This window comes from Myiozetetes cayanensis, unplaced genomic scaffold, assembly GCF_022539395.1.
Source record: "Myiozetetes cayanensis isolate MyiCay16 unplaced genomic scaffold, myiCay2020 scf2-11, whole genome shotgun sequence".
NCBI lineage: Eukaryota > Metazoa > Chordata > Aves > Passeriformes > Tyrannidae > Myiozetetes > Myiozetetes cayanensis.
This window is the reverse complement of record NW_026087411.1, coordinates 42,106,645-42,250,823: the sequence shown is the minus strand read 5'-3', so window position 1 is coordinate 42,250,823 and position 144,179 is coordinate 42,106,645. Positions and strand designations below refer to the sequence as shown.

The 144,179-nt window shown below is 41.3% G+C and overlaps 2 protein-coding genes across 2 annotated transcripts; one reads left to right on the top strand and one right to left on the bottom strand.

Moving 5' to 3' along the window:
• Nucleotides 1–70,409: 70,409 nt before the first annotated feature.
• On the bottom strand, nt 70,410–79,587 carry DLL1 (delta like canonical Notch ligand 1). Its single transcript, XM_050316514.1, has 11 exons — nt 78,696–79,587; nt 78,115–78,426; nt 77,750–77,810; nt 77,237–77,494; nt 74,747–74,807; nt 74,146–74,276; nt 73,829–73,998; nt 73,474–73,690; nt 71,683–72,475; nt 71,450–71,564; nt 70,410–71,087 (listed from the first exon to the last, which is right to left on the bottom strand). The coding sequence occupies exons 1-11, from the start codon at nt 78,753–78,755 to the stop codon at nt 71,082–71,084; spliced, it is 2,184 nt and encodes a 727-aa protein (XP_050172471.1). The 5' UTR covers nt 78,756–79,587; the 3' UTR covers nt 70,410–71,081.
• An 8,416-nt stretch (nt 79,588–88,003) lies between these two features.
• FAM120B (family with sequence similarity 120B) lies at nt 88,004–136,347 on the top strand. Its single transcript, XM_050316516.1, has 10 exons — nt 88,004–88,043; nt 88,812–89,859; nt 93,264–93,444; nt 99,041–99,136; nt 105,012–105,184; nt 109,177–109,269; nt 124,970–125,176; nt 129,077–129,185; nt 130,437–130,550; nt 134,392–136,347. The coding sequence occupies exons 2-10, from the start codon at nt 88,840–88,842 to the stop codon at nt 134,454–134,456; spliced, it is 2,058 nt and encodes a 685-aa protein (XP_050172473.1). The 5' UTR covers nt 88,004–88,043; nt 88,812–88,839; the 3' UTR covers nt 134,457–136,347.
• The last annotated feature ends 7,832 nt before the right edge of the window (nt 136,348–144,179 follow it).

The following is a 144,179-nucleotide window of genomic DNA, read 5'->3' as shown; positions in this document are numbered from 1 at the left end:
ACCAGTTGAAGAACTGTCATGCCATAGCTGAAAACTATGTTCAGTCCCCAAAATGTGAGACTCTCTCTGAGAGAGTTGCCATACTCCAAGTGCAAACGTCAAAGCGTACATGCAGCTGTGGAGGCCTTCCTGGTCAGCCAGGCTGATGCCTCAGGGAAGTTTTCTTCCCCTATTTATTATGGGAGAAAAGAGGCTCCTTTCATTGCCTTCTGTGATCCTTTCCCCAAACAGCTGTCAGTGCCTCACAATGTAGCCAACTCCTTTACAGTGATAAACACCTTTCCAAGACTACCCTCCCTTCATGTATGCAGTGCCAGCTGTTATTGTCAGAGCAAAGAAAGTAGGTTTTTTCTGCTGCCCTGTGGGCTGTGCATGTTGAGTCTGGTCCTTCCAGCCTTTTCTAGCTCCAAAATAAAATATGATTGAATGCAAGGACACCAGCTTTTCACTCAGGCCCAGAAACTCTCCTATTCTAGAGCTGCAGGAGCCTCTGCCACAACATGCACATGTAAAAAGTGTGTCCTGTTGAGTCCCTTCCCCAGCAGCCTTGAGGACATGGTCTTGACTTTTACATGACCTAATCATGCCTCTTGCCTGACTGTCTTGTTTCAAAGGCAGAATCCGAGGATTTGCTGTCACTTTAAAGCATTCGTCATCCTCTACAGCTCAGTCATTCTGCCACAGGGCTTGGGGGCAGCCTGAGCATGATGCAGCAGTTCGGCTGCTGCAGGGCAGCAGATGCAATCTCTCTCCAGCACATTGTTTGCGGTCAAACCTTTGCTCGTGCTGCATGCGGATGGATGGCATGCACTTACAGGAATCTGCCTAACCCCTACACACCCTGCCAGCTAAGTGGAAAAGGGATTTTGGGGTGGAAAGAAGTTGGGCAGCAGCCATCGTGTTTCTTGCTTGCTACTCAGCAAGCTGCCCAGCTCTACAGCCACTCTCAAAGGCTGCGGGCAAAGTCAGGCAGACACTGCCTGCAGAAAACAAATCCCACTCCCCCGATCATGGCTGTTGGTACCCAGCAGAGATGCTGAAATTCAGCTGGACCCCAGGTGGCTGCAGGCGGCAGGGCTGCAACCACCCGGATGCAACCTTTCTGGTGACTGCCTCCATGCTGGGGTTGGGCTGGCAGAGCTGCCAGGGCCAACTTTCCATCCTTGCCATGAAGGGGCCTCACACCCAGTGACCTGTACCTTCCTCCCAGAAGGCCACTCTGGCTGTTTCCGAACGGCTGCCCGAGCAGCATGAGGCAAAACCATGGCAGAGATGGAGGCACAACGGCCCAATGTTATTGACTCCAGCCAGCGAGCGGGCAGTGTAATCTGTCTGCTTTTGTTCCGTTCGCTTGGTGGTGTGCTCTCATTAGCCCCCCACCAACAGTCAACCTGTCAGCAGGTCTGCGCTCCAACTGCCTGACCTCTGACTTCCACTCATTCTTCCACAAATTAATTTCCCAAATTGACAAATTAAAGTGCACAGTATGCCCAAGGTCACTAAATCACACTGGGTTCTGGTAAATGTCAACTAGCGTTGGGGAGAGAGGGGAAAAAAAAAAAAAAAAGAAAAAAAAATATGGACAGGGAAGTAATAGAGGGTAAAAAGGGATAAAGAAAAAAGAAATGCTATATTTGTTTGAAAGAAATGGACAAAAAACTCTGAGCTGTAATTTCCAATTTGCTGTGTGAGAGCAATTAAAATGGAGGCTGAAACATGGCTGGCCAGAGCCCTGTGCTCCATCGACTCACCCTGATAGCTGCCCAAATTGGCCTTGGCTGGCCCATAAAAGTGGTGAAACTGTGAAACCCTGGCTGGATCTCATCTCACTTGTGGTGCCACCACACTGACATTTTGCAATTAAGTTTTTCCTGATTCCTGTCAGTCATGTGGGAATCCCAACCAGGGGCTGGACACAGATGTTAGGCGAGCCAGTGCACACAGGTACCCAGGGAGAGGGCAGGAGGGCAGACTGGCACCGGGTAGCCCCAGGCAGTGAAAAGCATTTACCATTGCACCAAGCCCCATTCAGCCTTGCGTGCCAACCAGCAGCACATGGCTGCGAAGGACCTGCAGGGATCCCTGTGACCACACTGACACTGTTGCCACATTGTATAATCCCTCCCACAGATCAAATGAAGGCCTTTCTGCCATACCCCCTGTCCATGACATGTCAGAAAACCTTTAATCTAAAGTGTATCCATGGTCAATTTGTATTTCTCCATGTGCCAGTATAGTCTGAACTGATGATGATCTGAATTCATTCTTTCCTCTCCGTTGTGTCTACCCACTGCTGTATTTTAAGAAAGCCACCGTGTCACCTCTCAGCTGCCACTCACTGGGTGATGGAGACCAGAGCAGATACAATCCACTGATGCTCCTAATAGCCTGTCTCTGCACCTGCACTGGAAGGGCTTCATCTTTCCTGACCATGGCAGACAACAATGCCCCTCTCCAGTGGCATTAATACTTGACTGCCCCTTGGGAAGGCTGTGGCTCATATACCCTATGCTTGCATTTGTCTTTTTCATGGTGGCATGATATTTCTGCTTCTTAGTTACCTCCATCAAGTAATACACCCAGGTCTTTCTCTTCTATGCTTGTTTTGAGCTGATAAGCTTCCAGCTTATAGTGGAAATTCATGTTATTAGTCCCTAAGTGCATGACCTTGCACTCTGTAATATTGAATTTCATCCCATTTCTATCAGTCCAGCCCTCAAGGTCAGTCAGTGCTTCCTGTATCATACCCTGATCTTGCATAATAACTATGCTCCCAAACGTGCTGTCATCTACAGATTTCATCCACACACTCCTACCTTTCATTGCGAGACTAGACTCAAAATATTAAGCAGAATCAGTCCAATATTACTCCTTGAGTAACTGCACAATCTCTTTCCAGCTTGATCATTCCCACACAAACACCACCGGTATTCATCCCTTTCTTAGCCAGACCTCCACACACTGCTCTTCTGCCTAACCCCATCATCCCCCACTGAATAAATAATTTCCCATGTGGCATCATATCAAATACTTTGATGATAGTCAGATAGATCAGCCACGTTTCCTTTACCAGAAAAATCAATTAGCTTTCTTTGATAACATATCAGATTCTTCTGGCACAATTAACCTTTGATAAAACCAGGCAGCATACAATCTCGCTTTCTATTTGTGTCCTTTATTCTTTCCTGTACAGACCCTAAAGATGTTTGCTTTGTACAGAGTGCTGGTGAAAGCTCACTGACCGTGCAGACAAAAGCAGCAACTGCTGTCCCATTAGTGGTGTTTTCACCTAGGACAACATTAGAAAGAAAATGCCACTGTTGTAGTGATCCTTCCTCTGCCCTGCTTTCTACAGCCCTTCCCCTTGTACAGTGTGGAAGTAGGAGTATTTGTCACAGCCCCTGTCCAAATCAAGGTATTGCACCTGGTGTAGAATTTGCTTTCACTATCAAAAATTGGTATTCAATAAAAACACTAAAGAGTAGACTAAGACCAGACACTCCCATTCCATTCTCCCTGTGCATGGCACTTTACAGTCCTGCTGAAATCCAGGACAATGTTCCTGGAGTAAACTATTACTCTATAAACTGGGTTCAGTGGCTACCATCTGGAGCAATTTTATTGCTTGTCTGAGTTGTTTCTAGGATCAGTATGGACAGAGGTCAGCAAATATGAGAACCTGGCCTACATTTGTTGTCCTCATTCTTTTTGTTGTTTATCAGAGCATTTTTCTGAGGAGTTATGCCTTCAATAGGCTCTACTGTAGGGTTGCCCCTTAACAGACATATAGTCAGTGCCATCCTATCATTCAGGAAGTCATTGAAAAGCAGAAAACTGAGGTTTTTACTCTTCTTGCATCAAGACAAAACCACCAGTCTGTGTTTACTTGAAACAGTGTTGTGATTCTGACGGGCTCAGTTCTGCACAGCCCACCGTACAGGGAAAGAGATATGGAACAAGACTTACGGCACTGACACCATATGCAGGATATGAAATGTTCAGATCACTGGTTTGCTGTAACCCTGGTTGGCAGAGGTTATTCCATGGCTGTAGCATGATTCTGTGAAAGGGACCCCAGTACCATTCATCATTCTGTGAGCAGAGGGCAAGGAGAAATGACAGCTCTCATCCCCTCCCATCTTCTCCTTCTCAGGGGTCAGTCCTAACCACAAAAGGGAAAAGTTGCATCTTCTCCCTCCAAGGTGAGGCAATGCCTGTTGAAGGAGGGCATGGCAGTGCATTCTCTGAAGTCTGAGAGGACAGCATGATTTTGAGCAAAAATCCCTCCGGATTCCCCTGCCCACCAAGTTGCTCTCTGAGTTTCAGGAGGATGGGTGATTACTGCTGCTCTGTCATGACACTTGGAGCTCAGCAGGGAGGGAGGAGGACTCTGCCTGTCAATGATCAACATTTGCAGCAGCAAAACACTCAGCAAAGTAGTCCTGTATATTTTTATGTGCTTGGATAAAAATGGTGTCTTCCTGTTAGATGTCTGAGGAGAATTCTTATGCACCTTGACTCCCTTGTACCGGCAAGTAGTCTGAGTTAAAAATCAGCTGAGTAAACTCTTAGTCATAACTCATCTGAGCATGGTCAGGCAGGTGTGAATCTGTGCATATCACACAAAAACTGTCTGCTTTCTTATTCCCTGCTCCCACATAGTAAAACATAGCATAAAAGCAAATCAGCATCTGAAGAATTTTGTTGGGTTTGAGGGGGGGAGTTGTACTATGCTTTATCTGCTTCTCTGTAACAATGACATTGCACCTCTGCAGCTAGTAGTTCAGCTCATAAAATACACTCATCTGAGTAAAAATGATTGTCACCCAGAAGTTTAAATGCTACTTTTAAGACTGCTAATTGATTCTGCTGCTCTGATATCCTCTTGCAAGGGATTCCAGAGACGAGAAACTTTAACAGGCAAATGCTCTGGCACCAGCTGTCTTAAGCCTAAATCTAGTCTCCACCAAAAGGCTGGCATTAGATGTCTTCTCGTTTTACATGTTTGCATTTTTACAACAACATTCCACAGTTTTTAGACTGCTAAGGTTGGCTGAAGAATCAATTTGGTGACCTACAACCTGAGTCTTACCCTGGGAGAAGAAAAGCAATGACCCCAGCAGAAAAGAAAGCTCTGAGTTATTCTTTGTATCAGCTCTGGAGAGCGTGCACCTCTGAGGAGATGGACATGAACTAATGTGGCCATGTGATTTATTCTCCTAGGTCCAGGGACCTGTCCAACCTAAGTAAAGGGGTATGTTTTGTATCCATTTTGGTTGAAACACATGAAAATTCTACCCTATCCTTCTAATACTGCATGCTGCTGCCCTTATCTTGCTGCTGCTCACGACAAAGATGTCCTCCTTCATGCTGCTTTTCCATAAACCACACTGGGCAAACAGGTAAGGCAAACACAAGGGGACAAGAAGTCTGTTACAGCGACTACTTAGCCAACACAGCTAGAACTCCCAGGGCACTAACCAGAATCACCTCTCCCATCTTGTAACACCTAGTGATTTTAATTTTAAGAGAGATCAAGCCTCACTCCTTAGTCTTGGTGTCCCTTTTCACAAAACACTGGAAGCAAAAACCACAAACCACAGAACATGTAACAAAATTCAACCAGGCTACCGGTTTAAACCTCTAGCTTGGACCTGGCAGGGAGACACTCTAGATTAACCTTGGTGCATGTGAGATTAGTATTTCAATCTGTTTCTTTCAGAGCGGTCTGCTAGTTGTGATCAGAGTCTACACATGGGATTTGCTGCCCTCAGTGCTGTAAAATAAAGCACAAAAAAAAGCAAACATGTAAGTGAAACACAGGCACAGGAAACAAAGGCAAGATCATTTATTATAACCAAAACTTTGCATTTCATGTCAGCAAGTGGACTTGTCAGTTTCACATGCATAGCCAAAGAAATCAACCCTATACCCCAGAAATTATGCTACATATCATATGACCTGCTGGCATATTAATACCCTTCCTTTTAAAATCTTTGCTCTCCCTTCGGAGCCTGCCCTCTCAGTGGGGATCAGACTGACACATTATAGGCTCAGTTTTCTTTCTGAGCTGACAACTTGTCCAGGAAGAGCTGGCTAGGATGTCAGTCTTTGGAGGATACATAGAAAATTCCAATGTGCAATTTGCATATCATCACTTTACTGGAAGGTATCATAAGACATAAATACTTCTGTATTCTAGGGCAATATCTTAAGCTTTTAGCCAACATATTGCACTTGAATTTAAAAAACAAAAAATTTACACTGAGTTTCACTGGGTGACAATCTTCTCAATAATTCTGGGCTGAGAAAAATCCAGTGCAGAAAAAAACACTCTGGGCATGTCCTTTTCCCTTTCTCCCCACATCTATTTATGGAAATATTTGGAAATAGAAATATAGTCCTTATTTTTGGTGACTCCAGTTGTTACCTTTTGAAACCTTCCTGAAAAGCTACCTATAAAAAAAAGATCTCTGTACAAAATGCAGCCTAGAAAGATAAAATAGGAAACAGAAAACCTGAGAAATGGATTAGTTGCTTCCACCATCTTCCCAAAAGATAGACTCTGATCACAGAAAAATTACACCTGAAGTCAGTATTGGCTGGCCTTATTTCTGAGAATGATAAATTGGGGGGAGGGGGAGGAGTGTATAAAAATCAGATTACACAGTTATGGCAATATAATATCACCTCCTCGTTATACTAGAGTGATTGTCTTGTAAGTATTTTTACTATGCAACAGAGGCTTCATTTCTCCAATCACATTGTAAGTATAAACTTCATGGAAATAGAATTAAATAAATTTAGTGAAAGAACTTCACCTGGACACCAGAAGCCTCATAATCATACCAGTGAACTTCTCAAGGTAACCCCCACATAGGAGCCCAGATTGACTGGTGTCTGGGAAATAAATGCCTCCCTTCTACACAGGTGGGTCCTCTTAACTCAATCATGGGAGTAAAGTCCACATGCAAGTCAGGTACTGCTGGTGTCCAATTTACAAACAAATCTTTGGGTGATGTCTGTGATCAAGAGAGGAATAAGTAAACATCTTACCTTTCAGGGCTGCCAACCCTCAGCTTGGTCCTGGGACCTCAGCAGGACTAGCAGGCGGCCCAGTAATGCATGGAGATAGGAAAAAACACTGGCAGCTGCCATGAAGCGAACATGCTCAAACACAGAAACTTTGACACCTCTTTTTTGGGTGGTGTCCACTCTGCTTAATTAAAAAAAAACTACCAAGTTTTTTATTTTATCATCTTTCACAATCCCCTACCTTATAACACGCTAAAAAGAAAATTCTCTTGCCTGCTGAAGAACAGCTGTGAAAACAGGGGTTATTTACACCTTCTCAGCCATCACTGAGTTCCCCTGTAAAGCCTGTCAGAATACAGCCCTCAGTGACCTAGACAAACTGACAAAGGGCAGGCCATAAAAGTTTTAAAAAGCGAAGAATTTGGTAAACTACCTACATCCTGTGTTTATTCTGTGATCTGCTTGTACATGTTTCGGGGCTTTTTTTCACTGGAATATCACAGGAAAGGCATTACCTCACAGGCACCTACCACCAGGAAAGCAAGCAATTTAAAATTAGCTCAAACGTGTATTATGAGGATACATAAAGGATCAGAAAAGTATGAACTCTTTTCTCCCAACTTTTCTTGAGCAAATTCCTTTCTCCTTATAGGTAATTGCAGAAGTGACTCTGGGTGACTGTTTGCAGGGGCCTTGCTATTTTCTCTGGAGAGCAATGCTCATATGACCAGCGTGACTTACAGCAAGAAGGGACAGCTGTGTGCCCAAGAGTTTCTTGTGTTTTGCATCTGAAAAAGAAGGTCATTTTTCAAAAATGTGATGTGCTACAAGTTAAATCCTTTTGTTTATATCCCTTTATCCATAAAGCAGAAAGTAAGCAGGCTGTGGCTCCCAAAAGTAGCTTTAGAGACAGACAAGTCCTCCAAGCCTGGGACCATCAAGAGGTTTTCAGCCCTTGAGTTCTGAATCCAGCTACCTTAATGGCTTTTACCATGCTAATCTTGACAGGTTTTTGCCACAGTCCTTTTGTCATATTCATACTGGCCAGGTCATTGAGGGCCTAATTTGTGTCAGGCAAAAGAACTTTAAAACCTCATTCCAGATCTCTGCAGCTAACATGGTACAGTACTAGGTGAACAAGGACACAGATACAAGCTGGTGATAGAACCTCTCCTTCACTGAATACCAGAAAAGTCCATGTCCAAGTCCATGTCTCTTCAGCTAGCACCCAGTTAACTTGATCTGTGAGAAGACTTTTTTCTCAAAAATTAAACAAAAATGATGATCCCTAAGTCAGTTAACTGATTAGTAATGAATGTACCTTCCTTACAGTTTCTCTGCCATTATCATTTGTGGCAAAAAGAAGCCATGCAGACAGGCAGATTTAATTATGGGAAATAAAATGTTGTGGAAAGTAAGTTCTGTAGCCATGACATTGCTGTTGTTCTCCAAGGACCCCTTTCAAAGGTTCTCCTAACGTTATGAAGTTGCATCCTTCAGGTTTAGGGCAAGGCATGTTAAGAGCACAAACTTTTTCTGAGTTAATTCCTTCCTCTGACTTACATTGAGCTGAAGGTGACCAAAGAGTATGCAAGGGCCAAGATGTCAAGGGGACATAAGTCCATGCTGTTTTGTCTGAAGATACTCCTATAATAGGATATGGTCAACTATCTCAGGAGAGTAGTGACTGAAGAGAGAGCCCAGAGAAGCTCTGAGGAGCAAGCCATCTGTCTTGCTTTTCTTTTTACCAGGAAGCATGAGAAATGCCTGCCCTTTCTTACGTCCTTTTCACTCTGCCTTTATGGGTTGCTCTATCTCACCACACTGGGGAATCTCCAAGCAGCCTGGTGTGCCCCACATCAGAAATGCAGTGCACGAGCTGCTGATCTGCACACATTGCACCCATTCTGCAAAAGACGGGTGAGATCTCCCAGCTGTGCGTGACACTCAGCCCTACTGCCCAGCAAACACAATGCAAGTGGGATAACACACTCCTGCTGAACAAGCTCAGTGGGGATGCCATGTTAATGGTCAAAGGCAGGTCAGCTTTGATTTCCTCATACCTGGGCCAACAAGGGACCACCTTAAACTGAAGGCTATCAGATTGCCATCAACATACAGTGTTCCAACTCTAAAGCTGATGGATGTAGCCAGCCTGAATTTTGTGGGTTTATTTTTAGCTAGAGGGCATAATCTGGAACATGGTGTTTTGCCTGTTCAGTAAGCTCACAACACCTTTGAGGAGCTGGGATTTCAGTCAGAAAATCTCTGAACAGTAAGTACTAAGTACTAAGTACTTTTCAGCATCAACTGTAGTTGGCTGTGTAGTTTCAGCCACAGATGAATCACCCTCAAGAATAAAAGTCTGAGTGGGGCATGGATGGGTCTCCCTCCTTGCCCTCAGCCCCATGCTTTAGATACTGCAGTGTTTTGATTTTTAAAACATGTGTCTAACAAATGTAACAGTGATAATGAAGAACATGTCAATCTGCCATGTTTCCTGTTCAAATATCTGTTTTCATTTTTAAAGTTCAAGTACATCTTGATCCCCACAAGACAAACATGAGCAAGTACAACAGAAGTGTGGAGAGAAGGAGTGAAGAGCTCAGAGCCTCAATGAGAGACAGAATCACTGCACAACACAGCCAGGCTCTGCTGGGCGATAAGACTGGCCCAGCAGGCCCATCTCACAATGATGGACCAGTTGAAAAACCTGATCCCCACTTTTTTCAGGGCCTGTGCACTGCCCTGATGAGCCTTGTTGTATTCACATCTAATAGATTTGCTTTCTGCTGCCAAAGAGACAGTGAAAGTTTCTGTGGTCAAAATCTCCACTTCCCTCTCCTACCCCAACTGCATCTAATAGATTTTTAAACTTACTCAAGCACCAAAGACCACACAAACTGACATTTTAAATGCCTGAACTCCTTATTCTATGTCTTAGTTGCCCAAAACCTTGCCTGCCTCAGTGGATGATGCTGAAACCTCACAATGAGTACGGGGACTACCACACCTTACACAAACACAAGTGCTGTCCTTCCATGCAGGAGGAGAGATGTTTCAGAAGGGAGATGACAGACAGTTTACTCTCTTTCAGACACAGCATGCATACAGAATCCTCCTCTATCAACAGCCACCCAACTAAAATTTTACCAACGTGAAAATACTATTCCAGTCCCTTAACACACTCTTCAGCATTTTCAGTAAAAAGAGAGCATTTTGAGTCATTCTTTCAATCACAGGCCAGTTCCTGGAGTTTGTGAGTCAATTAGATCAGTGCATCCTGATACACTTTTTATGGTTTCTATTCTAAGAACATCTTTACTAAGCTTAAGATTAGAAATTATAAGAAATAGAAAAACCTAGGGGGCAGGGGGAAGGGAGAGTAGATCGCTATCTAGAGGTATAATAGAGTATATTCAGAGCTTCCAGAAGAGTGGCAAACAACTACAGAAAAGTTGATTGGTTTTATCGAAAGCTCTAATGAAAAAATAAAGCCCAGATATCATGGTAGTAAGGACAAGGAGATAAAATACAGGAGTGCTATAAAGAGACAACTTTTGAGATGAAATCTCATCCTGCTTGCAGTAATCATGAGTAATTAAATTAAGCAACAAAATTGTGGCTATCACCAATGGTTTGGCATAGATAAGGACAGTTCACTTAAGCTATTGCTCATCTATTCATGGCAATCTTTGAGACCTGCCAACCTTCTGATAAGCAGCATTACCTACTACCACAAGTTCCTCCTTGTTCTTCTCACAGTCATGCATTTCAGGAGAACAAAGGATGGTCCCCTTGACCACAATGTCAGCCAATATCTAGAGTTGCTTCTTCCTCCAAAGGAAGGTCAGCCATTACTGGTAGTTTTGGCAATCCTCTCATTTGCATGTAATCAGAGAGGGTATCTGCTGTCCTCAGCTGTTCTTCACTGCAATCTAATAAAGCCAAATAACTAGCCTATGAAATGGGTTAGACACATTTGTCTTCTATCTCAGCTTCGCCAGTGCTGTGATTTTTTCACGCCTTTTAAAATCAGGCCACTAGATTAAGTCTAACACATAGGTGTCCAATGACATTTTGGATGTCTTTGGGTGTCCAGGACATCTAAGGAGAGATATACCCTTTGGGAGTGCAAGTTGGATGCCAGGTAGATATAGAGAATTACACTCTGTGTAGGTACCCCATTTCTTCCTTCCTCTCAGCTGAGCTACCAGCCTCTAAGCAACCACATTTGCTTTCCCTACTCTAAAAACACTGATGCTGTCTTTTAAAAAATACAACTGTACCTCAGAATAATCTTATTTTACAAACCTTTTACAGGCCCTGATTAAGCATTTTCTCAGCTGTGTTACTGCGAAAAACAGTAAATACCAAGAGAGTAAGTCTCAAGACAAAACTGCAGAACCCAGCAATGGAGCACCCAAAATACCCATCCATTTGACACCAGCCTTTTTTATTAACAATGAAATTTCCTCTGTCAAATCTTTAAAATTCATAGTACTTGTAATGGTGTTGATTATTACTTAACAATGCATGGGGAACCAGGGATTGATTATTGCAACATAACTTATCATCAGCTCCTTCTACTAGGGAAAGGGAAGCATCACTTAAAAAGCTGGACACTGTGACATGTGGGCTGGCAGGGGACAGTCTGGCTGCCTCTTGCTTAAGGTTGAGCTGACTGATCAAGTGTCACACCCAAGGTCACCCTGCAGACCCATGGCTTAGGAGGGATTACAGCACAGCAAGATCCTTAGTGACACTCGCTCTTGCCCTCTGAACTCCAGACCCTATGGCTCCGCATCAAAATGTGACCTGCTTAGATAAAAATATCCAGTATTTTTTCACTCTGAAGCAACTGGTATAAAAAATAACTACAGCCTAGTCTTGTTCTGTTTTCAGTGAGCAGCACAGGCTTTCTGCTCTGTCTGTGTGACTTTCAACATGCTGCTACTGGTAAAATTAAATAGCCAACTTGCTAGCCAGGATCACTGGAGATGAGAATGTGTCCAATCAATATGTATTGACCTAAATACAGCTCATCATATCATAAGCACATTTGGTAAGATCAGACCAGTCAGTCCTTTCAGTTGCATCCAGAAAAATCACCATCTCCCTGAGAGCACAGGACGCAGGCAGCATGTCAGGCTCACCAGAGTTAGTGTCTCTCAAAAAGTACTGGCTGGGCATTGCAACCCATGTGCGTGTGTGGTGAACAAATCAGGTTTTGTGAGCAAGCAGCTCAAAGGTTCAGACACACAGCCTGTGTGCAGGGCTTATGGAGTTGCAGTATGTCAGTCAAACCTCTGTAATTGTCCATGTCTGCATTTCTAATCTGTTTCAGTTTAAAGCTTCTTTCAACAAGTTTTCAGCTAAATGGCATTACCTCACATCTAAGGCAGACCAAAACCATACATGGCAAACAGCTACCAAGGTTGCCACGGCCCAGCTGACACATGGTGGCTTGCTGTGCTGCTGCTACTTGCTCATATACAAGAGCACTACATAGAGGAGACTCACACAGTCAGGTGAAAATGAAGAGTGATGGGTGAAAAATACCTCAGTCCTTTAACATTTTCTTTCTGAATGCACAGAAAGTTTCATAACGAAGTAGAGATTTTTTGGATGGGAGTCAAACCTCAGTTTGTGTTATTAAGCTGATGCCACTGAGATATATTTTCAATGTGAAGTCTTTCACTGGAAGTTTTGCTGCCTGGAACTAAAGAAACTTAAGAAGTGAGTATGAATAGTGAGGTTTTCCCTGACTCAAAGCAAAGCACAGTTGGTGGTGTCTTTAATGATGTAATAGGTGACCCTTACAATGGAATCATAAACCTAAAGTCATTGAACATTGGGGCTGCACAGGAACTGAGTTCTCAAGATACACTCATGGCTGATTACAGAAAAGAGCTGATGTCATGACGTTTCCAAAATTCTCAATAAGATATTGAATATTCTCAGTTTTGATTAAGGCTGTAATACAGCCTATGCATCATCAGTGACTTCCTGCAAGTGAGGAGTATTCATGGTAATTCAAAGCTCAGAAAAAGGCCCGTAAGTCTGCCAAGAGGAGTTAAATAGAAACATGCTGCTATCTGAGGACAAGGGAGTTGAGACAGGCCATTTAAGCTGAAAGGAGGTTGACCATATTTCCAAAGCAAAATGCCTAGGACACTCGGACGTGGAAGTCTCCTTCAGTTTCATTTCCCATCAGGGCTCACTGCAGTCACAGTTTCACAGCATAACTTGATTTTTCTGTATCTTGACACCCTTTCTCTAAAGAAAAGAAGTAACTCTAGAATTCTTCACTGGAGATCTTCTGAGATTTGTTTCATGACTGCTCAGCAACTTAAGGCCTTCAGAAAGAAGGTGAAAAGAAATGCAAAGGAGCATTATTATTAACTGATATGGTCCCCTGGGATGAGAATATCTTCTGCTACAGAAAAAAACTCTGCATTTTCCAAGTGTTACTTGAACTTGTGACGTAGTGTGGAGCTGCTGGTTTTCCAAGCAATTAAAGCCCAGCTGTTACTGAGGATATTTCCAAAAACATTTCCATGATGCAAGAATGAACACAAACACCCAATGCTTTACCAGAAGCAGAGGAAGAATTTGCAAGCAAAGCTTAGCACACCAGGCTGAAAACCTACTTGATTATACCAACACATAGTCGTGTGACAAAGACGTGTTCAGCAACTGAAACAAATGGTGTTTTTTCCATCCCATTTAGGCCTGCCCATTCCAGTGACAAGGAAGACGTTCAGGATGAAAAGTGTCATAATTGGGCCTTCATTAATTTTGGATTGCTGACTGTTCTATCGCTCTGTCTCTTCCCTAAGAGAACAATGGGGGTTTAACCCAGGCAGTGGGTTGTGTCACAAGTCAGGTGTTTGCTAGAGAACCTCAGATATCCTCCTGCAGCATCCCAAGGTGAGGACTCTGCTGTATACAGTTGCCCAAGGCATCAAAAAGAGATTTTTTGTCAAAGCACCGGGGTTAGCAGCCAGGTGAACCACTTAATTCCTCAAAAAGAGCTCTTGAACACTGTCTTGGGATATCCCAGTGTAGGTTTCTGTCTGGAAATGAGGTCACCGTTTCTTTATACCTCATCAAAAATGTTGCCTCGTGCCACCAACATTGTCAACTGTCTTTATTACTTCAACCAGGATGGGCTTAAATATGCAAAGAACCTCTGTTCAGCCATTCTCTCTGCCCCTCCCTAAGATGCTCACCCACCTTTTCAAGCATTTCAGGAACACATTAAGTCATTCTAGACAAGCCTTGCTGTGCAGCTAAACAAATGACCCTTTCTGAGCATCAAGCAAAATAAGGGCTTGGAAACAATTGGAGGAAGTCAACCAAGCAGACGCTCCTGCAGTAATTATCAACATTCACTTAGGGAAGAGGGGGAGCAGGGGAGCACCCAAGCTAGGACCACCCTCTCCTCTGAGGCTGGGGTCTGCTCCCATTGTTCTCACCAGGAGCCATACCACCACCTCCAGTGGGAGCAGGACCGGGTCTTTTAATCCCCATTTCCTCTTGGCCGAATGAACTACAGTGTGTGCCAGTGACAGCTAAATGAAGGATTCCTTTTTCCAGAGGACCGGCAACAGCTCTTAACTCATAAACTCAAGGTAATTGACATTACAAACAAGCTTTACCCACAGGGACCCCAGAGCAGTCAACAATTGTGCTTTAATGAGTAGGAAGGGAGAAGGGGGGAAGTCTTTACACTCTGCAGTAGGACATTCTAAGAAAAGCTCTTTCCCTTTTCCAGGCAAGGCAATGATTAAAGTCTGTGCGCGAAACTCAGCAAGGAGGGAGGCCTTGCTGAAAACGCCTTTCTTCCTGGCTTTCCTGTGGAAAAACAAGGGGGATGAAAAATGGTTATTGGGACTTGAGAATGACAACAGTGGCCAGTTAACAAACCCAAACAATAAAGGAGGAAGGCAAGCTCAGATGAAAAACGTTGAAAAATCCAGAGCTCCAGAGTTTTGCACACAGAAAACTTTTAACAGAATTCAAATACTAGCATGAACTGCAGCAGAAGGGCAGAGAGTGCTGAGGAAATGACAACCCAGGTATTACATGAACTCAGTAACCTAACAAACCTGACAAACTTAAGAAGGTATCCTGCCTCGGGTTCTCTCTTCTGTTCAGTAAAGCCATGGTCACTTGGGAGGACTGTGTCAGCGCTTCATGGAGTGACACAAGTCCTGATCACAGAGGTGAAATGTAGGAAAAGAGCAGTACACAAAAGCATCACTGTTTGCAGGACTGCACTTGTCAATGCTTACATGGCACTGCTAAATATTCACGTTACATCTTGGGCACAGAAAGGCACTCATACATCATAAATACATTTTATGTTTGAATGACTCCTTCTTCTGAAAGTCTAAATTGAAGGCAGCTGACCCAGAAATTGATTAAACCTTTGTGCATATATTATGTACAACATAATGGGAGTTTATTGGAAAAGGAATGGCATAATGAAAAATCCTTTTATTAAAATCCCCTTTATCAAAATGTTAGTGTGGCTGATCATGTTTCCAAGAGGTGATCACAAAGCCAATGGACTCCCTGTTCTACAAAGACAGTAAGTAAGGATGGCCCCTGCCCAGCAGGATTTTCACTTAGTTTAGGAATAGCAGGGAGGTACGGACAGAAAGGCAAGGAAGCAAAGAAAGTCAGGAGTAATGGGCACTGGCCTCAGCCCACCAGCTACCCAACAGGTATTGCACTCTGAAGAAAGTGTGTTTTTCTGGAGGTTTAACAAACATTCAGTCAGGACAAGCTTCACTGAAATGACATAAGTGAGATCTGGTCACATCCAGGGGCTGAGGGAGCAGGGGCAGACCATGTACATCCAAACAGCATGGACTGTTTTAGGAAACAGGGAGTGATCCACAGCTAGTACAAATGGTGTGCAGTGGCTTATGGTCCCAGACCACTGCCAGACAACTGTGGTCAGTAACAACAGTGTTCTGGGTTGATAACTCAATGGGAAATGATTGCAAATAAGCAGCAAAGCCCTAAGTTGGAAGAAAAGTCCCAAAATACCTGTCCCGAAAAACCTCTAGCAGAGGGTCAAAAGAAGAGAGAGGAACAAACAAGGGCTGCCCCTGGGAAGAGGCAGAGCCAGCTGCTGTCTCAGTCCCCGCACAACTCTGAGAGGTATCCCATCCTCAGAGTGCGAAGCAAGTGCGAGCCCTAGGGAGTCGCTCTAACAAACTCAAACAAAATCAGGAGATTTTTAGTTTCTGTACACTATTGTTCTTGACTGACTGGCTGTTTTTCTTTTATTGGATCTTTAATGTGGGACAGCTTGAATCCTGCATCTGTTGCTCCATAAATCTCTGGTTTGTGATGGTCCAGGTGAAAGGGACTATCTCACCAGTCATCCTGGCACCCAGTCGCACCATAAAAAGCAAATTGTGAGGGACTCAACTGCAGAGGAGTTATCACTGAATCCGGCAACTGAGGAGTTAACAAAGTAGCACAGATAAGACATTACATGTGGTTTTGGATTATATTAAACTATCTGTCATATCCATGCCTTTGGTCTGCTTTAACAATGTTCCCTGCCATAGCTGGTTCCCAATAACACTATTTGATGAAGAAACTTAATCAGCTGGGTAGAGTTTGAGCCTTTTTCTTTCACTGCATGCAGAGTTCCCAGTTTTTGTTAGTGGTGGGACCATCATATTCACTGGAAGTAACTAGGGCTGATGTAATATCATTCCCTTGCTAGCACTGTGCTCTAATGCAGTATATATTGTGTATATATATATATATACACACAGTGTAATGTATTGTATAGTAAATACAGTAAACCTGAGCAGAGCAAAATAGAGACAAATTTACAGCGTACAAACTGTTATACAACATCGGTTATGAATTGCCTAGACTAGTAATATCATTTTGCTTGAGACCTCAGGGTGAACCCAGACCACGTTCCCAACTTTGAAAGGCCAGTGCATTATCTGCTAAGCCACCCATCCTACTGGAAAATCTTCTCCATGTTCATACAAAAGGAAAATAAAACCCAGGCTGCTCTGGGCTCTAAGCCAAGTCTGAACACACATACTCCCCAACAGGCAGGGAAAGTGCTGCACCAGGGCTTGGCAATTATGAACAGGCACCAATGGTTGCAAACTAGGCTTTGCCACAAAAGTCTTTACACTGGCAGTCTTGGGTATACTCAGTTGTTTGTAACTGCACATACATTTCCTTAATATTGCTATTGCATTCCTCCTGGAAGGGAAGGCAAAGCTGGATTATGCTAGCCCTCAGCAAAGCAGAGCTATTTACAAAGAGACTCTTGAAATGCAGGGCATCATTTTGTTTTTTTCTTTCTGCCCTTCTACACTGCAAGCAACTTTGTTTTACCAGAACAGGTACAGAGAACAGCTAGGCACTCAGATCAAGATTTTCTCCTCTCTTTTCCTTTGCTTTGAAATCTCTCATCACTGTAGTTTCCTGTGAAACTGCCCTACATTCCATGATGGAAACTTCCCCTTAGTTGATGTTCAGTCATTCTTCAAGAGCATGCCCCATGTAAGGTTTCATCACAGTGTAGATCTGTTGCTACTTACATGTAATAATTCATTATTTTCTTCCATATCAAAGCCAGGCACCACTTATTACCCTTTATCTACATGCAAAACTCCCCTTGAGATCACCAAAAATGTGCCTGTGTTCAACTGCTATATTGTAAATAAGCTGATACAGCACCAATGCTTTCAATATTGGCTAATAGTTCTGATCTGGCACTTACAGAAATGGATTCTGCAGAAGGTCCCTGGGTTTCCTAGCTAAACCTCAAGTGGGAAGCTGAGAACTGACTTAATACTGAGCAATTCCTGCGTTAACTGCCCAAACTGCAAGAACAAGGTCAATAATGCTGATCCATCCCAGAGTTAGGGGTTCATCTGTTCATCAGGTTTATCGCAGCTGGAAACTTGGATTTTAGTCTTCACATGAAGGATAATGCATGTGAAGATGCTACTGTCTATCCCTGTCAGGACAACCAGAGAGTTGCACAGCAAGCTGTGACACACTGAAAACCCATTTCCAGGGAATATTACTGGACATTAACAAGGTATTACCCCAAATTCTGCTTCAGAAGAAACAGCCCCATCATCCTTTCTAGTGATATATTCAAGGAAAACAGCCACAGTGCTGAGGAATGACAACACTCCTGTGAGTTAGGCTGAAGGCAGAGCTCTGAAAATGAGCTGTCTCCACTGGCACCAGGGGATACCCTCTTCAAGATCACACAACTATTTCTGATGGAATTTTTTTATCGTGGAAAGGCTTTTCTGAATAAGTAAATGAGATGTATACACAGTGTTGGAAGAGAGCCTGACAACATTACAAAAGACAGGACAGAGGGGTTATTTTTGTATCTGTGAATAAAGACCAGTATGGACATGGAAAGAGCAGGAGCTGTCCATGTCTTTGAAAGAACTGCAATGCTATTCTAAATTAATTATATTTACATTTGTACAGCACAGACATCCTAGGAGGCTTGACAATTCATGTACAACATTGCACATTGCATATCAAGAAAGCTAAGGAGATGAACTCAAAATGCATGCAACAGACAAACCTGATTCAGAGAAAAGGAAATTTATGCAGAGTCCTTCTGAGTAAACCCCTATTTTTATAAGAAACACCACTTCTGCATAACAAACTGCTTGGTTTATCAGTTTCAGAGTGGTGGAAGGCAGTATCAGTTCTGCCTAGATTTGTATCTGAAGTTGCAGAGTACAGTGATAAAACAAACTTGTGTTTAGACCACTAGGCCAATACTCTTACTCCTTTACTAGGGTTATTGGCTCTTTTACCACTTAGGCATTGCATGGAATAGATAAACTGACACTGATTCACAGAAACACAGAATCACAGAATCACAAAATGAGTCAAGTTGTAAGGGACCACAGTGGGTCGTCTGGTCCAACCTCCCTGCTCAAGCAGGGTCATCCTAGAGCACATGGCACAGGCTTGTGTCCAGGTGGTTCTTGTATATCTCCAGTGAGGGAAACTCCACAATCACAATGGTTTAGAAACTATTAAAATGCACAATAGTAAACATGGTGCAGCCTCACTGAGGCTGTAATTGTGGACTCCTTGGTTGCACTAAAGGAGCAATGTGGTGTTTCAAGACTTGACAGATGATGTGAGGTGCTTCCCAGCCACTTATACTTGGAAGGGGAGTGAGTTTGCATTTGGCAGAGTGAAAACCTTCCTAAGACTAGGCATTTGGAAGCATTGACCCCCAACTAGATTTTTGCTACTCACTGGGAAATAATTCTTAGCCACAGGAATTGCCACAAATTACTCCTCAAAGCTCATTTCCCATTGGGAGTATCTTCAAGTACTACTTATCTAAATTTCTTGCCTCCTTGGAGACCAAGTGTCCTATGGGGGAAACTCACCTGGCCTACCTCTAGCCACCAAATCTGTTTGTTTTGGCCAGGGGTCCAGCATGGATGCCTTGGAGTTTGAGAGAGCCCATAGCCCTTTGGTCTTGACAAATCCCCAGTCAGTGCCTCCCTCAGCCAGGCCAAGCTGCCATCCTGGTCTTGCAGAAAACAGCAAGCTCTACAGGTCGCTATGCCACTTGCATGTACCTCCAGCCAGGCTTGAAAACAGTACCAACCCTACCATGATGCAGCAACAGACTGCTTTAAATGGGCATGATCATAAGAGAGGGCTCCCTTCCTTCTCCAAAATATGGCTTCTTCCATGACACCGTAGGCAGGTTCACAAAATCACATGTGAGACCACAAAGCAAGTTCTTCATCTTCATGCCCATCACTAAGTGATCCTGTGGTCACCTAAGAAAGGCTTTGATTTCCCAGACTCAATGAATAGCCCCAGTGTCTTCTCGGAATAATGGGAGCTGTAGGCACTCATCATCTGAAATATGTGGATATAGGTGTCTCACCTTTATTCCCCATGATCAATCATTTTAACCCTGCCACAGTGTTCAGACATTTAGCCAGAGGGGGATGCAGCAACCAGGGATCAGACTTCTGTGGACTGTAGCCACGTAAATGTCTCATCAGCTATGCAGATGTATAAAACTGATGCAGACCTCTGGGGGAAAAGAGAGGAGCTTGAAATCAGCATCTTCTGCTCACCAGGCTGGACCGGCTCAGCCCTGATGCACACCCCACTGCTTCCCCATCAGCCACGAGACACACACACTGCCTGCAGCAGCAACTGCTATTCAGAGAGATGGAAGGAGCCTTTTTTTTTGTCATTAACAAAAGGCAGAGTGTCTATTAAAAAATAAAAGGCCTCACAAGACAAACAAAATGATTCATTGGAATTTTAGAACTCACCTCCAGACACAGCAGGAGGGAAGAGCCTGCCATTGCCCATTCTGGCTGCAGAATGGGATCAGTCCAAGAAAAAGCATGTTCCCACAGTAGACAGTTTGAGCTTGTTTTGTCAGACACTGAGGTTCAAATGACCTTTCTTTTTTGGCACAGGGATTTTGGCAGCCTGGAGAGTGCTGGTGCTAAATAACAGTAACACCAGCTTTTCCCTGGTACCACATACAGTAAACAATGCAAACAGTGTTTCAGGGACTTGGTGGGGCTGAGTTGCCGATTGGGATGCAGAGACAGATGAAACTTTGGTTAGAGAATGAATAGCTCTTATTTACTTGTAATCCCCACCTCGGTGGAGGACACAGACATGCATGTGAGAGCAATTCCTTTTTCAAAAAGATTTTTCACCTTTCTTGTCTCTGTTCTCTGCTTCTTCCAATACCTTCTTGGATGTCATCTCTTCAGCTAATGTATCATGCAGAAGATGTATCCAGTCACAGGAACAATATTGAAAAACAAAGGTACAGTATTAACAGCTACAGGAAAAACCAACATAATCTTGCACTGCAGGTGTTCTACCTCAAGTTACCTTTTAATTCATGTATTTGTGACTTTAAGTAAATTTTTTTGTTTAAAAATTTTTAATGCATAAGACGATTTCAATGAATTTTGACAGAAGGATAGACATATTTGGTACTTCACCTTCTCACAAAGTTTGTGAAAGGCTTTGTGAGGAGAGAGTCCCCCCTTAAGTTCTGATACAGATGGACTCTGCTGTCTGGAGTGTCTCAGTCATTGTTAGACATAAAAGAGTCCAAGCAGAGGCTTGGCCGGCTTTCTTCTTTAGACGTGTCTGGTCTACATCTTACTGAATGGCACTCCACTCCAAAACAGTGAGCGTGCAGGTATCTACAGCTCCCTTCAACTTCCTACCAGGAGCAAACTTCTCAGAATACCAACAGAAGACAAGAACAGACATTTCACTTGGGGGAAAAAAAAAATCCAAAAAGCTAAGTGTCACTATCTTTTGATCAGCTTAGCTTTAGAATTGTTCTAGGCAGCAAGGCAGAAGGCTTGCTGGGAACTCCCAAAGACACAAGAAAGATATTACATGGTTCAATATTACCTGGAAATGTTTGATTTATTTCCTGGAGGCATTGGGCCCCTCAAGTGTTCCAATAGGTTTACTTTCTGTCTGTCTGGTTTTCCCCTGCTCTACATTCCAGACCATGCTTCTAAAAGACATCTTTCAAATTAAGTATTTTACACATTAGTACAATATTTAAATGAATCCAGGTAGTAGTTTTCAAAGGAGCTGAAGGTAGAAAGTCAACATTTCATTTCCTTTCAGAACCTTTGAAAATCCCATCTTCAACTTCAATTGCAATTCCCTGCAGCAGTTAGTGTAGCAGTTCACACAGGGGGGACATGCAGTGAGGATGCAGTCACCCACCAGCTCAAAAGATGAACTCAGCTGGTGATCATTACTCTCTTGGAAGGTGCTCAGCTGTGGTATCCACTTACAGGGACCTAAGTCCTCTTCGCTCACCAGAAAGGATGTGGTGGCACAGACTGAGCTTCCTCAAAAACACACAGCTGTCTAGGCTTCAGGCTGCAGGGAGTGCCAGAGTCTGGCAATGGAATTGGATGACGGCAGAGATGACAGCTATGTGAGATGCAACCAGGCAGATGATCTGCTCATCCTGCTGGCAGAGCTGAGAGAGGAGGTGTAAAGGTTAAGAAGCATGAGGGACCCTGAGGAGGATATTTACTGGTGGAGCCACTCTACACCATCCCTGTGGCAAATGCACCAGCTGGCTACATCACAGGAAGCACAGGATCCCCTACCATCTCACCACCATGTAGAAGAAGGGGACCTAAGAGATGGGGGGAATAGAAACAGGTCTCTGCTCAAGGCAGCCTACCTCACCTTCTCAGGTGCCCTTCTACGATAGATATGAGCCTCTGGGAACTTGAGTTCCAGGCACATGACAATCTGGATGAAAGTACATCCAGGCTGGAAGAATTGCCTAGGGCTTGTCAGCCTACCCCTCGAATTACGACCTCCTCAGTCGAGAAAAAAAGAAGGGTAATTGTCGTCAGTGCCTCCTTCTGAGTGAAACAAAGGGCCAACCAGTCCCAACCCATAGCTAAGTGTGCTGTCTCCCTGGGGCCTGTATAAGGGCACTGCCAAGAAACTCTCAAGTCTGGTACGGTCCTCTGATTATTATGGTTTTTCAGGTGAGCAATGATGAAGTCCAAGCAAGAAGTCTGAGAACAAACAAGAGGGACATCAGGGCAGCTGGTCAAGAAATTTGGAGGAGAAGTAGTATTCCCCTCTGTCTTGTCAGTTTCAGGGAATGATGGGGATAGAAACAGGAAAACCATACAGATGAATATACTGAGGTGCTGAAGTGTGTCCAGAGAAGAGCAACAACAAGGGCTGGTGAAAGGTTTAGGGAACAAGTCAGATGAGGAGAAGCTGAGGGAGCTGGGGTTGTTTAACCTGGAGAAAAAGAGGTTCCCGGGAGACCTTACAGTTCTTCACAACTACTGGAAATGAGGTTTTAGCCAGGTGGGGGTCAGTGTCCTCTCCCAAGTAACAAGTGATAGAAGAGGAAATGGCCTCAAGTTTCACTAGGGAAGGTTTAGATTGGATATTAGGAAAAATTTCTTTACTGGAAGGGTGATCAGGCATTGGAATAGTCTGCCCAAGGAAGTAGTGGAACTACAATCATTGGAAGTGTTCAGAAGGCATGTGAATGTGGCACTTAGGGGTATGATTTAGTGATGAACACTGTGATGCTGGGTAAATGGTTAGACTTGATGATCTTAGAGGTCTTTTTCAACTTCAATGATTCTATGATTCTAATGGGGATTGAGGGTTTTAAAAGTTACCAAAAAATTGTAAATAGTCCAACATACTCTCTCAGTTCTCCACCCAAGAATGCTAGAGCCTAGAAGGCAAATTTTCAGTACTTGAGTCCCTGACTGAGTTTAAGAAAGTGTCAGAGGACATGATGATAGCTACAGTCTGTCTGCATGTGGGTTTATATCTTATCGTCTAAAGTTTCCACCTGGCAGAAGGATCACCACCTTGTATTTTTGTTTTGCTTTTGCTGTAAAGTCACAGTGGTGTCAAAACTCAGCATCCTGTGGAGTGAGTTCTGGAGATGTGACCCATAAGGACACACTCAGACCCCTTCTAGAGAGAGAACCTGTCATCCCCACCACAGCCATCACCTAACCTCACAGCTGGTGCCAAGATAACTTGGCACCAGTCAGTGGTTGGAATATAGGTCCATCTTTCCAACAAAAGTTAATCAGGGCTCTTGCCATCTTTGGTCAGTGCTGGATCAGTGATGACAACCTAATCTGCTAGGCAGAGTTGTCTTCCTCACACTTCACATCCTGGGATGCTGCTGCTTGCAGACGTATCTGCACATTTGGGTCTTCTGTGGGGCTTGGCAGCCGGAGATGTTTGCTAAGTGGTTTGTGACTGAGCAGTCCTCTTTGTTATGTATTTTGTGTTGGAAATATGTAAAAGAAATTATTTCTAGTGTGTGGTACTTGGACTTCTCCACTCTGCATTAAAAACAGCGTGGTCCAGTACCATCTGCCTGGTTACTTCTAGGCAAAGAAGGAAGTAGAAGCAAGGAACATATCAGCATCTTCTGCTTTCCAAAGAAAAATCTGATATAAAAGTTCTTTGAAAGAGAAACTGGGTTTTGTATTGACCTGAAATATATTGAAAAACACGAGGAGGTGTTTGTCTTCCTCAGAAAACTGATGGTACTATTTTTCTCACAGAAAGAACATATGTGTTATTGCTTTTGATCTGTTCAGGTAAAACAAATACTGCCTTAACTTCATGGAAGCAAAAAAGTCAAGATTGAATCAAGAAGAACTTGCACAGGATCAAACCAAACTATATCCTGATTAACATCTACTCCTAAGGAAGATACTTATCTTGCAATATGAAACTATTGTTCCTTTTCAGAACACGAAATTATTTTTCTGAGAATAGTTGGTGCCTGGCACTTTTTTATAATCCGACCATAGATCATCCTTCTGTATATCTTTCTATCTGTCCATCTGCTGATCTATGGGGTTCTGTTCTCACCACAGAGATACCTGTAACACCTCAAGTAGAAACAACTTCAAATTCCTCAGAAAGGTGAGAGCAACATATGCTCTTTCTTCATGCAAAATACCACTTTCTCACCAAGGAGGTGAGGTGGAGCACTGAACAGAAACATCCAGGGGTCCCACCTGATTCAGCTGGAATCAGAAGAGACCTAAAATAAATTACTTATTTTCCTATTTGTCTGACAGAATGCAGAGGCAAAGGCTGGAGGCTGTCTACAGGACCTGCATGTATCAACACAGTTAGAAACAGGCATTTGATCACCTCAAGTAGAAATAAGTCATTTATATTTAGAAACATTAGCAAAAGCATCATCTGTTCAGAACATAACTCCCTTATCTAACTGTGGTGGAGACACAGTGTGTCCACATAAGTGTCAGTGGCACAAATCCTATTTTCTTGGGTCTGGTTAAATGAGTTGGGAGCATGAACGGCAGATTTTCAGAACCAAAGGAGTGGCTTGGTCAGCTACCTGGGTATTAAGCCACAGCCCATCCAAATGCCAAGAGAGCTGTTAAACATGTCTTCCACTAAACTCAACCAATCCTACCTCTGCTTTCCCCATGGGCAGATGGTCATACCACCCAAACCCAGCCTGATCCCTCTGGTACGCCTTATACCAGCCCTGTTCCCAGCTCTCAGGCCTTTCCTCCCTGCCAAAATTGGAGTTCTGTTTCTCTGCTTCAGCCTCTGCCCAAGGCAGGCTGCCTGACTGCTGCTAGTGATGCTCCAAGACTGGAGTGGATGGTGACCAGACCTCCCTACTGCTTCTGCACTCCTGGAATGAAGTGCCGCTTTTTCAAATCTAGACAATGAAGTTCAGCACCCTGACCCTGCATTACATTCCGCAAATGTCTATTAGATTAGTAAAACAGGTATTTAGGGACCAGTGCACTCATTTGAATGTTCAGACACAGTAATTTGGCACCTGATTCTGGTCTGAAAACTGGGTCAACTGTTAAGTTTCTTCTCTGATCTGCCTTCTTTCGCTGGTGACTGTCAGCAAAAACTACTTTTCTAATCTGAGACAGCCTTGCAGATTAATTTGTCAGAACATTGTCAGAGAATTAGCATCTATGGGGCTGCAAAAGTATGTGGTGACTTTCTGAAAAGGTAAAATCTTACCAGCCTTTGAAGAATTACATCCTGAGAAGTAGGAAAATTCTCCCAACAAACTGATGTGTTCAATGCGAGACACTCTAATGTGTCTTCAGTCCTTGAAAAGTTTTCATACCCAGGGCTGGGTGATGCTGTGAGCATGTTCAACAGGCATAATTTTCAGCTTCCCCTGAACAGATACTCAGGTAAAAGACTATATGAAGGGCAGCTAGAAAGACTGAACAGGGGAGTATTTGTGAAAAATATATTCTATAGGCTAAGTGGATACTGAGTTTTTATCCATTTCAATTTTGATCACCTATATATTAAGGAGGGCTTGCTGATGCTTATTTCTCAATTTTAGTATTTTGTTGTGTCAATCCTGTACACAGAACTGCCCAGAACCTGAAAGCTTGTGGTTGTATCTATTTCAATTTAGAAATTACCAAACTGAAAGCTGATGACCTCAAATTCTTTGTTTACTAGAGCAAACCCAAAGAGGCAGCCTAGTAGCCAGTGACATCTTTTCAGCCTGATTTATTAATAAAAACTTCCTATACACCATAACTGGTGGGAGTGACATAATTGTATCCAATCCCTTTGGCAGTTGTCTGCAACCTATCATTGCCTCTGTGTCATCTTATGTGAAGTTAACCTTCAGTCCAGCCCAAACCTTCTGTAAATATTAGATCATCCTTTCCACCACACCAGCAACACCACCTGTGGTGAAAACATCCCGCTAGGTTTCAGCCCGTGCTGCAGACATCACCCTTGGACTTTCCTCGCTCATCCACAAAGATGGGACACTTGAAGCCTCTGGGATCACAAAAAAGGGACGGAGATGGAGGTGACCAACTGTTGAGTGGCTTGATTGTAGCTTTGGGTGTTACCATGAGCTGCTTACGGTGACCTTGTGCTGGCCTCTGTTATTCTCGGCATGCTGGACACACTTTAATCCAGATTATCATTTATACTTGGTGTTTAAGCATCACCCTGTAAAATTCAAGTTCCCATTTTGAGCAGCATGTCTCATGTTTATGGTGATAAGTTGCAAGACACTCATCGACAGATGCTTGTTGCTCAGGCTGGCAAATCATGTCTGAGATCGTGTGCTGTGTTTTGGCTATGATTTTTTTTTAGGTCTCAATTCAAGACAATTTTTTTGCCAGTTTCAAATCATAGCTGAACTAGCAAAGGGACTCATGATTAACTTGGATATATTTACTATAAGGTGTATCATTACAGCTCCCCTTTTTGTAAATTCACTGACCCTGTGCATTTTCCTCTGATTAAGGAGCAGGCCTGACTATTTTTCTATTTTGAAAGAGATGTTCAGGAGGAATGGGAGTTCCTCAGTGTTCTAGTGAGACCTATCCATCTCCAAGCCCTATTTAAAGAAAGTTACCCTGATTACTCTCATGGTGTTGGCAGAGGCTGGCTCCAGCAGTGTGCCACTCTGGCCATCCCCTCCCAGTGATAGGGCCAAAGCAGGGAACTGCACAGCTGCACAGCCAGGAACTTCCAACCAATCACATCAGGATTTCTCCAGCCGCACACAGAACTGGAGAGTAACAAAATACTGCATCAGCGCAGGGCATGTTTAAGGCTTCCACAGAGTTTTTTTAATTTTTACAATTCTGTTAATATAATATGGGGAGTTGTTCACATTTTACATTGTTTCTTCTTTACTGCTTCTTCTATAATTTTCTTATCAGTTGTTCTTCCCATAAATGCTGCTGCTGGAGTGGTGAAGTTTCTCCACTAAAAAAAATGTCATTATCATTTCTGCAGCCTGACCAGGCTCCTCTCTTTGTTACACTGTGCCCCACTATGAGCTGGGAGGATGAGCTCCACGGCAGGACCCCCACTTCGAAAGCACCGGGGTGCGCACGTGCGTGAGCGTGTGCATGTGTGCAGAAAGGGAATGAGAGAGGGAGAGAATGTGTGTGTCCCCTCTTTAATTAGAAAATTTAATTGGATGGAGTTTGGGTCATTTTTCCCCCCTCCCGTTTAGAGCTGGCTGCAATAAACAGACTTTTCTCTTTCCCTTTCATCCTTCAGTGGTTTGTAGTTCTGCATCTGCTCTGCTGGCATTGTCTCTGCTAACGGCCATACCGATCAGGAAGCCAGAGCCAGGAGGCAAATGAAGGGACTGCATTGATACCACTGATCACTGAGCCCCACATAACTGGCAACTGTTTCTGTCTTTTACCTCTGGAGATGAGTTGAACAGATTGTGTAAAATTTGGTGGCTTTCAAAAAAGAGAGGGGGGTGGCGAAGAGAGAGGGACATATTATTGCCTCGACCATCTCGCTACCTGGTGCCCAGGGGTCTGTTGAAACAACATCCTCAACACAGGAAGCAAAAGTGAAAAATTCGTGGAAGTGAGCAAATCCGCTGATTTCAGTGAATGTTTGTACAAAAGAGTGAGAGACTAAACACACTGCTCCTTTTTCTCTGTGAGCGGATGCTACAGGCTTGAGTCCTACCACAGAACCCTCCACCTCTCGGCTTTGGCTCTGCTGTGGCAAGAGAGCAGGCAAAGCCTCGCACCATATGCTTGGGAAAGCGCTCATCTCGGACACAGAGGAACCACTGCCAGGAACAGCGACTAACATTCGAGAGAGTCTGAGGATGTGGGACACTTCTCACAGATGCTGTTTTCCCTTGCTCAGCAGCATCTCATCGCACAGGATATGGGCCACAGTCATAAAGTGAGATGGGTATTTGTCATCTCTACCCAGAAGAAATGGCCTGAGGAAGATGACTGATGGCTTTCTTGCTCTCCTCAGCCCATCATCCAAGCAAGATAGTGAAGATAATTCTCCTTCACCATATTCTGCCACCTTTCTGCACACATCAGCAGCTCTCCTGATGTTTGCTGTGTGTTTGAGAATGCAGCTGATTTACATGGAGGTGATGTTTGCCCATCCTTGCCTAGTATTGAGGAAAAAATAAACCTCTAATGGAGGATAAAGTTTGATGCAAAAAGTTCCTTTCTCTGAATTTGAAGACAAAAAGGACAAGGTGGGCCCCCACCATATCATCCAGTTGGTTCCTTGAGTGGATCAACTTCAAACACAGGCATTATATGGTCCACACACCCTATAATCTCTCTCTCTTTTCCTTCTTGCTCTCCCTGCCCCCTTGCCACCACATTACACAGTCAGAGTAGGATCAAATTCAGCTTACTTGAATGTATATCATTTCCAAGTTGAAGTCTAATCTGCAGCCTTGTCCCCAGTGAGATACTCAATTTACTACTCCTGTAACTAAAGCTCATTGTTATGGCTATAATAATCAAATGTATCACTTTCCTAAAGGATACTTCTGGTCAACATTTTGCATTTTTTAGAAAGTTCTCTATAAAATTCTTCTCTTTGTTATGCCACACGCAGGTTTCCTGCTCCATTCAACTTTTCCTTTTCTTTCTGTGTCCTATTCATTACACCACTGTAGAGGAAAAAAAATTATATTTCCCGTGGAAGAATCAAAACTGTTCATGTCTATGAAAGAATAATAGCATGACCAGGGGACTACAGATCAATGTTATCCAGATCAGCACTTAAATGGAAATCACTCTGCATGAAAAATTCACGATGCCCTCTATCCTTTACATGGATAATGGGGACATCTGGTTACAGCAGACAGAATCATTTTACGTACATATGTGTGTGTGTGTGTGTGTGTGTGTGTGTGTGTGTGTGTGATATACAGAACTGTGTGCTTTCGGTGTAATCCAGGCAGTGACTGACATTGCCAGAATTAGTTATTTTGTAACTATTTTGAGGAGACTAATAGACCTTTTCCTAATGAATACAAGTTCCTAACAGAAGCATTATTAGGATAGGACAATAGGCTAGATAAGATCACTGCTGAGACCCCATGATGCTTGCAGGTGACCTGCTGCTATTTTTTAACTGATATTTTTCATATTGATAAAAGCAATGGTGGCCAATTCTCTAGCCCATTCATTTCTCATTCTGTGATCTCAGCCCTGCTGAGGTTTCTGCAGCCCTGGAGCTCTTGGCATCACCAGCATTAAGAAGGAGGAAGTGCAGAGCCTCTCCACATTCCAGGCACTTTGCATGCTTTTTGCCTACCAGTGTCAAAAGCAGTTTATTCCATGACAGCCTCATAGAGCAGCAAGGGGAAAACTGTGTCTTAAATCTCTGACCACCCTACTGAGGACTGTACAAACCACGTGCTTACCTCCCACCCTGACTCCCCTTCTGAAGGCTATGCCTCAATGCTTTACATCCCAGTATTGAACAGGACCCTCTTACCCTTTAAACACAATTGGAGGACAAAAGTCATCAGCTTCTCTGGCCTTCTAATGTGGTGTACTTGGGCTAGAAAGTGAAAAAACCAGCTTGCTCCCTTACCTTGTCCCACAGGACTTGATCCCATACTCCCACCAGTCTGGGGAAGGAGTGCCTTGAGGAAGAGGGTGGGAATGGCTGAGTGGAGAGGCAATGCCTCCACCTCTCCTCCCAGAAGTGTCCACTGCATGAAGGCTTTGAGGGCTAGGAGAAGCAATGCCAAACAGAGCCCTGTGCTGCAGTCTCCACGCTTAAAGGCAGACACGAGTCTCACTTTCTCAGCCCTACCCCACTGTGGATTTACACTTAACATGATCCGGTCTTTGGACAGAAGTTGCTCATTTTGATTTGTAATGGGGATATCTCTGTCTTTAGTTAGGCTTTTGAAAAGAACATTAGGCCTATATTGTATTTCTTCTCAAAAACTCTCACAGCTGCTTCAATTTTGCCTGTAAACACATCAAAAGTTTAAAGACATCAGTGAGCTTCCCTCCTCTTACTCGGGAAAGTCGGGGGTCAGTGTGCAGTGTTGCACAGCACCCCAGAGTCCACAGGGTGCATCTTCTGGCTATGCCCACTGGTAGCAAAGGCCAGAGGACAGAAGGGCAAGTCCAGGGTCCGGGAAGGTACTAAGCAGCACCCTCACCAATGTGCAGTAGCATAGAGAATGGAAAGGCGGGCAGCAGTGCTGCTTTTAATTGTTGGGCATCAAATGTAAAGGCAGAGGCCAGCATGGAGAGAAGATTGACCCAAATGTTTTCAGGATACACATATACAAAGGTGCACATATGTTAGCATTAGAGATTAAGAAAAAACCTGTCTTATACCTGGAGAAAAGACGTGAACAAAAGACATACAAGACCAGCAATCCAGAGATAGAAATGATAACAGATGAATCAATATTATCTCCCATCACAAAGAAAAATCGAGTAGTATATTAGCTGTTCAAGTTAATGATACATCAGCATATGCTTTTATTATCTATATATATTTAGCTGTCTTGGATAATATGATCAGATGAGATCAGCACAAGAGGATCCTATACTATGCACTTATGTCCTACTAAATATGCACAAGAACTACTTCACACGCTGCTCAGGCCAGAAGCTGCTCTCTCCATTGCCATTAATATTGATTGGTGTTTAAGTTGAACTCACTGTCAGTCCATTGCACCAGCTCTAATGTGACAGCCATGGTTAGTGCAATTTCTCTTTCTAACACAGACCTTAATCTTTCCGCACTTTCTGATTCCCTCAGTATCTGCTGTCTCCTCAGTTGGTGCCTCAATCAAATAAAGGCTCAAGATGGGGTTTACATAGAGGAGAATTTTTCATATAATAAAATAATAAATTTTTCCCCATCATTCACACAATTTTAAACATTCAAATCAGGAAATTAACTGTTGAGTGGTACAGACTAGATCTAATCTCATTAATCCTACAATAACTGAAACACAGGACTTCCCCTGAGGCCATGGATTAATGACCAGCTAGGTGGAGCTGCTGACATGAAGCACAGCCAAGTGCTATTAACCCCAGCCAGGCATTATTTGATCCCAGAGGAAATGTCCTGTGCAAAATTCGTTAGCACTTGGGTGAGAGGAAGAGGGAGGAGAAGGGTGCACGTGGGCTGGGTGTGTGGAGGACGCCCTTCTGGCTGTCGCACACGGGGCATTCTTGCATGCTCCCCTCACCTCCTGACTTCCATTCATCTCTTCTGCATCTGCCCCAACCCACGCTGACCAGTGGACACATAATTAAAATGAATTAATGATCTGAAGCAGAAACTGTGTTTAATGAAGCCACACTCAGACTTGTGTGCTAATGCCAGCCCTGTTTGCTGACAAATATTTACTAACCCTCTGTGCATAAAGTGACTAGCCACCTGTTCTGCTCTCTCATTATGTCTCCCAAAGTCTAAAGGTAGCACTGTTTAGTTAGACCTGCAACTTCCAAGCCACTTGAAAGGCTCATAAATGTCTTCAACAAAGCTGAGCCAGATCTACCAAGATCTGTTTGTTTCAGTCTCCCTCTTTTTTTAACTGCAGCCATTGTTCACTTCCTAGATGCAAACTCAACTAAATGTTCTTGCCTCTTTTAGCATAAGAGGTAATTTCCTGGCTAAAGGTTCCCACCAAATAATTTCTGTCTTTTCAAACAGAAATTGGAAGTCCTTTAAGCTGCATAGGTTGTTCCCAGCCTCAACCTCAAAGTGCTCCAAAGGGAAAGAAATAGGCAATAAATAATATTATTTGTGGTAATAATGATGCTAGTAATACTAGTAATAGGAATAGTTATAGAAGACATAGTAGTCATAGTAGTAGTATTTAGCATCACTGCAATGTAATTAATAATAGTTATGATTTAATTGTTGCTTTCACTGAACTAAATGGGAGTTTTGGGATTTACTTCAATGGGAACAGGGTCAGATCCTAAACAAGCAAGGGTTATCCTACCAAAAAAAAAAAAAAAAAAATAGAAGCAGTATAGGATCAAGCCTCCCTCCCCTTCCACTCCAAGTAAAAGAAAGCCAGGAAAGATTAGAAAACTGTAAGGGAGAAAGACAAGCAAGAGACAAGCAGAGATTAAAAAGCAAATAGAGCTGCACAAATAGCACTGGATGGTGCCCCTATTCACACTATCAGTGGAATGTCCACCTGAGAAGTCCCTTACCAACAGGAGTGAGGGACTCCGCGCACAGTTTCACTGGAAGAATTAAAATGTGCCTCACATTTCATTTCTTTGCTCAGTGGTTGATGCTTTGCTGCTGCACTGAGGTGTTAGGTGCTCCTACATGCTCAGGCTCCCATCCCTCCCAGTGCATGAGTGTGGGAAGCTCTAGGATTCACGTGAGGAGCCAATGTTCCCACACCATCAGCTAACTCCTCCTTAGGCACACAGGACGGAGGCTGCTGCACACAGACGAGCTGACACAATGGTGTGAACAACCACAGCTTGAACGTTCAAGTGTTACCATACACATCCTTCTCTACAACAGGCCAAGTTGGAGCTCACAAAAGCCAAAGCCGAACATATCGTACCCTGTCAAAGGCCAGGAAAAAGGGCCCTAGAAACAGCCCTTGCTCACATGGTACCATGTTCAGCACAGTTTTTGGGAAGCTAGACCCAGAGGAACAGCTCTGGCTATGGAGGTAGGCTGAATCATGCACTCCTAGTTAGAGAAGGAAGAGTGGTTGTGAGCACAGATGCATTCGACATCTTTTTTTCCACCTCTGCCTCCCCTGATCCTTCCATCATCCACAAAACTTCCTGTTTCATATCCATATTTTTTCTGGAAATTGCATGACACAAGGCAAAGCTCTGCAGTATTACAAGGTCATGAAAAACAAGGGAAGGGGAAAAAAAAAAAAGAAGGTACTGCCTGCTTGTTCCTCCATCTCACCATAGCCAAACAGTAACAACTGATTGTTCCTTTGTAGATAGTAGACTGCTTCCAGTCCTGACATGTGCAATTGCTTTCTGGTGTCCCACCTGACAAAGCACAGTCTGCTGTCACACATGAAAGCTGGAGTAAATTCAAAAACAGTCCCAGCCTGCAAGGGAGCTGAATTCAAGATCAGCAAAACATACAGGAAAGGACAATGTATAATGGAAGTAGAGGGGGACAGAGGGGAGGGTGTGCAGGGGGAGGGGATAACATAAACATTCACGCATGAAAATATTAGGTGATTCTTGTTGCACAGTGACTTGAATTCAAAGTATTTATGTGGTCATTTCCATTTGTTTTCCCAAGAGGGTGCTGGGACTGGCATGGCTGTCATAAGAGTGTGAGAAGATGCCAGCACAGGCAAGCAGTTTCCAAGGCAGAACTACAGCAATGCCTGATATTGTATTAATGTGAGTGCTGGCCATCTGGCCATTATGGACAAGCTGCTGCCAGGGTGTCTCTCTTTTTCCATCTCATTTCAGAAGCTCTGGAGCCTGGGACTGAGACCCCTAGGGAGATTCTGGCTAAAGATCATTCCAGCATCCACTCAGATGTTGTAGAGAAAGGGCCAGAGAGCTGATAAGGCAGGAGAATGTGCTCACACCCACACAGAAAAAAACAACAAAGAATAACACTGAATGGGGGGGTTAGAGGCAGAAAGAGAATGAGAGCAGATGAACAAGGGAATGGTTTAAACAAATAAGAGGGAGGAAGCAGGAAAAGGAAAAGAAAAACAAGAGGCACAGCACTCACTCAAAGAAGTCTTTAAAGGAGGAGAGAGGAACAGAGAAGAAAAGGTTCAATAAGGAGAAATAGCTATCATTAAAGAGGCAGGGGCTATGAAAGGACTACTAGCACAATGCACCTTTTTGGATTTTAACTACTCAGGGCTAAAGTAAGGGCTTTCAATTTACCCTCTTGTCCCAGGAGCCTACTAAGCTAGTACTCAGGCTAAGAGACTAGGGAGTGTGGGTAAAGGTGCCAAAACTTTGTCTTGTCAAAATAAATGCTCTTCCTTATGCTTATTTATTGACTTTTTAATGGTCATTGGAGCTGCCTAGACTGGGAATTTTTTCAGTTTATAGGAAGATAAGTACAAAGTCCATAGTCACCATTTTATATCAACATGGAAAATTGCATTTCTGGAAATGTCAATGTCTTTACTGAATTGCTGCTAAGTCAAAAATTTGAAAGGAAGAAATGAGGGCATCTAATTCTTCTGTAAAAGAAAGCAAAACATCTCTCTACAAAATAAATCTTGGCTAATGGGCGAGGACATGTTGTGGAAGATCGAGAGTACTAGAAGGACAGCCTGTGAAGCCTCACTTCCTGCAAAAACTGCTCAAGAGGCAGCACTACAGTGTGATTTTCTGAGTAAATTACTGAAAAGTAGGCATCATACACAACTGTTATTTCTGTTGCTATTATTGCTATACTGCTGTTATTTGGGTTCAAGAGCATCTGTGGGCAGATCTGGAGGTCTGAAAACAGGATCCCTTCTGAGATCTCCCATTCTTCCTCATTTTACCCAATGTCTCTCTGATGACATTTAAGGGATGTTTTTCAAAACATGCTTCTGGCATGAAAACCGGGGCATTAAATCCTCTCAGAGGAACCTAAGTCCATCTCTGGATCACGCCAAACTAGGAGGGGGAATCCGAACTGTGTTGTGACACAAAGGACATTTAGGTCTGGGTGGTGAGTCTGGTGTGGGTCTCACAGTTTGGGGTTATCAGTAGCTTCAGAGGGCATGGATTACAAGAGAGGGGAGCTGGGAGAGCATTTTTCACTGACATGGATCATCCAGGAGTGGTCAAAAAGGATACCAGTGCTCTGTGGGGCCTCTGTGTTAATCTGGTTGGACAAAGCAAACACAGAGCCTGAGTATCTCCTGCTCAGTGGGGTTAAATACAAGAAATCAAGGTATTCCCTTCTCTCTGCAGATTACACAGAGAAGTACAATCTTTCCCCATCTCTGAGAAGCCTGAGACCACCACTTCTTCCTCAGGGAGGTGACATGTGGCACAGCCTGTCCTGGAGCAGGAGAATAGAGGATCTCTGTATGGCTCAGAGAGGTGACACTCAGCAAAAGGCTTCTTTGGGACATCACCTGCACAGCTGCACTCATGATGTTTCTGTTTGCTATTCTGAGGCCACCAGGCAGCCACTACTGCTCTGTGGCATCAGTCACTCACATGGGGCATGGATACAGCTCTTTGTTTTGCCAGGAGAGCATGTTCTTGCAGGTGTGGAGGATACATCTCTTTCTCGCCTCATCTGCTTGTCACAATGGAGAGAAGTAGGACAGGAAGGAGTAGAAGTGAGATGAAGACAAAACTGTGGGATATCAGATCAGGATACAGCCAACACTTGCCAAGACAGGAGTTTGCAGTGGGCGTTTCACAGAGCAACCCTAGAAATGGTCATGAGACTCTGTCAGTCTGGTTCTGTGATCTTGGTTGGACAGACAAGCAATGACACAGAAATCAACGTCAAAGTTTCCCACAGTGTCAGTTCCATTAGGCTGACAGCACAGAAGAAAGCTGAAAATCATTCTGCAGGGAAGCACAAGCCTCTATAGCACAAGTAGTGTTGAACCCAGCTTTACAATATTGTGATTATGATATTCCCCGGTTAGGAGAAAAACTAGCTAACAATAATGGATTACACATGTTGTTTGGGATTTGATTTTACTCCATCTTGTGAAGGCAGAAAAACTATGAAGGACTTATTGTTCAGAAATAATATAATTCACACTCCACAAAAATCAATCCTAATGCAAACATTTACAAATAAATATGACCTTTTTCATAAAGTGCACTTTGACACTAGAGCCTAACCTTGGCATGTCCTGATAGACCAAGTTCTTCAAAAACTAAAGGTTCTCATTACCTTTCAGGACCAGTCCTTAACCTCAGTCTCTCCTTAATGTTCATATGGAACTTTCTTCCCTTTTTAGGCTTATTTTTGTTTTTAACCAAGAGCCAATTAGACAGGTTTTGAATAAGGTTGGAGGACTTTTTGTTCAAATGAGAAATTTTTAGTCCCTTGAAGTGTAATGGGTTTTCAATAGAAATCCTCTCCTGCTGTGCATTGATCAGCTATTGATTGGTGAGGGTTTAAACTAAATTATCACTACCAAATAAAAGACTTTCAGGATGAAGGAACTGAGCTGAGCATAGTGTTATATGAAAAGTAAGCCAATCCTTTGTGATGGAATCGAAAGGCCCTGGCCACTCTTGAAGAAAAAAAATGTTAATTGAAAAATTCCTTAAATAGGTAACAGCTCTGAAAGTCTGCTTTACATAAAAGATATGAAATCACAATCAGTTGACAGAGACAAAAGGATCCTGCAGCTCAAGTGGTTTTTCTCTCTAAATGGTGCTGATTACTTTCCCATTCATGGATGACATGGAGTAATGGAAATTAGTCATTTGAGAAGAAAGGACTAATGACAGCTGAACTTGTGGGCACTGGGGGAAGTTTGGTGATTGGCTCCTCAAGATGGAAAGTTAAAACAAAAAAACTTCCTATTGGGTGGAAAGATTTATCCCAAACCTAGCAGGAAAACAAATACACAAGCTTGATTAGGCTTCAAAAGATCTGGTTTTTTAATTTTTGCTTTCACTAGCAATCACATGAGTTTCAAACTTTGTTGAAAGAGCAATGGAAGAGAATTGTGTTGACCACACACAATTGGCTATTCACAAAAAGAAGTTCCCAAGCAAGACTTTTTCTTTACAATTTGGAAATTAAAAGAATGGATCTTGCTGATTGTCTGAGGCAGGTGTGAGAGGTCAGAGCTCCATCCAGCTGTTGGAATTTTGATCAAAGATGTGATCTACAGGGGCACCAAAAAGCTTTTGGTAACCCCCATTTAAGTTAGAAGGGAGCTCAGTACTTTTAAAGTCAGGCCAGATCTTTGAGGAGGTACCTCCAGATACCTGTATCTCAAAAGGTGAAGGACTTCAGGATCTTCCAGGATTGCACCCTGCCGGAGTCACAGAGCACTGCAGTTGAAGTTGTTCTAAAGTTTCCAAAGCTGCATCCCGATATCCCTGCTGGAGCATGGAGATGTCTTGCCTTGGCCACCTCCATGCCTGCATTCAGCTCTGTCTCCACGCTACGAAGCCTACCTGCACCACCCTAGACATGGCACTGCCTTCTCTGTTGGGAACTGTCTTTGCTGCCAGTCCTCAATATGTCTTTTTATGGACCAGGTAGCATGTATTTAATACTGAATATCTTTCTTATCATATCAAAAGGTAATATGGAATGCAATCGTTTAGTCAACACATATCAGCATGTAGTTTTATTACAAGCAAAGTAATTTCAGGAGAACAAAACAATAACAATGTTTGAAAGATTTCAGTATCTCAGAATTCAAGATTCAGGACAATTTTTTTCCATTTCTGAATAGCTGGCTTCACAACTCAACATGGATTTCAAAACATCATCATTCAAATTACAGGGCTCTGTTGTCTCTGGTTCAGGGATTAGTTTAGTTTCTTATCCAGATCACTGGAAGAGAAAAGTCTGGTTTGGACTCCACAAAAATTCATTTTCAATCTGGCACCTTGCACAACAAAATCATGTACATTTCAAGACTTTGAAGACATCAGAGCCAATGTGGTTGCTTGATTTCTTTTAGTCAGAGGAGCCATAACTATCCAGTAAAAGTACTCTCTTTGATTATGCCACTCGGTAGATATTTAGCTGCTGGTAGTTGTAAACTGAGTCCTTGCCCAGATTTTTATACAAATATTTCCTCCAAAAAGACCCAGTAAAGGTCTGCCATATCTTCTCAGTCAAGCAGGATATCACAGCAGTAACAGAATAAATATTTCTCTCTCATAACTTTGCCAGTATCATAAATATAGAGGCCACAGCCAGAACCTTGAAAAGAATAATAAAATGCTTCATATAATCCTGTAGCTGTAGATACCTTGGATATTAGTGTTCCAGAAGAGCCTTATCATTCATAATCATAGACTGGATAGCATTCATGTGGGTAATATTTTTATCCAAGCAAATGTCTAGTGCTTTTTCTTTAATTTTTTAATAATATCCCAAAGCTGTGAATTTTATCAGATAATCTTCTGTGCATCAGGAGAGCACAAGTTATGCTTTAGGCAAGCATGCATTTAACCGGGCATGAGAGAAAGGTAACTGGGGAAAATGTAATTTTTTTCTGACAAACACAAGGTGAAACTAAATTTTCTAGTTGTCCTATCTGGCTCACAGATCTGTGAAACAATTTAGCATAAAAAATCATTCCCATCTCTTCATTTTACACCCTCTACCTTTTAACTGAGAGAATTCATTTTTAGGAAGCAACATCTATCTTCAGTGCAATCTCCTGCAGAGCACACAGATTTCCCCCATTTTTTGTTAAATAATTACAACAGAAGAGTATACTGAATAATGAAAGCTCAGTCTTCTTACCATTTCAGCAGGATGAGTCACCTGGCTTTAGCAGCAGAACAACCAAGCCACAGACCCTGAGGCAAATGAATCTGATGATGCTGAAGATAGCAGTCTGGGAGAAGGAAAACCTGTTCAGAGGAGACTGCAAATATTTTCTTCCCCTGCTGCGAACAAAATATCTTCTTCATTCTTGCTTATCCTGGCATATTTATGCAACAGACAAATTTATAAATTAAATAGTGACTCCCTAATCTCCAATCTATCCTCAACATACTGATACATTGTACTTCAAATCACAACTCAATAATAAGCGTGAATTTTAGATTAAGAATTAAAAGGAAAACCTCTAATAAGGATGTGAAAGTTTATCATCAACATAGCAAAAATCTACCAAATTATGTGAAGTAGAATTGAGTGGCTTTATTGGAGGACCCGATCTGACCCACAACTTGTTGCCAGATTCCCTGTTATGTCTCTAGAAAATCAGGGCTTTGAGTGGCCAGGAAAGTCTACTGCCCTGGAAAGTCAGGGTGCGGGGACAACGTGGGGTGTCTTCACAGAACACTCTGCACAAGCCTAGGACCAGAGTTTCAAAATAGAAATTCAATAAAGGGAAGTCAGCTTTCACCTCTCCTGCACCTTGAATTTCAGAACTTACATTTTATGTGTCAAAGTTTCAGGTTACAACCACCCAACTGTCAGACTTTGGCATCTGACATAACATGCCTACTGGGCATGTTTTTCAGACTCTGCAAACTCACTGAGAAATAAAGAATAATTTGTTTAACCATCCACACTACTCTTTTGATGCGGGTATAATGAAAATGTCTATTTCACAACAGAGAAAACTGAGGAATGTAAAAAATATCACCTACCTAAGGTGAGGAAAACAGCACCACAGACAATGCTAAACTGCAGATCCTCCAATTACTTGACTGTGTTCTCCTAATTGCCAAATAAACCCACAACCCTAGCAGTGGAATCATTATGCCGTCATCACCATCATGTTTACTCAACAATCCAGTAATAGAGCAACAACTTGGAGAAAATATATTTTGCTTTTGAAAAATTATCTCAGAGGTTTGACAAGTCCTCACACAGAGACCTGTAACAAGTTCAAACCACTCTTAAAATAAAACTAAAATCTGAGACAAGCTTCTGAAAAGGAATCTGTGTCACTTTCTGAAATGAACTGTTCATTTACATTCCTTTAATGATCTGACTGTATTGAACCCAGTGCACTGAGCAACCCATGGAAGAAAGCTCATTTACACTTCCAACTTTGTTTTTCCACGAGAGCTGTATTATTTACCTCCTCATTTCCTTTGGAGCATTTACGACAGGAGCTATAAGCTAAATGTTTCAAGCAATAGATGGAAGATGAAAGGTGACCAAATATATTCAAGCAGATAATAAACAGAGAGCATTTGTAGGTGAAAACAACCAGCTTGGCATGAGAGAGAGAGAGATAATGCAGAGGGTTTAATAGGAGGCTTTTAACGTTTCCTGTTCGGGATTGGCTGGCTTATTAATGATTTAAGCACAAATTGAATTAACCAAATATTGAACATATGTTCTTTTAAACTCTCTTAAATCTACCAGAGCCTTGCACGAGAGAGCTATACAGCCATGCTGTTCAAGTGGGGGGAGGATGACAAGGGGGTATTGAGGGTGACTGGGTAAGTAAAACATAACCTGAAGGTGGTCAATTTAATGCTGTGTTAGTGGCCTGAACTTTCAGTTCCCAAAGGGAAAGGATGATTAATGCCACTACCAAATGTATACCCATACCTGACCCTGATCTCATCAAATCCTGCTGCCACCATCTGCTGTTTTTAATTCCTCTGCAATATTTGTATTTGCTACCTCCCTCCTACAAAGGGAGGGAGAAAAAAAAATGTTCCCTGCTTATGAATGGTGTGATCTGGTTGTACTGGCTGAACGCTGGCCAGGAGGCATCTGTTGCTTATAGTCCTGACAGCATCTGCTACTATTTCTCACTTTTCCCAGCATGCTGTGAGATATGGTTTCTCCCAAAGGTGGCCTTTGTATGCACCATTGTCAATTCCATCATTGTCTGCCACAGTCTGTTCCCACGATGCAGTGGTAGTTATTACCACGCTGCAAAACCTTTTCTTGCAGAGGCTATCTGTAATCTAAGATATTATGTGATTAAGTTATGAAGTTAACCCTTTTTCTATGCATCAAATCATTAAAATAAAAAGAAACAGGCTAGACCATTTTTGGTAGGAAAACCTTCAGAACTTGCAATGGATGGGAAAATGAAGCATTTTTTTTTTTAATTATTATTATAATTTTTTTTGTTGTTAGGTTATTTTGGTTTAGCATTAAGTCAAGGTTGAAAAACAAAGAGACAAAAAGCAAAAAATGTCCTAACTAGCGGTTTTAATTCCTTTAAAAATACTATAAAGGATGCATTGTTTTTTCTCCTGATTCCTGATACGGCTATTAAGCATTGTAACCAAATGTGTGTGAATGCTATTATTTATGTGTCTGATCTTTAAATACCCTCTGCTAGTGGGACACAGACTGAGACTTCTGATGGACATAGGCGTCCCAAGCTGTCATCTTGCCTTGTCCTTCTGTCAAACAGTTAGTGTGTCAAGCGCTTCTCCTGGGAACTTTTAGAGTAAGAGACTGTAAGCGCAGAACGGTCCAGTCTCCAGAGAGCCACTTTTAACTCATGACAATATCCTTGGTGTCAGCTCAGAATAGCCCACTATGGGGCAAGGAGAAAGAAAGCGCAACAGATGTTACTAGTAAAACCATGTTTACAATTCTGTAAAGTTATTGCCCTTATGTACCTTCTGACCAAAACCCAATTAAAAGATGACCAGGTTCCTAGCAGTTGGATTTTTAAGTCAATTCTGTTCACATAAATCTTCACGCAGAGAACTGGTGCGATTAAAAGAGACATTACATCTCTCATATGTATGTGTCCTTCCCATTCCCCACAAAAAATTTCTAAAACTGTGTACTTTCAAATAATATAGTTATCATTTACATCAGTATTTATGGCAATATCTATATTGATATAAGCAGCGTAAATATCTCTCCCTAAAATACATAAATCACACGTGATATTTTATCTCCCTAAATGCATTCATGAATCTTTTACCCTTTTTCTTTTCCTTTCTTTTTTTTAACATTTCATTAATTTGGGTCTTCTTGTTACATATCAAATCATACCTAAATCCCCTCAGAGGTACTCCTACAATTTTCTAAGAGTTAAATAAGTCAGGTAGCTAGAAGAAATAATTATTATTAGTTGATTTTTTAAATCCATTTTAAAGCAGACCACAATATTGGAGAGATGGAGGAGAAAAAACAACCAAAGACTGTGGAAGAAGTCTTTTAAGTCTTTTAAAACTAAGCCCCCCACTCCCCAAATCTTCATCTCTCCTTCTGCCCAATCCCAAGGAACTGTCAACCAGTGCAACACAACACATGGTGACACAGCAAATATCAGGGAAGCATTTACAAGACTGCATTTGGCTACTGCTCCTATTAGTCTCATTTGTAGTATATAAAAACTGTGGTTTTACCCTGTCAGCTCTAATACAGCCAACTGTAGAATCAGAATGGAAGGAACCTAAAGGACAAATACTGTACAGAAGTAATACACTCTTCAGTACTAATTCATCTTGCCTTCGGACTTTTGCTAGTTATTTGAAGTCCATTTTCAGTGTTATCAGAAATTTACATGAGGATGTCTGATATAAAATTGGTTTATGTCCTCTCTGTTCATGTACAAGAGTAAGGAGAGTAAAGCACTTCACAGGCTAAGCCAGGTTTGATGTTAGATAACAGATCTGCTGAGCTGCTGTTGGTTAAGACCATTTCAAAGATATTGCTGAATCCATGACCAAGGCCCTCTCTGCACTCTGAAATCCTTTTTCCAAAGGCAACGTATAATAGAAGGAAAACATGTCTGGGTGACTCTCAGCTTTTCTCCCACTAAAATGGGATGAGCTTGGGAAAGCAAAGAGAGTAACCTAGAGCTGAACATCCGGACTTTCCATGATGGCTGTAAAACTTGCACAGGCCCATTTTCATGGAGAAATTCACTATTTCTTTTTTAAAAAATGAAGGAAGATGAAGTGTGCATGTGAAGGAATACATTTGTGAAAATTGCGTGTGGTTCACTTATACAAAATTTTATATCCATAGACAGAAATAAAATTATCCTAACAGCCAGGTAACATGACTTGTGACAGAATCATTGAGCAGGATTACAATAAACAGATGCTCTGAAGACAGATTTTCAGCCTACAGATTCCTCACAATTCGACTGGGGATGCTCGGTTACTGCAAGCCTACCACAGCTTCTGAGTCTGTACTTCCCTGAGGCACCACTGTGTCCTCTGCTATTTCCATTGAGATATAGGATCTTTTACTGTTATTTTTTTTTTTGCAGGAGAACATGTGTGTTTATTATTTCCTGTAAAAAGGTGAACCAAGGTAAGACCTGCTATGAAGGGTACTATGACCTTCCTGAGATCTTCAGTAAAGCACAGCAAACAACAGGTGTGATATAAGTAGGCACAAACACCAAATCACTGCTTTCAACAAAAAGAGATTTGCACACTAATGGCATAAGATGGCTTCAATAAGCCTTACTGGATTTTTTTTTTCCAATTTCAAGCCAACCACAGGGACTCTGATGCTCTTTGTTTTCACTACTCTCTGCTCATGGTCTGGCTGAAGTCAACAAATGGTACCTGTGGGAGATGGGGACACTTGGCCCCTCTGATGCCAGCCAGGGGCAAAAGCCTCACCCACATTAGGAACCAAAACTAGTGTCAGCCTGCCAGCAGCTTCCCTTAGTGAAGAGCAGCACTGGCACGTTTACAGACAAGCCTGTGTATAAATGTTTTCCTGAATCAGGAAATATTGCAGGAAGGCAGTAATGTATTTTCTGTGTTGTTTCAGCAGCAGGAACAAGTATGGACAAAATTCCTTTTAGAATGGGTGCGCAGGGTATTTAGATGAGGAGCTGGAATTTAGGTGAGGAGCTGTTGTCTTTTCTCTTCTCTCCAGAGCATTACTGTCAGTAGATCCATTTGCAAAGCAGAAAAAAGATTCTGCTGCATGCAGGCAGGTTTGGATGGCAAGAGTGAGCTGCTGGCTGCTCTTGCTCACACACTCTCTTTTTGGTGTTGGTTTAACCAAGCAGCTACATCTCCCACCCTGCGAAATGAAGACTAAAATACAGCTCAGTAGAAGCAGGAGAGGCCTGTACTAGATCAGGAAGAGGTCCCTGGAGCAGCTGATCGTGGTCCAGGGTTGACTGACCACCCCAGCTCAGCAGCAGTGTGCTGCTTAGGTGCTCGGCCTAGGTCTCCCAGCCATGAGCGACCTCCTTCCGATCACCTGTAAGGCATCAGCCCATGGGCTCTACCCAGCCACCCTGCATTCCCCGTCCTCCTCAAGCCTCCTCTGGCCTTTCCCGGCCTTCCCTGGCCTCTCCCCAGCCTTCCTTCCCCGGCAACAGCGGGGCGGCAGCCAATGGGGCCATGCCGGGTCAGGGCGGCACGGTGGCGGCCGCGGCAGTGGCGGCGGCGTGGGCCTTTGTGCGGGGTGGCAGGTGACCACGGCAGGGGAACAAAGCGGGGTCAGGGCGGGAGCCGGGTCCCTTTTCTCAGGCCCATGTTCTCCACTCCTCACAATCTGTCTGAATTTAACTTGCCATTGAAGGCCCTGCCTGTAGAAAACAGCTTTATGTCGACTAATCCAGGCAGAAGTAAGGGTAGACACAGAGACAGGTTTGAAGGCGGGGACGTGGCTATTCTGCTGCCTCTTTTTTTTTCCCTCCCCCTCCTTTACCCTCTGCCTCCAGTGAAAAGTTTTCTGAACAAAAAAAAAAAAAAAAAAAAAGGAAAAAAAAATGGTGACAAGATTAATCAGCCCGTGGAGCTGAAACACATGCTTGACTTAAACAACCTCTTTGCTGTTATTAACAACTGCTCCAGCATTTCTCTTGTTATGCTAATGGTACAGATTAGAGTAAAATCTATTCCTTCTTTGCTGAACAGGCCAATTGATAGAGGCCGATCTATTTTTCTCACCCGTTTTAATTCTTTTTTTCTCCAGGCACAAGTGTTTGCAGCAGCAAGAACAACAGAACATGAAGAGAAAAAAAAAACTAAAGAGCAATAACAGTGACTAACCCCCACATACACTAAAATCATTAATAAATACAAATCTGTATTGGTCTCCTGTACAACCTGGAAGTAATGTCTGAGTATTGTAATATAGGCTAACCACAAAAGACAGGAAATTCAACATAGTGTCTGATGTCCTGCCTTTAGCTCATTTATTTTATTTAACTCACAGACACCAAGTGCCTGGTAAAAGAGATGGCTTTGATTAGTTCTAATACCTTCCTGGGATGAGAAATGAAGGAGAAGGGAGTGTTGCTGGCAAGTCCTGGAGAGGGCAGCTTGACTCAACACCACAGCATATGCTGGAGTGTCATTCGGATGGAAGGAGACAGTCCTGTTGCCAGCACTAGTTGTAAGGCCATTTACTCTATGGCATCAAGGGGAGCAGGGTGAGTGTCTGTGTGTCTGGGCTTGGTGGTTTGTGCCCCCTGTTAGCTTGGGCTGGACCCTAAGAGCTCCTGAGTTTTACTATATTTCCAGTCCTCAGCTTTTAAATAATCAAAGATTGGAACCTGTGTCACAGGTAATAGCAAAGATGGCATTGCAATCTTTGAGTTTACAATAAGCAAAATATTTAAAAGCCTAGTATGTCTGACATGTCAGAGAAGAGCTTTCAACAAGTAATAGCCACTGAATGAGAATGAATGCACCATCAACTTCTATGTGCAGTGTGTAAATAATATTTATATTAAACCCCATATCACTTCCTCTGGATTTGAATTCTTCTTATAAATAAGTGGAAACACCATTATTCTGGTTCCGCATAATCCTAAACCAACTTAAACCAGTGAGACTCCTGCCACTGATTTTGCTTGTTTCTAGATTTGTCTCTATGACTATCTCTGTCATACGTATACAGTTGCTGCCAAAAGGTGAACTGCTGCTGCCTACCTGCTTCTTCAGCCTACCCAGACCCACTCACAGCTGGTAGATACTGTAAACTTACCCAATATCAATATTCCATGACATCAATGAGTCCGGGATCCACTTGTGATGCCCTCAGTGACACCAGGTTGACCTGCCCGTGTCCAAAGATGTTAAAGACAGTCCTGGGCAAGCCTAGATTTAGAGGTCAGCATTTTGCTAATACTAGATTTAATTGGACAGATTTCATAACTGCACAGAGTCAAAGACCACAGGGATTGTTAGATCATCTGCTCTGACTTTCTGCATACCATATGGCATCATATTTTCCCAGTTGTTCCCATATTGAGTCTAATTACCTGTACTTGATTAAAATAGATCACCCGTCCTGCTGTAATGAGATGAAATAAAAAAAAAAAAAAAAAAAAAAAGGGAAACTGCTGCCTCCTATGGTACTTTTTTCCAGTATTTTAATGACTCTTCAAAAACATGTACCTAGTTCCTCATTTGAGTGGGTCTGGCATCAATGTCCATTTTTGTTTGATTTGACTCTACCAGAGTAAAAAAACCTTCCTTAATCTGATATTTTCATCTTGTGAAAGTAAGTAGATTTCTTTGCAAATGTAGAGTCTTTATGGTTTGTTTTGGTTTGGTTTTTTTTGACAATATAAACTGTTTAAACTCCTTAAGGTGTTCACTGAAAGCCACTTCTTTCATCTTTCTTGGCTGTTGAGTGAGGTTTGACTATTGTCACTTGCTAATCCTGTGCAGGCACTCAAGGGCTGCTTTGACCCTTTGCCATAGCTATTCTCAGGAAGCTTTTCCACTGCGAGTGTCCATCCTCTCCAAAACTGCCATATTCCAGGAGGAAGCCCCAATTTTTCCAGATGTGGCCCACCTACTTTACTCCTAAGTATTCACCATTTTGCAGTTTTAAAGATATTTTTTGTCTGACACATGATCACGTTGCCTCCTATAACTGCTGTATCCTCAAGCATTCTACTAATCTTTTTATGTACATTTATATTTAGAAGGGCAATTTTTTTACTCCAAGATGAACAGGATTAGACTTGCATCTGGCTGCTATCAAGCACACTAGGAACAATCTCATTGAAAGATAACTACCCAAGGACACCTTCTTTTCCATACAGGCCAGTATCTAGCTATTAATCTATTTATCACAGGATTTAGGGATATTTTAAATAACTTTAGTCTTATTTAGTGTCCCATAGACTGAATGCTGTATGAAATATATTGTATCTGTGTAGTTATCTGTTAAAGTTGAACTCCAAATCTCATAGAAGGAGTTGGCAGTTGTTTGACAAGATAAGCTTTCTTTGGTGTCATTAATACCAAAATATCCGAATCTTCTAATTCTTTACTGATTAAAATCTTTACCAGTCTAAGCATTATTTCCCCTCAGATAAATGGTAGGCTAATTGGGCCATTGTTATTTGGATCCCACTTGCCCTCATGATTATCAGCAGGCCATTTGCACTCTGTACAGCTCGAATATCCTTGGTGCTCTGAGATGAACTTAAATTAAATGTCAACAAACTGAAGATTTCATCCATCAGTGGTTTCTGAACTTGTGCATATAAGTTACTGATTCCTGATGTTTCATAAATGATTGTCACTGAAAGATGGTGCCTTGTTTTTCTTCTGGTAACTCAGTGTCTGAAAGGAGCTTCTATGAAAATAGAAGTACATTGAGAAAAAAAACGCAAACTGTGAAATACCTGTTCTTTCACATGCAAGGAAGCCATTTTTGTAATCTCCATCTGCTAATATTTGAATCCCATCCTTAGGATTTCTTTTGTTCCTACCACAGATTAAAAATTCCTGTTCATTGTCTTCAGCAAATCCAGGTAGGGACTTATCAAACTTTGTCTTTCCCCCATCAATTTTCTAAATTTCGTTCCTTACTGTATCCTTTATTATTGATTTTAGGTTTTTCACTACATTTTCTTATTTCTGACTGCTGCTTTCAATATTTTGTCAATGCTTTGTTGTTTCTTCTTTTAAGTGCATAGTTACCATAAAATATTATTTCTATCCAGAGAAAATGTAAAAATGTACTGCATTTTGAGCTTATCGACACTATGACAGACTCCCTAACAGAAACCTAAGAAATCACAAACAAACTCTTAGTTAGTCCATGCAAAGTAGTCCTCTTCCAAGAGGAAAGGCGATCTATACCAACACACCAGTGACTTCAATGCAGCTCCAGTCCGAAGCTGAAGGTCGCACCACTGCGTTCTCATGATTGCATCACACTGGCAAGAGCATGCACAGTAGGCGTCAAAACTAGTTCAAGAGCTTCCAGGCGGAAACACGGATGCACGGGATACGTGGTAGGTGTGCAGTCACATGCAGGACTGTCACAGTGTGCTGTAGCCTGTGAGCAGTGGCCTGACAGCTGGCCAGAGGGCTGATGGACATTGGCAACCACGTGAATTCAAAAGAATCTGAGGGCCTACAGCTGATTTAGGTGCTTCCTAACTCCTTCTTATCACCCTGCAGATAAACTTGGGTTCTCTGGATAATTCTGTGTGAAACAAGCATAGGAGTGAAAAATACAGGCATTTTGAGACACCTACTAGGAAAAGGATTTCTTACTCTGCTCTCAAGAAATAGTTTCCCCTATATGAAAGTAAGAACTACACAACAAATATTTCTTATTGTCACCCACATATCTGAAAGTCATGAGCCTTTTAAACAGGATTTCATACCTACTTCCAACTCAAATATATCCCTAGTGAGCACAAGGCCTGTCAGTCCTACTATAGGACACTTTTTCCCCCTTTTGCTTGGAATATGTATGATGTCATTTTTTCTTCTTTCAGTTTGGCTGGTGGGAACAGTAGGATAAAAGTGAAAGGAGAAACATTTTGGGCTCTGATACCAAATGCCTGAGTTTGAGTTTCAGGAAAACAATGCCAAAACGCGAATTAGGCAATATAGGAGCCAGAATGCTGCACAGGAACTTCTTGCTAAATTTTGAATAAAACTGTTGCCCGTGGAGAGGAAGCTACTAGATTTTAGGAAGAGTCACCACATTGTCCAGCACTACTGCCTGTTGTACCAAAAACTGCAACCTAACATAGTATTATAAAAAGAGATGAAGATGACTATTCTTGCAAGTCAATGAGGAAAGAGCAGAAGTGGCATTGTTGCATTATTATTGTTGTTATTATTACTACATCATTTTTATTTCTACTACTTCAGCCAGAGATAGTTAACTTCCAGTCACAGCAAATAGTCAAGAAAGCTGAACAAAACTACAATTTCCATTTACAAACATCCACACAATTTGCTTTGGTCCAGATACTATGCAATCCCTAGTTAACCAAAAAATATCTTTGTAGACAGAACTTGTGCCTAAAACTAAGCCAACAAGGGAGTTAAACACAGTAATAAAGAGACTTTCATGATATGTGTACATTTTTCAGAGAATTGCACAACATCTAGCAGTTAACTTTTCCAAGCTTTAACTACTCCACCATTAGTTATGTTGTGCACTGCCTCCTCTGTTGTTTATGTTTCCATAGCATTACAGAGTCCTATTTGTGGACCCATTATATTTAGGCATCAGTACTCTGTTGAACAATATCAGATTTTTTGGTCTTGCAAACCAGCTACTGGTTGGAGAAGAAGTGATACAGAGTCTGGAGATTTTTCTCAGTATGGGATTTATCAGGCTTTCTTGGATCAGAAACTCATGATAGCCATTCACATTTCTGTCGGTCATGAGGTACCTTAAGCATTCACATTTGAGCTGAATGCACTCCAAAAGGAAGATTGTTCCATCAACCAGCTCCTTGGATGGCTGATGGTGTACTGTGCTCAGACTGGGAAGTAACTAGTTAGGCAGTATTTCATAAAAGCTCCAGGGGACAGAGTTTTTGGAATGAATCAGAACATATTAAAGAAATGCCTAGACTCTGCATCACTGTCTTAGGGTTTGGCTGCAAAAGCCTTTGTAGGCTGACACAAGCTCTCTCTGCCCACACTCCAGGCAAGCACAAACTCTTTCTACCCTAGTCAAAACCAAAGAAACTTTGTTCTAGCTGTATTAGTGCTGCATGGATCCAAGGTGGTTTCTCAACAGGACCTCCTAGCAAAGGCTCAGCATCCCTCTAACCACAGCTTTTGTTTTGGAGTTGCCATGGGTCTAGTTACCTCACTGAACAATCATACTATCACACAGCGTCATACAATGTATTCTGCATACTCTTATGTGCGTGAGAGGTGGGCAAAAATCACTGAAAAGTCCATTGCCTGAGACTTCTCAGCAAAAAATATTGCTGTACAATCCATCAGAAATCAGAAACAATCTTGTGTCTAGAATTTGTTCTAGTTAGACAAAAACAGGGGTCAAAATCTTCTAATATAGAAGCGAATTTCAGGAGCCCCTGGTGGTCTAGTGGTAAAGGCGCGGCGCTATCACCGCCGAGACCCGGGTTCGATTCCCGGTCAGGGCCACTCCCGGGCAGGTGGAGCTCGTTAGCCCTTAAAGGCAACCCACCTACGTCCTAAGGACCTCGCTGCCACCGTCCAAGCTCGCTTGGCCCCAGCAGATGAACCTTAGGATTAAAGGGTGGGCTCAGTTCCGCGCACACTGTGTCTCACCTAAAAAATCCAATGCGCAGGCTGGAAGGTGTAAAGACCTTCCCCGGATCTTCGCTTGCGAAGACTGGCCATTATTATTAGAAGTGAATTCTCCAGGAAAGAGGCAAAAATACTTAGTCTAGCAATTATTCAAAAACAGAATACTGTTCTTCCTAAGAAAAGCAACTGGTAAAGCCACAGGTAACGGTCCATGCCAGAACTGTGCCAGACTGCAGTTATTCTATACTCTTAAAGAATGATGCCACTGCTGCATTAATTTGGCTTGTATAAGAATATATTCTATTTTCATAAATATGTATAAAATATTATAATCTACCTTATATGTTATACACATATATTGATGTTACAGCAGGTATTGTCAGTGTATGACTAGTCCTATATGTAGCTATCCATTGGTCCTCTGTGCAAATTTGAGTCTAGTTGTTGAAGCAAATGGATAGAAACTGGAGAAAACCCAAAGAAGATGAGAAAAGGCTGAACAATTTAGGGTGGTCACATTCAGAAAAGTCTGAGAGACCCTAGGATGACAGTCTTCAAATATACGAAAGGTCTCCAGTAAAGAGAATAGAATAACCTGCTCTCCTTATCCACAAGTCAGGAATTTTGTTCAGACATTGGAAAACTTTCTGGTAGTCATGACAGCAAAGCACGCAACTGGATCACTGGGAGTGGTTGCAAGATCTGTGTCACTGGAGGTCTGAAAGAAGCAGACAGAAAATATCTGTCAGGAAGGGGGATGGTCCTGCATTTGTGCAGTGCTATGGACTTGGAAGACCTCCAAAGGTGCCTTCCAGGACTATTTTTCTGGAGTTTGTGTTTTCAGTATTATCACCTGAATTAAAAGGTTTCACTCTCAATGAAAGAGCAAGAATTCTCCCTCTAAAGACCCAAAGACCAGTGTTAGCAAGCTCCAGCTTGTAAATAGTAAAAGCTTCAGAATAAGGTCTAGTGCCTGCAGACTTCTGTGGGTTAAATGCAAGTGTCTGGAAGAATTAACTACTGCCCATTCGTGATTTTAAACCATCACCCATGTACTGGAAATGCAACTGCAGACATGACAAAGAAGCAATTATCTCAACAAAATCAGTTATTACCAGTGATTCATATGGTAATGATGGTGGTGAGGATGATGATGGTACTGCTCAGCTCTAGTGAGGATGATAATAACCAGTGTTTTATGGGACGGATTACAGGTTTAATCAAAATGAATAGTTTATCACAGATAATGAATTTTATGGAGGAATATGGAATACAGGGGAAATGCCTTGTTCTGAATGCCTGAAAATTACATTGATTTAAGTAGTGGTCTACCATATTTGCACTATTCATTTAGGAGAAGAGAGAATGTAGCATTTTTATGTAGATATTCTCTGCCATCCTCAAAAAATGGGTGTTATTGTCATGATCATGGTAAGGAGAGTCATTACAGAATCCCACATCCTTACTAGTATCGCTTTTATAAGCTCTAAAATTTTGCTTGGGTCCCATTTATTTGTTTTGTCCCTGACACAGAAAGAAAAAACTATCCACATTCTAACATAAAACTAAGATTTGTGAGCATCTTGTGAAATTCATAAGCAACAAAGATCCTAATTCAGGAGAAAGTTGATGTTCCTGTTATTACTGTGGGACTTAAACACAAGCATAGATGAGAGGGAAGCTCTCTCAAACAAAGCAAAAATGAAGAAGGTCTGGAACAGTATATTATCACCAAAAAATCCCAGCACAGGCTCTTTTTTCTAATAATAACTTTTTTAAAAAAGGTTAGAAACTTCATATATATATACTGTAGGGGGTGGCTAAGGATCAAAAAATGAGAGACAACAGTGTGATAAGATAAAATTAAAGACTTGTCCACGTTTTAAAAATGGATAGAGATATTTCCAATCCAAGAGAACATTATTCACCAAACGAAGCAGATCTGGGCTACTAGTGTGTCTCCTTTCCCATTCATTTAACTTTTCCTGGTATTGTTTGAATGTTGAATTCTCTGTAAGACTGGTCCTGGTTCTTGTTCATGCTATTTTTCTACCACTCTTGATTTCAAGCTAGGCTCTGCTTTACTTCACCAAGTGCCCTCCAAATTCAAACAAGCTGCAGAAATGCTGAAATCAATACATGCCTCTTGAAGGATAGATCTTTTGTAACACAAAGGGGAGAATGACTAATAGATTACTGGAGCCTTAACAAAACCTCAACAGATCCCCATATGGTGCATTGCAATTAAAAGAGTAGAGGATGGATTTATAATTTTTTGGGTGGAGAAAAGAAAAAGAAAAGAAAGCATTTTAGACAAGAAAATGAGTGAGATGGAGACAGAAGTGATGTGTGACCATACACCAGATAGAAACCCTTCTTTCTGAGCCTTTCATCTCCGGGTCACTGGTTCCAATCGAGCCCAGGTCGATAGCGAACAAAAATCATTTTAATCTGATGGCTGTTTGCTGACCTATGTGAAATGAACTGGTTGTGTCAGTCCACTTCCCAGCTGACAGCTCTCCCCATCATCAAGGCCATTGCTACAGGTGGCAGTAATTGGTGCTTTTTTGAGGCTAGCTCAGCTAAAAGGTTGAAGAATGGAAAAATCAGTAGGGCTGAACCACCTCCTCCTCTTGTTCAGCTGCTCCCTTCAGGTGAGTGCTGGGGGAAGCTGGCACTGCTGTTGCCTGCACCACATCTGCTCTTTGAGCCAACAAAAGACTTCAGGGCAAAGGGGAGCCCTCTGAAGTGGTAAAGACCTCTAGTGAACACAGATTTCTTGGGGAGGATGTGAGGTAGTAAGGCCCCAGGCCTGCAGTGCCCTGCAGGTGGATACCATTGTCTGGTGGTGGCCCTAGGGGAGGATGTCGGTGCAAGCACAGGGCTGTGAAAGGACCTATCAGACTACTGAGCCCAGTCCCCAGAGTCTAAGAGTCTATAGTCACAATTCTGACTGCAAAACAAGAGCAAGGAGGCCTAAGTCCAGCTTCTACTGATGTCAGCGGAAGGACATCGGGGCTCACTCACATGCAGATATGTCCAAAGGATTTAAAGGGCATTTTCAGAGAATTTGAGTTTTAATGAAACAAGCTCATTTGAGGGGGAATCTGAGAAAGCAAACTGAATCTAAGATGTTAAAATAATAACGAAAGAAATAAAATATGAACTTCGAGAGCTTAATAAAAAATAATACCCTTGAGAGGACAGTTTTAATCTTTAATTTTTTCAGTGTTTCTCTGAGCAGTTGATACCTCCCCTGTTGTGCAGAGATAATATGTTATGAAGAGGATATGAGGAGGAGGACTTTGAATTATACTTTAAGCCACAGTCACCTACCTTGTGTCCCCCACATGCCTCCTGAAAATGATGATTTTGTTATGGGACATCAGAGATGCCAGGATGGTCTGGCTAACCGGGAGCCAACAGATGCTCCAAAGTTGGCCCCCATGGTGCTGGCCAGTGGTGTTTTCCACAAGGTAAATCTGGGCCTGTCCCACTGCAGACAAGAGGGAAAATGGTGAGCAGCGTCAGAACTGCCAGCAAAGCTGTGAAACAAAACCTCACAAAATGGGAAATCCACCTTGCAAGTATCTGTTTTCCCTTTCAGGGATACATACAGAAATATAAGAGGATGAGGTCCTATCATGTACTGACTCTCCATGTGGAAGGATCCATGCTGCAAGTGGGTTACCTGGCATCTAAAAGAGCTACTCCCAACATTGCACTTAACAAGAAGATTATGTGATAGCACAGCTATGAGACATAGATACATGGGATAGGGACAAGAAAAGAAACCTGAAAAGATTAGGAGGAACCTGTGTTCCAGACATTATGCCTTGTGCAAACAAGTCTTTTCCATATGTGCTCCTCTCACATATACACAGATGTCCTTGTCAGCACCCACATCAAGCATCACTGTTACTTAGCAGGCTGCGCACTAAGGAAAATAACACCTCAATTCTCAATGTGGATTCAAGAAAAAGACAAGATGGCCCCTCATGTGGTGCCCTCCTGAGCTCACACCATTCCCTTTCCTTTATCAGATGGACTGTGGCTAGGGGCAATCTGTGTGGAAGGCTGGAAGTGGTCCTCACTGTCTGAAGAGGGGGAATACTCAGGGTATTTCCAAAATCTGAAAGAAATCTGCTGCCTTACTGCTAGCTGAAATGCCACTTGGAAGGCCATAGGAAGAGGTAATGCTCTAACAGGCACTGGTCTCACGTCATCCTGAGGAGAATGAAAAGCAAGCACTTAGAGGACTGTAAATGAGACATCCATATTATGACAACTGGGCTTTGACTGGAGGCTTGTACTCCCTAGGATCCTTTCTCTGTTTAAACAAAGTTAAACTTGCTTTGCTCAGATGTTTATCAGTATGGTAGGTACCAGATCAGTTTTGCTGCCAAGGATAAAGAGTTGGAATGAATGCTCTGCCATGGGCAAAGAGAGAAATGGCAGAGCTGGGATGTAGAATTTGTGGAAGAGCCCATCTCCTTAGTAAGCTGTGGGATATGGAGTTTGCGAATCACAGAAGGGTGAGGATTTACATGAAGATGAATGTCATTCATATGGCATCAAATGGTAAACTAAAGCATCCATGTATGTTATATGATAGTCTTCATCTCGGAATACAAACCAGAACAAAGTGTTCTGGGGTGGGTAGAAACATCATCTGGAGGTAAATTGTACCTGTGAGGTTTCCGATCTTCCTCTGAATTATTTGATCTTTTCATAAATTAGATCGTCAACATAAATTTTTTATAAACTAGATAGGCTACAAATGGAAGAATGGTGTTTCAGTTGGACACAGAGAAGTTTCCACAGTGACTCAGATCTCTGGTCCATTTAATTCAGTACTCCAGTGGAGTCACCGGCACATGCTTCTTCAAAGCTGTTACGTCCCTGTAATAGACAGTTCTGTGAGGATATACCTGTTTTGAGTTGCTTCTGTCTAAATACTGCAATATTGTCACCTCCTCGGAATTTAGTTGAGCCTCAGTGAATATTCATAACTTGTAAGCTATGGGGTTTAGGGCATTGGAGTTTTGCAGTAATTGGGAATTACATGAGACCACCTACTTCATTAAAACAAAATGAAAGACGGAGTCAAAGCCAGGCCTGCAAAGGTAAACAGTGCATGAATTCACTGCCTCCATATTTAAAACCTTCAAAGCCTTTCAGTTAAAATCCTTTTCCGCTCTGGATCTCAGCATGAGTCTGGCTGCGGGGAGGTTTTTTGTGGGGGCCTGTCAGCTTCCATCTCCAACACAGTGAAATTCAACTAATTGTAAGTGCACATTGCTTCAGGCATACACTGCACACTGCCACTCGGGCCATGCACACGCGCCATGACCCCCATCTACCTACTGTAGAATGTGGTATTCTCTCCCCACACACACACACTTTTCTTTTTTGTTATCACTTGCAATCACTGAAAAGATGACAGGTCAGAGCAAGGAGCAGAGATCCCTGTTGTGTTTCTGCAAAAATCGATATGGAGGGATTTATTCCCACGACTGCATATGTGCCAGGAATTGCAGCAATCATTGAATTGTGCCTCCATTAATGAAAAAGTGTTGGCCAGAGAGCACAGTGTGAGGCTGTGCCTGCCTTTGGGCTTTGATCTTACCTGCTAAAGCTAACCTCACTGCCATGTCAGTCTCTCTTCATTGCAGTGGAGGATCAGAAAGCATCAAGAGAAAAAGAGGAATAGAAAAATTAGAAAGACCTAACAGCTGAAGAGTCTCCATGACCCAAAATGACCTCTGTTAGTGCTAAGCCTCATCCGCTTGTAAGGTTCTGCAAGGTTCATAGGAACGGTACAGGCACAGATTACTGGTAAACTGTGCCCAGCAGACTTTTTTTCAGCACATTTTCATTCTTCAGAATTTGCCATCTGAACTTCACAGAAGTCATCTGAGTTTGTTTGTATTTCTGTTTTGGATAGGCCAGGCTTTACTTCTGTCAAAGTAGGGTTTCTTCCCTCACTCCTTAGTCTAGAGTCTTTTTCAGCTGTTTCATTTTGGCTATCAGTTTGACCATCACAGATTATGACTGATTGCATGAATGCCATCATCTTCAAGTGGACTCTCTTCCAAGGGGGGACAATGTAGGACTGTGTTTGCCTTCCTCCCCCTGAAATTTCCTAATTCTCCAGCTGAGAGGATCACTTGTATCACTTCTGCTGCTGCCAGTTAATCAGCGAACTGTTATGGCTGCAAACCATACATTTTATCCTTCTATGCTCACATTTTGTGCCTTTGTGTGCTCAGTGAGTAGCAATCACCCTCTCCACCCCAAGTATCCTTCGTACTGGTCTTGAGGTGCATTAAGATCGAGACACACTAAAAGATCAGCCCTGTTAGGGTACTCAGGCAGAACACAGATGTCTCCGAAGTTCAGTGAGCTTGGCATGGAGGCAAGGGTCTGCTCCCAGGATCCTAAAATTCCTGCAGCAGTGAGGGATAATTAAGGAACTTTGTGATCCAAAGTTCAGAACCTGCATGATGTTAAGCATCTCCCAACAATAGGGAACTGGGTTTCTGAATTAATCTCTTTGTGCCTCAATCTTGTTTAGTTCTTCTATAAGGTCCTGAAAGGGGCCTTTTCACTCCTGCCTTATACCTTTATTGTGCATTAGTACCTGATTATTCACTGGTGACTCAAGGTGCTACAATTAAGTAAGTCATGTAAATAAGATCAATATTTGGTTAGTTGTTATCACAACTTTCAGGCTGATCCTGATAAAATTAGGTTCAGTTCTGAGCAACCTTCCTGATGTGACTAGCTTTTTTTTCTATTACTCTGCTGCAGAGGTGTTTCTTGTCCTTCAGATCGTCTGCTAGCTCCGCTCTCATGTTCAGTTGACCTGTGACATTCTATAATTCAATGCTTCTTCAGTGACACAAACATTGAAATTCAATCACACAAGATCAACAATTTCAATAAATAGTTGTGGCTGTTCTAAAAGAACTCATAGTCCAAAAGGCTTTCACTGCCACTCACTGCTGAACCTCACCACTTATGCTCACCTAATTATGCAACACTTTTCTTCCCAAACCATTGCACCTGAAGTGCTGATTATACTGTACTTGGAGCGCTGTGTGCTCTCTGAAGGGCTGTTTGCCATCCCTGTGAGGTTGCCACTTGGTTCCTGACAGCAGTGATCACATTGCTATTTCTACTATGTTTTGGAGGGAATAACTGAAGTAATGTTCAGGGATGAGTCCACAACACTGCAAGCTGTACAACTGCAACAATTCCCTTTTTGAGATGGGAAATTGGAGCAAAGCAGTTATCCCAAAATCTTATCCTAATTTCAGCCTGAGAACTATGATCCAGGTCAGGAGGACCCCTCTCCTGACTGTAAGAACACCCTTCTAATAAATGCTAGTCATGGGAGCTCTGAGGAAGGTAATAGCTGCCACTAGTTCTGTCAGGAATTCATTTACTAAAGACAAGACAGTCTCAAAAATATTTGAAGAATTCAGTTTAATTAAATAAATGTAGAAAAATCTTAGAGGAATTCATAGAAAGAAACAGAATATGATGATGTGTGTGGTGTATCTGTGCATGTGTGCCAGATAGATACAGATATAGATACAGATATATATATAGATAAAGATACAGATATATATGTAGATAAATTGTGTATATATATATATATATGTATATGTATACAGTCTCACTCTAACTGAAGTACTCTCACTCATTTTATTACTTCATTTCTTTATTTCTTGGTGTTAAAATAAAAAAAGTCCTTCCCAATATTAGAGTCAAGGATGACTTTTTCTTGAACCTTTTAGCATTGATATGGAATGTACTGGATTTTTCTAATAGAGCAAAGACAGCTTCTGCACATACAGACAGAAGAAATTAGTTTGCCAGTGAATTCTTGTTTTGATGACTTAAATGCTAGGGACCTATGGCTTTTTACTGATCGTCTGCAAGACATGAGTTTCATCCACAAGGCTTCACGAGGTAAAAAATGGTGCCATAGCAAACTGGAGGCACAAGTGCACCTCACTTGGCCTTAAATGTCTTACCCATATGAACTCACATTTCCGAGAAGAGATTACAATTAGGAAGAAGCAGATTAGATAGGATTGAGTGGCTCAGCTGATCCTCGCATGTATTCTGATAGGTTTTGTGTTTCTGGAAGTAGCTATTCAAGAAAGTTAGGACTCCTTCCTTTAAAGGAGACTCTAGGTCTGTCATATCAAATGTGTTGTCTCAGAACACCTCACCCACCTTGTGGGAAGAGTGCCAGTCTCTAGCACCAAAGCACAGGGAGAAATGTAAGAAACACGAAGCCCAAAGCAATGCAGAAAATAAATTGCATGTCCTCGCATGTCCTTCCTTAGATAGGTCCTTGAGAAAGGCCAGACCCACCATTCTCACAGATTTCGCAGAGTCCTGACTCTTGTCTCCTGCCTTAACATTGATTTCTGCAAAAGAATATTAAATTTGACCAAGCAGGAAACTCTCAGAGGATGTCTTCTTCTGACAGTTGAGCCAATGCAGGGGAGCAAATGGCTTTCCACACTTGGAATTCACAAATCATCTGCCTATGGTCAAGCCTGGATTTTTCCTTGAGCATTCTGGATATGAAGACAAAACATTTTCTCACAACAGGGCAAATTCACTTGCTTGTTCCCCCCTGCAGTTGCCTTGTTCTTTCTCTTGAGAAGTCTAAAATGTCTGGAGTGATCACTAGTATGGTTGTTTTTCCATGTTGACAATAAGTGGGAGTCATTTGTAAGCAACTGCTAAATCCTGCATGTTGTATCTTTCTCCTACAGCTTAAAGACATTTTTCATCTCTCTGTTTCCTGCCATGCCTCTTCTAAGATTTCCGTACAGTACAAAACTCACAATTACTCACTGCTCTTCTATTCCCAATATTAATAAGCATTAATGGCTGAGGTATAGGGATTACTTTTACTGACAAGTTGGGAGGAGCTGTTCGTCTGAGGGGTAGCAGAAAATTGTTAATCTTCAGCTAGTCATTAATCCCCAGGAAATGTCCACCCTGCAGACGTTTCTGCTCTTATAATGAAAAGTGTTACATAAAACCAGAGTATACTTATGAGGTGGGAAGCAGGGAAAAAATTGGTTTTCTGAGAGTGACTTCCAAATTTTATTTGGTTTTGATTTTCTTTTCCTAACATTGTTAAACATAAGCAGAATGAGCACTGGGTTGCTTTAAACCGTTGCTTCCCTCATATGTAACTGAGTTTGTACAGGCAAGAGTTTTTTTCTTTTTGTTTCTCTGAATGCTGTTTATTTAAGTAATTGTTGGCTCTTTTCCTGTCCTTTGTTGACCCCAGGAAACAACTTTTTTTAATGTGTTTCCATTCTGGGATTTCTATTATCTACTGACATGAGCTGGGTGTACCTCAGTGAACAGACCCAAAAGAGAAGGAGAGAGCTGAAGTTACTCTTGAACTAAAGTCAACTTGTCTTCCAGTCTGAGGCCCAAGAAAAGCAGCACTTGAATCAAAGCACTAAGAAGGTAGCTTACAAGTCTACTTCCCAAGAACAAACCAGGATGCAGCGTTATCACCTTCATGAAGTTAAAGGAGGTGGTTTTACAATTTAGTGGAAAGAAGCCATGCTGTTAATTAGTCACATTTATTTGACAAAAAAAAAAGTGGAGGAGGGTGAAAAGGGGAAAGGAAGTTGGGAAAGCAAAACAGAACAGAAGGGAAAAAATCTTTATGATGAGGTGCTTGGCAGGATGAAGGAACAAAAGGAAGGCTTTCTGCCTGTCTCCTGATATTTTCCAACTCAGCAAAAAAATCCATTGTGTAGCTTAAGGGGGAAAAAAAGTTAAAGTTGAAAGCTTAGTGTGTGAAAGCAACTGCTCAACCATTGTGTAATATGGACTAATGTAATGTCACTGTTTCCCAATGATGTAAGTTGCAATTTTTGTTCCAGTTGCTGTGGTCAATGTTATCGCTTTCACTTTCAAAAGGGGGCAAGGGAGTGCACGGAGATGGTATTTCTCTTTACCCCCACTGCCCCTGTCCCACCCTGAAAGAAATACTTCTGTCAGGACATATCAGTGCTGACCAGATGTCACTGACTCTTTTTTTTTTTTTTTTTTTTTTGCATGTGTCCCTTAACAGCTGGCAAGAATATCAGCTCAAATTATTCACCACAAGCACACTCTTTCTGTTTGTCTCCAGATAAAGGGATTTGAAATCCTGGTTGTCGGAGAGGGATGCTGAAAACTGTGGAATGGATTTCTTTGGGCAGAGGGAATACTTCTTGAAGAACTTTGGATTGGTTGAGGAGAGTCATGACTAGCATGCAAAACCAAAGAGATCCCTCAGCCTTGGTACTTCATGTTCTCAGAAAATGTTTTAGCTTGGGATGGTTTTTTGGAACCACTGCAGAGTGAATTGTTCATAGCAATCAGTAATTCTAAATGTAGAGACACTTTTTGTTTCAGTCATGTCAGATGAAAAAACTTTAATCTTAAATGTACTTACAGATGAGAAACACAGTGGGTGGATGGTAGATAGAGTTTGCTGTGCAGGAATGCTCTAGAGTTGCTTGGGACTATATCCATATATTTGCTACCTTGACCTACAATCTCTATACCATGCAAATGGGCTGAGGGCACAAGACAGTGCTAGGTTTGCAGGGGACCACAGAGAGCCCTGGTGTTGCAGGGCTCAGGAGGCAGCAGTGGTGATGCAGCAAGTGGCACCACACCCAAAACCACACTCGGTGGGTACCATGGGGCACAACACACAACAGGGGTTGATTTATCCTTATAGATCATAAGCTAATGGCCCTTGTCACCTATGTCAGTGAGGACCATTACCTCCTCTCATTCCCCTTATATTTAGAATTGCATCTGCATTTCTCTTCACAACTGTCATAGGTAACTGGTCTTGTACAGACTAGCGTTGTGTTCTCCCCCAGTAATGGCTCTGTTGCAAAATAAGTGTGTTTTCCTTATGTGAGCAAAGTTTGTTAAGTGGCTTGATACATGGAAGTCATGGCATGATAGAATTATCTTTAACATTGTCTTCAGACAAGTGAAAAAAACAAGATCAGATGAAGATAACTCAGAGTTTCTGAACACTCACAGACAATGGGGATGCAAATCAAAGCTCTTCAGCTCTTGTCTCTAAACCAAAATGAAACATTGTGTTTATTTCATACTGCATCTTTTCTTTGGTTATGGTTTTAAATAACCACTTTAAAAGAAAGAGACAAAGTATTTTAATGAACTGTAAGGACAGAAACTAGCCTCAGAAGAGTACGCAACATGTGACATGACCCAGCTATTGTAATGTTGTGCTTTAGCATATTAAGGCTTTTATTCTATTACTTACCAGCTCTACTGTTGCTGTAGTGATCCTCACTATTGATATGAACAAGAATGCTTTTCTAAAGCATGCTAAGCTCTTGAAATTGTTCTTAAGTTGTTCATAGATGCTGAATTCCACAAGTGAAATACATGTTGTGTTTCAAGTCCTCTTACTTTTGTTTTTTCCAGCAAGCAAGTAGAAGCTGATTCACTGTTCCATGTATTATCATGTTCCATATTTACCTACCCCTTAGTAAGGAAACCCTAGCATTTTATCATGGCATGGAAGCCTTTCTATATGCCTCATCACCTCCATCAATCTCTCAGTCCATTCAGTTATGAGCCTACCTGTTTTGAAACACAGAGATGGGAACTGACTGTGGATTCTGTCCATTTTAGGATGCAGGGACATGGGGCTCTGGAATACTGGAAAGGGAGTCTTGGGTGACCTGGATTTCTGTAAGAAACTGGCTCCATCTGAATCAATACCAGCATTACTACTGGCTTCAGAGGGGCCAGGATAACAGCTCCTGTGCCTTCATTTTTATGCTAAAAATAAGCTATTATGGTCAGTTAGCATTGTTTCTGAAGTGGTTTTAGATGCATGTAAAATTAAATTATTAATTATTAATTAAAGTTATTGCTTTATTTTCCATATTAGTTTCTATCATACTATTTTGTTTGCTTCTCTGATAGCCCCAAGGCACAGAGCAGATGTTTTCACTGAGCTGTCCTCAGTGACTTTCAAATTACTTCATCATTGAAAAATGGCAACAGTGCCAGTCTTTCTTGTGACATTCAATCTCATCATCCTTCACAAGCTTATAAAAAAATAACTTCAGGGCCAAATATACACGGCATTGGAACCACCATCTCCAGATACCTCTGGTGAAAAGAAAGAGGTAAAGTGGGGAAGAGGAGGAGAAAGAAAAAGAGTGAGAGAAAACAAGAAGAAAAAGGACAGAAAGAAATCAAACAAAGCAAGTAATTTATGTAATTGAGAAGCATTATCATTTGGATTCTCCTCAATTATTGATGGCCTGACTCTCAAATATTAATTTAGCTTGATTCTTGAATTCATTTTGTCTTAGAAATAATTGGGTAGTACATTATTACAAAAGGAAAAAGCATTCTTCAAATGTCTTACAATGGAGCATTACTGAAAACTTCTGATTCCCCCAACAGAAAACCTATTTAAAAAAAGACAAGTCATTAATCAGTAACAGCTGCTCCCAGCACCTGTTATTTATTCCTGTCATTAACACTTCCTTTAGCATTTCTGACAGAAATGATATCTTTTTCAACTGATAGAAAAATGATCTTTGGAACATCTCCAGAACTTGGTGGCTACATTTGATCTACAACGTGTGTTTACATCTTACCCCAGCATGGTATTATCGCAGCTTTTCTTTTTCACTTGTGGGTTCTTTCTTTATTTTAGATGTAGGTTTAAAAGCATTGAATATCTCATATATTTTGCTGAATACTTGGGCATCCTCTAATTTTTGGCATGCTCTGGATAGTCAGTCACAGGGGTAGAGGCACACAGTGACTGTGGGGTGTATACAGGTGCCAGAGGAGTCCCAACCAACATGGGCCCCCAGTGCCTAGCTCTCACTGAGGCAAATGGAAATTCAGAGGGCTCACGAGCTGGTGTTTCAGTGCTACAGGTGTTGTAATGTTTTTGTGTCACTTCTGTCTTCTGTCAGAGCCTCCATCTGCCTGCTCAGATCAAGTCCAACACATCCCCACAGAGCCCTGGAGGAGGTTCCTCATCTGCGTTCCCCCACCATACTTCTGTCTGGAGGATCAGGGTTCCCCAGGCAAAACCATGTCCTGACCTACCTCTTCCTGCAACAGCCATTGGCTGCCTCTTGCTCTTTCCCTGCCTAGTGCAGAAGGCATCCAAACCTCTTCTCATGTAGCAGAAGAAAGCAGAGGAATGAAACAGCAACAAGCATTGTTTAGGGGCACTTTTCCTTTACATCCATTACCCGTAGGCTTCCAGCGCCAAGGCTAGTTGTGGAAATTCCTACTTTCCGCAATAATCCAAAACCTCCTGTGCACCTGTAGAAGTGAGCTCTGAAAGTCTAACCAGCTCTGGTAAGCCTGGTTGAAAAACCTTACGGTAAACATTAACGTGTAATATAAAATAAGATATAAAAAACATGTAGATGTGACGTCTGGAGACATGACTTAGTGGTGGACTTGTCAGCACTGGGTCAATGGTTGGACTCAGTGATATTAAGGGTCTTTTCCAACCTAAATTATTATGATTCTATATTTCTGTGCATAGTTAAGCACAGCAGCAGTGAAGAAATGCAGGCATGCATGTAATATTGCTGCTCTTTGACACCTCTTTCTAGCGCTCTCTTTTTGCTTAATAAATGTCTCTCAAATCTCTTTCACGCTTATTCACAGTCAAAACATTTAGATTTGTAGTGGTTTCCTACCACCTTTTGATAATGCTTTTCATCTGAAAGCCGCTGTTTTCACTTAAGTCTGTTGAAGCTGTGGCAACATTTCTGTTAGTCTTGGGGTTTATAATGTTGTTTTAGTAGAAAGTATGCATGGGGTTGGATTTAGAAGAACATTGTTTCTTTAATACAGGTAGATAAAGAAAGCAGTGTATTGTATTTATCCAAAGGAAATGTCAGCAGAACTTTATAGTCTGGTAATTAGATAACGCAGATAAGTCTGCTGAGTTTGTGTGCTCACAACTGCCATTCCAGATAACACTTCCTGAAGTCAATTAGAAGAACTTACACAATATCATACATTTTTCATAGTTCCTGTCTTTAAACTGATGAAAGAAAAGAAAGAAAGAAAGAAAAAAGAAAGAAAGAAGGAAAAAGAAAAAGAAAAAGAAAAAGAAAAAGAAAAAGAAAAAAGAAAAAGAAAAAGAAAAAGAAAAAGAAAAAAGAAAAAGAAAAAGAAAAAGAAAAAAGAAAAAGAAAAAGAAAAAAAGCAAAAAGAAAAAGAGACTACGACAAGTATGACATGTAGTTGTTCCATGTTAGTTTTTGCTCTGAAAAATCCCACTTACTTTGAGTGAGAGTAATGGGCATCTGACTTTTCCAAAGACACCCACAGTCGCAGAAGCAGCAGCTGTGCCAAACCATCACCACTGTAGGGCAATGGAGAATTCCAATGGCCCTTTGATTCAAACTAAGGTAAAACCAGACTGAAGTGAGAAGCTTACATTTTTTAGACAGGTGGCCTTTGTAAACACTCCCATTCACATGTATAGAAAACCTTGTAAGGGAGAATCTCTGAGTTCCTTAAGAAGATAGGCGCACAACTAATTGCCAAATTATCTTGGATGTAGAACTTGGATCGTGATGATCACCTGATTCTCCTCCATACATTTTTTATTTTAATGTAGATGGGGTATTTTCACTCTATGCCCATTGAAAATATTTTGAATTATTTATATTAACGGTAAAGTATTATGCTAAACGTTCATACCTCATAACACTTCATGCCTCATGTTGTTCTTGAGGATACCAGTTTTTCCTTATCAAGGCTACTATACCAATAGTACTACTACCATTTTTCTGGCATATGGCCAAAAATGCAGTTTGCTTATATTAAATACAACCTTCCTCAAGCCACCAAAGTGCTACTAAGGGACAGAAAATGTTATCTTCAAAGATGTTCACATTCTCAAGCAAAATTAAAAGTAAAATATACAACTTCTTAATGAGATAAAATTCCCATATCACTTCTATTTTGGGATTATAATAAAAAGCAGAAAAAGAAAGGAAGTTTTCAGATAATTTGTTGTCTGCTGAGAAACACTTACTTGTCATTTTGCTATTGTGCTTCACGAAGAAAGTGAAACTCATAAGAGTTTTTCAAGAGGGTATTTCAGTTTACCACAGCTGAAAAACAGTTTCCCCACTGGAAATCTTCTTTGTAAAAATATTGACTCGTAAGTCTTGTGGAAAAACATTGTTTTCTGATAGGTAAAAATTTTGATTAGAAATGATCATGAACTGCCTCCAGCATGAACATATTGGCAATGGTGGGAGTAGAAATGACCCTGCAGCAAATGTCCTCCCTCCACTAAGGGCTGGTCAGAGTTGGCTATCTGCTCTGTCCTTTCCCACAGAAAGTGCTGTCCTCACAAAGTTCCAGTTTCACGTTACAAAAAAAACACAGTTCATCCTGAATCTGATCCTTTCTCCTGCTCAGCCTTCAGCATCTTGGAAAATTACCATATGGAGATTACACACATTAATTTGCCGTAAGTACTCAAACCTTGTCTGAACAGCCATCTATTTTTTGAAAGATAAGCTGCACAGCCATGCTCTGGAGAACACTGTGATATAAAGTTGCTTTTACTAGAGGGCTATAGATAAATAAGCAAGGGAAGAGAAGGTATCTGCACTGATGTATGTGACCTTTCTTTCAGTATAGCTGCATCCACACTGGCCATTCAGCTGGTATAGTTTTATACCATCAAAAAAATTGCCCCAGACATATATAACCCATGCATACCATACTTTAAAGTAAGCAGTACCAGTTGATATAGTTGCCCCTAGAAGGTGACATGGGTCACTGACCATCACAGTTACCTCCACAGCTAATACACAGTGTTCCTCATCTGTGTCAAGTTGTAAGGTGTTCCTGAACAGGGCACTAAGATGCTCTGGATGCCCCTTGTCCTGGGAAATTAGGCAACTCTTGGTCTCTAGAGTGCAATGATTTGTATGGTTGCATTGCTACAGTGGTCCCTGCCAAACTTTTGCTCCCACAGTTATCAGAGTTCCAGGTTATTGTTTCTAGGCACAAAGCAGGGGCCATCCCCCACAGGAAGTCAGTTTGGGGGAGTAAGGCAGTTTAACACTATGGGTGTAGACCGATCAATACTGACTGGCTGAAGGGCCAGAGAGCAGCCCCAACAGTGATGAATTCATTGATGCGGGAGATGAGGCTGCAGCAGCCAGAGAAAAGACCAAGGATGTTTCTTCCTAAGAAAAAAAGCCCACCTATCATGAGGATGCTGTGACCTCCAGTCCCATCTCCCACACCTCCCCACCCTACTGACCATGCAGTAGCGCCCACATGGCAGTGGGTCTACTGTCCACCTCTGCTTCACTGAGAGCAGCCAGATCAGCTGTCATGTTGTCACAACAATAAGCTCCATGTTTCATCTGAAAATCTGCCTCACAAGTACATTCAGTCTTTTCCGGCCCGAGCGTTGATTTCTCTGATTTGCATAGTAGGTACAACAGACTCAGGAAGAAAGCCAGGTCTTAACAGCCAGATGAAAAATGCAGCTACCAAGGAGGGAAGGAAACAGAGAGGCTCCTCATTCATCTGACACAAGTAGAAGTCAGCCATCCGAAGAGATTGGTTCTCAGTTTGGGGTTTGGCCTAGAAATAGTTCTCAGGTAATTTTCTTTGAAATATATGACTTTGAATGTTAGGTCATAACACTAGGGAGCTTTCCCAGGTCTGTCAGTAAAGAATTCCCATCTGTATCATTTGTGCAGCTTTTCTCCTTGACCCTCATAGTTCCAAGCTGAGTTTAATCTGTATCTCTACCTGTAAAATGGTTTTGCTGGAAGAGATACTACCACAGCACAGAGACGACTACAGACCTTGATTGCAGGTGCTGATCTGCAAGAGAAGTCTGATGTCACTGTGGCCCCCCATGTTAACATTGTCATGTGTGGCCTCCTTTCTGGGCCATGGACACACAGCTGTATCACATCCCCCCTGCACACACTGTGCACACACTTATACCACCAGAGCTGCCTCCCTCCCCCCACCAGTTTGTCTCTTTGCTGCCAGCGCAGGGTTTGCGTATCCTCCCTGAGATGATGGATGTTTCAATTGTGATAGGGGTCTCTATTCCACGCAGGCATCTGAAAGCACTTTGCAAAAATAGCTCACCACGTCGCAGACAAGCAATCTGACATGGAGAAATAGGAAATAGCCTTACTTGCCTTGAAGGGTATTTTAATATTCCCTACCACTGTGGTATTCTCTCACAGGCACAAATGACCTTCTCCCTATTAGAACAACCAGGAGGCCCCCATTTTGCTAAGGTCCTGGAAAGATTAAGTGACTCAGGCCCAAGGTTGCACAGGAAGTCTGGAGGGAGCACTGGAAATAGAAGGGGGCCCTTCTGAGTCCCTCCACAGTGCCTTGACCACAAGACCATCCTTCCTCTCCCGAGGTTACACATCAGGTCTGTGGTGGAGCCAGGAATAGCACCCAAGTTTCCTGATACACAAGCTGTCCTTCTGCACTGTGTACAAAGTAAGCACAAATATCAATTCATAAATCTGTGTCTTGTAATTAAACCTAAGACATGCTGTCTGAACCCTAAGTTTCCTGCATATCAAAAACTGTGACACACTCCACTTAAGAAACCCCCTTCCACAACCAGGGCAGCTAATACCTCCCTGCAACTAACCTCTTCTGCTGCTTCAGTGCCTCTAACTTCCTGACATGTCTTGTCTGTGCCAACAATGCAAATGCTGCTTGCCACAGAGACACAGGTTTGCTGGCAGAGGCGTGGACTGAGGGGTGCCCTCTCTGGCCACTCTGTTGAGACCTGGTACCAAACAAGGAGATCAAGTCCTCCCTTGCTGATGCAGGGTGTAAGGAGGAGATGGTGCAGGATGAGGTGGGGGAATGAAGGGACAGTGCCACAGTGGCAGCCTGAGGAGGGACCCCAGGCCCCCAAGGTCCTGGCACAGTATATGGGGCTCGCACCAGAAAAATGAGCTGCCCTGGGGACAGACCTGGATAGACCAGCCACAGGCTTTCATATTCCCCACCCCTGGGGACACATGCTGCATCAGTATGTGTAGCTTCCCTGGGGAGAGATAGAGATGTGCTGTGTCAGAAGGGGCATGGTGCCATGTGTCCCTGCAGTTCGCTGGAGCCATTCCATTGATTTAATGGGCTTTGGATAGGGCCCTGAATTCCCAGCTGTCCCAGCTCAATGGACTCCCCAGGCAGGCTCTCCTCTCATTTTAGAAAGAGGATGCCTTTCAGAGACCCTGCTGACCGGGATGTTTCTGCCATTCTTTGGCAGCAGAGCTCCTGTCCTGGAGTGAGCACGGCCCCATCACTGCCCCCAGCCCACAGTGTACACCACCTGCACACATGGCTCTGAACCTGCATCTGCTACCCTCTTTCTTAAGTAAAGATATGCACAGCTTTCACCCTCTACCCAGATCATCCATTTTGTATCCCAGCAAGGCCAAGGTACAAAAGGCAAGGAGTGTGGAATCAGTGCTACACGTTGCATACTTCAACCTGCTCTGCTCACCAAGATCCCCATATACACACCCAGTCAGGTTTGGAAGACTTAGAAATTCTGTAGAAGAAGCAAATCCTGCACGAGACAGTAGTCCCGACCCTGCTCAAGACAGAAATGGAAGAAGCCATTGTGCTGATCTGTGTGGCCATCATTTCAGAAGGTTCTTCAGAAGGGTGGGACCATGCCCTTCCCGTTGCCCTCAGTACATTTTCTCTCACTCACCAAGCTCAGCGCTGCTGATAATTAGCACATTTGGACAAACTGAGCTTTCCAAAGATGTTTTACTCTTAAACAGAGATAGGTAGGTGCCAGTGATGTGCCTCTTCACAACAGTAAGGAGCTGCGTGCTTTTCCAAACCTTTACCTGATACTATCTTAAAGTAGTACTTGCTGTAGTACCAAAGACCTGACGTTACAGAGACACTCAGCCAGCAATGGTCTTCCCTCCGTTACTGCTATTTCTACATTAAGAAGGCCCAGCTGAGACCATGGCATTGACTGTACAAAGTGCAGTACATCGTAAGAGACAAGCCTGCTCCATAAAGCTTGGGAAGAAGAGGAAATACAGAGAAATAAAATGATTGGCCTCTGCTGATTAACATGCAGCATAACATGAAAGCAAACTAGTTAGGACAAGTTAAATTGAGAAAATTGCCTGAGCATTCAGGAGGATGGGATCACACTGTCCCACTATGAAGGCAACTGGCACCAGGAGCAGAGCAGAAACCAAAGACACAACTAGTACTTCAGACAGGTACCACAGCAAGCAGAGTTGTGACTACTAGTCAATTCACTGTCACTCTTTCTTGGGGAGGGAAGTGCCACTCCCTGGCAGGAGTACGCATCAAGGACCCGAGCTGGGGCCCTTGCTGGTGTGTCCCAAACTCCCCTGGACTCCAGAGAAGTGTTTGAGATTGCAAGAAATGAAGAGTTGAGTCGTGACAAACCCCAAGCAAGTCTGGATTGCAATGGAGCACATTTGACTCTCGCTTTTCCTCAGGACATGATGCCAAGTGCATTTATATACACACTCAGCTCAACATAACTGAGCAAATATTACTCAAGGTTTTGACATTTGTCTTTGGGCTAAGAGTGAGCAGAACCATGGGGGTAACAGGTCAGAAGGTTAGGAGGGAAAAGAGTAGGGTCTACACCCAAGTTCTTTCCCAGCCTTTGTAATAGGTCTCAGTCCTATCCAATGCACCTGTGAGTCCACAGAAGCCTGGCACATGCCTGGTTCCAAAATTCAGTCAGTTCATCACTGGTTATTGAATAAATATAGCACTCTGGTTATCATTAATAATATTTATTTTGGAAAAATATTTTAAAAATGAATTTCTTCATTAACAAAACAGTAAAAAAAAATCAAATAACATTTGCACAATATTCCATAAATACATTTATATACAAAAAAATATAGCCACATAGACCCGAAGTGCCTTTGTACATATTTACCAAAAATTTAAATTATAAAAAAATGAACATCACAAAATACTCAAGCTTTACAATTATCATGAAAATATTTTTACAGATTCAAAAAAATAACACACTTTTTCTCACCTAGTAAAAACACATTTTAGTATCAAAAAAGACAATAAAGGCAGTGTTTGTGTCTCTAATCCAAGAAAAGACTGGCTCATGATAATCCAAAATATACACTTCAGGCAGTGCATGCTTCTTATGTAGTAAGTAAGTCCATTCATTTAAATATATATAGAAAAGCAACTGACCATAGTGCAATGATAAAATTCATAAAAGGCAGTGCAACAGTAATCCTTGAACACAGACCCTTGCCTGGTGTCCATCTTGTTTCTTTACTTTGCAGTCACTTTGCTAACTTCAGTAGAGAACCAGCTCAAGCCTGAATTTAGTTTCTCAGCAGCAGTCAGTGAAGGAATCTATCTCCCATTCCTCTTTCAGCAGCATTCATCGGGGCACATCTCCTCTGAAATTGTTCTGAACAACCATTTTGCCATATCACCTCTGTTTTACACCTGGTAAGAGAAAACACAAGCAGGGATCAGGAGAGGTTAATGAAAAGCACAAAGAGAGCTGTAAGGTTGCACAGGGACAGAACTCTGAATGAAGCATGCTAAGGGGTAGGTCAGCAGACCACAACCACACTATCCATTGTACCCGCATCTACAAAACTTGTCAAACCCACAACACCCACAGCAGCAAGTCACTGAGCTTGTCTTTACAACATCCACAGCACAGCAAACTCAAGCTGGCTGGATTTCAACGGGTACAAACCACTGTGGTACCACAAAAAATTTTAGCTGCTCTGATATGTATTGGACCACAGTTGTGAACCAAGACTTTTCTCTGCTGTCCCAAAACCAGGCAGTATACTAACCTCAGTTGCTATAATGCACTCATCTTTCTCTTCTGATATGACATACACTGACTGGTATTTTGTGTCCTTTGAAGTGGAATATACTGAATCTGGTCGCTTTCTTTCAGAAGAATCACTATTGAAGACAAACAGAATAAAAACAGGTCAGATGGCTATTGCTTAATGCTACCTATGAGAAATATAACCCCCCACCTTCAAAGTCAAGCTCCACCCCATGCTCAGATGTGAGATACCTCTTTAGTTGTACTGCACTTTTCTCCTCTGCTTCTGAATCATATGTTTCACACTTCGCTTCACATTTGCTGTGCTCCTCCTTAACAGAGTCCTCATTCTTGAGTTCATGCACCAAATTGTAATCCACTGACGGGTATCTGACTTTGTAGCCATTTTTATCAGAGTTATCACTGTGAAAGTCTACTTTCTTATTTGTGTTTTTAATCTGAGTGGCACCAATTACACTTATGGAAATGTCCTTCTCGCGCTGGCAGTTCGCCAGGTTATTCATGGTCTCAGTCTCACTCCTGCAGGCATCAGGCTGGTGGTGCCTCTTCTGCACTCTGAGCCTGATGCAGACGACCACAGCAGCACACCCCAGCAGCAGCATAAGGACCAGAATAATTCCAGCGCAGACAGCAATCCAGGGGAACTGGGAGTTCTGGCCTTCCGTGTACTTCTCAGTGAAGTCAACGATGACCGGTCCTTGAGGCGGCTCAGGGAGCAAAAACTGGCAGTTGAGCCCGCCGTAGCCCCGGGCACACTCACAGACATAGCGGTTGTTTCTTTCATGGCAGGTGGCCCCATTGTGGCAAGGGTTGTGCTCGCATCTGCTCACCGGGGTGCTGCAGTTCTTCCCGTTGTATCCTGGCGGGCAGGTGCAGGAATAGTCATTGATGCCATCCTGGCAGGTCCCTCCATTGACGCAGGGAAAGGAGGCGCAGTCATCCACGTTATCATCACAGTGTCTCCCAGTGAAGCCAGCCTGGCACTGGCATATGTAGGAGTTCCCCAGATCGACACACTGGGCTCCTGTAAGACATCAAGGGGGACGAGCACTGAGTGGTGGGCAGCAAGATACAACAGCCTCCCACTTGCTATTTCAGGGCAACTGTCACAATCAGCTGAGGAAAGCTTTCTCTTTGAGAGGTTTAGCTAAACCTTTGCCAAATCTGATCCACCATAAAAAGTACATTTGTTTAAGGAAGACTTTTTGTTAAGCAGATTTATTTTTCATTCTCAGTCCTATTCCCTTTTTAACATTTCACTCATCTTGGACAACAAAGCTAGTCCAGGTCAGATTAACTCCACAATCTCAGGTTACAGAGTTTGAGTGTCAATGAATGAGGAGGACTACATTAAAGGAAGTCTTCACTAGTTTAATCAAAACAGGAAGATTACTGTTACCAGATTAAAAATAATCAAATTTAGCACTAGTTTGGCATTTGCATCCACAGACCTCAAAGACTCTTAGTAAAACATTTGCAAGTATAATCTTCCACATTTTCATGCATGAAGCTTCAGGTTCAAGTTACTTGGCCACAGCCATCCCTTGAGAAAATGCAATCTACAGCAGCGGCCCAAACCACACCATTGCTTTCTTAGTACAGATTCTCCACCAAGTCAACTACTGACATGCAAGTGTCTTTTTACAAGAGCACGTAGTGATAGGACCAGGGGGAATGGCTTTAAACTGAAAGAGAGCAGGTTTAAATTACATATTAGGAAAAAATTGTTTATAATAAAGGTGGTGAGGCACTGATGCAACTTGCCCAGAGAAGTGGTGAATTTCCCATCCCTGGAAGTGTTCAAGACTAGGCTGGATGAGGCTTTGAATAACCTGGTCTAGTGAAAGGTGTCCTTGTTCATGGGAGGGGTTTGGAACTAGATGATCTTTAAAGTCTCTTCCACACATTCTATGATTCTATATTGATCAGCCTTGTTATGAATTTCAGACCAGAAGCCAAAGTAAATTCATACTCAAAGTATGGTCTCCTTTCAGAAGACTACTGTAGCATGTTTGGTCTTACCATTAGCACAAGGGCTGGAACTGCAGTAATCGATTTTCTTTTCACAGTTGAACCCAGAATAACCCAGTGGGCAGCGGCAGCTATAACCCCCATCAGGGTTGTCAGTGCATCGCCCACCATTGAAGCATGGTCCGTCAGCACAAGTCATTGCGCTCAGCTCACAGTTTTTCCCATAAAAGCCTGGGGGGCAAGTGCAGGAATAGCTGTTCTCGAGATCCTGGGGGAAGGAAATGAGAAATGATCAAAATATTTATCTGAAGTTGCTCTGAAATCCAAAGAGGGATTTTGAAAATTACTAAAACTGCCATTAACTCCTCCCTTGGAGTTTCCGATGACACAAACTACTCAAACTTACAGTGCAGCTTCCACCATTCTTGCAAGGGTTGGCGTCACATTCATTGATTTCAATCTCACAGTTGGAGCCTGTGTACCCAGGGCGGCAAGAACAAGTGTAGCTCCCCTGACCAGTGTTGGTGCAAGTGGCACTGTTCTTGCAGGGCTTGTGATGGGTGCAGTAGTTCAGGTCTGAAAAAGATTTTTTTTTTTTTTTAAAAAAGAAGTAATCAAGATGCTTGCTACTTTGCAAGGCTAGCACGGGGTGGGTGAATTGGAAATAGCCACTGGCTTTCTGGGGTTTAAAACAGACACTCAAGGAAAGGACTGAGAACTCACCTTGGTTGCAGAAAAGGCCACCCCAGCCTTCCTGGCAATTGCACTGCCAGGGCTGCTGACAGGTACCATGAAGGCAGCCTGGGTATCGGATGCACTCATCACAATATCTCCCCTGCCAACCCACTCTGCATCTGAAAAAATACCGACAACGAAGTCTGGTCAAATTTAAACTTCTCACAGTTGGAAACCCTATCACAAATTCTGCAAACATACTGATGCCAGGGATCAAGTTTCCTAAAAGCCCTCAGTGATCCTTCACCAAGGAAAGTCACCAAGTCCAATCAGCATCAGCTTTCATTGGTCCCAGCTATTTCTTCCACTTCCTTATAGAGCCGTGGTTCCAGATAGTTAATTTGTTTACTCTAATAACAAACAACTAAACATTAGGCATGGCACTGTAAACTAACTAGGTTAATGTTAATGGCACTGATGTTTGACTTCTAGAATTATACTTTGATCTGGCATCACCTGGATTTCTAAGATTTCCATTTAATATGTAGAAAGGCCTTTAAACTGACCGTTCAAATGTCCATTGGCTTACTTAACACCAGAGCATCAACAACAGACAAAGAAGAGAGCAGGAGGGGAGCAGAAAACTTACTTGCATTCCCCGGGTTTGTCACAAAAGCCATGTTGCTCATCACATCCAGGCAAACAAATTGCTGTAAACAAACCAAGCAGGGAAAGGCATTAGCCTGGTGCCAAAACAACTTTCTTTTACAAGTCTGATTCCGAGAGCACCTTGCGGGTGGGGAGTGAGTCCCTTTTACTAGGTCGGGGCAGTTAAGCACAGCTGAATTAATCTCTGGAGTCTGCAGGAGTATTGATCTCGCCCCGTAACTGGGCACTTTACTTATTACCGGGGATGAGCATTCTTCTTAATACAGTTGCACACAGACAAAAGAGGGCTCACAATTGCTCCCTTCCCCACAGCCCCTCACCCCCCTTCCCTTCCCAGTGAGGGTCAGAAGTCCTTTTTTCCAATTCTATGCACACAGCTCCACCTCTTAATATCCCCCGAAAGTGTGTGTGCAGATAAGAGTGGACAGCTGGTGTGCAGGGTGCCAGTGCAAGACAGCTGCTCTATTGTCTATTCTCTCCCAGCAGCTGCCCCACTGCAACAATACCCCGGCCCCGGAGCCAATGGGGCCGTCGGCCGGCGACCGGGCAGCCTATCCCTGCCCACAGCTAATCTATGGCACGCGCGTGATTTCGCTGAAAAAAAAACTTTTTTTTTTTTTCTTATTCAAATAAATAAGTCTAAAGTTCTTCCTCCCTCCTTCCCCCCTCCGCCCCGCTCCAAAAAGGGGCGGGCGGGTGGGTGCAGCCCTGGTAAAAGAGGTAAGCGAGCCAGCAGGAGGGAGGATGAGAGAAGGGAAAAAAGGGACTTCTGCTCATTACTTCGCCTGGTTATGGAACTCATTAAGCAGGCACTGCAAAGTTTTAATTCAACAAAGCCAGCCGGAGACAATGGCATGCGAGGGGAAAGGCGGGGAGGGGAGGGGGGAAGAAAAAGAAAGAAAGGATCGGCGCTGATAATCAGATCGCCTCCAAGTTGGAAAGAATGGAGCTGGAGGCAAGGCAACGGGAACCAATCTGCAACTGGCAGCTCCACTCACTAACGGCAAAACATTCTTTTTGCATGCACACATAAACACATCTCCCCTGCCTAGTAGGTTTGCGTCGGTGTTATAAGCTGTATTTTTCTGAGAAGGAAAACAGAGAAGAGCGTACATAATGAGTCAAGAAAGATGGACAGCCTTCTGCTTTGCTATGGGAATAGCAGAGATGTAGAGGCATCTGAATGTGCTGACAGCCCCAAAAGAGCTCATTATCAAAATGCTTCCTTTTCCCCCATCCCTTGACACAACTGGGCTAGGCACTTTTGATCATGGGAAAGGTTGTAGCGCCTATTTAAAACATTATCAAAGGAAATGCGAGCCCTTCTGCCTGCTATTTATTGTACAACATTGTACCATGAACTGCTAAAAGCATCCTAGCAGTCACAAACAGTGTGAATAATCAATCTGGGATTGTTTGATAGCAGCTCAGCTGAGACCACAGTGTAGATGTGTTTAAACAGAAACAAAAAGACAAGAAAACTGAGTGGCTGCTTTACAGCCTGTAACTGTTTTCTCCCTCCCTGCCTGGCCCTTTCATGACTGGAGAGGAGCACTCGCCCAGTATGTTATCTGCCAGCATATTTGAGATCCATGTATACCCACAAACAGAGAATGCCATCACAAGCTGCAGCAGGAGCTCTGTGTGCACATTTGGGTGTACACTCCTGTGTATCTACAAGGGGCGGTAATCTTGTACAACTTGAAAGAATCTGACGTCCATGACTGTCCTCTCTGTGATCTGCCTACTGTCTCAGGTTTTCCTTCTGTGTCAGCACACCACATTCCTCAAAAACTTCAAGCCCAGGTGTATGTTTCCTGTCCCTCACTACTTTATTAGTAGCAACAATCATGGCAATGGCACAGAAGAGAGATGGAGAAGAAGCTGAATGTTTTTGTGGCCCCAGGTGCAACCATCTCTGTTAGAGGTAGCATATGAGTACCCCAAAAGACAAAGGTACAGTCTAGAAGCCACAGGGAATATCCTGGACCTCCCAGTATTTTTCTCAATACAAAGATCAGACTTTAACAAGCCTACCTATAAGCCTGCCACATGGATGTTGCCAAAGCCTAGCTCCCTCCCCTGAAACCATGTACCCTGCAGATGGTCATATCAAAGTCACATGGTTGAAGGGATGGATAAGTATAAAAAGTAGTCCTGATATATTTTAATAAATCCTCAAGCAACTGTAAACATTTTGCTACCAGGGCAAAAACAAATGAGCAAGAGTGTAATGTTGACACTGATATTTTGTTGGCTTGAAAAGGGACAATGCTAAGGATCTACCACCCCACACACGGGTAAGGTCTGTGCACAGAACCATCCTTCCACCCACCATTTCTTGGTTCTCCCTCTTCTGGGAGGCCTGGGGGCCTGATGTTAAAAGAAACATCCTCTCTCTGCCAACCCGAAGAGCTCAGGGGACACTGCTGCAACTGGAACCCAAGGAGACAAGAAAGTGGATACTCACGCTCAGTGCAGTACTGGCCTTTCCAGCCCGGGTTGCAGACTTTCTCGCCACGTTCTCCACAAGTGAAGTGACCAAAGGCATCATCACGGGGGCGGCAGAAGACAGAGCAGCCTTCTCCATAGTAGTGCTCATCGCACACAAAGCGATAGGAGTACTTGAGGTCAGTGCGGCCACTGCTGTGCAGGTCCTGGGACCACTCTTCACCCACTGCCAAGTGTCTCTGGGTGGCCAGGCGGCTGATGAGGCGCTCGGGGTTTTCTGTGTGAAAGTGGAGAGGAGAGGAATGATTAGGGAGCCCAAAGCAGGCAGGGGCATAGGAAGACACTCAAATGGGGTTGTCTGGTGGGAGGGGAACTGCAGAGGGAGGATGACATTGGCTGCATGCCAGCGGGTTGGCCTCTCTTGCCATGGTCTACCAAAGAGTAGAATGTGCTGCACACTGCAGAGAGAGGGACCAAGCAGGGCTGCAGGGCTGGGATTTTTCTGGGGAAAAGTCTGTTTTGGGACACTTACCAGTTGTGAGGTCATCAGGTGAGTCCGTATGCAGAGCCTCAATGATGAGCGAGAAGGTGCCCTGTGGAAGGAAGGAACAAAAACAATCCACCAGGAGAGCGTGAGAGCAGGTAGGTAGGCCCAAAGAGCAACACCACCAGTCCCCAAGAGTTATCAGTTGATGTCTCTCTCCTACCCTGACACTTCAAAGGGATTGGTGGCCCCTTGGGAAGAAACTTGCCCAGCTGGGGTGGAATGGGATGGGATGGGATGGGATGGGATGGGATGGGATGGGATGGGATGGGATGGGATGGGATGGGATGGGATGGGATGGGATGGGATGGGATGGGATGGGTGCCCCCCCCCCCGCATCGCCCCCCACTTACAGGCCAGGTGAAGCCGAAGGGGAAGCGGATGGGGTTGCTGAAGGCGGGGTCGGCGCCGCCTGCGCCATCGGGGACGCTGAAGGAGTTGGCGCCGAGGACGGGCGTGATGGCGCTACCGTAGGTGCAGGGTGGCTCGGGGGAGACGCTGGCCTGGTAGTGCTTGAGGCAGACGCGGAAGAAGGTCTTGCAGTCGCACTGCTGGAGCCCGCCGGCGCCGGGGCCGCCCCCGCGGCAGCAGTTGCGGTTGCTGAGCAGCCCCTTCTTATTGACAAACTCCTGCAGCTTCAGCTCGAAGACCCCGGAGGAGCCGACCTGCGGAGCAGTAACAGCGGCCATCAGCCTGCCGAGCAGCCATTCCCCCGCCCGCCCCCGACCCTGACCGGCCGGGCAGCAGCGGGACTGACGCCCCTCCCCGTTTCTCCCTGCTGCAACAGGCAGCGACAGTCCTCAGCACCACCGTGGGACCCCCCCGGTGTATGAATCCCCCGGTGCAGGGACACACACACACACACACACACACACACACACCCCACCCCCCCCCCGGTGCAGACATTTCTGTCATCCACCCCGCGGGCACTTACCTGGCAGCGGCTCAGCAGCACCGAGAGGAGGGCGAGCATCAGCAGAAACCGACCTCCCATTTTGGAGGTGCAGCTCTGGTGCCCTCGCTTTCCTCCCCCTTGACTTCTCGTCAGAGAGAAAAGGGAAAAGTGTCTCTCGGAGTAAGGGAAAAAACACAGCGGCCAAAGCCGCCTGTCCCAGCAGAGCTGGAAGAGTTAGTGTCACGGTCTCCTTCTTTCAGGAGTGTCTCTGAATTTTTTCCTCTCTGTCGGTATCTCTAAGTGTAGCCTGTCGGCAATTGACAGCTCTTTCGGATGGCAAAAGAAAAAGAAAAGAAAAGAAGACAAAAAAATATTTTTAAAAAAGGGATAAGATCAATCTGTTAAACTCTTTTTCTTTCGCAATCCACGATGCTCCTCCTTTTCTCCAGGAAGAAAAAAATAAAAATAATTTTAAAAAAAGCAACTTAATTCCCAACAGAGGCAGAGAAAAGACTTCCCAAGGAAGATTAAAAATTGGCGATCTGGAAATCCCTGAAGAGGCAGCGGTGGAGGCAGCGGCGATAATTCCCGGTGCGGTGCGATGCGGGAGCGGCTCTGCGCGGTCGCGCTCGCCCTGCGCACGTCGGGGCTGGTGGGTGTCAAACAGCAGTGGAGGCGAGCAGGTCACGTCGGAGCCTTGAACCCCTTCTTTTCTTTTTTTTCTTTTTCTTTTTTTTTTTTTTTTCAAAGGAAGCGAAGTTCTGTTTCCTTGTTGTGGGTTTACTTTTGTTTCTAGTGGAATCCCAGCCAGGAAAAATAAGCTCTTGTCTCAACAGCAGCGCACAGAGCGTGTCCGGGTGTGCTTCTAGGGGGAAGGGGGGTGCCTGCCCTGGTCTGCTCTGCTCCGGTCCGCTCTGTGCCGAGACTCGGCTCGGCGGCTCTCTCCGAGGGCGAAGCGCTAAGGATCTGCCTCTCCTTGGGCGCCTGCCGCCCTTATATCCCGCCGGCCGCCTGCATGCCTAATGAGATGCAAATGAGCAGCCCCCCAATCTGGCTAGAGCTGTCACAAAGGAGCCACTTTTCCAAACCCTCCTCTCAATGGATCGCCAAATGGTCAGTGAGCTGTAAAATGTGCAACCCTCCTCCCCCTCCCCTTCGCACTCACAAAACGTGTTCATTTACATTCCTGCAAATTTGGTAACCGCAAGAATCCCCCTTCTGCTCCGGGGAGAAGGTAACACCCCCTCTGCACCGGAGAGAGGCAGTGCAACACGCTCCTGCCATAGAGCAGCCCCGGGGACCGCGGGCTGTAATTGCCTCTTGGAACGTGGAAAGCAGCCGCCGTGACCCCAAAAAGTGACTCGGTGATCGTGATCACTCCAAGGGGTATATCCGGCGTTAAAGGGACGAGGGAGGTGGACGCCAGCGAGCCACAACGAGGGGAATTCCATCCCATGAAATTCACACCGAATCTACCCTGGCATAACCGGGGTAACTGGGGAGGGGGGCAACGAATGTGGGCGAAGTGAGCCGAGGCTTGCTCTTGCCGTCGCTCCGCTCACGGCGGGCATCCCGCCGGTGAAGGGACAGGGGATTCCCGGGGGACCCGGCGGCGGGGGAGCGCGAGGGCGGGTTCGCGGCGGGGACCAGTGGAGGGGACCCGTCTGCGGGGCTCCGCGGGTCCCGTCCCCGCCACCACTGCTGCCAGAGAGAGCCACTCGCTCTGCCCGGGTCCCACACCCCTCTATGATTATTATCATCACCAGCAACCTCTCCCTCTCTCTCTCTCCCTCCCTCTCTCTCTCTCTTTTTTCCTTCTTCAGCTTAGTAAAAAGTGAGTTTGGTGTGTGTCGTTCGCGTGGCTGTCATTAAGGCCGTTTGTTATTGTGTGAGGGCTGAATCAGTTAGTTCTTTGTGCTCTCAGCTGTATGGTAATGTAGACAGCACCTGCTCCCTGCACAATGCGAGGGAGAGAAAGAGCTCCCCTCGGCGCACGCTACTGCCTCTACAACAATGTCCGCACATTTTTTAAAGAAATCCCTTCCAGCACTTCCCCCCTCCGTAACACACACTCACACACATACATACACACACACACACACAAAATAAACCAGCCCAACTTTACACCAGCCATCACCTTATTATTTTTTTTACATATCCACCAGATAGTACAACTTTTGTTTTGATCTCAAAAGCATGGAAAGGAGTTTACTGATGCGGTGAAAGCGGGACAGAGACTATTACCATTTGAGCAGTTTTTAAATGATGGGTGGTAGCAGGGGATAAAAGTTGGAGGGTGATTCTGGCATGCCATTCGAAACAGGGTTTTTCACTTTGTTTGGGCCCTCTGTTTAAACACCTTTGGTAGGGGCAAGCAGATTCATTAGGATGCAAGGTGTAACTGTCTCTGTAAATGTCATTTTAATTGTAACAGATCATTTCAGCACAGATTAAGCTTGTATAGGAAAGGAGAGGATTTGGCTACAATAACCTCACTGTAGGTATGCCATGCTAAAAGCCTTATTATGGCGACTTTATTGGGTTGAAACGTGCATTTGCATGGCAAAATGTGACTTTCATTGAAGCAGATGTCTTGATCACAAATTATCTTACAATGCACTAGAAAAAAAAATTGTTAAGGACTTGTGAAAATAAAAGCATTGAGTAATACCAATTAAAATAAAATCACTAATGAGTTCATTCAGCCCAGCTCTTCTCAACTGTTCCAGAACTGTAGCTGCCACGTTCATTTACTGGGCGTTTGTGGCACCTACCCCAAGACCAGCCAGGTACCCCCGGTACTTAAACAAGCAACCAGATATTTGCAACGTTTCACCACTCAACATGTGTCTTTTACATCTAATTGTGGTCGAAGGGGCGAGCCACCCACATCAAGATGCTCTTCTTCTCCCCTCTCCCTGCCTGGCGAAGCATAAGCAAAAGTTTAAATGTACAGGAATGTTTGAATTTGTTGGGATTTTTTATCTGGGAGTTGTATCTGGGCAGAGAAGGGAGCAGTCGTCCCGCAGGCACCGCGCGACGATGTAGGGAAGGAGGCCCGGGAGGGAGCAGAACCTCGGCCGTCCGCCCCCGCGATGCCCAGCCTCGGCAGCGGGGAGCGGGGAGGCGCATCCCGCAGCAGCGCCGGTTTTCACTGCACATTACTTTTGCCACCTAGCGTCAACATCTTTTCAACTGGCTTGCCGCTGCTACACAAACTTTGCTGTGGCGTTATCGCCGGGAAAGGGAGAGAGACAGGAGGAAAACATCACTTCGTATCGGGTTTACCAAACGAGTGGGGCGGGGGGAGGAGAGCGGCAGTATCCGTGTTGAAATTTGGGGTGGCCCGTCGGTGGAGGCGAGAAGTGATATATCACCGCGAATCTTTTAATCTACGAGAGATAGAAACTTGGTCCATTAGCATCCACTTGCTTAAAAAATTGAAAGAAAATGTTACACGCGCGAGGGCTTTAACCTAGCGATAGAAAAAAAACCCAAAAAACGACAACAGAAAAAAACCAAACCACAAAACAACCGAAAAAACTTGCCCCCAAATCCTTAACAACCCCCTTCGGTACCGGGTATTTGTTAAATTGACGTGGCACAGATTTCTCGATTACCGCTGCTGAGCGTGACTGAAAGGCGCCGTGAGAGCCGGCAGGATCCTGCCCACGGCGCTCATTCTTCTCCGGCTTAATTTATGCCACGCGATTCTGTATTGGGGAAATCAAGCAGAAAGCTCCTTTTTCTAAAAAGTGAGTTTGGTGTGTGTCGTTCGCGTGGCTGTCATTAAGGCCGTTTGTTATTGTGTGAGGGCTGAATCAGTTAGTTCTTTGTGCTCTCAGCTGTATGGTAATGTAGACAGCACCTGCTCCCTGCACAATGCGAGGGAGAGAAAGAGCTCCCCTCGGCGCACGCTACTGCCTCTACAACAATGTCCGCACATTTTTTAAAGAAATCCCTTCCAGCACTTCCCCCCTCCGTAACACACACTCACACACATACATACACACACACACACACAAAATAAACCAGCCCAACTTTACACCAGCCATCACCTTATTATTTTTTTTACATATCCACCAGACAGTACAACTTTTGTTTTGATCTCAAAAGCATGGAAAGGAGTTTACTGATGCGGTGAAAGCGGGACAGAGACTATTACCATTTGAGCAGTTTTTAAATGATGGGTGGTAGCGGGGGATAAAAGTTGGAGGGTGATTCTGGCATGCCATTCGAAACAGGGTTTTTCACTTTGTTTGGGCCCTCTGTTTAAACACCTTTGGTAGGGGCAAGCAGATTCATTAGGATGCAAGGTGTAACTGTCTCTGTAAATGTCATTTTAATTGTAACAGATCATTTCAGCACAGATTAAGCTTGTATAGGAAAGGAGAGGATTTGGCTACAATAACCTCACTGTAGGTATGCCATGCTAAAAGCCTTATTATGGCGACTTTATTGGGTTGAAACGTGCATTTGCATGGCAAAATGTGACTTTCATTGAAGCAGATGTCTTGATCACAAATTATCTTACAATGCACTAGAAAAAAAATTGTTAAAGACTTGTGAAAATAAAAGCATTGAGTAATACCAATTAAAATAAAATCACTAATGAGTTCATTCAGCCCAGCTCTTCTCAACTGTTCCAGAACTGTAGCTGCCACGTTCATTTACTGGGCGTTTGTGGCACCTACCCCAAGACCAGCCAGGTACCCCCGGTACTTAAACAAGCAACCAGATATTTGCAACGTTTCACCACTCAACATGTGTCTTTTACATCTAATTGTGGTCGAAGGGGCGAGCCACCCACATCAAGATGCTCTTCTTCTCCCCTCTCCCTGCCTGGCGAAGCATAAGCAAAAGTTTAAATGTACAGGAATGTTTGAATTTGTTGGGATTTTTTATCTGGGAGTTGTATCCGGGCAGAGAAGGGAGCAGCCGTCCCGCAGGCACCGCGCGAGGATGTAGGGAAGGAGGCCCGGGAGGGAGCAGAGCCGTGGCCGTCCGCCCCCGCGATGCCCAGCCTCGGCAGCGGGGAGCGGGGAGGCGCATCCCGCAGCAGCGCCGGTTTTCACTGCACATTACTTTTGCCACCTAGCGTCAACATCTTTTCAACTGGCTTGCCGCTGCTACACAAACTTTGCTGTGGCGTTATCGCCGGGAAAGGGAGAGAGACAGGAGGAAAACATCACTTCGTATCGGGTTTACCAAACGAGTGGGGCGGGGGGAGGAGAGCGGCAGTATCCGTGTTGAAATTTGGGGGTGGCCCGTCGGTGGAGGCGAGAAGTGATATATCACCGCGAATCTTTTAATCTACGAGAGATAGAAACTTGGTCCATTAGCATCCACTTGCTTAAAAAATTGAAAGAAAAAGTTACACGCGCGAGGGCTTTAACCTAGCGATAGAAAAAAACCAAAAAACGACAACAGAAAAAAACCAAACCACAAAACAACCGAAAAAACTTGCCCCCAAATCCTTAACAACCCCCCTTCGGTACCGGGTATTTGTTAAATTGACGTGGCACAGATTTCTCGATTACCGCTGCTGAGCGTGACTGAAAGGCGCCGTGAGAGCCGGCAGGATCCTGCCCACGGCGCTCATTCTTCTCCGGCTTAATTTATGCCACGCGATTCTGTATTGGGGAAATCAAGCAGAAAGCTCCTTTTTCTGCTTTTTTTCCCCCCTCTCCCTCTCTCTTTCAGATGCTGGGCTAACGGGGAGACTGTTTAACTTAAGTGTTTCTATAGGAGGCTGTTGTAGTTTAACTCCTGCCCACCAGTAGCTGAGGCGAACAAAGGAGGGACTCGAGGTCTAACTATTCATCCATTCTCTGCACTTTAATTTTCATTGATTTCGAAGACAAGGGGAGCCCTTAGGGATTCTCGCTGAAGGGGGATGACACGCCTTTAGACGCGATCAGCCCCCCAGCCAGCCATCTGCTCCCAACCAAATGGCGCTTTTTCGCTCCCAACCGCGTGTCTCCGCACCGCGCTCGCCCGCCGCCCCCGCCGCCCCCGCGCTGTTAAACCGTGCCCGCGCACTGACACCGACCCCCGCTGCCGGGGACGGACGGACGACCGCTCCCGTCCCGTCCCGTCCCGTCCCGCCGCCCTGCCCGGCCGCGCCCGCCCGGTCGGGGTGAACCGGCAGCAGGACCCCCAGAGGGAGGGCGCAGAGCCCGGGGCCCCGCCAAGGCGCGGTGACCCCGCACGGCCGGGACGCGGCGGGCCCGGCCCCGCCTGCCAGCGGCTCGCTGGGACTGGTGGAGCATTGTGCTCGCCCTCCCTGCCCCTAATTGTTACCCTTCCCGCAACGCCGGCCCCCCTCTCCCACCCTGGCGAGGATTTACGGTGGCGCCGCGCAGCAGCGCTGCCTAGAGCTCCCCATCAGCCGCAGCTTTTATTTCTAAGCGAGCCAGATTATGGGAAAAGTCACTTCAAAGGGGGTGGGGGGGTTGGGGGGGGTGTAGGATATGCGTGTGTGTTAATTAGGGCTACGCGCTGCCATCGCTGGCGCGCAACCGTGATTTTTCCCCGGACGGAGGGCTCCGGGCATATGGCGAACGGTGCGTCGGCGGAGGGACGTGTACGTGTGGAGCTATGTGTAGCCGAGTGTGCATAATATTTTAATTAGGTCTATAGTCCCTACGGAGGTATGTGTGCGCGGCTGTGCCCTCGCCGCAGCCCTCCCCGCACGCCCCGTTCACCTGTCCCTCCGGGCCGGGCCGGGCCGGGAGGGAGGGGATGGGAAATGGGGGGAGGGCAGGCGGGGTGCCGCCGGGCCGGGGCTCTGGCTCATCCGTCGGCTTCAGGCTCGGCGGCATGATCGGGGTGCCGGCGCTGCCCCGGGCCCCGCCGCCGGGCGCCCCGACCCGAGGTGGGTGGGTGGGGGGCGCAGAGGTGCCACGGTGCCGGAGAGGCGCTCCGCCGCCCTTGCCGTGTGCGGGGAGGGGGATTAAGAAGTTTAGCGTGTAGGTTAGCCCAAAGTTGCAAAGGCATGTGCTGATTAGAATAAGAAAGGGCAGTCGCGTGGCTCAGCTGGCACACAGCGAGGCCAGATGATAGATAAGCAGCTCTGGGTCTTCCCTTCCCCCCAGCCCCCTTTTTCAAATCGCAAATCATCTGCTCCGGCCCTATCCTAGCCCCTCATTTTCATTACAATGGTTGTGTGTTTACCTGTGATCCTGGGACGGGGCATTCCTTTGTCTCCCGAAGAGATTACCGCAGCCAGCTGCTCTCCAGCCCTTCCCTGGGCAAATCCCGAAGTGGCCCCTATATGTGTTTTACTGATTGCTCACGAGGAGAAAGCGAGCCCCCCTACTTCCCCCGCCTCGTTTCCCTACCATACTTGTTTGTTTGGGTTTGGTCCCTGGCTTGCTTCCAGCGGGATTTTGCGTGTGGGAAACTACGAGGAATAAAATTGGTCACTCGTGTGCGTGAGCTGTCGTTGCTCCCGAAATGGGAAGGGTGAAGGGCTGCATACTCCCGCCCGGAGGGCAGAACCGCAGGGCCTCCCAGGGACTACGGGACATTAGGGGCTTCCCCCGGCTTGCCTTTCCCAGGACCTAGAGTTCCCTCCGGTCCAGGACAGCACTGTTTCCCAAACCTCCCGTGGGTGCCCTGGGCCAGGCAGGTGCCATTCTTTCCCCCAGGCCCTGCTCTGGTACATGGAGATCCATAGGCCCTCACTGCCTGTGTTCCTCTGGGGAGCAGCTCGGCCTCAAATTTGGAGTACTGGCATCTTGGCCTGCCTTTAGATTGAAGGATACTCATGATCTTCAACAAGCTAGAAACCACAGATCACATTTAAACTAGAAAACCTTCTGGAGTCATTTCCCACATGAAATATCCCATGATCCTGAGATTTACTCTGTGCCCTATGCCCCATTCACCCTTTCAGGCAAGCCTGGTGTAACCCCATACAGCGCTGGGGACTGATTTTGTCTTGGTGGGGGTGTCACAGACAAGGAGGGTGAGCAATAGGGCTCAGATCATGTACACAGGATAAAAAAATGTGACGGTACTTCTCAGAAAAATGTTTTTGCATTCTGGCCATGAGATTTCCCTGGATGGCTGGAAAGATTTCCTCCTGTGACCAACTTCAGTAGAAATATTCATTGCCTTCACCGATTCTCATAGGGAAACTCCTTCTTTTCCCCACCTTTATTAATCATCATCTTAATCCAGAACTCCAAATAGTAGCTGCAAACTACCACTCCAGACAGTAGGTGCCCAGATCGCTCTCTCCCTGTGACAGTAAGCACAGCATGCTGCTGTACTGCACTGCATTTCATGCATGAAGGGTTTTTCTGTTCTGCTGTGGCCTGCAGCCCCCTTCACACAGTGTGTGCATTTTGTGCATTGTATGCTGGCTGCAGTGCAAAACCTGCTGCTAATACACTCTGGAGAGGGAGAAGAGGGAGCAGTTTGATTATACGTTTCCAGGGCTTTCCAAGCCATTTCCAGTTTGCACAGCTTTTATTTCTTTCTGCATTTTCTTCCATGGCAGGGAAGGCAGGGAGGAGAGAGAAGGTGGGGGAAAAAACTCCTCTGCAGAAGGTGATTATGAGAAAAAGGATGGGTATGGACAGGGCGGGCCTGAGCTTTTGGAAATGCTCTCCCCTTTTCTGAGAGCATCTGCCCGGAGACGAACAGATGTGGGCACCTGCGGTGACAGGCCACATATGCTCCATCCTATTCACAGGCATTCAGACACGGCTACAATGGTGAGGCTTTGTGCACACGGAGTGACCAAATATATTAATCTGCGCTCCCCAGAGAACCGCTCTGTTCAATTTTTCACCGGCAATAACATCTGATCTAATCTTCCCATCGGTTCTCCCGTGTCCCCGTCTCCCCGCCCGGAAAGATGTGAAGTTATTCAGGTCCCCACCTGTTGCCGGCGGGGTGGGAGCGGGCCGTGCTCCCGGCGCGCCCGCAGCCGAGCCCTTATCCCTACCCAGGATAAACGGGGGAAAAACGGGGGCTCCCCTCCGCCGGCAATCGCCGGGCACAGCAAAGGAAACCCGCCCCCCCTCCACGCACTCTCCGCAGGTCGCGCTGCCAAAGAGCGACATAAATCTCCGGTGTGCGACTCGGGGGGGTTTCAAGCGATTTCGGTGCGCGGCGCTTTCATCTCCCCACGGTCCCCCGTCCCCCCGCCCCGGCCAAGTTTGCTCGCGGACACAATGGCCCCTCCGGCCCCACTGTGGCCGTACAAAGCCGGGGGACCCCAGCCCGCGGGCGGGGACAGACGCGGGTACCACCGGCCCGGCCCCCCTCCCGCAGCCGCCGGGAGCAGCATCGCCCCTGCCCGGCCCTCGGCCCCGCCCCCGCCGCCGGGAGCAGGCGCGGCCCCGCCCCAAGGGAAGCGGAAGCACCACTCGGGTCAGTGCGGGGCGGGATTGGGGGGCCGAGGGGTTGGCTGCAACCTTATCCCAGTCCCCATCCCGGTCCCCATCCCTGTCCCTGTCCCTGTCCCTTGACAGACCCTGGAGCGGCGGGGCCCGGCCCTGCCCGGGCTGGGGCGCAGCGACCCCCGAAACTCACCAGCTCCTTAAAGGCCCCTTCCAACCCAAACCTTTAATTCTGCGATTAAAGAGGGTGGCGTTCATAAACTCTTGTCTGGAGGGTGTTAGATCTTCAAACTCCAATGATCCGGGAATACCTTTAAAAGCTGTCAATTCACAATATGTTTTGGGTTTTTTTGTTGTTGTTGTGTTTTTTTTTCCTTTTTGAATTCCATAAGCATGTTTGGGGTTTTTTTAATAATATGAAATCTATACTTGTTTTTCTGCCTAGGCATGCTTCTCTATAGGCTCTTAATCTGAAATGTTTTGTCATATTTATGGAAACCTTTTGATGTTTAGATGTTTCCCTGATACAAAAAAACAGAAGTGGAAGGGAGAGTGAATGAGTACTTGTATCAGGTTTGCTGATGGAAAGGAAACTTTCAAACTGTTATAAGTCCAGGACTCGGCAACAAGCTATCAACAAAGGCAGAAAAACAGCAGTTCAGTTTCCAAGCTACTGGTGTTTCGGGGGTTGGTTTGTTTGTTTGTTTGTTTTGTTGTTGGGGTTTTTTTTGTTTGTTGGTTTTGTTTTTGTTTTTATTTTGCTTATAGAAAAACGTTGTTTTTACTTTTCTTCTTTCAGACTGCTGTGAGTTTTGGAGAGAACAGCCATGGGCGTTAGAGGTTTGCAGGGATTTGTGGCAAGAGTTTGCCCTGATGTATGCAAAACAGTAGATCTGAGAGAAATGGCAGAAAAACATCGCGTCAACCATCCTGATTTCCCACCTGTCATTGTAGTAGATGCCATGAGTTGTGTTAGATACTGGTACACACCAGAATTTTGGGTCTGTGGTGGCCAGTGGCGGGAGTACCTTGCTATTTTAGAGGATTTTATTAACGTTTTTATGGCAGCTGGTATCAAGTTGGTGTTTTACTTTGACGGAGTGGTAGAAGACAAAAAGAGAGAGGAGTGGATCAAACGGAGGTGGAATAATACCAAGGAAATAACCAGACTGTTTCAGTTTATTAAGACTCACAGGAAACAACCAGGGAGAGAAATGTTTGTTCTTCCTTCAGCTTTGCCTACTTTTACACGTTATGCCCTGAAATCACTTGGTCAGGAAACAGTATGCACATTGCAAGAGGCAGACTTTGAAGTGGCTGCATATGGTTTGCAACACAACTGCATAGGAATTCTGGGGCAAGATAGTGACTACCTCATCTATAATACATGTCCCTACTTTTCCATTGAGAACCTCCGTTTGGACAGACTGGTCACTGTTATGTACTCTCGAGAGGAACTTTGCCATGCGTTGGGTATTAGTTTGACACACCTCCCTCTCTTTGCTTGCTTGCTTGGTAATGATGTTGTTCCAGAAAGCTTGTTGGAAGGCTTTTGGCACAAATGTTTGGTTACCAGTCCCCACAAGAACACAAGCTACAACAGAAGAACAAAAATACTTCTAGCTGTAGCACATTACATCTCAAAAATTCCATGCTCATGCAGCAGCCTGAAATGCTTGGAAGATATGCTACCTCTGAGATCAGACAAGACATTGCTTTACAGAGGACTAAAGTCCTATCTTTTGCCTGGGCAGCAGTCTCCATGGATTCCTTCCAATGTCACAGATTTTCAGGTGTTACCCCTTCAACAGCAATCAGCCATCTGTCAAGATAAAGAAATCTTTCAGGTAACTTGTTTTTTAAAGCTTAATGATCAATTTATTGCCATGACTACTTAGTGAAATTTAGTAATTAGTACATCAAACCTATTGAATTAAATTTGCTTGTGCAAAATCTTTTGCCTGTTAAGTAGAGCCATGGTTTGGACTACTGCACGCATCACTATGAGAGTAGATGCGGCACATTTAATAAAAAGTGGTTCTTCTCTTTTTGAAGGGTCAGGCAGGTCTAGTAACGTGGAGCAACTGCTGTATAGCTGGTCATAGAGATGTACTTCCCATGTATTACATGGTGTATTGACATCCTTTTACTTTGAGAACCCACAAGTCAGCCATAAGCTGGCCAGTGGTTTGCTTGTCTGTGCCTGGCAGATGCAGTCAAGGTGCCAAAGAAAGCTGTGTTAAGAATGCAGAAATTGTAATTGTGGTGGAAACTTCCTACAGAATCGTATCTTAGAATTGTAGAATGGCTGGGGTTGGAAGGGACCTTAAAGATCACCTAGTTCCAAACCCCTGCCCTGGACAGAGATACCTTGCACTAGACTAGGTTGCTCAGAGCCCTATCCAACCTGACCTTGAACACTTCCAGGGATGATCCACCACTTCTCTGGGCAACCTGGGCCAGTGCCTCACCACCCTCATGGTAAAGAATTTCTTCCTAGTAACTAATCTAAACCCACCTTCTTTCAGTTTAAAGCCATTCCTCCTTGTCCTGTAACTACATGCCCTTGTGAAAAGTCCTTTTCCAACCCTCTTGTAGCTCCCTTTAGATACTGGAGAGCTGCTCTAAGGTCTCCCCAGAGGCTTCTTTTCTCCAGGCTGAACAACCCCAACTCTCTCAGCCTGTCTTCGTAGGAGACATGCTCCAGCTCTCTGATCATCTTTCAACCTGCTCCAAGAGGTCTGTGTCCTTCCTTTGCTGAGGACCCCCCAGGAGGGATCTCACCAGATCAGAGTAGGTGGGGAGAATCTCCTCTCTTTAACTGCTGGCCACAGTGCTTTTGATGCAGCCCAGGATGCAGATTGCTGGGTCAGGTCAAGTTGTTTGTCCAGCAAGTCCTTCTTTGAGCTGCTCTCAATCCATTCTCCATCCCACCTGTGCTTGTGCTTGGGATTGCCCAGACCCATGTGCAGGACCTTGTATGTGGCCTTGTTTGAACTTCATGCGGTTTGCACAGGCCCACCTCTCCAGTTTCACTTATGGCTTCCCACATGGGCGGGGATGTGCTGATGTTGGGTGAGTCACTCTGGGAAATTGGATATATTAGCTTAGAGTAGCCTACCTGGCTAATAGAAGATGAGCTACCTTGCATCAGAATTTATGCAATAGTAGTAAGTCTATAGAGTACAATCCTGTAAATTCATGGCATTTAAGATAACATACTGAGATTTAAAAAAAGAAAGCTATACAAGGAAATGTATTTTAGATCCAATATTAGCCATCTGTCACTTCCTATTTTATTAGGTTCTTATAGACTTCAAATATAGAGCCTTTTTTATTGTCTCTCTTACTTATCTTGAGCAATATTACTCCGAAGTAATCATAGCATTTATATTTTCCTTTAAAAAGACTATAAAACATTTTATAACTACCTTGTAACCTGTGGAATGTGCATTTCAGCTAAACTGCAGATATATTTGGGCTTTTTTTATTATCCACACATAGATACAGTGCATGTGCCTTTTAACTGCAGTAGTTAATTAGAAGACATTTTAAAAATCAGCAACCATACATCATAATAAAGTGTTGAAAAATACTGTTTATGCTTGAAGTGCAAGGAAAAATTAGCCAGAATGTAATTATCTAGGTTGGATTATGGCCAGGACAATAGTGGCAATATCCTTACTCCTTAAGAGAATGTACCATGCAGTCTTTATGACAAGTGGTCATTATTTCTTAGCTTGATCTTTCATTTGAAGGGTTGCAGTTCTCTAGCATCATGCTGAGCTACTGCTGTAATAAAATAATAATGGTTAGAAACTCCATTTAAAAATGCCTCTTCAACATTGCTGCATAAATCCTATGTGAAGACAGTCCGTAGGCGAAGGAAATTAAAGTCAAAATGTTAGACACGTTAACTTTTCTTTTGTTTTCATTACAGGTGTTTAAATATTTGTATATGTAATGTGTGTGCTTTGCTTCATATTTTGAAACCCATATGTCATTCTGCTTACCTTGCACGTAATCTGAACTGCATGCAAATGGCACACACTTCTCAATTCCAACTGTGAGGACATAGCCTCGTGTTTCTTTCTCTCAGAAAAAGGGAGCACAACTTTCTGTCTGACTGTAGGTATGAATCAGAAATATTTTTCAAGATACAGCCCTGAATACAGCAATACTTCTGAAATCAGCTTGTATTTTTTTCAATACATGAGAATATGTACGTTATTGGTGGACTGCAGTAAAGCAGTATTTTTAAATGACCTCATATCTGTGACAGTGGTTTGTATGAAATAGTTTAATGCTTCATTCAAATCATGCTTAGAAATACTTAATTCTGGTTTTTATTTTATACAAAAGTAGACTGGGGGGATTACGTTGTTTACATATATTAGGAACACAAAAACATTTCTTTCAGGGCAACCATTAATTTATTGCTGTAAGTAAGTGCTCTGTTGATTGGCATTGTACACAGAAGCCTATCACTGATTCTATGCTCATGTGAGAATTTCTTCTGAAAGTATGAAATTTCAGTAGAATTAGTTTTGATCAGTAATGACCCAGTGTCTGACTTCAGCCTTGACTGGCTGAGTTCGCAGGTTTGCAGATACTGGAATTCTGCAGAAATGGTGAATTTGGCTCTGACCAGTGGTCTGGTAATTCACAGTGAAAGAGGCTGTGATAGCTGCATGGATGTCACAAACCCAGTAATACAAATAGCGTGACACATGCAGGGAATGCAGAGCAGAGAGACGTCAGTGCCTGCTTACCATATGGCATGGGTCCTGAAGAATTTATTAGTGGCACCCCATGGAAATAATTCACTCCACTCAGCTGTTTGAACACCCCCATAGTTTTGGTCTGAGGTTGTGAAGTAGAAAGTCTGTCTGGCTCTGCACTTGGCCAGTCCAGGTTCAGGTAACTAAAGGAGGGCATCTGTATCTGAGTTCAGAATTCATTTTAAGAATAATTACTCTCTAAAAAACTGTCATTCAAGCTCCAAAGTTTTAAGAATTAAAAGAAGGGCTAAGAAAGACAATGGTGGGTTTCTTCCTAGGGATTCCTGTCTATAAAAGGATAGAGGTCTGAAAATATAGTTTATTGGTGTTATCTGAAAACGCACTTGTTCCTTCCCTGGCTGTTCTCTCTATTGCCACTGATAGAAAAGAACTATTGCTTCAAACAGTGAATACATTTTGATCCTTCTTATTTTTGGAAATAATGCCTTCTTCCTTCTTTGAAAAAACAGTTAGCTAAAGAACAGCATATCCAATCTGAAAATTATTCAGTCTTCAATATCCTGAGTAATGGAGTGATTGAATGCAGCAACTCTTTGGAAGATGATTGTGATACAGAGATTCCTGGACAGTCACTTATCTACCGCCCTGCTCGTCAGCATATTTATTCTGTCTTGTTGGAACCTGGAAAAGGTAAGGATTAGACTGCTTACACCATTATTCAGGTATATGTTCAATTTTGAAATACGAAATCTTGAATTCATTGCTTCAGTGGCTACATCAGCATTTAGGATAAAAGGCATTTAGGATAAAAACTCTGGGCAGCTGAAGTGTACTTCTTATGGAATCAAGAGAAAATGTGACAGTGAAATCGTGGGCTTTTTTCTACGTGGTGTTCCACTTCATTGCTTTTAAAGTGATTTTAAAAAATTGAGGTTTTTTTCCTTGTTAAATGGGAAGTTGTGAAAGTTGTTAATGATCAAAAGATTGAGCAAAACAACAGTCTTTAGAAGATTTTTGAAAGTTTGAGAGTGTATGAAACCTTATATTACATTGGTAAGTGTGGCTCCTGATGAATTAGTGAGTTGTAATACACTTTTGCAGAAACAGTAATGCACTGTTAAAATTTTACCTTCTGTTGATTTTAAGTCTGCAATTTTAAGACTAGTCAAATATAGTTACTGTAATAATACAAATGCAAGTAGACGTGCCAGCAGTTGTTAGTTCTTTCATCCAAGTGCAAGAAAATATGATTTCTTTATCCAGCGGTATAAGCAGATTCTGTGACAGGTATATACATCTGTACTTCCATTAATTTCCTTCAAGACAGAGAGTTCTTTATTCACATCCTTGGAAAATGTCATGTTCTTAAGGCTTCCATTAGTTAAATGTTATCTGTACACTGTCTTTCAGGCAGTGAGTTGAAAATAAAAAGTGTATTGAACTTTTATTCTTTTGAATATCTTGATTTCTCCACAGTAATCACTTTACATTTTATTGATGAAAGTGCACCGCCATCAAGCCTAATATTCAAACTATTTACTTAGAAAGGCACAGAAAGGTAATTAAGTACATGACTTCCTTCAGCAGCCAGAGGTTGAAGTTGTGCCATGATAGAAAAAAAAAAAAAAAAGTAGGAAAAACTGAATCAGAGTTTACGCAGTCATTTGGAGACAGTAACAGAAATCTCAGCAGTAATCATGCACATCTGTCATTTTTCATTTTTCGGCCTACTGCCTCTACATTTTGTAGACAATTATAACTTGGTTGAGTTTTGTTTATTCCTCTAAGCAGCAGGATATTCACTGATGTTTTCAGAAACACCCAGACCAAAATTTCTAATTAACAATTTTTTGCTGTGAGACAGCAGGGTAATAGGCATTAAATTAAACAGGCATTCAAATTAAATTTGAATGTGAAAGATGTCTTCTTTTAAGAAAGTGATTTTAGAATAAAACCACAGGTGGCATGTGTTAATTATTCTCAGTTCAGGCTTCAAATATATTTGATTTTTGGGATAATTTCCTAAAATAAATAATAGTGCCCCCTCAATCCTTAACCCTTCCAGAAAGATAGGTAGAGTGTGTGTGCATGACACCTCTATTAAATCTGCATTTTTAGTGGATTTGTCTACCTCTAACTGCTTTAACCATGTCAATTTCTAGTAGTTTGCGAGTTGTTTTTGTACTCCAGTGTCTAGTTGCTTCTAAGTCAAGTAGATCATTAATCAGAGTCTATATTAGAATTAATAAGTAAGTGTAAGCATTATTTTTTTATGGATTCACTGCTAGACCTACAAGAAAGTTTTGTTCTATACCAAGCAAGTAGAATCCTTCACCAGTTTCCCTCAGATGAGGTCAAGTTGACTGTTCTTTGTAATTTCACAAGAGGCTGGATGGGAAGAAGTACTGTCCGTGGGTTGTAGTATATGTAGAATCCCTTTGGATTAGCATTAAAAAGGAGTTTACTGGAACAATACATGTATGTGTTAGTGATCCTTTTTTTTTTTCATTCCTTAATATCTGTCAATTACCCTGTGTTGGAAACTGACCTTCTTGCAGTTTGCAAATCTCTTATTTACTGTTACCTGGCAAAGCAGCCAACATTTAGTAAAAACAGTGCTTACAGTTTCAGTAAGAGCAAGTTAAATATAATGTAAACTTTTTCCTCTACTCTGAAATAAGGCGCTGTTAGTTTTGAACGTCTAGGGTGAGATTTCCAAGGGTGCCTAAGAGACCAACAAATCCATAGGAGCAGGATGTTGTCCTTTGAAACTTTTGATATCCTTTGAAACCACTGGCCTATACCATGCCACTTTACCTGAAGCCATAGTGGATAAGTGTTTCTTTTGCTGCCAATGCCACTATAAGTAATTGTCTTGCACAGCCACTCATTTCAGTCTCTGTGCATCCTCTCAGTTGTGCTGGTGCAGCTGTTTGTGCAGCTGTGTGGTGGCCTAGTTTGAGAAAATGATAATATGCTCTCTCTCTCTCTCTCTCTCTCTCTTCTCTTCTCTCTCTCTCTCTCTCTCTCTCTCAGTTCCCTCCCTTTCTTGCAGTCAGGTAACTAACCTGGTTTTGTTTCCCCATCTGACTCTGTGTAGCCACATACAGCTGTGGTGATACATCCCAAGGGAATGGCAGGGAGTCAGAATGACCAAATCAGTGGCCTCCTATAAAAGTTAGCAGTGCTACTGAAGGAATTGCTCATGGCTTTGGTATAGTTTGATGTATGGTAAGCATGTATGTACCTCTATTCATGGAAATGTTGCAGAATCACAGCTGTAATTCTGACCCTCCAAAAATAAATCGAGGGCTGATGGTGATTCTGATAACATGCCTTTTATTGCCTATTTTGAAAGTACATTTATAATTAATTGATCTATTTCTGATCATTACCTCAAACATTGCATATAGTGATATAAATTGTCAACTTTTTAACATCTTTCCTGTAAAAAGGGCTTTTGGAAAAATTCAAGTAGGAGGGGAAAATAACAACAAATAACACACCTTGATAGGCCTGCTAAGCTCTTTCATGTGTGTGCAAAGAGTTAAGAATAAAGCCAGCAGTTTTTGGCATAGCACAGTCCATGGAAATACCTGCACCTGCATGACCATTGCCAATTAGGACATTATGTAATGTAGCCTAAGCCCGTGGCCAAGTCCTGGAAGTGCTGGCATCACTCCCAGTTTTAACATTAGCAGGCTAGACTGATCCTCACTTTGACACTGTCAGAAACATTTCATTAGCAGAATTTTTGCCAGTTATCACCAGTGACCACTCAGGAGGGCTGGCATTGTTGCAGGTACACACATGTAACAGCATTTTCCAACAGTCTTGTGTTTTGCGCATAATTGAAGCTTTCCTTCGGCTGCCTAAACATTGCTTCCACAGGTTATTCAGAATCTATTTAAACAAAGAAACGTTATTTCTTAAATCTCACTGGTGATACTCTTTAGGTGCACTGTGGGAAAGGGTTAGGGATTTTCTTCCAGAGGTATTTCCATGCAGAGAGGGTTGGCATTTCACTGGTATTTAGAATTAAGACACATTTTGATAAGTTTTTCTGTGACCTGTGGAACTCACAAAGAGTGATGCTCCCCGTCAGTTTCCCCTCAACAAAGCTTTTCTATTTCTGCACTTCTTCCCAGCATCTTAATTTGTCCTCATGTCCCTGACAACTTCCTTGTGCAACATATGTTGTTCTGTATTGCTCCCTGCTATTCCCAAATCCCATCTACCTTTCCTTCTCAGCTCTCGCTCTTCTAGAGCTACTTGTGTATTGATTTACCATCTAGTCTGTTTGGATAAAACACTAAGTTGACTTTCTTGCATTTCTTTCAGTTGGTGTATTAATAGTAACCTTCTGTCAGCTGAGTTACCAGTTTCACAAAATATTTAGGACTTTAATCCATTTGGAATCCCTTCTCCTATGTCAGATTTAGTTGAAACATAGCAGTGCATCCATGAATTAATTGTAAGACAGAAATCCTAATTGTATTAGGTTTACTTCCTCAAGAAACTAGGTTAAAATTTAGGAGGCTGAATGAGCTGAATAAATATATGCTAAATCTTAAAACAATACTAAAACATCAGAATGTTTCTGAAAGTGACTTCAGAATATTAAATTGGAGGGGTTTGTGCATGAAATAGCATTATCAGAGACAATGATTTATAATCAAGATGTGAGACTGTTCAGCGACTGGAATGTACAGTTTAAGGTTTTTTTTTTTACCCTAGAGTAGGCATTTTGAATTTTATTCTCAGTGTCATCAGTTTTTGAACAGTGAAGCATGGCAAGCCAGATGTAACACTGTCCCCCATAGTCCATCTGTCAGTTCTTCAGTCCCTCCTCACCTTTATTGGGAGTTTGTGCTGCAGGTCCATGGGCAAGGAAGGAAGGAAGAAGAAGCAGGGGTGTTGTAAAACAGATTTTGTCATGTTCTTTTCCTTGTCTATTATTCCTGACACTAGAATTCCATCTGAAGAATTTCTGCCCTTGCACTACAGCACACTTCTTGTTCATTCCTCCCAACAGTCATCTCCAGCACTGAGCTATAAACAAGATCAGGAAATTCATGTGACAAAACTCTTTGGGGTGGAGAATGGAAGGTCAGTGTTGGAGAGATTTGTTTGGTTTGTTTGAATCTAGGTGAAGTTTCTGATTAAGGTTCACAACATGGCATCAGAAACACTTGTGCAATAAATCGCAGGGAGATTGGAATTGATGATAAAAAGCAGGAACTTTTAAGAACAGTGGCTTCAGCACTGGGTGAGAGCTGGAAGGAATTAGAGATGCAATTCTGTGAATCTCAAAAGGACAAGGGAAGGAAAAGAAGAAAAGATTTGAAACAGTACTCCTGGTTTAGCCCAGGACCAACTAAACCTGTTTAAGTCGTACTGTTTACCAGACTGTAGAGAGTAGAAATTTAGGGCACTATGACATGGTTACTGTAAGCAAAATCTGGACAGAATGCAGAAGCACCTTTATAGAAACAATGATTCTGGGTTTGTTTGTGGATTTTTTTTTTATGAAGACCTGCAGTGGAATGATTTTGAGCTGACTATTGTAAATTGGATAGACTGCATTTCAAAAATGGTTAAATTCTTGATTTTTATCTGAGGGTATTTTTTTGGCTTTGTTGTTTTTTTCCCAAGCATCAAATAGTTAGATGCACAACTCAAGTAGTGACATTTTTAGTGTAAGATACACCCTCTTTAGTGGGGGGCAGGGAAGACCTGAGGTTAGGTACTATGAAGCCACTTGAGTTATTATGTATAAACAATCCCTTTATACTAGATAAAAGGTCTGGAACTGGCTGTCAAAGCTCTTTTTCTGACCATGGGATGACTCTATCTTTTCAACTTTCAAATAGCCATCAAGGCCTACTTTTAAAGATTTTGGCTCAAACCCTGACCCAGGAGATGTTAGGGGAAGTTGGGAGGTGAATCATATTAAGCGTTGCCTGCATATGTGGCAGTGTGACAGTCCTGAGACTGAGGTAGCTAATGTAGGTGCCTAAGCTATGCCAGATGCCTCCAGAGCTTCCTGAATTGCCATATAATGGGAAGGCCTAAAACTGTTTTCAGTTGCTTTCTACAGGCTCTTGTATTTATATTTTCGGCTGCAGTTCCCAACTCCAAACTCAAGTTTATAGTACATGATTGAAACTCCCTTCATTTGCTCTGATTTGTCATAAAGTTGCTAAAACTTTTTTCATGGTCACAACTGCTTACTAGTGTCAATACTTCCATCTGACTTATTAATCCAATTCTGTTTTTTTTTTAGGTGGAGCCTATCCTTTGGTAAAAGAGTGGGTTGTCTATTTTGGAAATCCTCTCAAGCAGCCAGAGCTGATACAACCTGTACAACCTTCTGTTCCAGGTAGAATAAAAATGTGTTTAAGTCTAAGCTAAAAGAATGACCTCACTAAAATGAAGTTAGACAATCCATCATCATACTTTTTATATAGAATCCAGAATGACTGTAGAGAACAAGGAGCTAAAGTGCTGCATGCCTATAATTGCTTTTTGCAGTTACAGTAGAATTCAGCTTTGAGATACATGTTATTGCTGTGTCTTGCTAAACCCAGTGCTAATTCAAACATCAGTTCTAAAATGAAAACAATTTCTTAGCAGTTCTAAATACTGCTCTAAGACCAGGATAGGTGTTGTGTAGGGCCATATTAAAATTTGTACATTAACCTGTTTGACAGAATCTGCTAATGAGATTGATGGAGAATGTAGAGAAAAGTAATTTTTTGATCACCAGTGACAACCCAAAAAGAGATTCCAGCTTTCAATAAAAAAAATAATTAGGTTATCTGTTTCTGTGAAGCTGTTTCTATTGTTGTAAGCCTCAGGTGTTTTGTGTGTTTTTGTCTTCTTCCCTTTGGTAAAAAACACATTAATGAACACTCTTAGTGAAATTAGAGTTACGAGAAATATGTTATATTTATGAGAAAGTATAATACACTTAAGTGAAAAGATTGGGCACTGTCTATGTCACTAAATGGTATCATGTAATACAAGTTTAGGATGGGAAGTAAACGGTACTGTTTCAATTTTGTTGTTTCAGAGGGAAAATTGTTATAATTGTTCATTTGTCCATGCTGTTGTAGTCATCTTTACTCTCACAGCTCTCTCTCTGTCTAGTCATCTGCTATCACATGGATCAGCAGCACGAAAGTTTTTTTAGTCTCTCATATGATATGAATTTGTTCCATTGATATACAATAACATTGTATAAGAATACCATTTGTTAAGAAAAGTTATCTACTCAACTTTTTGAGAATAATCACCAGCACTTCGTCCCTCAGCACCAGAGCTTTCTGTAGTAGTCCTTGTTCTGGTCTGCTGTAAGTCCAGATTCAGAAAAAGTTGAAATACATGCACTTTTTTATAAATTTATAACAAATTTTCTTTTAAAGTATCCTAACTCATATATTTAATAAGAGTCTTTACATTCAAGGATGAAAGAAAACCAGTTGGTCTTTAGGTATCAGACTTTTCAAAATCTTTTATAAAGGACTGTTTGGAAAGAAATCATTTATATAGACAAAGTACAAACGAGTTTTTATTTGATATAGTCTCACTGTCCAGTACCCCATATACAAAATTAGGAGAGTGATTATCTAATTGGCTTTGTGATAGCATGAAATTGCTGTGAAATTTTGCAAATGGATAAGAATATGCAGGGTAAAAATTGATGAGTCTGTCCTATACAGCTGTTTTATTTCAGCATACAGTGGTCTGGGGACATGCATTTGTAAAAGGAGGAAACAAAATTCAACAAAGTATAAACCATACCTACATTTCAAATTGCCTGGCAAATATACTGTATTTATTGCTGTGAAGTTTTCAATCCCAGATATTATACTTCCTTCCTCCCTTTCTGAAGAGGAATCCACTTAATCTCATGTACTCTGGTTCTACAGCTCTGCAAACATGCTACACATAGAACCCATCTTTATGTTGACAATAAACAGGATTTAAAATCACTGTGTTTATTTGTTTATAGAAACCACATAAGTGGAGTTTATAAAAACAGAATCTTCTCAGCCATAATCTTTACTAACTCAGTAATGAAAGGCTGTTCAAGCAGACTATTAAAAGAGGGGAGGAGGACTTTTAGTGTTTATTTTTAGTGCTCTGTTGTCATTCCTTCAGCGAACAAATATTTTTCTAAAATTTTTACAGTCCATATTTGTATGCCTTACATTCGCTCACGCATCTTTGATTTTCCACAGCATGACTTTCTAATTCACCAAATAAGGTCCTCAACAGCACATCACATTTTTCAGACAGGGATCATATTTAGAGCTAAATTTAAAGAAGTTGTTATAGGAAGTTGGAGTTCAAAGCTGTCAATCAAGATCAGGTTTCGCAAAAAAAGAAAAAAGACTTTACCAAAAACCTATTAGAAAAATCACAAGTGCAATTAATTTTGGAGGGTTCTTTGTTTTATCTTTTTTGAAAAAAACTGATAACCTTATCATCAAAACTACTTTAGAACTTTACTGAGAATATATGGAAAATCCTGATTCTTTAAAATTTGATTTAGATTAAAAAGTCTGAAGAAGCTATTAACTTGGAACTGTAGTTACATAACAATAAATATTTTAAATTTTGCATTGATCTTAAAAAAAAACAGGTGGAATTCCCACTAACTTTTTATATAAAACAGCAGAACTGCTTGCATCTGGAAAAGTTGGAGGTGATAGATTGAATGTTATGTCTTTTTTTTAAACAAAATATCGAATTGTAAAGGCAGGATGGTAAGTAAGATGATAACTTAAATTTCAAATACAGTATGTATTATATATATGTATTTTTCTTGAGAGACAGTCTTCTGAATTAGCATCTGTGCTTGCTTGCATTCTCTGTATCTCTTTCTTCCTTCTGAAATGTTTCTTTTCAGTTGAATGAATATGATCATTGTTTCCCACCCATTGACAAAGTACCACTTAAATTGATAAAAAGTGTCATCAAGAAATTAATTTCATTAGAAGATCTGTGATCCAGGAAAATACTGTTTAACATCCATATCTGTTGAACATAGCAGATATATTTGATATGTGTGTGGTTTATATGGAACAGAAGAAGTTCCAAAGTCTTTACCGGAAATGTGTAGATTCTGCTGTTCATTTCATTTCTGAAAAGGTGTAGGATATTGTAGCTTCATACCACAGAGTTTGGATGTACTTTCAGTATTTTAATCATTGCCTCCTACAGGAATATGACAGGAATATGCTTAGGTTCAAAATACTGTTTCTGGAATGCTTTTTTTAATGGTCAGATTTGATTGGCATTTAGGTTTATGGCATCTTTAAAATTGGCCACAGTTGCTGAGAAGTACATTTTTATAAGCTTATTTTTTTATAAGATTATTTTTATTGCTCAGGAGTAACATGAACATGTAAAAATGAAGAAGTGGTAAAGTTCTATTACTGGTGTTATAAAATAAAATTTCAACAGTCAATACTTCAAATATACATGGACAATTAATATTATGCATTTATATCTGTATGCACAATGACAACTTGTTTGAAGTTGGTATGAATGTAAGGATCACCTTTGTAAAAGCCTTGAGTTAAATGATTTCATAGAATTAGTTCATTCCATAACTTTTGCATGCATTGCATATTCATAAATCTACTATTGAAATCAAGCTTTCTGTATGACAATTTCATTAATTGTATGAGCATTCAGGAAAAAGATAAAAAGTGATTCAGTCCGTGCTTTTTCTTTTAACTTGTAGGTTGTGTATGTTTGTGTGTAGGCAAGTAGTGTCTTTCAACCTGCATGGAGGTCTCTGTGATGGTCCTCTTCTTAAGGTTCCTGAGGATTGTAGTACTGAATATGGTTTTCACACAGTTTTGTGCATGCTGACAATAGCTATAAACGTATGCAGCATTTGAGTAATTCATAGGAATTTGTGGTTCCTAAAACCAGTAGGATAGATAATTTACTCATTACTAATCTTTACAGTAAAGAAGTATCAATTATATATATGTATAAGTTTGTTTTGGTGTGTTTTCCTTTTGTTACTGTTTGGTTTTTAGGTTAATTCAGTAAATATCTAAACATGTTCTGAAAGTAAATTATTTCTTCTACCTATCCAAGTAAATTTCTCTTTCAGAAATGTTTTCTAATTATTGTAAATTATGTAGTGAGGATGTAACTAGAGCAGAGAACAGTTTTGGGGGATCTACTGTATATGAATCCTAGAATCTGCTGTGGACTTTATTTATGATGGGAGAGTCATTAAACTTCAGGGTATTTCTTTCTTTGTTTTACTTACCTTTCATTTAAGAGTTAATAGATCAGTCTTGGGTACTACATGGAATTTTATTGCTTGTAGAAGAGATCGTCTCAGAAAAATAACACCTTTGGTTGGTGCGTTTCAAAAGGAGAGAAAATCAAATTTTCTTTCCCAGAGTAAATAACTCATAATTTGTCTGTACCTCTTTTTCCCAGGCGCAAGTAGATGTTTCTGAAAGTGTAAGGAATTGTTTATGGAAGAGATGTCTTGAATTTTTTTGTTGAGTTCTCTCAATATAGATATCTAATCTTGAATATTGACATAGTTAATGGTTTATTCTGAAGAAAGAAGGATTTCTATTATTAGATATAACCCTGGATGCGAAAAAAGAACTTTGCTTTAAATGATTTCTGGCGTATCTCTTTGTATGCAGAAACTATCAAACCTATCTGAGCTTACCCATGTACAAATTGCCTCAAATTTGGTAGGAAGAGTTTAAAGTTTGTTCTGTTTTGGTTTCCTGCATGTTATATTTGCTTTAATTCCTGGAAGTCAGTCTCTGTGGTTCTTCCTTTATCTTGAGGCAGCAATTACCAATATCAAAACCACTAATTTGAGTCTTTTTGGTGCTGTCTGTACTGGCCCACTCACTGCCGCTATTTGTGTTATCTCTAACCTGCATTTCTGTCTCCAGTTAAGCAACTGGTACTTTTTCTTAATAGGGTTAGAAACTTACAGATTTTATGATACTAATTCTTTACATGGTTAAAACTTTTGACAGGAGAGTTAGTCTTAAAAGTAGTAAAAGAAACATCCATCAGGGAGATAAAGAAAGAAAATACTGACTTCTCTTCTAGGTTCCCCCTCTCTGAAGAATTAGTACCATTTGGTTAATGGGCTTTCCTGGCTAAATAAACATTGCCTATGTAGATTTCAACACCTTGTCACTTTAACCATTTATTATCACCAAGTGTTCCTAACTGGTCTGCAGCTGCTGCATGTCACATAAAAAAGGAGAAGGTGTTACCAAATGTTGCTTAATTAGTCCACATTTAAAATTCACACCTTGTTTTATGTAACTACAGAAGCAGCAGTACTTTATGGTACAAGTCTGTCTTTTATTGAGATTCTCAAGCAGAACCAGTTAGCTGTTCTGTTATTTCACGTGCATTACTGTTTATTTTGATAACAGATTAAATGTTATTTAAATGAGGAGCAAATTTTATATTAATTCGCACATGTCACAAGCTGGGAGATGGCAACATGAGGTAAATATTAAGGATTTACAGACAAGCATGAAAGTATAGAAATTTTGGAAAGGTACATTATTCATAACCGATGACAGCTCTTTTGTGTGTGTTTGCAGCAGCAGTGTTTCATACAGTAGCCTACAGAGTGCAAAATACCAGATCACCTTGTTTTTTGTTCCCAAACTGGAACCTACTGCAGAGGAGACATACCAACACAGTGTTTTATGGAGAATACCTACCTGTTTGCCAGCAAGTGGCATCGGTGATCAGTTTGTTCATTAAAATAGGTGATTATAAGGGAGACAATGTGAGGATCCTTCAGGGATATGCGAGCTCTAGGAGAGATAGAAGAAAAAGATCTAGTTGTTTTCTGCTGAATCACTGTTTATGATGACGTGAACTTCACTTAATGCTGTGGATCCCCAAGGGAAGGAACACACTTGCAGGCAAACTTTGGTTTTGAATAGGTTAAATGCCTGCTGTCTCAGTTTTCTGTGTTGTTGTAACAATTTAATTCAGTCCATTCTGCTTAAACATGCCTGTATTCAATAAATTTTGTTTAAATTATAGGCTGTATTTTTGTGTTATTTTTTTTCCAATGCAAGTTCTGTCAAATACATTTTATTTTCAGCTCTGTGATCCTTGCAAGTGCCAAGAGCAGATCAATTGTTTCCTTTCAGATTGTAATGAGGTAGATGTGTTTTATCTTGTTGCTGCCAAAATAAAATAGTGGATTTCCTCTGTAGGTGGAACACCTAATTTGAAAACACTGTGGCTTGCCAAAGGACCCGATGTGGAAAAGCAACGGTATAGTACATTTCTGGCATGCTTTCACCTTCAGGATGAGATGGAAGAACTCCAAGCTCTAGAAGCACCTGTTGCAGGATTCTGTTGCTTGCTGACCTATCTTATGATGCAGGTAACTGGGACAGTTGTTTTTAATTCTGCTGTCAGCTGATAGATGTGACTGACTAATAAACTATTTCTTGCTAGCCTGTGCTAGATTTTTCTCCTGATCTTTACTGTAGGCATAGTTAATCAAATATAACAGTACTGCATTACAGTATTTTTAATTAATCTGCTTAACATGCACCATCCTGCTCAAGAAATACTTGGGTTTTTTTAGTAGGTAGACATAAATCTCACGTGCCCATGACAAAACCCCTTGGGCAGTATAACAGAGAGAGTATAAACTGAGGGATTTCCCCTGTTTTTTTGGGACCTGTTTGCAAACTAAAGCTGCTCCTTTTGTGTTTCCTTTGTGTCATCAAAAGAAGACATTCCCTCAGGTGACTATGCGGGCCGTGCAAACAGACAATATAAATATTTAGTTAGCTCTCACTGCTTCTTCACACCATCTTGTCAATCCGCTCATTTTCAAGCCAGAATTGAGGATATGGCTCTTCTCATTAAATTCTGAGTAATAGAGGATCATTAGGTAGTAGTTCTGTTATAATTCCAAATATTTGGCAACCTGAAGACTACCATAATTGTAATAAAAAGGGGCACAAGATTAAATACCATAGTGCTTCATTGTTTACTTTTCTCTTAGGTATTTAATATATTGCCTGTACTTGCCTCATTTCAAATGCTGATCTCACAAACAGATTTTCTTCTCTGAGGATGAGAAAATTATAATGCTTTTATCTGATCTGATAAGCTCTGCTTCACTTGTACCTCCACTGAACTTCATTTTGTCTATTGTTCCGCTTTCTCAGACTTCACTTTCCTCAATAGCAGATGTATGCTGGCATGTGATACATGAAAACAAGTTCTCCCTTACTTTTCCTTTCTTTTTGTGTTTACTCAAATTTAAATGATGCATTGAGGAAATACATATGGGAATTATACAAGTGATCCATATAGCTCTTTTTTTTTTCTTCTTTAGTTCTTGTATCACAGAATATAAATTGAAGGTTTTTTTGAGGATAAAACTCATTAAATATAATTTCATGCCTTGCAGTTTCAATTCAGCAAGATATATATCATGTACTGAGCTTTTAACATACTTGAAGTGTTCTTCAGATTTGGATATGAAATCATGGTTTCATTCATTTATTTATTGTGCTATCCTGCACAACGTTTCATTGCATGATAACTAAATTGTTTGAGAAGGGTTTCTTTAGCGGGAATACGAAGAGGAGTAACAGGACAGAACACCTACAGAAATGTGGATTTACTGAACCTTGATCACAGCGTATTAGTAAAATAAAAAAATGCTTGTCAGGGAAATGGTTTTCAGAACTCATTATCCAATGGCTACTGTTAAAAACAGAGATGAAAGCAGTTTCACAGCTCTTCTTTTCGACAGGAACAATAGCAGAGAGATCATGGAAAGGGCTTAGTTTGATGGAAGGTTTTCATGGTGGTGCCAGTTTCTCAACATCTCTCCCGTTTTCCTGATTCTCTTCTGGCCTCTGAGTTGCCCTGATAGAACCTACCCTGTGAACAAGACTAGGAAATCAGTTTGGATTTAAATGTTTTTCATTGCTGAGTTTTTTTTAATGTTGCTTATTTCTCTGGTATTGTCCATTTGTTCTCTTGGAGTGTTGGAGAGGAAAACTTGAGAGCCAGAGTGTCAGCAGCCATGCTTTGAGCTGTCCAAATTGCTTCCATTTGTTTTATAGCTGAAAAAACAATGCTTGTCTAACTGTGATCTAATTCTTGTCTTTACTTTACACTTTAGTCCTAAATTTCTATTAGAGAAGGAAGGTGGATTGTTTTCTCAAAAATTATTTAAGTTGACCATTTGTAGGTTGCCTTGGAGCAGGCTTCAAGCTTTCCTTCAGCTCATGTGAGGGAGAATAAACTTCTTAACATTTTCATTCCTCATTATTTAATCTAACCTAAAAATTAGGTTTTTACAGGAACCTTTGTATTGGCCAACCCATCTGGCTTCCTCAAAACTTATATGCAAATATTAAATGAAAACTTCTTTTTTTTCCTTACTTAAAAAAAAATATAATAAACAAACCTTAACTATGTAAATAAAGTGTTGATTTGAAAACTGTTTTTTTAAGCGAGGGTACTTTTCAAATATCCTCCAAATTCAGAACAAAAATTTACAAAATAACAGGTCTGTCTTTAGAGTTGGGAAAGGAGCAAATGAGCTCAAATATCAAAATCTGAAGTCTGCAAAGAAAGGGGAAATTTCTCTTTCAATCTCTTATGGTTTTGGAAAAAATCTGACAGTGGAATTATGATAACTCACAAAGTTTTGTTAATGAATAAAATATTTCTCCAGAGGAGTGTTTTTACATTCATAAGCATTTTGGCTGATCTGCTCTGTTAGGGGCATTTTCTTGCTGTTGTACTTGCAAGCAATCTTTGATTTCCTTTTTATTAGCACAAAATTGTGCAAATATTGAGAATTGTTTCATAGATTCAAGTCACTTTTCTGTTACTTCAATGTATAAAATGTGCAGGTTCAGTAAAACTCTTGTTGCTCTCTACACAAAGGTGACATCTGACTTGAATTACAGGGTAAAGTAGGGCCATTATCAGATCTTAGCAGACAGGTGGAGTTAATGAATACCAAGGAACACTTTGAAAGCTTAAAATTTTTCTAATATCCCTCCCATTCTTGTGCTTTATGCAAGATTTAGCAGCATCGTAGAGGGGAAAGTATTTTACAATGCAACAACTGCAAGGCCTGACTTAAAAAAAAAATTTAAAAATTCTCAGTAGTAGTTAGATAATTTTTGTCCTGAGGAGGAAAGAATGAGTTACTCCTCCTAAGCAAATAAATGAATGACATAATTATAGATGACCTCTTAATGTTTGGGGGTTTCTTCCTCTTGATTTACATTAACACTTTTTTGTTAATTCTTCTTTCCTTCATTTTATCTGTCACTAAATAGAAGCTCTTAATGGATTGAAATAAAATGTACTAAACATCCCCCCAAAATCAAGCTGTTTAAAGAAAGGCAATGCAGAGTTTTAGGCAACCTTTTAACTTTTTTGTAAGCCCACAATGCACATTTCCACATTTTGCAAGAGAAACCTTTCCTCAAGTTCCAGTTGATAAGGAACTGTAATGTTATATGGATCTTGCTTTAAAGCCCTTTTTATAGCCTCAACAGTTGTAACAGGAATGGGGTCTTGGTCCACATAATGTTCTTATAAGAGGAAGGAAAGGATCAGAACTTGGGGGTCATTCCAGCTGGTCTCAAGGCACTGTCTTTCTTCTGAGGTGACCACGTGCCTCTACAGAGTCTCAGAACTCCTTTTCACAGCAGAAAAAGCCCCCATTCCCCCTTCACTCAGAAGTATTAGAGTGAACTGTTACATGAATTTAGAATTTTTCTTTATTTTACCCCACTTGAGCATGTTAGATTTAGTTTTCTCAGAGTTTAGAGTTTTCCTCACTTCAATTTCTAGCCTAAAAATCCTGCAATTTAGGTAAAAATAGGCAATTAAATATTTTAGATTATTTTTAAAGTTTCCAACAGATAACTGTGTAAGCATTTGAAAAAAAAACCTAATGGTCATCACATCTATGGCTCAGTGAAGTGGGGTTTATCCTGGATGTTAATTATAAAGCAGGGGTTTTTTTAATCTCATTTTTTTACTATGCTTGGTGTTACAGAGATGAAGTTCTTTCCTTCCTGAAGAAACTTCAAGGGAAAAAAGAGGATGGGCTTTTTTTTTGTGTGTGTGTGTGTGTGTGTGTGTGTAGAAATCCATGTATATACACTATACACAAGTATTGGTACAGGCATTTCATGCAAGTTGTGAAAGAAAGTATTTTGTTCCCTGAAAATGTGTTTTCCTAGACAATGCATTCGTGGCGGTCATAATTACATGAGGTCATTGATCTGAGTTTGATGTGCTTGAGTAAGAGGAGTCAATTTTCAGGAGAGTTCCTCTTCAGAGCCTTCAGATAATGTGTTATTTTTTCACCTGTTTTAGGTCAGTAGCCTCTCTCTGGAGGACTTAAATGCATTTGTGGCACTCATTCTCTGCCTCAAAGGGAAGTCAGCTGCTCAACTGGCAGGTCTGCAGGTACGGACCAGAATAATTGTGTTGCATAAAATGGTCATGAAAAATATTTTGGGAGAAAATTGTTCTACATTAATTTTTTTTAGATATGGGAACTAAGAGTCGTGGTAAATACACAGGCTTTTAGTGTGCTACATTTCACGTGAATACTTACATTTGTTAATCACATAAAAAATTAAAATGGAAATGACATTTTTTGGTGGTTGTGAAGTAGTTAGTAGTCTTAGATTTCTTCCTTACTTGGCTTCCAGACTTCCAACTGATTAAAAAATTTGTAACGATGAATCTGGTCTTACAACATTGCTACATTATTTTTTACTGATTGTGTTTTGGGACATAGGTTGTATGAAAATCACTACATTAAATCAAATTTTAGTATACTTGAGGAAGAATATAAACATAGTATAAACCTAACCAGAAAAAATGTTACCTAATGTGACCCACGGTAGTGAAAACTACTTGGATTACACTATTCTATAATTAGTCACGATTTCTTTTAAATATTTTATGTACTCCATGCAAATCTGGTTTTTTCCTTTCCTGCCTTCTTCAATCTACATTTGGAACGGCAGGTTCCTAGATGATTATTGCAGTAGAACCATTTAAGTATATCTTCTTGCATATGACCATTATACAAGAGTATTTTCAATTTCACATCTTGAAATTGTATTCACAGTATTAGTAGTGTAGAGCCCACACCGAGTGTGTCACTGGCCATTTGAGTTGTGGGTTTATGTAGAAGTGGGTGGGAAAGGGTTAGAAATAGTTAAAACCTTAACATATCTTCACTCTGTAAATCTTGCTTATATTTCGAGTAGATTCTCCATTGCTTTGAACAGTCCATGTTAGGATTTTAAAAGTACTTTTTGCTGATAGCAAGGTAAACCAACCACTCCTATTACTATCCGTTTTTTTCCAGCTCATAGGGACCAAAATAACAAAACCAGTGTGCTTCCAGTTTCGTTATTTGATTCAGTATAACAGATAAAGTCCAGTATCCTAACAATTTTAAAAATTCATCAAAAATTTGTTCTGCAGCTGATCAAGTGTAAGATCTGTGTAATGAAAAGGAAGCTATGAAATGAAGACAATATGGAAAAAAGCAAAAATGTAGGATTTATTTCTGTCAAAGACATTATTGCACATAGTGTTTCACTCAACAATATGAGTATCATTACTTTATCAAATCTGTGTGGCAGTCATTCAGCAAAAGCATAAAAGAAACCAAGCTTAAGTGTTGAAATGATTTGTTTATAGGTGCACTTATATCTTACAATGTATACTACATGTATGCATAAGATACACTTAGATATTATTACATAAGTTTCTAAAGTGTTTAAAAGTTTATTCTGTTTGAGTTAGAGGTCTTTGTGTGCTTCATTGGTGTTGTGATTCTATGAAAATAGAAATCTGAGTGTTGCAAAGATGTAGTATTAATCAATGTATGCTACTTACCAGCACTGTACTAATTCAGAGTTGTTCACAAATTTTTTTTATTTTCCCACAAAGCTTATGGCAGATAGTTATGGCCATAAAAGTGCATGAAATGAGAAGCTGGTCTTACACTGTCTCGTGAAGTGGACAGCAAGTTGTTGGACTTGACTTCTGTGTGCTATTGGCAGGTCCTTTCCAAAGTTCTGTCCCTCTGCTGCTTAAGAAAGTACTTCATGCACTGTCCAATAATACCTTCTGCTGTGCTAAAAAAACCCAAGAGATTTGTATAATGCAGTCAAAAATTTTATAGCAAGCTATTTTGTAGAGCACTTCCTTGTCTTATTCTCTTGAAATTCACAGTAGTGACTTTGGTAATAGTTTGAGTCAGAATAAATCCCTCTAAAGGGAATAGTGAGGAAAGATTTTGGTCTCTTTCTCTTCTGAGTTTGTGAATAGATTAATAAGAGTTTCAAAACTCTCCCCCATTTGCCTTCAAATTAACCTCTCTTCCTGTGTTTTGATGACATGGATTTCCTGGTGGAAAATGGTTGCTGTTTTTCAGTTTCTTTTATGTCTGTGTCTTGTCAAGCAATATCAAGAAAAGATGTTATGTTGTATCAGTTGACATAAAAATACTTTTTTATTTCATATATAAGCCGCCTGTAATTTTGTGGAAGCACCAGGATCAGTTTCAAGATTTATATGAAGTTACTCTCACTTCACAGGACGAGTAAAAAATGAGCTGTTTGCTGTTTCTGTGCTTCTGATATGTGGTGTGTAGATGAATTTAATTATGTCCTGGGAATTTTCTTTTGAAAGAACGGTACACTGAATAAATAGAGTATCTTATGTAAGTACTCTAAGAATAATGATCAATAAAGCAAGATTTCTGAGCATTATCATTCAATAATCTAATTTTCAAGATTCCACCTCAGAACAGCTTAAGCTGGCTTTGCGCATTACTATGTTTATCTAGTCATTTTACAAATTTGAGATAGGCTGTTATTTTAATAGTTAGTAAATAGGTTATCAATAGTTATTTAACAGCTTAATGTTCTAGATGTTTGTGTTTAAAATCAAATGATCCAAGTGCAATGAATAACACTAGTACATAGCTAATTAATAAGTGGGATTTATAGTAGAAATCAGGAATAGAGTTTAGCCTGTTTACCATACTTCTTATTCTCCACTGAAAGGTTAAAAGTGATCTTTAGAAAGACTTACAGAGCTTTCAAGGAAATTATGTTAAACTTAGTCAGCATCTGCAAAATTTTATGAAGTTGTTTGCTCATTTGCCATTTTAGACTTATAACTATAGTATTATTTTAAATGTAGAAAAAATGTTTACTTCTTGTAAACAATTCAGTGAAATACAATAATTTGATAAAAAAATGTTCTCTGTTTCTGTAAGGGACTCCATTAGCAAATATGTTTTAGCAGAAGAACACTGAACTTCCACTGTGAAATATGAGAGAAAATCTAGAGCATGTTCTTCTGATAGCATGAAGAGATCAGCCTTGACTTTCAAATCTGCTTTCTAATATGCTGTCCATATTTCATAGTTAATGAGATCCATAAACCCACAAATTTCTGAAACAGAAATGTCTATGGTTTGAATAAAGTGGGTTAAAGCCATAAAAAATATAGTTTATCTCATGCTGAAAGAAAGTGGGCTGTGGACATGTAACTACATTGTACATTAAATATTACTTTCTGAGAATAACATAATGTTTATACATGAAGATTTGATTATTTTTCAAGATCGATGGTCTCATAATACCAAAATGTGCACAAGATAGAGAAAACATTTTTCTGGTAAGTTTTTTTCTAGTTTTCTTGTGCTGCCCCCCTTATATGGTAGATTAGCATTCTGCTTTGCCCAAGCCTCCCATAGAGCTGATACATAAGGTCAGAATTAAATTTTGGACCCCAGGTTGTCTGTTTCCCTACTTTCTATTTTAATCTGGTGTGTGGTGTTGGCAAAAAGCCCGGAGAGCCATCAGTCTAACTTTGAGACCGTTGCAGAGAAAAAGAGGCACCAGCAGTCATGCTTCCAGTCTTGATTCTTATATTGAGCTGTCCACTGGTTGTTCAGTGTTTGTCAAGCACTGAAGTATATTCCTTCAATTTTTTAAGTACTTTCAATTATTTAAAAGTATTACTGATATGAAATGAACACAGTCATTTTAGATCTTAAAATTTAAGCTCCAGAGAGTCTTTGCAATTTGATTGCAAATGAATTTCACAACATATGTATTAAGTATTATTTAATTAGCTTTTGGAATAGTAATAATAATACAAAAATACTCATCAAACTAGTTAAATAGCTTGACAGGTGGAAATAGCTTTAGCAGGAGTTGTAATTGCGCAGAACCTTTGAGTATTTTCCATTGTACAGTGTCGTGGAAGCAAAACTACCTTAGTAATAGTATTATACCAATATTGCACAAGATAATTTTCTCTATTTCCTGAGGAATACTCAGTCATAGCCATGCAAAATAGCAGTATGTTTTAGAGTATGTATGGCAGTAGTGTAGATAACCTGGTTAGTAGTTGTGTAGGTATCTTGGTTAGGGTCCCTGAAATTTAAAGGGCATTGCTAAATCTATTCTGTATTTTTAAACTCTGTATTCATTCTTCTATGCCGTGCAGACAGAAAAACGTAAATAATATTTGGATTCTAAACATTCAAGAATTTCTGACCTGTTTGGCAAGCCAAGCTACATTTGTCAACACCATGTGATATTTTTCAAACAGATTCCAAACAGCCTTTGTGAGCTATCTATATTTTTCAAAATATAATTTTTTTTTAAAAATTCTTTCTTCCCCAGAGAATGTATGTTTATCGTTCCCCGGTGACTGTTTCCCAATAAATATTTACTTTAAGTCTAATTGGGTTGAATGAAACATGAAATACAAGTAAGAATATTGTAAAGATTTCACAGATAACCCCCTCTTACATACAAAGGACCTGCTTCTGTGATGTAAGTTAGTATTAACCAAAGTGGAATTTGAGTGCGTTCCCAGATGCTTAACTAAATTGGGATTTATATTCCCTCAAAATTTGCATCTGTCAAAAGTGGTTTTAAAATGATAGGTGGGATTGTAACTGCAGGGAGTGGGAACTGGGGGGATTGAGGTGGTTTACTATCTTGGCATTGCTTCCCAACCCATTCTCTTATCTGTAGTCTTTAGATTTTCTGGAACAAAAGTCTCACAGTATGGGATGTGATTTCAAGTTGGGATTTGTTCAAACTTAAAAATATAACTGTCTTCTCATGTCCTCAAGACATTCTTAAATGAATTAGTTCAAATAGAAACAGTCCACTTACACAGTCAAGCATTAGTGCAAATACAATTATCTATCAGGAGCTGAAGTTATTCACTGCTTGCAGCAGCTTTTGAGAAGCCCATCTTTAAATCTGTTCTATTTTCATAAGAGTCTTTTGAAGTTCTGAAGAAATTCAGGTTTTCTCAATCCTGTTGCATTGACAACTGGCTCTATCTTTCTTTGGTGATGTTGCTTCCTAAGCATGTAAAAAAAATCTTAAGCTAACTTATTCAACTTGCAGACAAGATTGATGTTCTGCCCCACTCTCCCTAGTTACTTCTTGACCAAATTTGGTGTATTTATTAGTATTATTAGAGTCTGTTTCCCTGAACATTTTTTACATTTGACATAAGCTCTAGTATCAGAATTCACATAACTGTGGGAATTCCATTATGTGTCACTGGCACAAATACAAACCACAGTATAACTAGACCACAGAATCACAGAATTGTCAAGGTTGGAAGAGACCTTCAAGGTCATCTAGTCCAACCATCAACTGAGCACCACCATATTCACACCTAAAGAACATCCCCAAGTGCCATCTCCGGATGCCTCTTGAACGCTTCCAAAGACTGTGACTCCACCATCTCACTGGGCAACTTATTCCAGTGTGTAACCAGTCTTCTAGTCTAATATCTAACCTGTACCTACCCTGTTTGAATTTACGACTATTTTCTCTCGTCCTTTCACTTGAGACATGGCAGAAAAAACAGACCCCCCCACCTCACTACAGCCTTCTTTCAGGTAGCTGTAGAGAGCGAGTTGTGGATCATCTTTTCTACCTTCTGAAAAAAAATGTATTCTTTAGTTGGGTTCAGTTTGTCCATGGACGAAATCTTGACCCAGATTTTGACCAGGAGCTTTAAAAAAAGGATTTATATTCCTTTGTGGAAGATGATCTTGCATTTTTCTGTGTAATTGTGTAAGTTTGCTCTGCTTTCTGTGAGTTTTCCCCTTTACTGCCCCATGATTCATTATTAGGAAGGTTTCAACAACAAAGAAATAGCAGCAGTGTTTCAGTTATAAATTGCTTTGAGACTGTATGTAGCATAAAGAATATTTCAGGATGCTTAACGTAAAAGACACTCAGGAGTTTCAGATAACGAAATTACTGTTAATTTTTTTGATCTATGCCTAATAATATAGCAGGAAGTGAAACATAGTTACTAGCAGTGAGGGCAATAAAGCTCTTGCAAAATATTAAGCAAACTGACAGCTTTGAAAAACTCAGAGATAACCTATTACAGACAGGGAAAATAAATATTTCTGATATCAACCGACCTATTCCTGCCAAGTTTCTGTTGGTCAAAGTGTACGTTTACTTCTGAGTTAAATAGTTTTCACTTCCTTGCATGTTGTGTGCTAGAAGGAACAAGCAGTCCGTGAGGGTTGGAGGTGGTGTTTGCATGGTATAGGTGGGGTTGCTCTTCATTGCCTTTACAGGCTGACCTGTGTCCCCACAGGGCAGGTGAGGCACGGGGGCTGGAGCCGGGGAGGGAGTGGAGCGTGCCGTCAGGAAGCGGTGGCACGCGTGCACCTGCCTGTCATCTGCTCAGGGCTGCCTGCACCTGCTTGCCTGCCTCTGTCACGCCTGAGCAGGGATGCAAGCTGCACATCTGTCTAGGCTTTCCCTGGAGAAGCAGATGGCTATGTGTAACTTCAGAGAAGCAAAAATGTTTTCTGAAATAACCTAATGAGCCATTTATAGGTGGATGCATTTATGGGCATATGGTTACAGTTCTTTGTTCGATGTACTGGAGTTTTTCAAATTACTATAAAAGAAATGTTCCTCTGGAAGATATCAGAAACAGCCAGGCTAACCAAGAACTGATTTGTTCCCTTTCTTTTCAAGTGTATTCGTGATTGACATGATCATTGTCCAGGGGTTAAAAGTCAAGATGGTGTCCAGTTCCTATAAGTTTGACTTTGGTCAAATTATTCAGTTCTTTCTCGTATTTGGTTCTTGCTTGTAATACTCATGCACCAGTAGTCTCAATAATAGAAGTTCTTTAGCCAAAAATACAAATGCTGTATAAATGTGAACTTGTAGTGCATTAACATCGTCACTTGTTAAAACAATTATAATCCTAATGTTACATGACAGAAAACAACACACAGGGACAGTAACACTAAATGTGTAAAGATAGGTTACCTCCAAAGAAAATTAGTGATTTATGGAGAGATTTAACTGTTGAGTAATCTCATCAGCACGTCATGTCACACTGGCATTAGTAGGAAGCATATACATTTCAACTAAAAAGGTATATTTCATTCATCTAGGCTGCTACATGTTCCCCTCATAGATTTAAAAGAAGAGATATTCCATTGTTCCTTGCCAAATACAAAGTTATGTATACATTGCTTTTAGCAAGGCCAGTTAATGCATACCTAAGTATTCAGCAATAATTTTCTATTTACTACCTCTGTGTATAGAATACACAAACACATCTTGGTAGAAAGTGTTTCTAGGGTAGCACTTAAGTTCCATGAGTTCCTACTAAAGTCAAGGAGAGCTTTACTTCTGAATGTAATAAAAGCAGAGCTATGCCAATACACTTTTTAAAATCCGTCCCTCAATCTGCTCAGTGTTTTTTACTTTTTAGCAAAATTATACAATTATATGTTGTATTTGTACCCTGAGGCTTCAATATAGCAGAGGAATATTTCAGGCTAGCAACAATGGCAAGTAATAATTTTCAATTATAGGAGGCTGAAAGTATAGTGGTTCTGCAGGAAGTTTATTTTGGCACTGCATCACTGGAAAAAAAAGGTACCTTTTGTTTTAAAATGGCTGTGGATCAATTCCTGAGGCTGGAACATTATCAACAAAGCACCTGCAGAGTCCAGTGATGGCTGAAGGGCTGAGATCCCAAAGTTTGGTTTATTACAGAGCATATATTTTCTTTTAAACGACATTGTTCTCTGTGTTGAATAGATCATTAAAAGTGGCCAAGTTACTCTCACAGAAACTCCCTATTTATTTTTAATTTGCTCTGACATAGTGGCAGTACAAGAAAATGTAGAATATTACATGTAAGTAATTTTCTTCAAAACCTTTGTTTGTAGTCAGTTATAGCCCAGAAGACCATCTTTATCCAACAGCTGTGTGCACCAAACAAGGTGTTTCTGTATGTGTTTATCTAAACCCCAGCACAGGGTTGACATTCTTGTGCCAAAAGGCAGCAGCTTTCAAGTTGTGTACGGCAGTTTTCCATTTCAAAAGGAATAGATATTCTGGAAGTGGTTACTCTATTGCAGCTTAGTTACAAGAAAATTCCTGATCTCTTGAACATACCTGATCACAGGTTGCAGGTTGTCAGTTCCTTTCATAGGTCATCTGAGATACTGCTGTTGTGACTCATAGTTTGATTTGTCTTGGACCTTGGGATTGTCGTGAAAAAGAAGCAGACCAGTTCTTTTCTTCCTCAACCTGTGGACTTAACACCTAGAAAATTCCTTAGCTAGAACTGTTTACCTTGGAGGTATCACTTCAAAGGGTGAACCACAGTATCAACAATCTTATTGTGCAGCTGCTTTGCAATACAAAGAAACCAAAGGAGAAAAAAACTGCAACAAAACCAATATGGCACTGGCAAACAGTATTTGTTCCCCTGGAATTCCCTACACTAACCATCATGGTTCAATGACTGTTGTATTTGAAGAGCTTATATACCAGACATGACATTAATAACAGTTGTCATAATGTTTCTGGAAGCTGCAGTGCTTCAGTCATGCTAAATTTTGCCTAATCTTATTTTGCTGAAGTTCAGTGGTCTTTCTGTTGGCTTCATTGGGAAATATCAGGCCCTGAAAAAGTATTAACTCAAAATAGTTTAAGAGAGCAAATGGCCCTATATTAGGGCAGTTGAATAGATCTTGAACATCTTTTCTGATTCTTAGGGGGAAAAAAAGTAAACTAATTAAGCCTTGGACAGTTGCAGCAATGAACTGAGCAGTTGCAGGTCTACCCAGCTACCATTTACCAATCTAGTCCGTGGCTGTGGAAGCACACACTGTGTTATCAAAGGCAGCCAAGCATACTCTGCTGAGTAGTTCTGTTGCTGGCAGAATTTTTATTCCTGAAACCTTGTTCCATGGACCAGCCCTATGATTAAACAATGGGAAAGCACTGGGTTAAGGTGTGGGTAAGGACTTTAGATCAGGGGGTGGTCAAGATGCAGGTAGCAAATGAAGACCCTTGCTTCAAAGATTTTGGTAAAGGAGCTAGTCAGTGTAGAGTAGAATACAGAAGTATATAATGAGTGTCAGAAAGTAAAGGAGTGGAAAAAGTTCGATGTTTTGAGGCTTACAATGGAAAGTTACTGGAAGAGAAGTGACCTTTTGCATGATTTTTAATTTTTTTCTCTGTGTCCCCTAATAACTTTTGAGTATGTTGGCTAATTTCAGCCACAACTGACAAAGATGTAGGAGTCTGTGAGAGAAATATGTTAATGGTGATTGTTTTAATTAGACAGTAGGGAAGATGGGGAAGGGACTCTAAATTGCCCAGCAGGAGGAAACTTTAACGTGATATCACATTGTTAGGGCATCCATGTGAGAGGGAGACATCACTATAGGCATGGGGAAGAAAATTCTGATAATTATTGAACCATTTCAGATGCCTGTGACATAGCACAGGCAGGACATTCCTGCCCATCAGTTCGTGATGCAGACATATCAGGAGTCTGTTGGCAGTCTGTCATCCTTCCAGAGGACAAACTTTATTAGTTGCAAGACAAGTGGAGCTTCTCATACTTCCCCCTCTCATAATTCCACAACATATAACTACTGTATGAGGGGGGAAAAAAAAAAAGGAAGGAAAATCAGATTACAAGAATTTTCAGAGTCCCAAACAAATAAAATACATTTTGCTACCAAATAAATTCAATATTATCTGTGTGATGGAAAGGTGAGGCGGTTCAAGGATAAGTATGTCACCAAAAACATGAGCAAGTATTTGAGGCACTTAAGAATTAAAATCCAGATAAATCCATTCACTTTTATAGAAAGGATATGACTGCTGGTTGGGCTACATAGTTAGCCTGATGACTATAATTCAAAACTGATGTGAACATTCTGTAAATGTCCACATGTATTGTGGACTGTCATTAGCCCAGCAATCATTTAGATCAGAGTTCAGCAGTTGTGGCTAAAATAAGAGAAATAATGTTACTTCAATCTTTTTACAGGTATTAATGCACTGTCCATTACGTAACTGTATAAATAAGCTGAGAGGGCTAAACTTTTTAACTAGTGAAAACTGCTATCACAGAAATGTAATTTATGCTGGAGTTTGTTGTGAATATGATTAAAAGTTCTGATAAAGGTGGCTATATTTGAAAATTAACCCAGAAATTAGGTGTTATCTTTCTGTAACTGAAGGAGATTTTTTCTAGTTGCAAATTGGCAAACAGTAGTACTTCTGTATTATTTTATGTAGGATACTTAAAAAAAGCAATTTTTTTTTTCAAGTTTACTTCTGTGGTGGTTTTGGCTTAGTGTAAATAACAGTGTTGTTTTGCACAGAGGTATCGTTTTACATCAAAGTCCTGATAAAACCTGGTAAATAAACTTTGCTGAACATATAAATACTAAACAATTAGGTTGTTTACTGCTAAATATTTACTTTGAAGCCTTAGAAATATTTAAAAACTGGTTTTTCTAGTTTCTGGTGCAGCCGATTCCCTCACAGGATTGCTTTTCAATCCCCATTTTCCTTTGCACACATGTTGTTTAAGCAGGAAGAGCTTAATTTAAGCTCTTTCACTCTTATCAGAATAAACTTTAGTCTGTTTTCAAAATACTGGTGCTCCTCTCCCCCTCAGTTTGACAGGTCAAGGAAGCAGATGATGCACTATGCTCCCAGCAGCTTATTGCTTAAAGCTGAATGATGCCAAGTAAATATACCATTTCACCAGCCCACCTCTGTAGGGTGACATTTCTGAATTTGTCACCACTACACCAGTTTAGGGTATCTTTGCTCAAAACCAGAACATATAGCTCCAGTGCACAGGGACTTTAGCACCTTTTGACAGCTCACACTGGGAATTCATACTAATGGCTGAAGGCAGGAAGATCTGGTCTCTGCCTTTTGCTTGAAATTGTTTGGTGCTGCTTTCCACTGCAGAGAATTTAACTACTTAAGTTGTCATCAGTGGACAGTTCATCTCTGTCTTTGGAACACAGTTTGCCTTAGCACTCTCAGGCAAAGCTAAGTCTTTCTGTTTTAATGACAAGTTCCTGAGACAGAATCTACCAGCTGCCTTTATTGCTCAAGCATAAATTGCCTATGGTTAAATACTCGATCATTTAAGGTAGCGGTGGCTCTTGGAGTTAATGTAAGAAGTAGCATACTGATAATATACCGACTTAGTTCAAATGTATCTAAAAAGGACTGGTTAAACTAAGGCAGTATGATTTTAATCACCACCACTTGAATTCCAGCAGTTTACTGATTGGATCAAATTACATTGATTTGTAACTATTGTTATTGAATTTATTAATTTTAACTAGAAATCGTTAAATACTAACCTATCCTTGAGTGTTATGTTTTCCCTCATATAATAAAAACAGGTATGTTCCTTTGTAGGTGGCTGGAGTGGGGAAGGGAGGAGGGCAAGAAATGCCTTATATGATTTTAAAGTTATTTCTTTTTAAATTTGTATTTCAAAACAGTCATATCTTCTGTATTCAGCTTAACCACAGGAAGAAGGCAACAGATTAGGAAAAAACCTTAATGCATAAGAACAACTTTAACCTAAATAACAATTATTAATACAAAAAGACCATCCCCAGAATGTTGTTAAAAATCCTACTAAAGGAACCAGTTTTTAAACAAAATGTAGTATTTAATACATAGAGATACAGAGGACATTTAAAGTAGCACAAGTAAAGAATAGTAAAATTATTATTATATCTTTACTTTCTCCTTGGTTTCTAGAAATTCACATAGTGAGATGGCTTTGCTGGAGGGTATGGTTCCAACCTTCATTTGTGCCCCCCAACATCTGGCACATTCAGATACTTATCCTCACATTTCAGCTGTCATAGAACCTATTTATCATTTTAACAGAATATGAACCCTTTAAACTCCATGCAGCCAAGGGGTGAAGGAGTTATGGGGTTTTTTTAGTATATTCCTGAAAGTAGTTTGTGCAGCTTTCAAAATGCATAGCATGAAGTTTGCACCCCTATCAAGAAATCACTTGTGAATATGCAAAGAAGACTCAGAGGACTAGCAGTATTTTCTTAGAACATAAACATATTTTTACATCCTGATTAATTTGAACTGGAAGTTTGCATTTCATATACAAGATCCATGTATTTTTTTCTTCCTGTAAGTTAATACTGTTCAGCAGGATGTACAGTCTCTGGGTCTAGATTTGCAAAGTGTTCCTGTGAGCAAACACTTTCCATCTCGGAAAACCTCTTTCTGGGGCCAATGAATATGCACATGACTACAGAGATTGTGGTCTGAACTTGTGGTCCACAGGCCAGAGCCCTGTGTCTCTAGAGCAGAAAAAGGTGTGATATAAGTCTGTGATGATAGCTTTTCTAGCAAAGACATTTCTCAAATTGTTAGAAAAATACTTTATACATAGCATTGTGGGTGCTGTAGCACTTCTCTTGCTCTTTTAAAGAACTGGCTTATCCAGTTCAGATTGGCATTGTAAACATGATATCAGTAACCTTTGCTGAAATGATGCTAGAGGACTATGAATTTTTGAGTTCTCAGTGTTCAGTTAATGCTGACAAATAAGAAAAGTAATCTTTTTCCCCAAGTGTCGAGAGGATGGGAAGTTGCTGTTGGTAGGGGCAGCAGCAGGGGCACAGCACAGGCAGCTGGTGCAGGAGGAGCAGCTCTCACACACTCCCTGTTTCTCTCGCACAAATGTCATCAGCTGGTGGTAGGAGTAGCAGCAGTGAGATACACAAGGGTGTTTCTCACATGATTCACTGGGGTCCTGAGTTTGTAAACATACTAAAAAGAACAGATACGATTTCTGAAAGGAAGTAATCTCTAGGGTTTAATGCCCTGCAAGACAAGACTCCTTTTCTTTTGGAATTTTCCACTTCTCATCGTGATGTCTTAACATTGCAGACACCAAGCTGTTGTGAGCATTCCCATGGCAAAGCAAGGCCATGGTTTGCCATGTGCACAGCCTCATTGTTACAGACTCACTGTGCTTTCGTTTTCTTTGGTTTTCATTGCCAGACATGGAAAATAGAAATTACCCCCTAGTGAATGTATTTCCTGTTCTATTAAAATAAAGAAATCGCTGTTGATAGTTCATGCCTTGGTCTTGCCAATATTGATTTCCATTAAAAATACAAGCCTTACCTGATAGACACCACACACAAACACACACATACACACCCTACTCCACAATACTGTAGTGCTTTAGGAAAGTTCTGGATTGATATCCCTAGACAATAAAGTCTTCTACCTGTAAAACCTGTCACCATCAACATTATCTTTCTTAACCAATATGTTTGAAGCCAGGGTTTTGTTGGTGGCTCAGGTTTCATACTCACTTAGACAGAAGTAACAGCATCAATGCCAGTATTACACTGATCTCCATCTTGAGACAGCACTCTTCTGTATTTTACTTTTTTGTGCATCACCATCAAATGCAAATTTTTTCAGATTCTTACCTGGACACTTGTTCTGCAAATATGTATGCATTTGGTTTGTGTTAACTTGAATGGCATCACCAAAGAAAGTTGGGTTAATCACATTTCTGTTGGGTCTATGTTTAGAGTTTTTGGAATAAAATAAATATATAAAAGCTTTATTTCAATATTTATGACCCAGATGGCATCCAGCATCCACACGTAGTAGTAGTAATCTGTTATAGCAGCTGTTTTATATCCTTGATACCAGTAGGATTAAAAGAGACAATTAAAGCATTTTACAGAAAGGTATGAACTAATAGTCATATAGTACACATCCACTAAATTAATAAATGGGAAATTGCTTGCTGCAGGTGACAGCTTTTACTCTTTCATTTTCCTAAATACTTGTTTTCATTATTCTTTATGAAAGTTTGCTTTTAGCAATTGAATCTTTTGACATCATCAGTACCAATAATTCAGTGACAGGAGATACCAATTCATATGACTGTGAATTTCAGTCTGGTTTTGTACTGTCCTATAATAAAGAGACTGTTGGTGACATAAATCATATTGCTATAAATTTGGCCAGGTTTGTTTCAGCTGGTTGGTGAGCTACCATCACTCTGGACCTCTACTGCTAATTGTAGCTTACCATGTAGTCTGTTTTCCTTGTAGCGTAAGACCAAACCACTTGTCAAAATGCTCTGAAGTGTTTTATTGAAGTTACTTAAAGTTCAATTTGTTGCATTGAGAACAAGACCCGGGTGTATAAAATCTGAAGGAATTCCTTGAGTTCTGAGGATTGCCAGCAGTTCTTTCTCTTTGTACTTCCTGCTCATAAAGTCTTTGTGATCACAAACCAAGCAGATTCAATTTTAAAGCTTGCAACGATGTGGACTCTCTTCCTTATCAGATGTTAGAGCTTGATCGAGTGATCAGAAACAATCTGGTAAATGCAATGTAAGAATCTCTCAGCTGCAACATGGTAACTGACTGTGTGCAGTCTTGCAGTCTAGTTTAGTACAAATAATACTGGTTCACTTAAACCGCATTCCTCTTTCAAGTACCTTTTAGCATTGTTAGACATTTTGCAAAACCTCTGCTTTACTTGCCAGAGCAATAGATTTATGAATGTGCATGTAGTTATTAGTCTCAGCTGGCAAAATGATAGCTTACATCTGGAGGCAATAGCTTCCTGAAACTCAGTGGCCTGCTCCCGTACTGAAAATACTTACATTTTAAAGGGAGGGTATAAGAGAGTCTCCCTTTCTCAAGTATGTAGTGCAACAGTCAGAAAAAGATGGACCTTTCATTTTCTAAATCACTGCTCAAATTCTAGTGGGAGGTGTCCCTGCCCACAGCAGGGGACTCAGAACTAGATGATCTTTAAGGTCCTTTCCAATCCAAACCATTCTACGATTCTGTCCTTTTTCCATTTCTGCTATAATTTATACTCTAAGGACACAACAGCTGCCATGGATTACAGTATTGATGGCCACACTATTATAAATCTCTTCTGGTCCTGACAGACTGCTTCAGTACAGACTGTGAAAAAGGCCTTGCTCACTGAGGAGCTTTGTACTGTTTACATAATACTTAAAATCACAGTTTTGCCCATATTAGATTCAAAGCTTTTGTATTTTGCTATGCTCTGCCACAGCAGGCTGTTAAATTCACCCATCAGGTTTATTTTTGCTGTGAGTTTTACTTGTCTTACTGAGTTTCTCATTTTGCATTTTCTAGATGCTGTCATACCACTGCAGTATTTCTTCTGGAAAAATCCATGTTGAAATGAAATAATTTGACTTTTAGACTACAGTCAGAGGAAATCTTAGCGTTTTTAAAATGAAAGTTTGGATACAATAAACTTTGTTCTGTCAAATCCTATAATTTAAATGATCTCTAAATGCTGTAGCATTTCTGGGGTAATCAAACTCTGGAAGGTCAGTGGATCACTGTATGCATCAATTTATACTCCCAGTTCGTGCTTCACATTCCACTAATAGAATTTTTTCTGGAGAACTGCTGATGCTTGAAAAATACAATGGAGAACAGCCATTTATTTTGTCTTCCCACTTTCATTTTGAATGTACCTATCTTAAAAACTTGAGTGAGATGCTGTACTTGTTAAACTTCACTTATTGAATAAAACCAGATCCAGAATCCTTTGGCCAGTTCTGCTGTGCAAGAGAGGACCATCTTTGTCACAACTTTGGGACAGTTTATCATTTTCTCTGCTGTTCTTATGGTTATATGTGATGGTAAGATTGCTCATATTCCCTGATTTGTGAGGCCTGTCTTTTTGTGTGTGTGTTGTTACAGCTTGCAGAAGTCGACTCCAGAGCTGTACATCTTGGCGCTGTCTTGGTTCGTGGCCTTACAACATTGCTCATGGCCAATAGTGCCTGTGGCTTTCCGTTCAAAATGGATGATTTGATGCCTTGGGCGGTGTTTGATGGAAAACTTTTTCAAGAAAAGTACCAGCAGTCGCACCGAGGTTGCTCTGTGGAAGAGCTTTTGGAAGGCAATGTAAGTAATCATATCCCCTTAGACATTCCTGTATTCTTTGAAAAAATGTACCTGTCCATTTACTTTGTTGTTTTAATATTCGTGTTTACACTGTTCCCTTTTCTTTGTATTTTTCTTCAGTCTCTTATTCCTTTTTCACTCTCTCCACAAAAAATAATTAAAAAAAAAAAAAGTAGAAATACTGAGCCTATGAAGAAACCTCTTATTTTACCTTTCTTTTTGTTTCCATTACTCAGAAAATAATATAAGGAAAATGATTGTCAATTTCAAAAAAAATGAAAGTGCTCATAATGGTTTCCTAGTACTGAGATATTATTGAGATCTTTTTCCTGTAAGATTTTAGGCAACATATTAAAAACATCTTTAAATAAGTGCACTGGATATAATTTTTAAAGTATTTAAGAGTGATATTTTTAAAGGTACTAAGGAACCTGAAGTCTGAGGTGAAGGTTTGGTAAATTCAGAGGAACTGTAAATCAGAAGAAGGTGTATATTTAGGTAATTTTTTTAACTCTCACCAAGTACCTTCCCATACCTCTAAGTACTTTAGTTCTCAGTCCCACTTTATCTTACAAATCTGGGGATTTGTAAGATTTACATGCAATGTTACCAAAAAACTGGTGTGACTTCAAACATGTCTGGGCAGCGAGATACCATCAGCATCCTGCCCAACACAATGCATTGCAGTGGCGTCATGTCCAGGCTCAGAGGTAGGGTCTGCTAGACTGGGTGCAAGACTGTACTGATGCATGAATGAAGCCTCAAACCAGCCCTGGCTTGTGACCCATCAGCACAGAATCTGTGGAGAGATGCTTGGATAGGTCTATGCTCATCGGTGAAGGTAGCTTCAATTAATGTGCCTCTTTTCGTTGTGGACCTGAAAAGGCTATATCATTTAATTACTTTTGAAAATCTTACCTTTTAAATGTTTTTATCTGCTATTGAATATATCACATGAGGTTAAAATAAAGTAATTAGAGAGAAAAAATATTTCAGCTTTGATTTATTTTAATCTTCCGCATTCAGTGCCAGTTGTTGTATAGTTTTCTTTTATAATTTTGTGTCCATGCTGGTCTGGAGTGATGAGTGGAACACTTGTGGGTGTGTGGAATGAATGTGTTTTTAGCATGAAGGAGGAGAATAATCCTTTCCATATGTATTCAATCATATGATTAGGACCATAACTTCTATCCAAATCCTGTGGTTCCTATTAATTGGTTGGTTGATTTCAGTAGATTTTGGATTGGGACAATGGTTCATCCAGTTTTTCATGCAAGACTTTTGCAGAACAATAGATGATTTAGAGAATAGATAAGAAAATATATAAAGTATCCAGATCTATGTGAAATTGATACTTCTTTTCCATTTGGGCAGAATTCAGGTTAGTGGATAATTTTGACAATGTATAGCTATATCTGTACAAGATTTACATTAATTGAGATCAGTATTTTTAAATGTGTTAGGTTGTGGGTTTTAGCTAACATTTGAAAATCTTGGTGTGGTAAGGTTTGAGATATATTTTATCCTGTTTTATAACAAAGATGAAGAAAGACGATTACTTCCCTAGAACAGAGTTAGAAATATGCTTGATCAACTAAAATATCTAGGTTAGGGTTTATAAAAGCCTGATGATCTGTTTTACCCAAACCCCAGATAAAGTGTTCTGTTGGAAGGAAAAGATACTCTAGGCATGTGAATTTTTAGAGTAGTTTAAATATCTTTTTCTTTTCTAGGTATGATTTTATGGTACATATATGGCAGTGATATGTACCCAGACTAATAAAATAGCTTTCCAGCTTATCAGTCTGAAGCAAGAATCTGTTTTGAGGAGAATTGCCAAGAGATGCCAGTTTAGCTGGGGACACTGGCAAGGCAGCAAGCTTATGTGATTGGTTTTTCCTATTAAGTTCAACTTTAATGAATAGAAATGGTACTTATTTCCTGGCAGAGCTTAATGTACTGCTGGAAGCCAGGATCTTTCAGCAACTTGTTTGTTAACAATCCACCCTTGAGCACCATAAATATAATCTGGTGATGGTGATAGCATTGTATTCAGAAAAGAAGTTATTCTACATGGGATGTTTTGTTACAGAATATATAAATAGTAGGAAAATGTTATTCGTTTTGTTGTTCAGTGCTTGTCTCCTAACTCCTAAGGTCCCTTCTCTATGATCTGGACAGTTACATTACTTTGGGAACTTCAGGCAATCACAGAATAAGTGCTGGTTTTGGGCTTAAAAACTGTTAATAGCTTTCTGAGAATTACAGTAGAAATACAAATATTTATATGTATATCCAAAATTTTGAACATTTTAGGGTTTGCTTCCTGCAGATTCTTGTACCCAAAGAAGACAGTTGTATACATTAAATACAGTTCATATACTTGTGGGCGAGTTTTGTGTGACTCAGTTCTTTGTAACCTAGCAGCTGTTAAAGATAAAAAATGGACAGCTTTGGATAAGAATAAAAAAGTAGAGCCATCTTGCTTTTTTTTAAAGTATGCTAAGATCACATTATGCTAGTTCTCTGTTTTTCAAAACAGTAATCATATTAGTTTCTTTATCCACACAGAAAATTGGATATAATAGTCTCATAAAGCAGTGAGGCAATGATATTATCACTTTATTAGCCTTTTTATTGTGCTTCTCACTAATGAGTATGTTTATAATCAAGTTTTTAAAATTAAAACCAAATTACATAATGGGGTCACCATAAGTGATATGTTTTGTTCTTTTCTGATCATACCTTTCATCCAACCTTCATAAACACATTCTGAATTTGTTCTCCCAAGAATAAAATGAAAGGTTTTTCCCATTAGAGGGTGTTCTTCACAAACTGGAATCAGCTAGTGTGGTAAAAAAAAAAAAAAAAAAAAAAAAAACCAAAAAACCCTGAGAGTTTAGTTTAAGACTCTATAAAGAGGTTTGTTAACTCAAAAAATGTAATTGGGAAGTTCGCAGCAGGGTTCAGGGATTCAGACTCTACCTCTAATTTAAGAAACCTCCTTAGTTGCTGCAGTCTTGCCACCTATTGGATTTTTACCTTTCACATCATCTTCTTCCCTCCTGCCTGCTCCTAAAAAAGGCATTGTTCTCCTGTAAAAATCTGTTCAGATTTATGAAAATCACAAATTACCCTATCACTCTAAAATCTCTCTTTTCATAATTCTCTTTATTGTGTACTAAAATCCCACATGCCCAGTACAAATCAGGACAAAAGAAATAACATTCTGAGACATGTCACTTTTTCAAAGCTCACAGAAATCAGAGCAAGTTAAGGATATATCCCATCTCTCAGTGTTGCATCTTTAAATAGTTTCAGCTTTTCTTTTTGACAGTAAAATTTTTCATCACATGACAAGGTAAACGTTTTTATTTGATTCCTCCATTTCTCTTTAGACTTCATTCTATTTTATCAGTCAGGAGTCAGGGCTGATGTATTACTGTTGGGTTAAGTTTTGTTTCTAACATATGAGATTAAGAGACACTGATTTTAACTGGTGTGTTTTCCATGAGTTTATCAGTCCTTATCCAGAGGCTTTAACCATCTCTACCTGAGGTATTGCTGATAGAAGTCTAGTTAAGTATATCTACAGGTATAAGGTAATAGAATAGGAAGGCAAGTGTTTTAGAGATGTGAGCAGAGAAGAAAAACAAACTTTGCTGAGAACGTGGGAAAACACTTCTTCTGCACCCCTACTCATCCCTCCAAGTATCCACTTTAAATATTAAATGTCTGAAACTTACTTCCTGAAAAAATGTGAACCAGATCTACCACCTTCATGTATGCATGAGTGTGGCTAAGACAAGTCTTTTGGTTCTTGGGTATGTGTTTGATTTTTGCTACACTTGAAGAAAGATGAGCAAAATAGTCATTGATTTTTAACCCTGTTGTTTGCAGGAGTCTTTGTATACACCCTTCCAGAATCTGAAGTCTTTCATTTGCAAGGTTTGCATGGCAAAGAAGAGAATGATACAGAGCAGACCAAGAGGGAATGGATTTAACACAGGTTGGCATTGTGTTTATTTTCTCAGTAAAATTAATATATCAGTGAGTTCAGTTATCCTTCAACAGCACCATCAATTACATAGGCATCCCATCAAGTTAAATAAATTGTAAGGTCTTTCTCCAAGAAACCAAAGGAGACATCTTAAAAAATATTTCCCTTTTTAGCAATTCATGTGAATATGATTAACCAAGTTTACATAGAATAATATTTCCATCTAGCTACATAGTGAGATGAATGCAATTAATATCATTCATTGACAGAAAAATCACTATTTACTCTGAGACGTAAGTTATTTTTATAGAAGGCATTAAATGACTCAGACCTTTTTCTCCCATTCCCTCAGGGGAGCTATTTTACCACTGACAGTTGAAGGTCTGAGTGAGGAAATGAAGAGAGAATATTTTTTATTGGACTCAGTGGTATGGTTCAAACTATAACAAAGCTTTTGGGCAACCTGGGGAACTGTGCTATTTTATTTACAACCTTACTTTTTTCCCCCAGCTTTATGGCTTGGTTTGCTAAAGACATTTGCTTTCCCTATGTGATCCACCTGACTTTCAGTGGAAAAAAACTATCTAAAAGGTTTTTAGCATCAATCACAGATTAGCCTGAATGTTGAGGCTTTTGAGACTTCAGAATAACTTACCCCAAATCTCAGTGTTTATGCTCATACTATGTTTATTACTTGCTTAATAATCAATTATCAATCAATTATAATGCCTGTGAGGGTAAAAATCACCCCTTAAGAATTCCTTGAGCAAATTACACCAGACAGAATGTTTTTCTGCTAGTTCAGTACTTTGTATTAAGTGATAAAATACTTTTGATGTGGTACTACACTGTGCTGGTGCTGGACATGCAAAATTAAGGATATCTGTTGGTGATTTATAGTACCAGACCTTGTTAGCATCTGCTTTTCTTTGAGAGCTATACTTAACCATTTTAATTATGATTTGTGATTCCAATTTGGACAGAGATTTCTGTTTGGTTTAATGACTGCAGTCTCCAAATCTGTGTCATAAAATTTTGATCTGGTTTCTAAGTACACTTGTTAACAGCTTGTAATCATGGTGAGCATAGATGGAAATGAGGACAAGAACTACACTTATTAGGCTGACTTTAGTTTGGAAAAATTGTAATTGTGCATGAGTATTTTGGCATAAAACTAAGAAATATTGTTTCCTGAAAAATATTGTTTCTTCATTTAATCCTACATACTGTCAGAGTTGCTTAGTAAATACTGTTTTTCAGGAAGAGAACAAAGAGATTTTAATCCCAGATTCCAACAACCACGCAGAAGTCATTTTGTTTCTCCATATCATAACCAGATGAGGGGGTTCGTACAGAGAAATCCTCAATCACAAGGTAAAAAATGTGTGCACATATGTGTTTTTGGAATTTTCTCTATCAACAATGTAAAAGTCTATATGCAGTTACCCTGGGGCTACAGCAGTCAGTAACAAAACTTGCATCATAGTTGTTACTACTATCAGGAAAATCTAACTGCAGAGTGAGGTAGAATGTAGCATTATAATCTCTAGTCATCTTTTACTCACAGTGGTCTGGGAAAAAAGCTTTCATGTGGTATTTATAATTTTCATGCTCGGTCTCAGCTGAACTGTGTTTCAAATTGTAATAGTTCTAAAGCAAATTGGCACAGCTGCACAGAAATGAAGTCTTTAGCTGCAGATTTTTGTTCATACTTCAACAAAACACTTAAGCATTTGAATAAAGTTAAACACATTCTTAAGTGCTTTTTTAGGTCAGGGTCTCAGCTTCCAAGTCACTCCCTGAGTGAAACAAATGCATGTTCTGTCTTGCCTTGGCATTAATCTTAAGTCATTCACCAGTCTCACTTCTTGAACAGACATTTCAAACAAGCATCACTGTGGATAGCACTGTTGAGCTGACATAATTCAGTTTTACTTCCTCGTTACTGTGAGTTGAAGCACATACACATTGATTAAAGAAAATAAACAAAATTAAGTATCCAAGAAACATCAGTTGTTTTATTAAGTATGCAGAGCCTGAATTTCTTTTGTGTTTCCAGGTGAGGTTTTCAAAGAAGATTGATTATGTGATTAGGGAAGATAAATAATAAATAAATTCAGTGAAGTCTTTAATGTGTTTCAGCTGCCACTGTTGAATACTTGCGAGTAAGATGCTACCATTTGATTCACAAATAAGATTGTTCAGTCCTGTATGTAAAATGTAAAGCTAAAATATAGAGTATGTATGCTGACTATAAGCAAAACCAAAACTGGTCATTGTTATGAGTTCTTGAACATCTCAAGAAACTCTCTAATATTCAGAGATCAGATCATCTCTGACCAGCTCCAGAGATCTGATGACTAGATGGATTCCACAAAGTATGTTCCACAGTAACTGTGCTACTGTGTTATAAATGTCTTTCAGTAGCATTATTAAAACATCGTGGCTTCTTCGACACTAACCCTATTTCTCACCCTCAGGACGCTCTTAAAACGTGATCCTATAACTGCAGTTAAATTGCCTCTGTTAGAAGTTAAACAGATTTATTGGAAAAATACATCTGCCCTTACAAAAGAACCCTGCAATGCTTTAGAGCTCCTTTTAAATTGATCTGCCAGCATGACTCATTTTGACAAAATTCCTTTTTCCTAAGTGGGCTAATATTAGCACAGGTATTTGGGTTGTTTCTTTATGTAGCTGATGTCTCTGCTGTATGTGTTTCACCAAAGAGAGAAAAAAGAACAAAAAAGTAGCCATTTTGTGTTCATGGTAGCTTATGTTATAAAACTTCCTACTAATACTACTGATATCTGCATTTCCCACTCTTTATGTACCTTCCCATGGTATACTGTTATATAGTTCCTACTGTTGCATATGATATATCAGTCATTGGATTAAATGCATTAAAAAGTAGTGGAACAGTAACTACAGGATACATATCTTCTGTGTCAGGAGAATAATAATGATTAGGCAGCCTTTACTCTCTCTTATCAGTTAATGTTTAAGAATTCCATGACTGTCTCAACTTCACCAGTAGAGGAAAGAGTGCCTTTACAAGAGAACATCAACCTGAGAAGGACTGGTATTTCTCTGAGATGATGGCTTGAATCCCCTCAGGCAGAACAAGAATTGTATTTAGGCATCCCTCATTGTATGGTGGATAGTAAACACTGAGCTGCTGTGATTTACAGCTCATCCTCTAGCTGTATTTTGAGTGCAGGGAATTCAGCTGGGGGGTGTGGGTTTCAGGAGGGTTGGGGTTTTTTTGGTTTGGTTCGATTTTAGTCATTTAACTTCTCTCTGTAAATTTCTTGGCTGTGTGTTACAAAGGGATAAGAGCACATCCGTGTAATTCAGAGCAGGACAACTAAGCCTCACAGGGAGGTAGATTTTCCCTTAGTATTTCTGGTTTGATAATTTATGGATTCTAGTCTTGTGGCTGCAACGCCACACCACAGGCTATATAGCCTATTGTTAGATAAACTTCAATAATTAGAAGACCACTATTTTGTATTACATTGTTATCTCATTCTACAAAAACTTAAAAATAAACTGAGCATTAAGAACTGTGTATATCACTGTGAATTACCATGTGTCTTTGTCACTCTCTTCAATTGTTAATTGTCCAATTGTTAAACCCTGATATTTTGTGTCATAGCATACAAATTACCACTCAGATCTGAATCAGCATACAAAATATAGGAAAAAAAAAGAGACTAAATAAGTAAATATAACCTTATCTATACTTTTATAGGTATATTTTGACATTTCTGTGATGTGTACAATGGTTCTTACACTAGTATTTTGAAATCTGCCTGAAAAGTGAACTGTAGGTAAGGGAATGAGGTAGGGGAGAGAGTGTCTATGTAGTTGTAACAGCTACATGAATGGTTAAAATCAAGGATACCCTAATACTTTAGAAATAGTGAAAGATGTTGGAAATTATATAGAATTTCTGCCAATGATAAGATAAACATCATAACTCTCTGTATGATTGGCTTAGGGGAGGGATCATAATGAGTAAGAGCTCGCAGAGCGCTAGAAGTAATGGTTGATAATTGTAGCTACCATTCATCTACCACCAGAATCATAAACAGTGAGATGGGAACATCATGAAGCATTCTGACAATTTCATTCTTGCATTTAGATCTTGTTGGATTTTGGGGGTCAGCTGTATTCTGCCTAAGAAAATTATGTTCTTTCAAAAAAAATAGTTTTGTTTCTTTGTTTCCATCCATCTTTGTTGTATTTTTCTTCCATCTTTCTATTAAAAAAAAAGAAAAAAGAAAAGTTGGACAGAAAAGAATTGGGCAGCTTTTTGGTTTTTAAATAACTGAACTTAGAAATTACTTGCAAAAGTAATTTATTACAAAAACAAACAAACAAACAAATCAAAACCAAAACAAGGTCTTGGAGAAAAGCTTTTATGGAGCATTGAAAGCAGTTTTTTGGGAGAAACAGAAGATGAGTGTCAAGGAAAGAGGGGAAAAAATTGTTGGAGATGTGTCTCACTGCATCCAAGGGAAAAAGGAACTACCCGCATTTCCATTTCTTCACAAAATGTAATTTCATCAAGAGGGTACATTCACTTCAGTTTTAGCACACTGTAAAACATGCAACAGAAGACAATGCAAGCAAGCCCTCGTTTGTGAGATATTTAGTCGAGGCTTCCACACTTGTGTTGCATACTCTGTGTTCAGTCATGTTTCTGATTAATAGGATTTTCATAGAGCTGTAATGCAGATGGGACTTGGTAGAATTTCAGTGCTGAAAAAAAAGATATAATTTACAGTGTGAGTACTACTTTGCTGATGGGAATCTATAACTAAAGCAATATTGTACACAGGCAGACTTAAACCAGTATGAAAATATTTTTAAATACAGCTTATGATGTCTGGTTCTAAGTAATGTATTTTCCTTTCCTGAATTCAGTCTTATCTACCAACCACAGTGTATGACTCACTATCCCAACCCATTAGTTGGTCTAGATTTAAAAGTTACAGTCACCCAAGAGTTTTAAGGAAAGCAGTGACACCATGAACTTCATTCTTCAACATCTCAAAATGTTAGACATAATTATACATTATGACAGTGACACGTACTTTTTTTGAGATATGTACAAATGTAATTTTTCTTGGGGGCTACCTGAATAAGATCTTGTTTTCCTCCTTTAATGTTCGTTGGAAGTGTTTAATTCCTCTCCTCCTTTCTCCAGGTGGGAGACCCTGTGGTGGATTGGGACACCCAGACCGGAGGAGATTTCACCTTCCTCCTCGGTAAAGAATACATGTCTACAGGTGGCAAACTGAGATGATGGGATAGTTACCTTTGAGATAATTTTTGTTCATGAGAGCTCCTTTTTATAAACTTTGTACAAATGACTGAACCACTTAACTGTGGAGGAAATCACTCAAAGCTGAGGCTGTTCACCTTGTTAATCACTTGTCATGTTAGGTCTCTTGTTTTGAGACCAGAATCACTAAAACTTAAGTTACAGGTACCTGAGGCACAATAACATCTCAGTACAGCTACATGGTTGTGTCCATTTGACAACAGAAAGTCTGAAGTGTTTTTTATAAGTAAATTTACAAGTGTTTTTTACAGTAAATTTAGGACTTGAACTATGATTTTGCATATTTTTGTTATAGTTGTTTATATTACGAGACTTTCCCCGCCGTGAATAATGTGTCATGTTCGTGCTGTATGTGGTTTGTGTCTTAATTGTGGATTATATCTGTATCTTAAGGGTTATACCATTGTTATTGAAACCTGTAGAAAAGTTTGAAACTTGTCATCACTGATGTGGTCATCATCTGCCAATGAAACAGGATCATCTTTTTGTAAAATGTAACACTTTCTTACAAGACAGAAACATTGCTATTACATTTGGTACTTCCAATTAAGTGACTTTTTCTATCTTTGTCAACTGAGGAGAGAAAGAATCTGTCATGCTTTACTTCTGTAATGAATAATACTTATGAGAACTCAATATTTATTTTCTGTCCAGAATTCTTATTCAAACACCTATCTTCAGAATTATTTCATAAAAATTTCTATATTTCACTTTGTGACTCAATTTCAGTGATATATGTATTTCTTTAAAATTAATTCATTTTAAATAGTATTAAAATTAATTAAACAGAGTATAAACAATACTAAAAAAATGTAAAATAACAGAGCATGTGCAATTATTAACAACACATAAGATCATAGAAAGCATGTGACACTCTTAGAACTGTGTTTATTTTTTTACTGATCTGCGTCTCAATTGAAGTGTATCCGTCTACACAGACTTCAACAATTTCATGCTTTCCTTAGATGTCTAGCAAACTTTGAACAGAGTTAGTTCAAGTCGATGTTTATGGAACTGTTGGGTTTTCATCTGTATATGTGCTTTGGAATCAGAGTATCTTTAGTTTTGTACTTCAGCATTTTCAGTACATTCAGTTATAAAGTAACTCCTTCTCATATGGGAGGTATATGATGAAAGAAAAAAAGAGGAAGTACAAAAGACACGTGGAGCTCCTGGAGAAAGTGCAGCGAGGACTGCAAAGATGATTAAAGGATTGGAGAATCTCTCTCACAAGGAAAGATTGAGAGAGTTGGACCTGTTCAGCCTCAAGAAGAGATGAGTGAGAGGGGACCTCATCAATGTGTAAAAATATCTGAAGGGAGGATGCCAGGAGGATGGCATCAGGCTCTTCACAGTGGTGCCAAGCAGTAGGACAAGAGGCAATGGGCAGAAACTGATGCACAGGAAATTCTGCCTGAATATGAGGAAGAACTTCCTTACTGTTCAGGTGACCATGCACTGGAACAGATTGTCCAGGGAGGTTGGGGAGTATCCATCACAAAATATTCAAGAATCATGTGGACGGAATCCCATGCAATGTATTCTAGGACAACCTTATTTGAGCAGAGAGGTTGGACCAAATAACCCACTGTGATCCCTTCCAACCTGACCCATTCTGTGATTATGTGACTATTCATTTAATGTTGTTTCTTAGGCCTTGTGCAGGTAACTTCAAGTTTCAGTGGAACTTAGTTCCTGTTTAGTATACATGTTAGGTTCAAATGAATACTATTGTCAGACATACCTAACTCCATGCTATGATTTCCTTGCATGTATTTTTCTGTTTGTAATCCAATAAATATATTATCTTGTACTCAGCATACAGCAACAATCCAACTAAACAAATAAGCAGTACAGGATTTCTAGTTGTGTTAAAAGTTTTAACAGACACAATTTTTACACAACACCATGTCTTGATTTGTGTTCCAGGGATCCTGTCATGATGGGGTATTCCTGCTTCCTTTTTTGATTGATTTTTCACTGACTGTAATTGTACTACCATTTTTTTCTTCGCCCACCCTCCCCCCTCACCCCTGAACCTTTTGGAATAATGTGGTCTGAGTTTTATGGAAAGTTCTCTAGTTTCAGGGATCTCATGATGTATAATGGTGTATTTGAAAAGAATGTGATTGTGTGCCAGAATTTGTTGGTAATTCCCCCTTCAGGATTTGATATGAGAAAAGATTTCTGTTGGCCTCAATAAACAAAGTTAAATACAGCTAGAGTGGGAGTTTTGCTGTGCTAGCTGTGGTATGCTATGAATTGTTGGTAATAATTACCCTGACTACTGAAGAATTGATAGTGTCTGTGTGAGGGTTTTTTCCTTCCTAATGTTAGACCATAAGCAGAAGCTGCTTATTATTATTTCCAAGCCAAAATATTTTTCCCCACCAGGAATTGTAGAGTGAAAGCATAAGCATGAGGTTGAAACATAGAGGTGCTACTTTCCTGTCTCACTGAACTTTGAATTGTTCAGAGTACCAGAAAGTTTATGGATGCTAGAAGGAAATCATAGACAAGAATATGACCTTAAAGATTCCAGTCCAATAGGATTTCCTTAAATGTGGACTGCAGGGTTGTTTTGAATGGTTACAGGACAGAGGAAAAACAGATGTGGATTTGAAGTGAAGGAATATGTGTTTGTGAAGAAAAGCATTCTTGTTCAGCTGTACTGCTCGCAATCTTCCCTAGCCTATGCACGGGGTAGCTGTCATCCAATGTTCACTGAAACTGTGGATTAATTTGTTAGGTTTATGCATTCCTCTTCAGGAAAAAGAATCAGAGAATATTCTATAACATCAATAACTTAGTCAACTCTGACTCAGCAGAAATTTTAACATAGTCACTGTGAGAGAAAGAATGACAGGAAGACATTTATCAACTTTTCTCTTTTTATGTATTATGGATCCTTCCTCTTATATTACTTTACTCATTTGTGACACCATTCCACTGGGAATCTGAATTTGGACTGTAGAAAGCACGGAAACACTGAGTTAATCCTATGATGTTGTGGGACTGTAGGCATCAAAACATAGTTTATGCTGCTTTTATAAAACAGGAAACCACAGTTTTAATTGCTTTGCTACCTTAGCAAGCACTGTGCTGAGATGGAGGGGAACAGCAGTGTTAAAGCTCTACAAATCTTTTTGTGCCCTGCTTGTCTGAGCAAAATTATAAGGGTAGCCAAACATATGGTATGATTTTGTAAAGGTGTTCTTTATTTAAATGTTGGAGAAGAAGATCAGAAGTTTACATATTCATATTTGAACATTGACTCCCTCTTTGTCAGCTAAGGTGGGAGGTGGGCTGGTATATGTCCTTCACTAGGAAGTTTGATGGGATATTCCTCAGTGGTGCAGAGCTTCCTAAGAGAGTATCTTTTAGTGATGCAGAAGCATGGTCAGCCCAGTAAATAAGCAGAAACCTTTGGCATGTTTATGCCATATTGGCATATCATGCATGAGAGTGTAGGAATATCATGATGCTTTCTGAATCTGGCGAGGCCGCCCTTTTGGATACATGTTGATGACCTGGCAAGGTCGCTCCTGAATGTAGGTCATTCAAACTGGCTGAGGTTGCTCAGGACAGGGCTCAGTGATGGTGAGTATACAATCACCTGGTGTCCAGGTGCAGAGGTTTCTGACAGCTGAATGCCTGCATCCTGAATGCACTACCAGGCTCTTCTCCTCCCCCTCAAGGGGTTTAGCTGCCTGCAGCTGGGTGACCTTGGATCCAGCTGGTGCATGAGAAAGACCTGTGTGAGACATGTGAGAAGTCTCACAGGAGTCTCATGAGACCCTTGGCTCAAGAGCCCAGGATTCATTTAAGCCCAGGTCCTTGCCCTTGGTGCTTGCTTAATCTACTTTGCAGGTATTCCTGTGTCCTGCCTATCTGATTCTTCCTTTGTCTTGCTGATTTGACTTCCTAGTTTGACCTGCATGTCCTTCATCCCCATAGACTTGTTCAGTGACCACAGGAATGTTGTGTGAATCTGGTTACCATTATCAGACCCGCTCTGCAGTTCTACTGTGGGACTGCACCCTCACCAGTCAGGTCACTGCCCTACATTGCCATGCCACGACTGGCCTGCCTTCCCTTGTGGAGCAGGCCACCCTTGCTGCCCTGTGAGCCCTGACAGCACAGGGGGTCAGAAAGTTCAGCTGAAACTGTCATAGTAATTGGACGGTGTCAAAACAATAGACGTGGCCTGTGGGATTACTTGCTGCTGAAAACAGCTTGAGAAACTGAAAACGGCTACAACCAGCAAAGTGTCTTTGTGTATCTCTATACAATTAGGACCTTGCATTCATTGCTTTTCTGGACCTTGCAGCTGACACCCAGACCCTTCTTACCCCATAATTAGGCTACTGAGTACGCCATGTTTCAGCATTACACACCACAAATCTGAAGCTGCTTCAGAACATGGAAGCTCATTTGTTAAAGAGTATGTGCTTGAAACTGATACTCCTAGAGCTCTGCTGGCTTGTGCTGCTTTTGAAGCCCTAGGTGGAAGATCAGGTGTTAAGTTAAGCCTACAGTGTCTTGGCTAGGATTCTTTACCTGGAAGTATGTAGTTGAGGCAACACATGGTGGGCTGAAGAGTTGTCTGTAAAAGACAAAGAGTCAGCTGGCAGGGTATTCTGTCTGAGTATTCACCAGCCTAAGTTTATTTAATCTTACTACAAAATTAAGGACTAATATTTGTTTGTGATTTTGCTAATTGGGAAAATAGATGTTTATTGTATTAAAAACCATCAGCCTACAGTCTGGAATATTTGTTTATTCAGGTAAGGAATCAAAACCAGTTACTGACCCTGATCTTGGATGGAGTACTGCTCACTGCCCAGGTAACAGTTAAAGTAGTGCACAACTTAAAATTCACTAACACACTTGAAATTAGAGTGTAGGCAGGACATCAGTTGTAGTAATTGCAACTTCTGTCTCCGATATCTCTATATACTACAGGTAACTGGGGCCAAAGAACTGCTCTGACTGCAGAATTTCAATCACACAGTGTTGTATTCTGCACTGAGTGTTCATATTTGATATCAAGTTGTATCTTGTCAATAAACATCACCAAGAGACTCTCCTCTTCTCATCGATGATATTTGTGACCACTGCTTACAAGTCTTTTCCAGATGAAGGACTGGATTTGCTGATCGGATACAATCACAAACCTGAAAGTTACACAGGCCAGGGAAGCAAGGACAAAACAGAATGCTTGGGATGGATGTATACAACATTTAGTATTTCAAGGCTTTTAGCTTTGTGTTGGTTCTTATTTTCGCACAGTTAGTCATTGGATCACTTATCGAATTACCTTTTATTGGTAGTGGTCACACAGATAAACAGGGATATATTAATTGTTAATATAGTTAATTTAGGCATGAATTTTTATATATGTTGATACTTCAAATGTATTAATCTGCTCTTTTTAATGCCAGAAGGCACAAGAAATACTAGGCACAGAAACCAATCCCAGCTTTCTGAAAATGCTTGGTAACTGCAAGCTTTTTAATAGAGTATAGTGCCCCCTGTCTCAAAAATTAGGTAACCAAGTGTGCAGCTGGCCTTTGGACTCTTATAGAGCAAAACTGTACTGTAAGAGCTGTTCTGATCTCAGATATGTTTTCCAAATATGCTTTAGGTAGCTCAAAAATTCATTATTCAGTGAAAGCAATTATAATTTTTAGAAAAGTGATGAGAAACTTGAGTGACATTTATGGCATTTGGAAAATTTATGTCAAATTTAGGTCATCAATTTAGGAAAATTTAGGTCAAAATTTAGGTCATCAATTCCATCGCATCCAGTTTTATTTTAGTCAAGGCTTTGTTTATTTGTTACTAGCAGAGGCCCAACTGGCTCTGGTTTTACTTTCTGATAATACTTCAGTTTTCATTTGTGATGATGATGCAGCTCATCTAAAAGGATATGTGTATACTGTGCTGCCTTCTGATAATGTGTATAATGTGCTGCCCCTAGTTTAATTACCCATCAAATCCTTTAGTCCTTCTGATCTACATTCTCCTGGAGGGTTTTAAATTTCAGTGAAGTTTATCAAGGTTTGAGGCATGCTGGTGATAAAGCAAGACCTCTTGTTACATAATACGCATATGAAGGATCACCACATGGTGATAAGGCTGCCTCCAGATCTTGACCATCTCTGGGCAAATTGCAATACTTCTCTCTTCAACAAAGCCTTCATTTTGTAGGTGTGATTTAATTTCTACTCTACCATCCCTGTGCAGAGGGAGGAGACTCCACAAAGGAGCAAGTGGGAGAGGCTCAAACAAATCCACTGGTAGCGTTGCATTTCCAAACAAAAGAGGGCAGCCACAGAGTTGATGCAGAGCAGCAGAGAGCAAAGGTGGCCAATGCATCTAGACCAAAACTTCTAAGTTTTAAAAACAATTCAGAAACCTTGGGCATACTGAATGTCCATCATGGTTGGAATATGCTTAATGCAGACTTTTCAGGGGGGTTTTATTAACTATCTGCATATCTAGGCTCATTTTGTAACTGTGTGACACCTCTGCAAGTCTAGACAGTGATTGTGGTTTATGCTTTAAATAAAGGTTACATTTTGAATGATTACTGAAGTTTTTGAACAGAAGAAATAATAACCTGCAAATTCAGCCTTCTTTGCCTTCTTTTACTCTGATGATGGAATTCTTTTACTTCTTTGCATTACTGATTACTATATTAATTCTTGGCAACAAATAGTTCTGTAAGAAACTTTTGCTCCAAGCAAGTTAAAAAATAGCACTAAAGAAAAAGTATTACGTGCTAATAGGAGACAGTTTGCATGTCCTAACACTTACTTGCTGGGAGTTGGAAAGAAATCCCAAATTTGTCATTGTACATTTGTTTACACTAACGTGTTATTGCTTGATCACTCCACCATCCCTCTCCCTGACAAACACCCCCATCTGTCTGTAGAGAGCGCCAACCTAGCAAGGCTGATGGCTTATTGTTATAGAAACTGGGGCGGGGGATGGGGGTGGGGGGAAGGAAGAGAGGAGGGGGCAAAAAGAAGAAAAGAAATAAAGCTTTTCTTCTCTTGCTGGTGATCCAGGAGTGCAGTGATTCAAGGGGTTGTTGTTAACTGCTACGTGTAATGCTCACTAGAGGCTACAGCTGGTGCCACCTCACAGCATTTAGATTTTGAGAGGAGTGTCCAGCCTGCTGGAGGATAAGATGCCTTTCTGTGTGCTGGATATATCCATCCTTCCAGAGGGAATAGTTTCAACCCCAAAACAGTTGTACCTTTAAGTATGTGAGGGTAGCGTATGTGAAATTTCTGTAAGATATTTTGTAACATTTTTCTCACATACAAAGAGTTTTCTTGCTCTTTATATGACTTCAGTTACATCCCTGAAGGGCCAGATGGAGGTTTTCTTCCACTGAATTCTGTTGATTTTAAACTGGGCCCACTAGAACAGAAGTTATCTTAGTTTAAAAGCAACTTTACAGAAGAAAATTAAGAGGATATGAGGCCAGAGTCACTTGTAAAAGAAAAGTAGAAATTAAAGGCAATGTTTTGTCTTAGGTGGCTTGTGCAGCTGACTTCAGATTAACTGCACCCTTTTAGATGTGTTAGGCTGACAGTGCTGGGAAATTAGCCCAGGCGTTCCTTCTGACTTCTGGTAGCTTTCCTGACTGCTGGACTACGAACTCACATGACAGATTGCATCCAGCACAGTAGGCTGCAGAAAGTAGTTAATGGAAAATAGACTGCTTTGATGTTCACTTCTGGTGGGCTGATCCTCGGTTTAAAGGCTAAACATCTATTGTCCTCAGTAGGAGTTTTCTTTGTGAAAAAGCTTTCACAAAATCTGTAATTTCCCGTTTTGTTTCTGAGACTGTGGTTTGCTCTACTTCTACATTCAGTAGCCAGCAAATATTTTCAAGAGTGATTTGTAATTTTTGGGTCTCCAACTTCAGATGCCACAGACAGGGCCTTATTTCTCAGAAGTAAGCTAAGTATCTGTCCTCTTCTGCTAAGGCAGATGTCTTTAAGTAAGTATTTCCATCAGAGCACCAGAAATTAAGGCACCTAAACACACTGCCTACTTTGCTGAACAATGGGGCTAAGCACTGCAGAGATGCACCTTAGAAAGCAGGCTCAGCTAGAATTAAAATGGGGGGAGGGTGAAGAGAGTGAGAGCAAATACAGTAACAGCCTATGATTAGAAATCTTAACAATGACAGTGAGTTCTGTTTAATTTCTAACTGCTTAAAAGCAGGCCTGGGGAAATGCTCTGCTTAGAAATGTCATGGAAAGTGCAGCTGGTCCATAGGCTTTATCTTGAAAAGCAAAGGATCTTTCCCATTTTGCAGTAACACTGCCATTTACTGGGCCATACCACTAGCAATTTGCAACAATGGGAGGGAAAAAAGCTGCCATTTGACCTAGAATGCAATTTTCAACTAATTAATAAAGTGACCATTAGTGCCCGAGGGGATAATAACAGGAATAAGAACAAATTACTGTGGGGTGCAAAGGAGGCTTGGGCATTGTATTGCAAATTTCTTATGGTACTATTCTTTTTTTTTCCTCACTAATACTTTTAAAGTGCCCCCACTCAACACTTGCTCCTTGTAGGACCCTTGCAAACCACATAAGAATTAGCCCTTCAAAGATCAATCAGGATCTAATTGTTGTTAACAAAGTGCCACCTGGAGAGAAATGTTACAATATACCTTCATTACAAAGCATTCAATCTCTCTCACACTCCCAAGTCCTGGCTACAGTACAGACAAAAAGAAGCAGTTGTTAGCATTAAGATCAGGCACCTGCAATTGCTTGTAAGACACTGCCAGTCCCTGCACAAATATGCTCCTAACATTGCATGAGCCTTGCTAGAACTGCTCTATTTATGCTTCCTCAGAGCAAATTTGGCTGGGATCTCTCTATTTGCAATGCTCTAATCTTATCACTGGAGCGCTCGTGTTGGTGGGGATGCTGGGCAAAGCAGCTACACTGTTAGCCCTGCATTTTCAGGATATGCTCTCAGTAAGGATTGTTCTATACCTTATGGCCTCTCAGTGTCCCAAAGGCAAATGTTCTCGAAGTCCCCAGTGAATTGACCATGCCCAGGTTTCATTTCTCTGCCCTGAATGAGATTTCACTTGCAGGTATATCACATCTGATATAGGTCCTGACTGTGGTTGTACTTTGCAGCTTCAGTGGTTAAAATTCCAGACGAGACCCATGTTGCCCAGTGTCTGTCTGTCACTTGGACACACTTGTGGCTGTGTGTCCACAGAAGTTGCAGTCAACTGATATTAGTCTCATCTGTCCTCAGAATTTCCAGGGGACTATTTTATAGCAAATTGAAAACTACTGTCCACAGACTTGCTTTGCTCATGCCTTGTTTACACAGTCAGGGAGTTGGCTTGACTGAAAGCTAACCTCCTCAAGAAACTAACAATAAATAATAGTTTTTGATCAGTTACTCAATCTGTCTGCTGTGGCCAGCACAAAGAAGGGATAGAAACCGGTATTTTGGGAGCAGGTGAGGGAACATAAGACTTCCTTTTAGGGAAAGGATTTTCTACACATGAATGTGTAACCAGTCTTGCCTCCAAAGGGCATTTGTAAAATTTTTTTTTTTTAAGATGTGGGGGAGATGGAATCATAGAACAG

Excerpts from the sequence above, each read along its gene's own strand:
- DLL1 (XM_050316514.1), bottom strand. The coding sequence starts at position 78,755 with ATGGGAGGTCGGTTTCTGCTGATGCTCGCCCTCCTCTCGGTGCTGCTG. Across the intron at positions 73,999-74,145 it reads TGGCCTTTTCTGCAACCAAG|ACCTGAACTACTGCACCCAT; the intron begins GTGAGTTCTCAG and ends AATCTTTTTCAG. Across the intron at positions 73,691-73,828 it reads AGAATGGTGGAAGCTGCACT|GATCTCGAGAACAGCTATTC; the intron begins GTAAGTTTGAGT and ends TCCTTCCCCCAG.
- FAM120B (XM_050316516.1), top strand. The coding sequence starts at position 88,840 with ATGGGCGTTAGAGGTTTGCAGGGATTTGTGGCAAGAGTTTGCCCTGAT. Across the intron at positions 105,185-109,176 it reads TGACCTATCTTATGATGCAG|GTCAGTAGCCTCTCTCTGGA; the intron begins GTAACTGGGACA and ends CACCTGTTTTAG. Across the intron at positions 129,186-130,436 it reads AGGGAATGGATTTAACACAG|GAAGAGAACAAAGAGATTTT; the intron begins GTTGGCATTGTG and ends ACTGTTTTTCAG.